At 37.2% G+C, this 144,179-nt stretch overlaps 1 protein-coding gene across 1 annotated transcript; it reads left to right on the top strand.

Moving 5' to 3' along the window:
- The first annotated feature begins 70,169 nt into the window (after positions 1–70,169).
- MEI4 (meiotic double-stranded break formation protein 4) lies at positions 70,170–139,933 on the top strand. The gene is made up of 5 exons (XM_030946299.1): positions 70,170–70,301; positions 79,352–79,600; positions 90,558–91,117; positions 101,999–102,130; positions 139,682–139,933. The coding sequence occupies exons 1-5, from the start codon at positions 70,265–70,267 to the stop codon at positions 139,931–139,933; spliced, it is 1,230 nt and encodes a 409-aa protein (XP_030802159.1). The 5' UTR covers positions 70,170–70,264.
- The last annotated feature ends 4,246 nt before the right edge of the window (positions 139,934–144,179 follow it).

Genomic DNA, 144,179 nt, shown 5'->3' with positions numbered 1-144,179 from the left:
TTCTTATTTGCCAGATGGTCGTGTCTGTGTTTGTGGAAGCAGAATCAGATAATTTTATTTTGTAGCTTTTAAATTCCAGTTGTGGATTTCATGGGTTTCTGTTTCTTTCCTTAGGCAAATCCTGCTATGTCCCTTCCCCAATTCTTACTCTCCATAGTTCCATCTCTTCACTCTAGGAGCTCTGCAAAGGTACACACTGGGTGCACAGTTCACTTCTTTTGAGAGCAGACCAAGGCTTCCATGCCTAAGCAATCTGCTTCTTTCCAATTATTATAAAAATATACATCTATTATTAAAAAACAAACAAACAAAACAAAACAACAAGAAAAAGCAATCTGCAGCTCACTCTGGGTTTTCCTTGGTTTTCGTATTATTCTCAAACATTTCTGGACTTGGCCCAGATCTGTCTCCACATCCCCATAAAGTTCATGACTTTCATCTAATGATGAACTTTCTCCCCCTCATTTCAAAACTCCTTTACTGCCTTCTCTATATCTTGCTCCTGCAGCTTAGAACACATCTGCATGTGAGCCCAACCTTCTGTGCCCTCACTCTGCTCCCACTACTGTCCTTGGGAAGGAGGAGGGAGAATATCCTTGCATCTCCCCTCAAGACCCACAGCCTCTGTCATGTTTAAAACAGAGTCCTAAATCCTAGGGGATTTCTACACTCCAAAATCATGAAACCCTATCCAAGAGTATAGAAAATACTCAGCTAAAGTTATCTCATTGCCCAAGTTGCCCCTGCTTAAGAACAGCTTGAGGTTAGGGAGATTTAGTTCCTAAAACTGCCATCCTGGTTTCTATAATGTTTCAGCTATGTTTTTCTGATCTTAGAAGTTGCATTATACCTACGTAAAATGCAACCACACAATTTCATAGCCTGCTGTTGTGGCCATGACCCTCTTCTCTCTTCATCCCTTCTTTGTGCATCCTTTTTCTTATCTCATTCCTCCATTAATACCTCACTAATAAGCACATTTTCTTTACATGACTTTCAAAGCCTTTGGTAGTTCATCTACTTCTCATCACATATTCAGGTTAATTACTGCCTCCCACTAGCCTCTTATGCTGGCCCCTCCCAGAGTATTATTCAATTTCAGTCAGACATCTTCATGCCCTCCCAGGCTCGAGACAAGTTTCCTGTAGCAGGTACAGAGATCCTCATTATAAAGGATAAAAATCCTCCCTCGCTGTGATACCAACAAAGCACACTTTACAAGAGTCAGGCTGTTGATTAAACTATGACTGCTACCTATTATTCTTCCTGGTTGTATTTTCTTTGCTGATGTTTTCCCACCTGTGTGCCTCTGCTAGTGCTAATCTTAGACTGCAATTCTTTTGAGCAGAGACACCATATTTGCTACTATGAAAATTGCTTTGAGGGTCCTGATTCTACATTTTGAGTGGCTTGGAATAAACTCTCTGTCAATAGTAGCTATTAATATTTTCTCTTATGTTGTTTTTCATCTGTACAGTTCAGAAATCACTGTCAAGATCTAAGCTGGGCAGGGGAGAGAAAATATAATGAAAGGCTTGTGGGTTGAGATAAGGGCAGGGAGAGATCACTCAAGCAGTTACTGTCATGTGCAAAACAGGCTCAACTTGGGGAAATTAGTTTAATTTACTGCTAATCAAATCAGAGTAGAGTAATGAGAAATAACCCCAAATTTAAAAAACCTCCCCACCACCTCTTGCTTCTTCCTGGGCTCAACTTCACTTTTGATTTCTCTACCTCCTCCCCCCAGGCAGTGCAGGGGGATGGGGAATGAGGTTGGCGGTCTGTTCATCACACATTGCCTCTGCTGCTGCTTCCTCCTCAGGGGAGAACTCACACTCTTCCCCCACTCAGCGTGGCGTCCCTCCCATGAGAGACATCCTCTCTGAACTTCTCCAATGTGAGTCCTTCCTCTGGGATGCGATTTTTAGCAAACTGCTCCAGCATGGATGCCTTTCACAGGGTGCAGTCCTTCAGGCACACCCTGCTCCAGCATGGATCCCTTCCACAGGGTGCAGTCCTTCAGGCACACCCTGCTCCAGCATGGGTCCCTTCCACAGGGTGCAGTCCTTCAGGCACACCCTGCTCCAGCATGGGTCCCTTCCACAGGGTGCAGTCCTTCAGGCACACCCTGCTCCAGCATGGGTCCCTCACAAGGTCACAAGCCCTGCCAGCAAACCTGCTCCAGTGTGGGCTTCTCTCCATGGACCCACGGGTTCATCCAGGAGCTGGCTCCAGCACAGGCTTCCCCTGGGGCCCCAGCCTCCTTCAGCTGCATCCACCTGCTCCAGTGTAGGGTCCTCCAGGGGCTGCAGGTGGATATTTGCTCCAATGTGGACTTCCATGGGTTGCAATTTCTACTCTGGCATCTGGAGCACCTCCACCCCCTTCTCTTTTGCTGATGCTGGTTAATGTAGAGCTGTTTCACGTAGTCTCTCACTCTGCTCTTCTGCTATAGCTGCAGATCCACAGGGTTTTTTCTCCCTTCTTGAATAGGTTATCCCAGTGGCACTAGCACCATCACTGATGGGCTCAGCCTTGGCCAGCAGTGGGTCTATCTTGGATCTGTCTGGCATTGGCTCTGCTGGACACAGGAAGCTTCTGACAGCTTCTCACAGAAGCCCCCCTGCTACCAAAGCCTTGCCATGCAAACCAAATGCAGCAACAAATGATCCACACAAACTGACATGATGAGCACAGTGGACAGTTCAAAATAAGATCAACCAGAATCTACAAAATAAAAAGGTTCCTCATTTTCTGCTTGAGAAAAGCAGTTTTGCTGTATCTTTTGTTATATTTTAAAGATAAGGACTGCCCCTTGTTTACCTTATGCAAGTAGCAAAAAATAAAAGAGCCGACTATTAAGATGTAATGTGCACCTGGTTGTTTGCTTCCATTGCAGCTCTGAATTCTGAGCTATAGAGATAAAAAGGGGAAAACACCCCTGCTAGAAATTATGTTCTTAAAGACTGGGGTTTTGAGAAGTAGAGAACATGATTACCCTTTCCCTTCTGCATCTGCTTCTTACCTGCCCTAAAAGATTAATTTCTCCAAAGTCTCCCCAAAGGATAATATCTTACTTATAGTTTGATTATAAGAATTGGGAATTTCATCTTAACTGAATCTGCCTAACCTCTGCCTAAGATGCATACACTTAATATAAAACTTTAAGCACCTGGTCATGGCAGACAGGACTTCTATTATCAGTGAGTTTCCAGGCTTCTTCCTCTCTCCTTTGGCTGTAGTGCAAATATTGGCATTTATTGTTGGAAATGTCTTTTATTGGGGTACATTTCTTGCCTCAGCAGACTTTCTTACTGGCTTAGTACCATATGTAACATTAGGAGTTAATTTACTCTTGTCTTCTGCTGTGCTGCCCTATCAATGACCTTTGGACCAGTGGTGAAAAACCCAGTAATGTAGATTGCTCTTTTACATGATTCTGAAAATGAATCTGATAAAACCTCAGCAGTACTCCCACTTCCTACATCTCACATTTACATTTACACTTTGTAAATTCCTGGGAAAAAGAATTTTTAGTTTCATGTTCTGAGAGAGACCTGCAAGAGTTCAGTAGTTCCCTTTTCAGAAAAAAAAAAAAGGCATTTTGGTAGCATTGTTCAGTCTTTGACATTTTGATTGCCAGTAAGTACACAAAGTCCTCTGAGACATCATCCTCTGAGGAGCCATGAAACATGGGTCAGCCAGTTGTTGGCAGCCTAATATTATCTGGCTGAAACACTATGAAGAAAGCTATTCCTGGAAGATGATGGTTGTGTGCATTCCTATTCTTGGATTTCTTTCATGAAAATTATTAGAGCAAGTTTAGATATCCTCCTTTCCTTAATGAAAGGAGTGGGTTAAATTTGTTTTGGAGATTTTAAGCATGCTTTAAAATCATCTGCTGTCTTCGCACTCCCATTTCTGTACTCAATTCTGCTTTCATTTAAAAGGGTCAGACTGCAGCTTATCAAGGATCCTTTGGGCTGAAAAAGACCTGCCCTGAAAAAAGCCTACCTATTAACTGTTTTCAGCCCCTCTGACATTTGCTCATGTATCAGAAATTTCCAACTGATTGCCAGTGAGATTTCTGAAAAGCCAGAGAAATGAAGAAACAAGTTACTTGGATGTCTAATCATAAGCATGTTTAATATGACCTTGAGCCAGGAGGACTTGATGAAATGGTTCTAACACTCTTTTGTCGAAGTCTCTATATTTGGATATATTTGAAGCTAAAGGGCACAGTTTTACTTTTTGTAATTTTAAGAACACTTGGTGGGCACAGCCAGGTGAAGGAATGCAACAGAGAAATTTGAGGATATTTATCAAACAGTTTTAGATAATTTCAGCCTTTGCATCTTGATAATAGTAGCTTATACAAGCAGTAGCTTCACTAAATTACACAATATTCAGATGGAGGTGATTTGCAAATAGATGTGTCTCTGTAGGGAATGTTTCATGTGGGTTACCCCAAAAGCCAGAAATGTAAAAATATAGAAAATTAACAGCAAATGATCTCGAGGATCAAAACCAAGTCTTGACAAAATAAGGACTAAACCTTGCTGTCATTTAAGCAATGTAACTATGTACATTTACAATTAAATTCCACCCACATTACTTACATACTGGGTAGCATTTTTTGAATATTTGAAACTTGCTAAAGAATTTGAGCATCCACCTATTGCAGGCAGAAAAAAGTAACAGATTTTTAAGGACCCATGAAGTGTTAGGGATCTCTACCAATAACTACAGGCCACACAATTTTACCAACCAGTACTCTGATGCAAGAATTTGTGACTGGAGCAAGCATCAAGTCTTAGAGGAGGAAGGCAAGAAATATATTTTATCAGCCCAGCTGAGCTAGCAGGAGAAAAAGCAGAAAAATCCTCAGGGACACAAGAGATCTTCAGCAGGTCACATATTCTGACCCATCCCAATTCATTCTTCCAGATCTCTTTTTAGTCTATTCCACTGGTGAAATGCTGGTAAAAATCTGGTAAAAATTTCCATCTTCTTTTTAGCATGAACTTGTATGACTTAGGTGTCCAACAGTATAGTTCTTTATAGCCTTCAATCAGATAGCCTGCAGTCAAGGTTCATTTTAAACTTTTTTTCTACTGGTTCAACAGACCTGCTGTCTTTAAGTCTTTGTGCTCTCATGCCTCTATTTTCTAATATTTGACTTCCCAGTCTCATTACTTCTTCCTACACCATTCTCCTAAGCTGTTTCTCTTATGCTACTTGAAGCAAGTGTAAAGAGGCTGACAGATACAGATAGATGTCAGATATATGGTATGCACATATATCCTTATAATATAATTATGTATCTGATAAAATATGTGAACATATATGTGTGATATATAATTATATATGAAAGGCAGTCACAAAAAAAGAAGGGAAAAATCATGAATCAAAGAAGGGAAAAAGTTCATGATAAGAACTCATATAAAATCAGAGCCACACATTTTATTTTAAAATACACATATATAGCCTAGCTGCTCACTAGTAAATTGCAGATGTACTCTATCATTTTATAAATGAATCCATGGAAGCAAGGTAGGGGACAATTTCAAAGGGAAGCTGCATCTACCTTTGCTGCATTGGCAAGGCAGAGCCACAGGCTGACCTGACCCAGCGCTGGCACCGCTGTGCTCCCCAGAGGATGTCAGGCTGGATGACTTCCAGAGGATCCTACTCCTGCCAGCATTTCCCTGCTTCTTTGCATTAATGCAGAAAGATTTCTGGACACAGCCACGGGGGATTAATAAATAGTGGTGACTGGATTTGGAAAGGTAGCTTTAGTTATCAAGGCAGTGAAGACATAGACCTGCCCTTTTAAGTATTGTATATAAACGGGAGCAGGGAGAAGCACCATATGTATTAAAATCCCATCAGAATTTAACAAAATTAGGGTGACCTGATTTTGGCAGTGTGCTGTTTGGCTTTCAGAATGAATTAATGTAAAAACACAGGAATTAGAGATAATAGGGATTGAACTAATGAAGTAAGAAATATGAGGGATTGCCAGGAATGTGGAAGAGCCCAGCAGAAAACATTAACAGACAGCATGAATGGAAACAGCAAACTTTTCACCCATTAAGTGCAGTCACAGGAGGGATAAAATGTGCTGCAAAGCAAAACTGATGGATTAAAACAAATCTGGCTAAATTACTGATCAAGGCAAAGTTTTGCCCTAGCATGTATGAAAGCAAAGTGTTACAATTCTGCTATTATTGTTGTTCTATTAATTATGCAATACATATCAATAAAGATTCCTTTTGTGCTAGGCAAGTCCCATGGATCCTATGATCTTCATAAGAATTTTCATTTAGCAGGAATATTCCATGCCTTTTTTTTCTAACTATTTTTTTCATGCTAATAGAGTATTCATATGACAGTACAGCTCTTACTAATCTAGGGATTTAATAAAAGGTTTAATTGCAGAGGCATTTTTCTGAAAAGCGGAGGGATATTTATTTGCTCCTCAAATAGCCATGAGGAAAGTTAAATTAAGATGTTTATAGTATGAGATTTATATTGGGTTTAAAGGATACCTGGCCACTTCAGCAGAAATGGGCTTGAATAATCTGGGATGAAGTAAAGAATTGCTTCATTTGTTGCGGACAAGTCATAAATTCAAGTCTTTGGGAAGCTTGGAAATTAGCTTGAAGTAACATTTGAGTTCAGCTTCTGTCTGATAACCACCTCTGATGGGTGATGTATGGTGCAAAATGCATTTTTGTGATGTGGGAGTTTCAGTGAAGTCCCAAACCTGTTCACCTTGTCTTGCTCCTCATTAGTGAGAATGAAAGACTCACAGTCTCTCTGATAAGAGGAATGTGGGGGTCAACATCCAGCCAGCAGCACATCAGAGAGCCTGGCCTGTGCTGGTGAGCACTGTCACCATCTGTGCTGGGGCAGGACACAGGACTTGGTGCTGCACATGTCAAAGTCTCTGCTGCAGCAGCAAAACCCAGGGAGGCTGTCTTAGTCTGGCTGCCTCTGCAACTAAGTATCTGTGGCAGACATTAGATTTTCCCTATAAAAATGTCTCTCTTGTCGGAATGGTATAAAGAATCCTAATGTAAATGAGACTCAACCCACATTGCACACTACAGTACTGCTGATTTGTTACAAAAGGAAGCACTGCTATTCAACACTGTGTTAATGAGTGGTGAGATGTATTCATTTTGAAGTGGGGAAAGGATGCCAAAGCAATTGATCAGGAAACCAAGGAAAATTTAAAAGATGTATTTCTTATAAAGCAATGTTAAATAGGGGCAATAGGCTCTGGCTGCAGCTCTATAAAATTAAAGAAAAAAAACATAAGATTTTTTTGTTGTCACCTAAATTGATATCAGAAGCATCATTTAATGAATCATAATTGGTTTTCTTAGATCTAAACTAGAAAGGAAAACAAAACTGCAAAACCTCAGTCGTGTGGGCCATGGAAACTTGATATTTTACCCTGCAAATTCTCAAGATTTTTTTCTGCTTGGCAGTTGTCATTCTGAGATTCTGTTCTCAATTGCTTTTGGAATGCAAGTTGCAAATTCCAGCCTTATTTTTATTTAATGTAATACTTTCATATGGCAGTGGTAATCAGAGTCAGAACCATGCCTGTAAGACCAGGCAAAAGTAGGAAGTCATGGGGTACAGCACTTGAGATTTCTGTAGCTGATAATAACCACAGTTACTTGTGAAACAGTGAATGGAAATAAAGGCATTTCTTATTATGGTGACAATAAGGCAGTGATGGCTTTGAGAACCTGGATATTTCTAATAATTCAAAACAGTCAGAAAATATTTCAAACCTTTGAAATAATCCAAAAAGCTTGAATTCCTCATGTAAGGAAAATTGTGGATATCCTAAGTTATTGCTTTTCTTAATCAAAATTTGTTTCTTTTAAATCTTTTATTAAGAAAAAGGAACTGACATGATTCAGATGTCTTCTGTTTTGTCAATATGGGCTGCTTTGGAATCTTTCTCAGAACAGCCAATTGAGCAGATTTTTTTCTATGTGGTTAGGAACTTCTACAATTCTGCACTCTGCTTCATCTCCTCTATTGAAGCATGTGCTGTTTTGCTGAAAACTCCTCATTCCCCTAGCCATCTCACCAACAGTTTCCTCCAGGCTACAATCTCCTTGTTTCTCCTTTCAGCTATATCTTTGATTTCTGTTCTTCCTCATTGGCTTTTTTTGCAGTCACATTATTGCTTTTAGGAAAAGTCTCCTTGGCACATGCCTGGGGTGTTCTTGAACTTTGCATCCTCTCATGTCATTGTGCCATTCCTCTCCCCGTTCTTCCATCTGCACATTCAGAAATCAATCAGCACCAATTACCCACTACATCTACAGGGGTTCAGAGCTGCAGTTTTGAAAGAAAAATTGTGGGGGAGTTCAGATTTCAAAGGGGGGGTCTCATTCTGCTGGATCAATTTGGACTGAGAACACTGGAATGGCTTACTATTCACTGAAATGAATGCTCCCACCAGTCAATAGCTGAATAACTCAAACCTTGCATGACACATTTCATTTCCAACCAGTAAAATGCCTACTTTGACCTCTCTGGAAAATGCTAAATGGCATCAGCAAAAGCAAGGGAAGGCTGTTAATTTTATTATCATCATTGCTGGCAAATAAAGCACTGGAGAAATAGAAAGGTTTGTGTTCACAATCTGGCATATTCAAATAATGCAAATGCTATCACAGAAAATTATTTAAATGCCTAATCAGCCTATAGCCCCAAAATAATAAGGTATTAAGCCAAGGAATCTTTGGGGTCACATTGATTTGTTTAATAGTTGATGCATTTCATAAAATCACAGCAAGCAAATAGAATTGATTTAGGGCTGCTATTTATGGAGATCAGCTCACTGGGAGCTGTAACCATTCAGTGTCCTGGAGGACTGTCTCATGACAAACTTCTGTGATTACTTACCCTGTTTGTGGCACCAAGAGATTTGTACCATTTTGCTTTTCTGGTAAGCTTTATGATCCTGCTTCTTTGCTTACTGTCAGCAGATCATAAAAGAGTTTCTTATTGTGGGAAGTCCAGCTTGAATAAAGAGAAAGCAAAATTCAGGAAATCAGGAAAGCAAGTTTTGAGAAGACTGGAAGTTTGAGGATATGAAAGTAGACCACTAGAGCATGTTGTTCTTAGCACACACCTAATGCTTAGGAACTCACACATCACTAATAACAACATATTTTAAAAGCAATGCAAACTTTTAGTGCTTGGTTCTCTCAGATAATTTTGGAGGCTTCTTGAAAATTTTGAAAATTGACTTGTCATTAAAACAAATATGAAATACAGAATTCTATAAACAAGAAAAGGTGTGTCTGGAATACTGCAATTATGTTGCCTTTGAAACCCAGCCATAGGGGAGATGTTGTAATGGGATTTACTGCTTGTCTAGCTTGGGAAAAGGACAATGTGCACTTGTTCTTTTAAGTTGTATGCTACAACAGAAATGTTAAAACATCCAGTAGAAGCATTTTAAAAATACATTCTTTGAACTGCAGTTTGCAAAAACAACAGTTGGTGGCACTTTGAAACAATTTTTATTTCTAAATGCATTTACTTATTGTAGGTGTGTACAAGATTACATTAATATTAAATTACTGTTCTACAGTGATTCAGATTAGGGTAACGATACAGAACTTATCAGCTGTCTCTGCACGGAGCACAGACAGCTTGCTTAAACTGAATCTGAAGATCTGCATTTGTAAAAAACAAGGGAAGGTGTTCAGGGAGATTAATTCTTCTTAAAAAGAGTCATAGAGAAATTACCAGAAGACAAATAATGGCAAATGGAAACTAGGAAGTCACTGCAATCACCATGGCTTGCTCTGGTCTGCAGAGGCACCATGGCCTGAAGCAGCATCACACGTTTCTGTGGGCAGCTTGCTCTCACTGGGTTTACATTTGGAACTGGTTTTTGCCATGGCATTGATGTACATGGTATGTAACATTTATAGATTTCTGTTTCAACCAGCACCCACTAGGTAAATAGGCATTTCCCAGGATTTTAATCCCCAAGCAATGTGAGGATGAAGAACAGAGGGAGACTGCCATGGCCATTCCAGAAGAATCGAGCATTTATCCGTGGTGATCCTATCAACCAAGTGAAATCACACCACCTGCATGGAACTGCAATGTGTTTGATATCACGGAGGAAACCTGGGCATTACTGGAGAAAACCAATGGTTTGAAAGACATTCTGTCTCTGTTATCACACACCTTGTCTGAATAAGTGACATTTATAGTAGTTGACAAGCAAAACATCTTTCCTTAGAGATTATATACGAGCCTTTCTTCCACGGGCCAGTTTTCTTTTGAGCCATTTCAATTCCAGAAGGGGCACATCACCAGTTGGTCATGAAAAAAGCCCTGAATACCAGGATGGCTTGCTGCATTAGCTGTGGCCATTTGTTTAAAGGACAGAAAGACCAGACTACAGCTGATACTTGGCAATCTTTACAGCTTGGGCAAAGGCATTTCAGTGCCTTCTGTTTTGTCTTTAATTCTTGCATATTGGAAATGAGAAGTCTCTGTCAACAGAGGGTAAGAAATTTGGAACCACTGCTGTTGCAGATGATTCCTGTTTGCCATCTTGGTCCTGAATATGTTGGTCTTAACAGTATAATCCATAAGTGATTCTTACTTACTTTACTAAATTACATGTTTTCCAGTTATTAGTAGTTCTTTATATTGGCCAGTTTGCGTTCTGTGGCAAAATGTTTTGCTCAGCTTATTAGTAAATGTTTGATGCATTTACTAATATGGTCTTTCCTGGGAATGTTTTGCATCTTTCCAATTTGATTACATGAGGTTGTTTGCACTGAGGGGAGAGCTTGCAATACCCAGTATGCTAAGGCAAACCTCCTTGTTGTGAACAGTAACTCTGCCTGGCATTCTAAATTTTCTGTAATGTTCTGCTAGATTGGGTGTAAGTGTGAGCTAAATACTGATTTGAAGTGTTTGCTTTCATATACTTCCGTGTTCCTCAGCTTTTGCAGTGTTCTTGCTTCAGCTGCATTCACGTGGTGCTTAGGCAGCCCAGCAATGCCTACAAGTTTCGTGCCTTAGTTACTTTTTGAGTCCTTGATACCCCCACATTCCCCTACCTGCAGCAGTATACTTCTTGCAGTCTGAGAGCATAGCTCTGCTTCAGTTTGAGATAATGCTCTGAGGCTTTTTTAAACAGTTCTCTCCAGTGCCTAATTCAGGAATATGTACCTGGACCAAAAAAAGTGTTCTTTGCTGATGCTAATGTGCTAATGCTGATGCTGTTCTCTTATATGCCTGATCTTGTGCTTGCAGAGGGCTCAGGAATCTTTGTTTAGGTATTTTGTAAACCTGCATGCATAGCTAATCAATTTTCACACACTGCTGCTTTCAGTTCAGGTGTGGATGCAGAAATACCTATTTTCTGACTTTTACCTGCAGATAACTTATGACCCACTCTTTATCTTGGCTGCTAACCAAGGTAGTAATTTTGGGCTCAGCAGTTACTATCCTTCCCTTACATTTCTGACCTGCAGGCTTGATTGTTTTTATTATGCTAGATATAATTCTTTTGCTCACATTCTCTCTTTGAGCCGCTGTATCAGTTGTACAACTGTGTACCTGTTATTAATACTGGCTCTGAAGTGCCTGTAGATGTAAATCAGTGTCCCCTCCAGGGATTTCTGTCATTATATTAAATGAACTGGATCACGTTCCTCCTCCTTTTATCCCTACTTTCTCTTTGTCCTTTCTTCTTGTTCCTTCCTCCCCAGGCCAGGTGCCAAAAATGCTGGAGAGGCAGTATCTCAGCTATCAGCTTAAATTGTCAAACTGGCATCCACCTCTTTCATTTCAGGGAGCACTGTGATTGAAATTCCTTTTATTTTAGGCAGTGGTAGTATTTTAAACTCACAACTATCTAAAGAATTGGTGATAATGCTGCACGGCTTTGCTGTGAAGGGGTGGTTACAGACCAAGTGAGGAAATGTTTGCATAAATACTATGTAGGCAGATTCCCACCTAGAAAAAGCCGCTGTTTCTGCCAAAATATTCAGAATCTCTCTGGCATCCACCACAAGACAATTGTCAGACTTTATTGGTCTGATCAGGAAAGGCTTTTGCTTTCATTTGGTGCCAGCATATTTCCCTGACAGTGATGTGAGAGGTGACCAGATGTGTTTGTTGACCATGGAAATGCCTACGCAGGGAATCTCTTTCCTTCTTCTTCGGCAGAGGTGAGTGGAAGTCTGCAGTTGCTCCCAAGGAGGATGGGTTGACAGCGTGCTTGGTTTTTATGACCTTTCCAGGCTGCATGGATTGGCATGAATGCTTAATCATTGCAGGTGACAGAATGGGGGAGTCTGGGCTTTGCTCTGGAGCCAGAGCTCTGAGATGAAAACCCCGTGTCCCCGCTGGGGAGGCTCAGCTTGAACTATACTTTGTGCCACATTTCTCTCTTTTTATCAATAAGGCTAAAAATGAGGGATTTCAGGGACACAGGAGTACAAAATTCCTGTTTAGCATTTTGATAACTAGGTGACAAGTAAACTCTGACTCTTCATTTACTAAACCAGAGAAACTTTATTAACTTGCTGCACACTTCTGTTTTGTCAGGCGTTAGGGGATAATAGCAGGGGAGAGGAGATAATATAGAATCTAACATTTCTATTGGACCTGGCTGTGCTTGTTCATGGCTAACTTCCAGATGTGAATGTTCAAAGTGTGGGTCTGCAGTGCAGGGGATGGGCTTGGTTTTGTTCTAAAGATGGAGTATTATAAAGAAAGTAGGACACATGTGACAAATGCTTCAGTCCTTAGAATGTTTTCCTTTTTCAATTGTTATCAACTAATCAAGAATATTCAGAAGCCTAGGGATGAGGCTAGAAGGGGAATGCTGACTGGACACAAAGATGGAACTGGTTTGCCTCAGATAACCCAAGCAATGATTTGCAGCCTGAGTTATTGGCAAGGAGAGCAATGAGGCACAGAGTTACCTGGGAGGGCTAAGGGCAGTGGTTTCTGAGGGCTGACTGTGGTGTTGCTGACCTTAACAAAGAAAGTTTTCTTATACCATACTAAATGTGTTGAAGTTTTTTGGACACCAAAAAGTGAAATGTCATCTCTTTTGATTTGTTAATGGGGAATTGCTGCACAGCATGTCTCATAAGCGGTATATCAAGTGTCACAAAGCACTCTGAATGAGAGGGGAAAGTAGAATTATCCTTTGACAGATGGAACTATTGGGCAACCGAGCAATTCTCGTGTAGGAAACCCTTTGTACAGAGTAAACATTGATTGGTTTGTTTGGTTTCAGTGTGAAAAGATTTTCTCAGCATTCACATTTTTTGCAGAAGTGATACTTTCTCAGCCAACTCATTAACTGCTGTGTTCTCTGCCTGAAAATATCTATTTAAACTCATTGTTTCACCCTCCCAGCAACCTGTTCTTATGCATAGCTCCCTCCCAGGTGATACCAGAGATGTGTTTGCCTTTTGCAGATCCTGGAATGAAATACAGAGTTCTTTTTCTATTTCATCACGAATTCAGCTGCCAAGGCCAGCATCTTCATTACCCCACTTTTGCATGCATGAATGCTAAATCCATTATTTATAGGCAAATTTCTGATGATGACTATTTGTATGTCATTGGTGGAAATTTGCCTATGTGCTCCCTCAGAAACAGATTGGCATTATATAACTTCACCTAACCAGCTGTAATACTATCAGAACACGTGTGCAGTGCAGCTCAAAAACAAATGAAAACATTTTAATGGAACATTTATTTTCAGGTAGCAGCACATGTTAGGGTGGTGAGTCTGAAAGTATTAACAGCTGACTTACGAGGTGATATGTTTTTATCACTTATGTTTGGGATCCAGTCTTAATTGTCTGTTAATGTCAAGAAGACAAGCCACTAATGTTGTGCCAGTAAAATAACACAAAGGAGTAATAACTGATTCCTTCAGGTGGTCATACATTAAAAAAACTAGAACAGCTTCTTCCAAAACAGAAAACTGTATGGAATGTGTAGACCTAGCCTTAGAAAACATGCTCACAGGTCCTGTTGTCTCATCTGCAGAGGATTTCCTACCTGCGGGAGCAGTGGCCCTGTCACTCATGAGGGCTGATCATGAGTAAAGGGCTGAGTGATATGCAGTTGTCTCTTTCTATCTAAAACCCAATCAAGCAAATAAACAACTTATTTACATAGAAGAAGGCTCTTAAAAAAAACAACTAAACCCAACTAACCCAACCCAAACAAAAAACCCACACACATATGAACAATATTATGACCCTGTTGAGCCCAAAAGATCAACAAAAAAAAAACCAAACGAACAAACAAAAAAGCTTCTGATGTCTCTGAAAAAGGCTTTTGCAGACACTGACAGATTTTTCATTTCACTTGTCTACCTGGGTGAAACAGTCACTCAAAAATGGGATCAATGACTTTAATCAATATCTCACCCAATATTGTGAGAGGTCATCTATCATTGTCTCCCAGCACTAGGGTAATTTGCAAACAGACATTCCTTTTGCTGGAGTCTTGCCCAGAGGGCTTTAGCAGGAAGGGAATACCTCTCTGTTGGTCAAGCACAAAATAAAAAAGTCCACCCTTACTGCTGGAACAGGAAAGAGCTGTGACAGGAGTAAAACACAGGCACCAAAGGCTTGAGAGGGAAGGGGTGAGTGAACATGAGGGCAGAGAAATGGCAGAGAAATGGTAGAGCCTTTGAGCCACTGCTCCCTGGGGCTGAGGAATGGCTGTAAGGGGGGCAGCTCATTAAAGACCAAAGCTGTTTCCAGCACCTAAAGCAATTAGTAGATTTTTCAAAAGAGCTGGTGCCTGAATGTTTCTGAAAATCTCCTCACAACATGACTGTGGAAGCCACAAGCTCCTGACTGCTACTGAAAACATGGCTTTTGGTTAGCTGTTGACATGGAAGCTAAAGCCACCCTAAAGACTCTGTTTAGGTACAGCTGTTTGCAGTGTTTGTCAGTGCATGTTCCTCCTCCAGTTCCAATACCAGACCCTGTTGTGTCCTAAACGTGGGAATTATTGATGTCATCAAAGGTTAATAGTTAAAGAAATAAATTCATTATTAAGTAAGTACCCCCATCTGAAAAGCTGTTAATCATTTCCCAGGAGAGCTTGCCAGCTTGCATTTTTGAGGATGCAAGGAAATGTTATTGCCTAGGTTTTTTTTTTTATGTCACTGTGTAATGAGAATGGGTGTCTTACTATTTTATATAGTGTTCAGATATGAAATATAGCCATGCCTCTCTTGAAGTGTTGCTCTGGTCTGATACAAATTTCAGGAAAATAGCATAAATATATTATAGTCCATATAAACAAGAAATTCTGATTTTTGATCAGGTTATTAAATTGACTTGTGTGCAAAGGGGAAACAAAATGTTTGCAAATGAAGATAAAAAATTAAATTAAATTGAGATTTACAGGATGGAATGGATTTCAAGGCTGGGAAATCAGAACTTAAAATTAAACATTACATCCTGAATATGATATTAATAATTATAATTGCTTTAAGTATAGCATATCTGGCATAGTGGTATTGTTGTTTTGCTTTAGGGATACATTTAATTTCTTAATTGTCTCCTGACCAATATTTTCAGTGAAGTCAACATGAGAACATCATCAGAAAGGAATCTAAAACAATACAATCCCTTTCATCAAATGCCATGAAGTGTTTATTATCTATACTATGTGTAAGTACATCTGCACACAGTATAGATCTGACTGTCACTAGGATGCACATGCACCACAGGATAGATAATAAAATTGTTTGAGTTACCTTGTCTCCATATTCCTCATTAAACATTTCTTCTTTTATGGAGAAATCTTCTGTAAAACTGCAGAAATCTTCAGTGATGCATCTTATGTGATGATGTTATGATCCAAGTTGAGAATATACGGCAGTGAATTATTGGCCCTTCTGGATCATCGTGAATATTGAAAGATAGCTCATAGGGCTTACATGTGCTCAAATTTCTTCAACTAGTGTGAGATACTGCCAAAGCACCACTAACTCCTCTGCACAGATTGCAAGAATTTTATCTTTCTTTACATTCATTGAGGGTAAATAAAGCTGTGTTACATTGCAAATAAGGAATTATTGTGGCAAATCCATCAGCTGAATCCTTGGCTCACAGGCATAACTATATTCCAACAATTATATAAGCTGAGCCGGACTTATTTCTATTGAAAAGTTACAAATAAAAAATATATGCAAAAGAAAGCAGATAATAGAAATATACTTTACACATAGTCTTTTAGGTCAGTGTGAATGTGAATATGTGATAGCAAACGGACTATGAATGTTTGTCTCTTGGATTCTTAAATACATTACATTCATAAGTAAGTTATGCCTGTGAGTTATTGCTGTGCTAGTAAATTCTATAAGAATCTTTTGTTAAATTGTTTAAATTACGCTATAAATTAAGTACTGTTGAGTTTAGGTGCTGTTAAAACCTCTAAGCCTAAACTGTTGGTCAAGTCCTGGACTTGGTTTGGCAAGGGAGTCCACTCCAAACCTTATCATACAACAAAGTCTCCCTTTTTCCTTTTTATCCTTACTCTTTCCCATCCTTACCCCTTTTTCTATCCCCAGACTCCACATATATCATTTTAGGTTGTTTTTTTTGTTCAGATTGATTGATTTTAGTCTGATTTTTCTCTATGTGCTTTAACCATGTATAAGTAATAGAGTGAACTTTGCCAATGAACTTTGTAATACTTTCCCTTTAATATTAAACCTGCTTTTACTGATACCTTTGCTGAGGATTCTTGGAGCAACCTAAAATACTCATTCACAACAGTCTTAAAATCCCACATGGTTTTTCAAAATAGAAGCTCTTTACAATGCAGCTATTTAAAGCCTTTTCAAGGTTAATGAATGGAAGACTGAATCTATATCCCAGTCCTGGTCCAAGATGCCATCTCAAGTTAACATTGTTAATCTCCTGTCAGTTTGCATCTACTAAAACATGAGGGTCAGTTTTAAAAGTAAGAATTCAGTTGTCTTCAAAACTGAGTAAATAACCCCAAATTGATGTTTGAATAATTCAGCAACTTTAAAAAGAAACTTATTAAATACTTCCAGATATAGAAAATCCTTATGTACCATAAATTTAAATTGTCTAAGAAAATTTGCAACAAATATCATAAAACTCTTAAGAGAATCATTCACCATTGCACCAACGTGTTGTTCAAGAGGATTTTGTTTGAGGAAGTTAGAGGTAAGAACTTTTTATTTAATCATGAAAAATTTATTGCAATGTTAACTACAAAGAGCCCACTCCTACTCCATAACCATTAAAATGCAGGAAGTCACCTATTCAATAATGCAGAATTGTTGTGTATTAAAAATTTAAATCTATAAATATTAATAGAACACAGGTCAGTCTCTTAACGAACAGAGGTAGCTGTACACACAGCTATTGTTGTAAGCCTTAAGGGGCGTACATTAGTTATGACATAGAGAAAAACAGACATGTTAAAAAGCAGTTGTCCAAAAAAGGAAGTTTTGTTCCTTTTTTCAGATGAAAGACAAGGACAGTAAATCCTATACTAATCCCAGTGTCTGTGCTTGTCCTTTGGGAAGGCAAAGTTCCTATTTCAATCTAACAAGTCAACCTGTTGGAGTCAACTTTACAAGGGCATGACTTAAAGGCGTTTATAACTAACAGCAGCCAAAGTCACCTTCTGCAGCCGTGCTCCTTTACAGCACTTTGGCTGTATCAAGAGGTCAAAGACATGATATTGCTTTTCAAGGGACTGAAAAGACCCGGACAATGTGTGCCGAATGTATCCAACATCAACAGAGAAGTGATTGCCATGAAGAAAACTCCCAGGTTTTCACAGCCTGGATATTTATAACCCCCAGGAAAGGGGAAGCTGAGCGGGTTGTGAGAGAGCTTTCACTATCAGCATAAAGCAAACTTGAAGTACTGGAAAGCTACCACTAGCTCATCAGCAGTGAATCCTGTTAGATGTAGTCAGCTCTTGCAGGAGGATATTTGTGGCCCTTCCCAGCCTAAAACAAACTGACATCCCTCAAGCACTCTCCAGCTCAGCCAGGGTAGCTAGTTAGCAACACAGGTTGAGTGGTGGCCTGCATGAAAAGCACAGATGTGATCTGACAGCAGAGCAGAGCTTGGGCAGCATGCACAGCACAAGTCTGCCCAGGCTGTATCTGGAGAAATGTGTTTGCTTCTTTACTTGCAGCTCTCAGCCACTCTAGGAAACCACGTTGATTCATAGCCTTATCTGTGTCTGCCACACTGGTGGCACTGTGTAATGCTGCAAATGCAGGAAGACACAGATGTCTGCTGCCTGCAGCTGAAGAGTGAGGTGTGGGTGGCTGAGTGTCCTCCCCAGCTCCTGGGGGACAGGTCTGCTGTTTGAGACATAGAAAGAGAAATAGGAGTAGACAGACCACCGGTCTGTCCAAGGAGGGCATCTTTCCTGTTCTTATTTCCATCCCTTGCCTGATCCAAGATATCCCTCCCCAGTTTTGTAAGAATACAAATGCAAAAATGGAAGCATTTTTCTTTTTCTTACAGGCTGTCTGTTCTTCCTCCTGTCCCCCTTAGGTGGAGCAGTAAGAAACTGCAGGCTAGAGCATAAGAATAATTCTCCAACACACTGCAGGAAAAGCTGATCATCTCACATGCATTGTTGTTTGGCACCACATCAGGAAAGCACATCTGTCTTCACCATTTCTCACAATGGCAGTATTGAACACTTCACACTGGTCTGCAGGGTGCTCCTTCAGCCCTGCTCTCTGAGGGAGCACCTGAGGCCAGAGGACCCATGCCATGGCCTCTCTGCTTCAAAGCATGATTTAATATTAGGCTTAATTCAATTTTAGATTAATGACAGTCATAAACAGTATCACAAGACCAGTGGAATGAGGAAAATACAAACTTGGTGGAGACAACACTTCAGTTAATGAAATGTTTTGAATTAGAAATAGTGGTTTGAAATAGAATATTTGTTAGGCAATCTGGGCCTGTTTAGAAATACTGTATTTAGTTGAGTCTAAAAGTGAAAAGCAATTTCCTAGCTGTGTATTTGTCCTAAACTTCTTCATCTGCATTTCTAAGGGCTCTTGATATGCTACTTTGTTGAATGCTCCCTACTTTTAATGATGTGACAGCTCTGCAAAAGATTGATGGTTGCTATTAATATATAGGAGAACACACAGGTCCCATCTGTATATCTGAGTGTTTCAGAATAGAAATGGAATAGATTTGGCCACATAGAAACAGAACAGGCACTGCTGCAGCTAGTGCCAGATTTCCATTCTCCTGAAATTTTGTCCCTCTTAGGATGACTATTTCTATCCCATTGTGACATTTATCCCATTTCTGATTCCAGTTTTTTGAACTCTGTAACACCAATGCTAAACATGGCACATGAGCTGTTCTAACTTGGACCTTGGCAGGAGAAAGAATTCAGGATGTAGCAGTAGTTAATAATTTTGAAGTACAAGGTTAAGTAGTCTGAGGTTAGAGAGGAAGAGATCAGCAAAGCACTTCTTATTGATTTGATATGACCAAGCCAACTGTATTCATTTGTTACCAGCATCTGTGCAATAAAAGTTACAAAAACAACATAAAAACCTGTTCTTTTGTATGTTTTACCCTGGATTGGTCCCAGGGCTTCTCAGTTTGTTCCACTTCACTGTTCATTTTCACACACTTGGGTTCATATCATCCCGTGTAACTGTGCTTGATTAACACCACTGACATTCTTTATTTCATTATCTCTTTTAATTTACTAGGCTTTTTGTTCTTTCATCAAGTAATTGGATCCTGTCTTTTTTTTCTTGATTTACAGTATTATCTTCTAGAAACACTGAACCTGGTTGTTCCTTATGCCTCACTTCTTGGCCTCATTGTCTTTTTTTCACTTCCTTCTTCTCCTCTTCACGACACATTGTGGTTTTTGGATATTAATGTTTGTCATATGTCTATTGTTGGCCAATTATAATTAATAAATCCAGCTTTATCATGCTGTGTGCACTCACACAAAGTGGGCATGGAAGCAAGGAGGATGTGGCTTTCCATTTATATATGGTGCTTTATGGACAGTAATTCCCCTATTTCTGGAAAGCAGACAGATATGCTTAGTCTTGGCTCCCTAGAGAGACTGAGAGTATTATCTGCAGAACGAAATTCCCTACTAGAAAAACCAGTGGGATTGCTCCATGAAAAAATGCAACCTAGTGTCTGTGTGGTATTTCAAAAGTTCACATTTTTGCATTCTCAGCATTTGTCCTTTCAGAAGAATACAGAGCATCTAACAAATACCAGTCTATCAGTCTGTTGGGGTTAGTTGATGGCTTCAGTGATGAAAGTCCAAAACTCTTTTTTCTCTTATGGGAGCTTTTGCCTAATTGAACTATATTGTCCTTTAGCTAAAGGCAGTTTTATTAGTGCATGCCCACCCCAAAACATCACCTAACACAAAGGAGAACATTGAGTAAAGAGATAGGCTCAGTCTCCAAATCTACTTAGACTTTTTAGTGATGGCCACTCATTGTATTGACAGTTTTGTGTCGCTTTTGCTTCTGAGCCAGGATGGCATCTCCTCACTATCTGCCCTGTCTTTGCAGGGTAACAGGGCATAACTAAACTATGCCTTGGGCTTAACAAGTTGTGTATTTCACTAGAAATCTTCATTTAAAAAAATCTGGATTTACAGTGACAAAAAGAAGCAAAACCAAAAAATTACAATATAGGGTTATAAATACCAGGACATTTTATTTGGAAGACAAGAGAAGATGTGCTTACCTATGTGTCCTAGATACAGAGGCATAAATGCTGAAACTTTTGCATTTGAGCACGTATCACAGCAACAAAGTGGAAATTCTGTGTGAGGAATATCAGTTGGTTTACTGTATAATAGTTTTTTATTTAAAATATATCTGCAGTGTCCTCCATAGCACTCACATTGATTTACAGGATTCCATTTATATGCTTTTTACAATTTACACTATTTGCTGTAAGCATTGAAAGTTGACTGGAAACTATTAACACCTATTTATCAGAGTATTTTTTGCAGAAGTCAGATGGTAGCTAATGCTAATGCTTTTGGAAGAGATTTCTATCTATATACATAGCCATTCCTCAAGCAATATTCAGAGTTGATTCAAAAAACGAGAGAGAGAAGTGATTTCTTCTCTTCGTCATTTACTGTGAACAAAAAAGTCAATTGCATAATATGCAGCTACCAAGGCTTATTTGACCAGCACTGGTGATAATAAATGAGAAGGGGAACAAAAAACTCAGGTTGCCATCCATCTGCAAAGGCATTTTTAAGTGGTTAAATATAAAGATATTTAAACAATTTTGGCATTAGAAAAAAAGTCCCAGGGAGACAAAAAAAAAAAAAGGGGGGAAAGAAAAAAAAAGCAATGTAAAGCATGATAATACCAGATTGTTCCTTCCCTTCAATATCTGAAAGTAACATTCCAGCCATAGATCTATACTGTCAGAGACAGGTAAAATTTAAAAAAAAACCCCTCATGTAGATTCTCAAGTACATTTATTTTTTAATGCTTTTGACAGAGACAAAGTGGTATTAGATTTCAGTAAGCCAAACATTATAGTTTTGTCATGTCATATATAAAGTATTTGCGTTTTTCAAAATAATACTATCAATTTACAATTAGAGAAAATTCTACCATTAGATGGTGAATTGACTTAGCCTATGAATGTATACTCTTGCAACAATGCTGATGATCTTCAACTCAATAATCGGATAGATATTAGATCAGCAAATAGGGATCCATGTCCATGGAACATGCTTTGTGTATGTGTGTGTGCCATGCATGCACATCTTATATAATTTAGTTTCTTCAAAATGTAAATTAGTTGCTGTTCTCACAGGCACTATATCAGACTGCCTCATTAAGGATCCAAGAGGTTTTCCATTGCTGAAATTATCTATATTCCTGTTTTCTCAGGGAGGAATCTAGACTGTGGTATGCAATGGTACAAGCAACTAAATTTTGTGCTGGCTTCTAGAACAAGCTGGGTCATGCCTTTTCTAAGCAGGCACTGCTGGTTCTAGAGTACAGCTGGAATATAGACATCAAATTGTGCTTCCTAGGCTTACTGAAAACATACATGTAAGAAAGTTTAGTTCAACCTGATATGATACTGTCCTCATTGCCCTTCTCTCAGCTCTTCTCTCAGCTGTACTACTCATATCACAGTATGACAACTATTAGTGTGGTCTGACAGAATCTGTGCCACTTCTGTAAATGCTTTGTTTTTCTGTGTATTGCAAAATTGTGTATTGAGAAATTTAAGGGATAATTGCATATTAGATTTTATGCCTGTTGATCATATAAATTTTATCTCAGCTCAGCTACAAATACATTTAAAATTTTCTGCATTTTAACCATAGATAAAAATGTCACTGTGAACAATTCTACCATTGTCTCAATTAGATGAACATATTCCTGTTAGTCAGTTAAATAACTCTCTTATTGTGTAAATAACAATTGGCATACATTAATTCAAATTTTTAGGGAGGTATTACCATGAATAAAACCCCTTGGGAACACATCTCCCTGCTGTTGTGTTCACAATTCTTTAATCTCAATTACTTCTTATCTCAAAAGTCAGGACAAAAGAGCTTGACTGAAGACATGTTAAGCTTCTAGAAAATCTAACCAATTTCAAAATGTTTAGAACTGGCCTTGCTAGTCACCTCTAATATTGTCACAGATTCATAGAAAATCAGAGCAGGAAAGTCCTTCATGGGATCGTTTAGTCATTTAAAGAGAAGCAGAAGCTGTCACTGAGCTCAGTGACAGCAAATCACGCATTACGAAATATAGTTCCTGGTGCTGAAAAATTACTCATTATAAATAATTTTTAGAGGGGTTGCATTTTTTGTTCCACAGGAAGAGATATTTCTAATTTTTTATTATTTACACTTTCTGTACTACACAGTGGATGCAGTGTTTTTCCAGATGCCAGGTGCTTCCAGTCAAAACTACTTTTCCCTTTAGCCAGCTGTAATCTTTCAGGATACCCCAGGGTCACAGCTGAGCTCTGCTTCTCAGAGCATTCTGTTAACCTACCCCAAGCATAGTCCTGTCTGCAAACATCCAATTTGCTCATGTTTATGCTTGAGTGAGGAGCCCATCCACTTAACAGATGTGCTAATGAGGGAAAAAAAATGAAACACTATTGACCAGTTGTCATGGTTTGACACTGGCCAAACGCCAGGCACCCACAAAAGCCTTTCACTCACCCTCCCCTGTTACAGATGTGCAGAAAATTTAATGACGGGTTCACAAGTTGAGATGAGGACTGGGAGAAAACACTCCAAGGGGAAGACAGGCTCATCTTAAAGGTACAAAGTGAGTTTATTAGAGAGTCTGAGGAGAAGAATGAGAATTAAAATAAGCCCTTAAAAACACCTTTTTTCCCCCAACCCATCCCTCCTTACTGCTATAGCACAGGGAGACAGAGCATGGGGGTTTGGTCAGTTCATCACCCAAGGTTTTCTTCTGCTGCTCTGGGAGAGCAGTCCTTGCCCTGTGAGACTGTGGGGTCCCTCCCACAGGAGGCAGTTCTCCGGGAACTCCTCCAGTGTGGGGCCAACCTCACAAGCAGCAGTCGTCCCAAAATGGACTGCAGGTGGATCTCTGGATCCCCATGGGCTGCAGGGGCACAGCTGCCTCAGCAAGGTCTCACCAGGGCCTGCAGAGGAATCTAGGCTCTGGTACCTGAAGCACCTCCTGCCCCTCCTTCTCCACTGAGGTTGGTGTCTCCATGTTGTTTCCATCACATGTTCTCACCTCCTCCTCTTCTCTGACTGGAATTAAAACTGCACCACTACTTTTGTTTTTATTTCTTCTTAACTATTATCACAGTGATGACGGCTGTCATCACAGAGGTGTTACCAGCCTCTCTAATTGGCCCAGCCTTGGCCAGCAGCATGTCCATCTTCAGAGCCATCAGGGCTTGGCTCTGCTGGACATGGTGGAAGCTCCTAGCAGCTTCTCACAGAAACAGAAGCCACCTCTGTGCCCCCTCCCCCCACCAAAATCAGGCTGTGCAAAACCAAGACACCACTAAAAAAAACTAATGGCAGCTTTAAGGGCTTAGAGATTCCTTTTGGGCTTTTTTTCTGTGTGATTTCTTCAGAGAACAAAAATTTTGTTCTGTGCTGAATAATCTGCCTTGGAGTTTAAACTTACCATAAAGCAGATTTGCTTTCAAGTGTATACTGTCACTCATTAAGGTCCCTCTTGCCATTCCACTAACATGTCTAACTGCCTCTGAAGTATCCTTGCAAACTCTCTTGAAGATTTTTGTTAAGCCTGTACTCTGCTTATTGCATTGTTATTCCTGGCTCTAGGGTGCACCTGGTGCTTGTTGCTTTGAACTTCTTTGGCTTTGTAAAATTCTACCTATCCTTTCAGGCTGGGATAGAACCAAGCATTGAGACTATTCTATAGTATGCTAGGATGCCTTGTTCAGGTTTGCAGAAGTCTGTGAAAATCCATATTAATACATAATTTAGAAACTTCTGGTTGCTAATCCTAAGTCAAGGTGGTAAAGTGTTCCTTAATGGAACAGAAACCAGAAACTCCTCCATGGCAAAAGCTCAACTCAGAGTAGAAAAGACATGATGTATGGCAGTGCTGCTCTCCTCTTATGAATTTTTTGCCCAGCATAAGTGGCAGTTCTTCTGCTTGTTCTGGATTTATTGCTAGCTGTGACTCCATCAGAACAGCTGTGCTGGTAGCTGCTAATTGTACACTGGCTTCATGTTGTTGGGGTTTGATGGACATTGTACACCAAAGCCTCTAACACCTCATTTTCCAATCTGACTGAAGTCTCACAGACAATCCCAGATGGAATGGATTTTGTGTCCTCTGCATTAAATTTTAGAGTTTATCTGTAGAAACGTTGGATGATGTGTGATTAACTGCAGGGCTTTCATTTTGCTGCAAAGTTTGCCCTGTATGTAAGAGTCCCTGCATTGCCATGAGGGATGCTGACTACCATTTAGTTGCTATTTCTTCTAGCATCATTAGTTACACTTTCAGCTTACTCTTGTAATCAATCCCAGCTAATTCAGGAGTTTATCAGTACATGACATCTGCCTTAAGGAAATGTACAGAAAACATTACTCTGTCTTTTATTATTATTATTATTATTGTTATTACCTAAATGCTAAATATGCATTGTTTGGTGATACCTCAGAAAAGCCATACACAAATTTTGGCTACAGTAATGGTCAGAGGGCTGGAGTACCTCTCCTGTGCCCGGAGGAAGGAGGGCTCTAGGGAGACCTCACTGCAGCCCTCCAGTGCAGATCCCTAAAGGGGAACTGCAAAAAAGCTGGAAAGGGACTTTTCACACAGGCACGGAGTGATGGAATGAGGAGGAATGGCTTTAAATTGAAAAGGAGGAAAGTTAGATTAGCTATTAGAAAGAAATTTTACTGTGAGGGTGGTGAGGCAGTGGCACAGGTTGCCCAGAGAAATTGTGGGTGCCCCTTCCCTGGATCTGTTCAAGGCAAGGTTGGATGGGGCTTTGAGCAACATGGTCCAGTGGGAGGCATCCCCTGTACATGGCAGGGAGTTTGGAAATGAGATGATTTTTAAGGTTCCTTCCATCCCAAACCATTTTATGATTCTATGATTCTAATTTACTGTTTCAGAGTCGTATAGCACTGAGGACAAAAATGTATATTGGGCTTGTGATAAATCTTTTGGCATAGTCATCCAGAGCTCATAGATTTTTGACTCATGCTACATTTGTTGACATTGTTCCTGGTTTCTAAATAATTTACTTTAGTTCCCAAAAAAAGTCTCATTTGAAGTATATAGTTGAATGAAAATATAACTATGTGCAGTTAGAGCCTGTTAACTGATCACATTCCTTTGGGAAAGGATAACTAGCATTTTATCACTAAAATTTTTAAGGAAATACCTGAGTAAGCATTTAGCATTAGAAAAATGCCACTTTCATTAGTGCATGGAGTGAAAGGATTTGGGAGGTTTGGGTTATTTATAGAGAGGGGCAAGCCAGGTGCTGCTGCATATAATGGTTGCCTGGTAACACATCTAGGATTACAAAATAGCAGGGTCATTGATGTAGGCTTATTTCATCAGTAAAAGAGAAAAGAAAGGAAAAAACCCCAAACCCACACCAGCAAACTGTTCCTTGGCAAGTAGTGTTTTTCAGTGCTTTGTGAGCAATTCAGTAATGCCAAGCTTTCAGAAATAAATGCTCTAGAAATGAAAGACCAGAATAGAGGCTTGTTAGTCATTGCTTTTGTTGTATCAATAAGAAACCCAGTTTTGCCTTTGGGCTTGGATAAGGTTTACTTTCATTTGCCTTGCATGTCAGTTTACAAATACTCAAAAAGCTTTACATGACTTTCTGCATGCCGTTCTACTTTAATAAATATTTGTTGATATTTTGATTGCGATATCTTTGGAGCGGATCCTAAGAGGATAACCGGTACTGAAAGCAAAATTATTTAATAAGATCACTCATGTATTCAGCTATTACCTCTCATCATTAAGAGTGGCAGATTAGGCTCTGCATAGCTGTAGATGGGCGAGCTTTTGTACACATGTGTATTTAAAGCTATATTTAGGTAGTCAGTTGCTGAAAAAATACCCTAGCTCGCATAGTCATTGAGCTCTTACAATGAACATTGTTTGTCGTGGGAATTTTTGATCCTCATAATGCCTTGGTTTGGGCAGCATGCAACAATTTTGGCATCAAAATATGCTTGAAATTGTTGGTTAGCAAATATAGTTGTCACTGCCATATTTATTTTTCCATTTTTTTTTCTCTGAATATGTCCTACCTTTCTGCCAAAAACACTTCTCCAGCCAAGCTCTGAACAGCTACAGAAGTTACTTTCCAAGTGGCTTCTCAGAGACACAAACTCTTCCTTTGAAGTCTTTCAGCTTTCCCAAAATCTTTTATTCCAGTCAGGCCTGGGAACTCATCCTACATCATAATTTGTTTGTTGTTTCTTTATAGCTCTGGTGTAAACAGAAATCAATAATGATTGATGATGAGACCCACTGGCTCTTGAGTTTCTTGTGCAGTAATATTAATATTTCTGGGTTTTGGCTATATGGACTCAGCCTGTGACCTCGCAGCTGTGACCTGTGCTGAAGCACAGCACATGAATCATAAAAGGACCTTGTCATAGACTTGGCAATACTGTTCACTTGTCCTGCACAGCTGTAGCCCATTAGGGATGAGGCTCAGTCACAGCCCCACTCCCAATTATCACAAACTGTGGGCCTGCACTTTTCCACCAGGCAGCTTTCCAGGCACTGCCCTCAGCCTGTAGTGCTGCTGGGGATTGTTGTGACCTGAAGGACTTTATCTTACACTACGTCTCATACTGTTGGCCTCAGCCCATGGATCCAGCCTGTCCAGATCCCTCTGCAGAGCCTTTCTGCCCTCCAACAGATCAAGACTCCCACCCAACTTGGTGTCATCTGCAAACTGACTGAGGGTGCACTCGATCCCACCATCCAGATCATTGATAATGACATTAAACAGGAGTGGCCCCAATACTGAGCCTTTGGGAACCCCAATAGTGACCGACCACCAACTGGATGAAGCTCCTTTCACCTCTCTGGGCCCAGCCATCCAGGTAGTTTTTAACCCATCAAAGAGTGCACCTGACCAAGCTGTGGGTTGCCAGCTGCTATGGGAGAATACTGTGGGACCCAGTATCAAAGGCTTTACTGAAGTCCAGGTAAACAACATCCACAGTCTTTCCCTCATCCACTAGGCAGGTCACCAGATGATAAAAGGATATCAGGCAGGTCAAACAGCACCTTCCTTTCCAGGGTTCCTTGAGTCCACTGGAAGATTTTTATATCAGTACTGTGCCATGTCTGCTAGGAACAATTTCAACATCATATATGGAATCTGTAAATACCAATTCCTGTGAAAAGGAAAAGAAATAAAATAGGAGAATCACTGATTTTGATTTGAGCTATTTTCTAACATGCCATTCTTACTTCTCTTTAAGTGGTGACCTGCATTCTCCCTGAGAAGTAGAACTAACTCTTACTCACCCTTTCTTCACAAGACAAAAATTCATCCCTTCATATCACTCATGTTTGTGCCATGTTTTGATCAATATGAAATTGCAGGTTTTGATTGACAATATTTTACCAGTATGAATAGATAAATATGAAAATTCTACCTTCATTATAAAAATTGAGCAATTAAACCATTGCTTCATCCTGGTATTGTCATTCCATCAGTCCAGGTTTTCTCTCTTGGAAGCTTTGTAGTTTGTAGTTTTGGTTTCTGCTAACAAAAGTCTTTACTTTTTAAATTTGCTTTATTGCTTTTTTTCTAACCAGCATTCTTTAAGGTCTTGTTCCAAATACATTTTCATAATTAAAATAAATAGGAGAATCTCTTCCCTGCTTTCCATTTCCACAGAAAATAAAAAGAAAAGAAAGTTTTTCTCTTGAGTATTCCAATTCTTTTAATTACTGTCTCAAATTTGATTTAGGGTTTTCTTGTTGTTGTTGTTGTTTTCGTTGCTCAAAGTAATTTTGCTTGCCGGCAATTAGAGATAGGTGTTGTGCAATAAACACTGGGAGAAACCTCAGCAAAATTGTTTCCATGGTGTTTAGTCAGATCTGCATAACTGTTGCTTAGTGAGGAAAATAAGACACGAGTGCTCAAAAGCAGAAAAACAGGGGTCACTTGAAGTTCTGCTTTTCAAACTGGCCACAGCTTCCGTCCAGCCTGCTGGGGTGGTGTGCCACAGCATGGATGGGGTATTTTACCAAAGTGAATTCGTTCAAAATTCCCTGTCTGAATGACAGATTATTACATTATTCTGTTTCCTTTTTACTTTGTTATTTATGAAGAATAAAATATGCTGAAAGCATGATTTATGAAGAAGTAGATCTAAAGAACTCCCTCCTTCAAAGCACACCTTTCTTCTCTCAGCTCACTGTGGCATGCAGCAGGATTTCATGCCTGAAAAAGCATCCCTGAGCTTCTTTGGTACTGATCCAAAGCTGCAGAGTCACCCAGAAGCTGCAGGCTGGGTACTGCTTGTCCTGGAGCTGCAGCTCAGGGGGTCACCGAAGAAACTAGTGAAATGTGTTGCAATTCCTTAAAGCTAGAAATACTATTTCTTGCTTCTTCTACTCAAGGGAAAAAGGTAAGAGGGAAGTCTCTCTGCAGAGTAATCTGTATGTGAGGCAGGTTCATTTATAAAACTATAGGAGAATTAAAATTTTGGGGTTTTTTGGACGAACCTGCAACTTGGACATCAAGCCGTACTTCAATAGGGTAACCTTGTATTTAGGAGTTCCCACAAAACAAAGTGGAACATCCTTCAGAAATTAAGCCAGAACTTTCCTTCAAAAAAAACCAAAAAACAAAACAAAACAAAACAAAACAAAACAACAACAACCCAAAAACAAACAAACAAACCTCACAAAGATAAGAGAAAGCAAAATATGACAGATCAGAGGCTTTCCCCACATTTGTGTGGGGCCATACGATGCCTGATCACTGATTCCATCTGGGAGCTTTTGAAGTCCATGGCTCACCCTTTTCCCCACGTCCCTTGAAGCTCTTGCTCACAAAGAGACAAACACCTGCAGCGCGTCTATGGGGCAGTTGAGTCAAAGGACAGGGGATAGATAGCTCAATTCTGTTCTGTCCCATGCTCCAGTGGGAATAAAAGGGCTGCTTATGGGCATGCTTGTCTCTGCCTGTTTATTCACTGTGTGTGGCTAAGCAAAGCACCTCCAGCAGCACTGCCCAAAGTGTTACACGGTCCTGGACCTCCCTAGGCTCTTCCCCATGTAGCTGTGGTTTTATCTACTGCATTACACTTCACATTATCCTGTTAACTCCATCTTCTGTTTATACAGTCTTTCATTTCACTGTCAAGCTAGTAAAATCCATCTTTTATGTGTTAAGCCAACTTTTGTCCACAAAGCATTCCATTAAACCCATCAAATCTATTTTGGTCTTATTTCTGCCATCAGTTCTGCCACATTTTGTGCCAGCTCAGACCAATAACTAAATTATTAAAGCTTGGAGCCCTACTCAGATAATATGGGCACTCTCTGAGCAGCATAGGACAAAGGTTAACAGCAGAATGAACAGTGGAAAATGAAGCACAGAAGGGATGTAGTATAAAGATGTTTTGTAGCCAGTCCTAGCATTAATGTACTTACTATATTTTCCATGTCCTTTATGCCATCTTCCTCCCAGTTAATTTTGTAATCTAAATCTGAGGATTCAGGCTGGGGAAGAGAATCGCTCTTCTAGAAAAGGGGAGGCTATTTTAAATATTTGATAATTGAAGTAGAAAGAGGGAACATGTAGAGAGGGAAGGCTTGAAAATTTGGTCTGGAGAAAAGAATGTTTTTAATTTTTCTTTTCTTGCACTATAAAATCAGTACAAAATGAACAAGATTAAGCAGTATTAGTTTAGAATTATCCCAAAGTTCTACCCAAATGCAGCTGAGTTTGTTTTTGGGAGAAGCTTCATTTTCCATTGAAGAATTATATGATACCAGAAAATAGGAACTAAAGCCTCGATTTGCTCCTCCTATATTACAGAGTTAAGTGTCAAGATACCACACTAGAGCAAGAAAAGCACTTTTCAGCAACTGGTGCCTTTCCAGCTCATGGTATCCAGAGTAGGGATCCTAACTCCCCCATGCCTTCTCCAAGATCTCTGGTATTTGATTTATTCCCCTGCTGTGAGGAGTGTGACCATCTGTACAGAAAGAATTCACCTCGTCCTGACCTTTGTGCTAAGTGGGGAAAGAACAAACAAGAATGAGTGTAGTGAAATAAACATTGAGGGGTTTCTTTTAATGGGCAATTGTGAGGGCAAAATGAAGTGGTTTGGAAGAAATAAGCAGGTTTTAGGGAGAGAGGTTAAAAAGGAAATCAGGCCTGTGAGTTTCTTGTAGAGTTTGTCACCTAGACACTCTGTATGGAATGCTGGCAGAGACACGACCCAGGGGTAGGAAATAGTGTGTATGCCAGTATTGGAAAACTCATGGAGGATGCAAGATCTAGCTCTAAAAGATCAGCTCTGTGTAAAAAAGCAGCATAGTGCAACCTTTCATGATTATCTGTCAGTTCCCTGCCATCATTGTTCTGCATGGTCCACGTTTGGTTCCTTCACCCTCTTCACTTCAGGGAATCCCCCAAACAGGCAGCTATTTCACAAGGAAATCCTAATGGGGACTTTTATTTCATACTTAATGCTGCTCTGCATGGTGCTTGCTACTTTGGGGACAATGATTAAGTGTATACCAGAAGGCAAAATGCACCTTCTTTATCAAAAAGTTCTGGTTTCTTTATGAGACTGTATTTAATATTTATAGATCGTCACATTGTTTTATTTGTTTACAAAATATATTTCTCCTCCACAATCTGTGTGAGAAGCATGAAAAAGAGAAGCACACTTATTTGTAAGATTAAATTCCTTTTATCTTCCTTGTCACAAATCTTCACTTGGATAAGATAATGTAGGTTAGGAAGTCTCTATAAAGCACAGAGTTCCAGTTCTCAACTTTCTTAGTGTAGAATTCTGAGTCTCTTTCTAATCTTTCTTATTACTCCCGTCTGTACCCTTAGAATAACTATATTTTGAGATAGGCTAACCTGGGGACAGTATTCCTAGCACAGCAGGCATAGCTCGATTTATAATGGGCTTGCAATCTGTTTTTTCTTCATACCAGCCTTTTGTAGACTAATAGTTACTTTCAGAGTCTCATCTCTGTTATGCAGTGATCCTTAGAGAGCTGTGATTAGTAATTTATGACTGCATCCAGAGTTATTGTTGCATTGAATTTCTTATTGCCACCTCACTATACTGCCTATTTCCCCATATTAGTCCTAGTTTGGCCTGGGTTTTCTTGATCTATATAATTTTGCTATCTTGCTGTTTATCACCCTCCCCAGAACTACTACACATAGACAACCATACAAACCTCATGAATATATTTGTTGTATCTCAGCAGTGACCTTTTTTAGACAGTTTTTAGTCTATATCAACAAATTGCCTCTCACCTTGATCCTTCTGTATTTCATTATCAATGTGAGGAATATTATGGAAGGCAAAATCTAAATAAATAACATAAATTAATTTTCCTTCCCTTATAAATATTTTCCTGGCTTTTTGAAAGACTGTTAAATATGTAAGAGGACATGATCTCCCTTCTAGCATATCTGCCCTTACTGAGCCATGTGGTCATGAAGCTTCAAGGGACACATGTTCTCTCCATAACCAATTCACAAAGTACACATTCATAGAATCAAAGAAAGACTTCAGTTGGAAGGAACCTTAAAAATCATGTCGTTCCAACCCCCCACCATGGGTAGGGATGTCACCCACTAGATCAGGTGGAATTATTCTAATAGATATATGTATTTATGAGGCACTAACATTGTATTTGAATAACAATAAATGCTTTTGAAAATTTAATGCTTTTGATTTATTTCTCATTAGAAAGCAGCATAAAATATAGGCATTGTGGAAGCTTACTGCATTCAGAGGATAAGTTTCCCCTCTGCGAGTCATTTGTGCAGTCATTAAAAGGGATGCCACATGGTGTTGTGATGATCTTTTAGAACAAGATAGTCATGAGGGAGAATTCTGTGCTACTAATTCTTTCAGTTACAGCAACCTTGTAAGAAAAACACTTTTAACATTTAGCAAAGATTTTCTTTGGGACCCCTCAGTAGTTACATGGGCCTTTTATTTTATATCACTTACTGAAGAACATGTTAAAGCACAATGGCAAGTATAAAATGCCTGACACTCTCTGCTTTAGTGTTGATTTAGAAAAAGTTTCATTAATTACTGTAAACCATCAGTTTGAACAGTCTTAAAGACTGCCAGAATAGATTGTCAGACTAAACAAAAATCAAATTGCCAAGTAGGAAACTAAAACATTAGATGACATTTTGCCTAGAGTTTGCCTCTACAATACTGGGCCATTTTTATAAGGGGAAACAAATGCCCATATTCTTTGTTTAACTGGTCAAAATGTGTCACCCCAGTATGCTGATCTCTACAGATCCCCGCTGGGTCCTTGTACAATTAAAAATTTTTCACATTTTGAATTGCCAGAACATCTTATTACAAAGAGTGCTACTCTATCTCATTCTAAGCAATTAATAATTTTTATGCACATCGTTTCCTTTTCTTTCAAATGGGACAAGCTTTCCTAAGCTTTGGGAAAGTCCTAGAGGACCCAGAGTGAAGCACAGTCTTTGCGAGGATGATTCAACCCATCTTGAGATAAGCATGAAGACAGATAATGTGCATTGCCTTTGGGAAGCACCTCTCTTCTCACTGACTGTGGAAAGTAAAAACATCTACATTTTGCAGTGCTGCATGGATACCTGAGCTTGGTCTGAAAACCAGAAGCATAATGGCCATTCATTCCACCCTCGTGGGACAGTCATTCTGAAAATGCACCAATGTGTCTGACCCCAGGACCTCAGTTTATGCCTCACTTGACATTGCATATTCAGAACAGCCTGGAGAATTTTCTATGGCAATACACTGCAAAAGCTTGGGCACGAGTCAGGTGCAGATGGCAAATCCAGGCTCAGAAGCAGCCAGGAATGTGACTTTGTCAGGAATGTATTTTGTCTTTGACACTACCCACAGAAACATGAGGGTGTCACATAAAGGCTGAGATGATAAGGTAATGCTAGAAAGCCTAAAGAGAACCTTCTGACTTTTTAAAATGGAATCAAAGAGAGAATAACATTTTTCTAGCAATTTAAGGATTTCAAGGTTTTAACTGATTATAAAGACATTTTTTAAATGTGTGGCTTCATTCCCCTCTTTTATTATTGAAATCCTTTCCATTACAATGTGTAGCTTTTCTTAGTGTATATAGAAAGACAATTTAAATCAACTTTCATTTTTCATTCTAACAGAGAAAACCAGATTTGCACGGTGGAACGACACTAGAAGAAAAATCTAGTAAAGAATATGACTTTTACTAAGCTAAAACTGCTACTTAATTATTAATTCTATTGTCATAATGGATTTCTTGACAGAATTAGGTGCAACAAAAGTGGAAGCTCCTCTAATCTATCTCTATGTGCCATTTTACTCAATCACAACATGCTTGCCTGGAGCACAGGTTAGCTGTTTGCTCAAGCTGATCATAGATACTGCATTTATTCTAAACATGACTAATTCTTTTAACCAGATGGCTGTACAGATAGCTCTTTTTCAATTTTTTTTTCAGTATTTGTTTCCTGAGTCTCTTGTTTATATTTATTATGGGATTTTTATCACCATATGTCCATTTTTTATACCTTTTAATTACTTAGACTTGGTATACAATATTTTCTTTTTGAATGACTCCACAAAACAGTGAAATAACCAAATTGTTACAATTCATGGTCATTTTCATACTCTAATGTCTTTTTTCATATCTATTTAAAAGTAATTCTGGTACCTTATTCAACTAGCGCTGCATCCTCTGAAAAATTCCAGAGATATTCTCAGAAAACACAAAAGGTTTGTCCATTCGTTAAGCAAAATATTAATGAGACTGAGTTCTCCATCTATCACATTCCTGATTTTAGATATGCAATTCTCATAATCAGTTGGCAAAAGTAAGTGATCTTGTTCCCATACAGAAAATACCATAATTCTCCTTTATAATGGAAATCTGTGTGAATGAACACTAGATTTTGCAAATAATTTTGGCGACTGCACAAATATGTTCCCAGTTTGGGACTCTATTTTCAACTCAGATATTTAAATTTACTTATGTGAATAATGTCACAGAAACTTTATTTTTTTAAATTTAAACATACTGCATGTAGAATGTTTCACTAAGAAGACTAGAGCCAGTAGTATTGTCTATACACAATAGTACTGGCTCTAGTCTGTGCTCTGAACAAGTGTTTCAAATAATTGCTGAGTTAATCTACAATAGAAAGAAAATATTTTTAACATATGTAACCAGTTTCTTCAGGAAAAAAAACGCAGCTTTTATTGTAGTCGACTAGTTAAGTAGCCTGAACTGAACCTAGATGCTATTGATCCAAGATATCTTCCTGGATGTTGCAAGTTTTTACTGCAGGGAGGCCTCTCTGTCTCTGAGTCTTTAGTTGAGTGCCTCCTTCCATGAAAAGAATGTTGCCACTCATCAATGCTCTCATCACCTCCAAGCTGCCAGTATGAACATCAGCTACATCTACATTATTTTTCTTGGTTCAGGCAATTTTCTTTGTGCTCTTTTGAAAAAAAATGAAACTGCTTCCCCTTTGGAGTGGAAAGCTCTTAAGCCCTTCCCTTAATTTTTTGCTATAAAAGTAATACCCACCAAAAAGTCAAAATGTATTATGCTCATGTAAAAGCTGTTAAATATAAAACGCAGCTTAAATAAACTCTTCAGATTTCTAAAAGACTTTATCTGAAGAGCTTCTTAGAGGAAAAAACACTTAGATGCACTAAAAACTAATTAATATTGGCAATGGAGTCGCAAAGAGGAAACAAAATTTCTCTCTTATAGTCAAAAAAATGATACTTTTCTACTCATTAAATCGAAAGCTGTCATCTTGCCAAGCAGTATAGTTCTGTGGTCCAAATACCAGGTTCTAAAACTAAATACAAACAGATTGTGGGACATGTTCTGGACAGCTTGTTCTCAGATAGCCTGTAATATGATGTGCCTTTGAACTGAGTGGTGAACTCAGGTTGTCCCTCCAGGGGCTTGGGAGATGGTCACTGGCCCAGGGCAAGAAAAAAAGCGTCTCTGGGTGACAGAGACATGGCAAAAGGGGAGCCCACAGAGATAGTACTGGGATGAGTAGAGAGACCTGGGTCACCCATAGCCCAAGCCCTGCTGTGGCAGACAGAAACACTTTAGGGATGAGAATGAGTTGGCTGTAACTCAAACCATACTGGGATTGCAGCAGCCAAGCAGAGGAGCAAGAATTTGCCTGTGAGTATATGATAGATGGAACAGATTTGCTTATACACAACTTCATTTCTGTTCTGTCTCATTTAGTTGTGCTTAGTATTCTCTCTTTTAAAGGCTTCTTATTTTAGTTTATATTTTAATAAAATCTGGCTTTGAGTTGAAAGAGCTTTGTGGTCTTCTGGTCTCCACCATAAGGCAAGGATCTCAGAGACATGCATCTCAGAGATTCACCTGTCTCTCCTCTCACTCCACTGCACACACATCCTTTGCTTAACAGTGTGTAGCATTTGAATTTATCATAATTGACTGCAAATTAGTACTTACATCCTGTGAAAATGCCAGGGTTTCAAAATTTGTGCTGTTAGGCAGAGGAAACATTGACACTTTTTTTACACAGCTTCCCATTCTTTTTGTATTGTCATTCCAAGCTAAAAAACACTTCTTGACATTTTCAAGTACTGGGTTCACTGTGAGTTTAAGTGAAGCCTTTAGTTTCATCTTCCTCTAATTTACTGTGGATTTTGAGCTGCTGCACTGACTCCTGAAGAGCTGGTCTTTGTGCCTCCACTCTACTTCAACTCAACTATAATAGTAAGTTTTTAAAGTGAAACTTAAATGTCTCGCTGTTGTGTAATGCAGCCCCATAGTAATTATTTAATCACCCAGCGGTAAGCTGAAACATTTCAACATCTGCTTTTGGGTTTGAGTTTGTCATTTCATTGGGTTTTAGCTTTGAAAAACTCCCACTAAAGTCTATATGTCATTATTGAATTTGTAAAGTATTTTGTTACAAACATGGGAATGTTATTAGATAACTTATGAAGTCCATGCATTTCAAAATCTACACTATTAGTTTCAGTAGTCTTCTCAAACCAGAGATCTACTTCAATTTCTGGAAAAATTGTGCTGGTTTTGGACTCTGACCCCCTGCTTCTCTGTTGGAGTTCTCCCACCTTATCTCTTCCTTCACAGCATTTCCTCTCTTCCCCACTAGGGTTGTGTGGCTGTTTCTACTTACTCCACAAGTACCACAAATATGAATTCTTGAGAACTGGGCAGGGTCATCCAGAAAGGCTCTTTGGTACTGTGGGAAAGGCACAGATAATTGTGAGTCATCACATTTTGTTACTTGTTTATTTATTTGTAGGTTGAGATCCTGATTATGTAGTCTGAATTGATTCAAAGTGAGCTAAAGGTCAAACTTATTTTGCCAGGCAGTTGAGACGATTTGTAATTCATGTTTCTCCAGTTTTAGGCAGGGTCAAATACTTAAGGGAGATATGGCTGGGATGTTAACAGGTTCCTAACCTAAAGTACATAGGAATATTTTTTTTATCCCTTCCCTTCCCTTCCCTTCCCTTCCCTTCCCTTCCCTTCCCTTCCCTTCCCTTCCCTTCCCTTCCCTTCCCTTCCCTTCCCTTCCCTTCCCTTCCCTTCCCTTCCCTTCCCTTCCCTTCCCTTCCCTTCCCTTTTATTTTTTAAAATGAAGAACATACAGAAAAGGTAAATGAGAACATCCTATTTCCTCATGCACACACAGAGAATCATAACTGTTATAACTTTGTGTGTGTACACAGACATATCTATATATATCCTTCCTAAACCTATTATGAATTATTAGCAGAGGATTTAATAACTGTTCCATGAGTACCATTCTGAATATTCTGGAAACTATTAAATAATGCATTTTTACACTGATATTATGTCAAGCAGTCATAGTATTTGTAGCATTTTTTGTTCAAAGTGTCTATAACATATAACCACCATATAATGAAATTATTATTTGTGTATAAAGTTTTGTGCATACTATGTTGCCTGCAATAACTGTGCTCAATTCTGAGGAAAGGCAAACAAATAATTTTGACTTTAGATTTTTGATGTTATCTTTTGCTTTCACAATACCATGAAAGACTCCAATTTATTGAATATAAAACCATCTTCTTGGAACCTCTGCTACCAAGGTCTCAGACTGAGAAATTTTCAATATGTCTATGGAAAAGAAATAGTATTTTTCAGAATGTGCTGGTCTGGAAACTATTCTAATGCATGAAGTGCCTTTAAGTGGACAGGCACTTCAATTTAAATAATATCTATCTGCAATGTGACAGGCTTGAAGGAACTGGATTACTTGTCTAGTAGTCTAATTTGAAACCCCAGAGGTAATCACTGAAATCCACAGGAAACAAAGCTTAATTTGTCTATGTGACCTTGTGCATTGATCTAGATTAGTTGTTTGATGGTCTCCAAAACCCTTATCAGTTTAACAGCTGCCCTTTAATAAGCTCCTAGTAAACAAATCTTCTTCCTCCATCTACCTATTTTTTATTTTGAAGAAGGCAAAAATTGGTGACATACAGAATGAAAACTAAAAAACAGTGAAGCAAATATACAACTAGATAGAAAATAGCAAACTGTCACACTACCGAGACTCCTTATTCTGTTTTGATTGCAAGTCCTAACTTCTGGATACATCTAATTTAAATGAAAAATAAAACTGCAGAGCTATACTATGTATTGCTAGTTTACAACTGTTTTCACAGTTTTACATGAAGATTTTCTTCATATTTCTTATTTGAAAGAAATAGATCTGTTCTCTTGCAAACAAGTTTGGTTTGGTTGTTTTTATGTTCTTTGCCTGATCTAATGGTAAGGATTTTAATGTACCTAATCTTCACTTGATTTATTCATCTGCTTGATTGGTTAAACAGTGATCACACATGCAGATCTTCCTAGGATGTGCTTTCTCTTCTTTTTTTTATGAACTTGGAGTCACCAAGTTTATGTGGTGCTGAATACTTACCAGTAGTCATCTTGGTTAGGTCTGTATTCAATTACAGGACTTTGTGTTTCACTTCCCTGTTTGAGTTGAGTGATTCCATCCAGAAGGTTATTTAACTTGTCCAGTATCTTGCAAAATAGTATTTCCAAATAACTTTCTTCATTTCTTATCTATAATTTGCTTTCTCATGGCCTTTTCTGACTGCTTCAAAATTTCCTCATTCAAATTCAAATGGTCTGACTCTTCCTTCAGCATAAGAACAGGACAACCTGGACGATATAACTAAGTATTTTGAAGTTCTTGGAATTGTCGATCCTGGTTTTCTTTCCCCCAAGGCTTGACTTTCCTATACCTCCTCATGTCATTACTTCAGCAAACTTTTCTTTGGACATTTTTCAGAGCCAGCATCCTGTGGGTAATATGGGGTTTTGTGGTTCTTTAATGCCATTTCTCTTATCCTGTTTCTTATCCTATTTCTCCACCCTGGAAGACTTCCAGTACAGTTCTGCCTCTAGCAATGCAGTTGTCAAGATGTTTAAAGAGTAGAGAAGTTACTTTTTAGCTCTTTACACTTTTAAATGAGGCTATCTTTCTTGTACTTTTTTGTAGAATTTTTGAAATACAAGGTAACTTTTCCAGCATCTGGAAATCATTACGCAAAGGGGCAAATGCTACAGCAGCTTCTGCACCATGAGCAGGTTGTCTGTATGCCAGTGAAAGGTCTGGGGACACAAAAATGCTAACTGCTGGACATAAATCTCTGTGCTTCAGGAGCTATAATATTAGAAGTTCTTGAATTCCCAGACTTTCTTATAGCAGCAAATAAAGACTTTGGCACTACTTCTAATATCCAACTCTGAGAAGGGGCAATTCTCAGGAGTTCAAAAGAAAATATATGCATATGGGTGGGATGGGTATATTTCATGATATAGAAGCATTTTGTCTACCAAGCACCTGGGAATGCCTTACAGAACTGCAGCTGGACAAAATCCCCAGGGAGGACAGGGCAGTGAGATCTGACCATCCCATCTGACAACCTCAGCAAGTGCAAACTAATCTTTTCATAGTAGAAGTCACCCTGAAATGGGCATGAGAGGGGAGAGCCTGAAATGCAGCCTTTTCTGCAATATGCAGGTAGCAACTAGGATTTGCATGGAAGGGCAAGGAGGGGACTTCATAGAGAGACATTGTATTTGGGAAGTGAGCTTTAGGAACCTCTGGCACAAACCACCACAGATGGCCCAGAGATCATCTGCTGTTCTACCCTGGGAGGGAGCTCTTGGAGTTACTGATGGCTGGTAGTAGGCCTAGCATTGTAAATTTTCTTGCTTCATAAGATTTTTGCATTCTTTCAGAGGAAAAAAGCATCTTTATGGACCACTGTAAACATACATCTGATTCAACCAGATTTATCTGTGAACAGAGAAAAGGAGACAGCAAAGACAGGTAATAAGGTGTGTCATACTGACTAACTATACAAACCAAAAGAGAAAGCAGTATCTTTTAGATGTTAGACCTCCTACATAGTTATTTCCCATCTGCAACACCTGGGACCTGTGCAGAACAGGGTTTGCTTTCAGACCTCATGGCCAGGATTGCCCATTGTCATTAATTTATTGTATCCTCCTGCATTCTTGGAAATATGCCTAAAATACTGCTGATCAGTCTGGATCCTTTTAAATCAACTGATTCTTTCCTGTACAACAACCAGAAGCATAATGAAAATACAGTCATTAATGAGTAATAGGTTTGTACTCTCCAGGAAAGACAAGATTAAAGCATGGGACTGAAAATCACTGTGGTAATAATCAAGAGTGAAATAAAGATTATATTGATGAAAACAGGAGGGATTTTGGTCAGTTGTATTGTGGAAAGCTTGCAAAAGAGATTTCACTGAGGCAATCTCTGAAATACTGCACAGGCAGGTGAACAGACATCTCTATATTTCCAGTAAATTCTTATCACTGTGATTACAGTTTTTCCAGATGTATGCTGGAGGACATGTATAAATAATAATGATAAAGCTCAATTATTACAACATAGCCACATGTACAGGAATAAAAGACAATGGAATGCCGACCATAGATGGGATAGAGGTTTCTGCACTCTGATGAGTTGAGCAGATGATTGACTAAACAGAAATGGGACAACATTCAGTGGCATAAAACACAAGGCCAAAAATTAAGGAGTAGTGTCTACAGTTTCTGCACCAAATCAAGTCACCTTTCGCAACAATACCAAAAAAAAAGATATATAGTAGAGATCCTGTGATAGCCTGATGTGATGCAGCCATATGAAAACATCTTCTCGTGAATAGAAATGTAATAAACAGTATTCTAGCAGGAGTTTACCTGGATTATAGTGTACATTTACAGCTGCTCACACAAGAGAATTAAGCATGTTGAAAAGCAGAGAAAAGTATCTAAGATGCTTAGAGGGAAGAAAGTTTTCACATGATCAGAGGCTTGGAGTACCTCTCCTATGAAGACAGCTGAAAAAGCTGGGGTTGGAAAAAAGAAAGTTCTAGGAAGAGCTTATTCCAGCCTTTCAATACTTAGAGGGGTGGGTTATAAGAAAGAAGAGAGAGACTTTTTACCAGAGTCAGTAGCAATAGGACAAGAGGGGATGGGTTTAAACTAGAAGAGGAGAGATTTAGGTTAGGTGTTAGGGAAGATGGTCTTTACTGTGAGGGTGCGGAGGCACTGGCAGAGGTTGCCCAGAGAAATTGTGGATGTGCCGTCCATGGAAGTGTTCAAGGCCAAGTTGGATGCAGATGTTGTAAAAGACATCCCTGCCCAAGGCAGGGGAGTTGGACTAGATGACCTTTAAAGCTCCTTTCCAACAAAAACCATTCAGTGGTTCCATCTTTCAAAAGGAACTTGTCTTTCACAGCCTAACAAAATGTTGCATGTCCATAATAGTGCATGTTAATACACCAGAGAAAAGCCATTTGAACTAATAGCCACTGCTGGCACAAGAACAAATGCGTATAAACTGGCTATTTATAAGTTTATCCTGAAAAGAAGGTTTCTAAGCATCAGAGCAACAACATTTTGGAACAGCTTTTCTAGTTGCAGTGCAAAATTTAATGTGGTTAAACAGCACAATCACAACCTGGATTAAATTATTTGATCAACCAACTAAGCAGAACTCCTATGCTTTCCTATGGCATTTATTATTAGAGGGAAATGTAACATGAGGTTTTAGGCAATAACTCTGTATAGCTCCTATATCTCTAGATAAGGTTCTGAGTTCAGCACACACTGAAAAATGCATTTGGTGCTGCTGATTTTTTGTGCTTCACCGAATGCTTAGTTTCTGTGACTGTTGTTCATTAACAACACTTATGAACTTGATTATGCTTTGGTTTTACTACTGTTTTGGCACTTAATTGCATTTCCATCATTAATTTGCACTAATTCTTTTAACTGAAACTTTTTAAAAAATATTTTTTCAGTAGATTAAATCTTTCCAATATATTGTGAATCTCGCTGTTATAGTATTACATTTCAGCTTGGCAAGCTGATGTGTAATGTCCATTCCTCTCTCCTGTTAGGGTTTTATTGGTTGCTATAGTTACCGACCATTGCTCTGTTCATGTCATTTATGTAGGCTAAATTCTTAGTGACCCTAAATCTGTTATCATGCACACCTTGTTGTTCCTATATTGTGAGATGTCAAGGCATCCAACATGTTATGAGGAAGACCTCCAAAAAATTAGTAGAGCTTGTCTGCATGACAGTCTGAATTTGCAGGGCTGACTCCCTCCATGCATTGCCATATTTTTACATCCACCTTAAGAGTAAATCAGCCAGGTCTTGTACATGCTGTAATAACACAGTCTATCTTGATATTTATTATTTAATCTATTAAAACATTTGGCTGTCTCCACACACAGTTGGGGGACCAATTAAAAGTCCAGAAAAACTATACAAAGTTTCTCATGTAATTAGACATTTCAGGGCATGCTATTAAGGGCCATCTGTTCTCCTGGATGACTGAGTATGACTGAGAAATGAGATGTTTCCTTCTGTGCTTGAGGTTCCGTCTGTCTTGATTCTATATTTGATTAACTCTGTATGGGGGTGGGGACTGAATTTATTTATAATGGTCTTAATCTGAATAGCAGGTTAAGTATGATTAGGGTAGGATATTGAACTGTTTAGCATTTGAAATACCCTTTATTGTTTCAGAGCAAATAACTCTCTTGAACATTTTTCTAGGAGAATCCCCACTGCTTTTCTGTTGTTTACATTTCCCCACTGCCTGTTTTTCCCCTTTGTTATCAGTGATCCAATTTTCCCATAGAATAAATGGTTACAACTAGAGAAAAATCACTGCCATTTTATGATTTTGAATTTGGCTAGTAAAGCCAAGAAGATCTGAGCAGTGCAGCAAAACATATGCTGTAAACTTATGAGAACTGGCTTGCTTTCCCCTTGGTAACATCTGTGCAGGCTCACCAAAGGTAACGCAGAACATGCCAGACTGCTGCAAAACGTGGAGATACCCAAATTAACTTTTAATTTAGGTATTTCTGCTGTTCTGCCAGCTGTGATGTGCCAATACCCTTAAGAGCAGATTTCAGTCGCTTTTTATCAGTGCAGCTGGCTGCCTACACTTTTCCCTGTAAGTGCCTCTAAATCCTAACAGAGCAATGACAGGCAGCAATACTTTTGTTTAACATTTCTAACAACAACTGGTGGCTTTAGCCAGAGTTTTGCATTATCACATACACATTTAAAACTTAAATCTGGCTCTAAATAATACTTCAGCTTCTTTGTATAAATTTTTGCAAATAAGATCAAAGGTCTCTTATGCTCTGCATATAGCAAAGTATTTACAAATCTGTGCCAAGCCAAGACATCTGGTCATTGTGTTTTGGTTATAGTAATGTGGATTTTTCTATCTACCATGTTTTCTTTGACATTTCACCCACTTAACATACAGCAGCAAGTACAGTTATATCGATATTCAAAGAACACGTTCACTTATTCATTTAAATACAATATTGTTTGAATAATTAAACAGGAAATAAGAGTTTATGACACTCTGTTGCACACTTAGCACTGCTAATGTCACTGCCCTAGCACCACCCTTGGACATGTAAACCTGGCACTTTCCCAGCCTTCCAGTTGATTTTAGGAATGGTTATCATAAACAGTTTAAAACTAGTATTTGATGATAATTGTAGGCCCTTAGAATAGAAATATATCACCAAAATTTAGATACAGTTAGCTATCAAGGGGTGAGTTAGTTACCTTTCACTCCCTTCAGTGTCAGGAAATAATACCAAGGAATTTCCAGTAAAGTAACTTTTCCTGACTTAGAGAAGATGTGTAATTGGGTATCTTCCTCGGAGTGAGGTATATCACCTAGGAGTGCACATTCCTCATCCCTATGAAGAGGTCAGTCTTAACCTCTCTTTTAATTCCTTGAAGTTAACTTCACCACTCCCCTATGTTTCCTTGGCCTGCAATGTGATGAACTCAGTATTTTTCAGCAATTAGTATCTGACTCTAGAAACTACTTCATCTTCTCTCTTGAGGAGAAAATGCATGGAACTTTCTACAAAGAAAATATAAGTGCAGCTATCGTGACCATGCAGCTACAGCTGTTGATGCACATCACAGTGAACGTGATTCATACAGTCATCTGGAATTTATTATCTACTGTGAGGGAGATGTGGACTTTTTTGTGTAATCAGAATGAGAATATAAATTCTGTTTTAAAGAATTTTTCCTGAAATGAAAAGCCTAATTTCTCTTATTATTATTCAAAGTGAGTAAAGTTGTTTAAAGAACACCACAAAAGCTATTAAAACTTTGACAGATGTTCTGGTGAAATGTAAAACTGAGGTTTTTTTTTTACCTTCAGGAATAACATTATTTCATTATTGTGATAATTCTATGATCAGAAAACTGGAAAAATTAACTTTGATGGATTTTCTTTTTTCCTGGAATGTTTCTTTCATAAGAGAATGGCACAAGAAATCTGGAAGCATCAAGACTTGGCAAGTAATTAAATGATTCAGAAAGTGGAATTTCAATCCTTATAGGAGCTCTACTTAAAGTGTCATCTCACAAATGTGTTTTCATCTTGGGAATGGTCATGTTGGCTGTCTGCTCCCTTGACAATAATAATGTACATCTGTTCTCACAGTTTTCATAAAATGGAGGATAGTATAAATCACTGCAGATTATATAATTACAGCATAGTAAAAACACTGGGTTTATAGATGTTTTTACATCATTTTCTATGTATTTCAATATGTGTATTGCTTATGTGCTACTGTAGTGGCTTTGCTTTCTCAAAATTCAATAATAATCAGAAATCCCTAACACATTCCTTATCCATTTTCATCAAAAGAATACAAGTTATGTTACAGAGAACTAAAAAAAGGTGTGCACATGAGAATCAAGGTTTATATAACTTTCCTGCTACACTAGGAGCAGGATGGAAAAAGGTGAGTTTTCTGGCCCTCTTGGCTTTTCTGGGCCCTGGTAAAAGTATATAGGTTTTTCAGGCTCCTCCCCTGTCTCAGCAAGAAACATGGGACATGTTTTCTTATAATTGAGACAGAAAAGCCTCTGCTATTCAGTGGCGTCATTTTCCATTACAATACTTCACCTATAGACACAGCAGATCCATTTTCTTTCAGGATCTAAATTAATTACAGGTTTTTATCCCATGTAGAAATTCCTTTGTGATAACGTGTTGTTTTGCATGCTAGAGAGGAGGTCACAGGAGATCACTGCAGCCCGATCTGGCTGCAAGAACCTGTGAAAAGTTCAGAGCTGTTACCAGTGACAATCCTGTTCATGAGAATTGCAGGTGAAGTCACTTGTCCCCCAATGACCCTTGAAGCTTGTGTCCCATCTGCCTCAGCCTGTGGAGCCCCAAAGAGCCTGGGTGACTTGTGCCTGGTGCATTTCTCTACGAGGATGAAGCGCCAACAGCACAAAAGGGGTGCTCCTGCTTTGAGGAGCAGCTGTTCAAAAGATACTTGGGAAGCTTCTGCATCAGTGGGCTTAGTAGCTTTTTGAGGTTTTAAAACTTGTTTTTGTTGAGGAATAAATGAGAATGGATATGTGAAAGCTCTCCTGTTAGACAGAATAATATAGACTCTTGTGTTCAAGCTGTATTTTAATTAAGGGTATCAAAAATAGAGTGTCATACAGACTGAAGCTGGGGATGATTTAACAGGCAGAAAGAACAATCAGTGAGAGCTTAGCAAACTAATATAAGGTTGGAAAACAAGATTCGATGACCTTTTAATCACTGACTTTCTCAGTATGTAGAGGAAGATCTTTTATTTTCCCAATGCTTCCATTTTTTTTCTGTATGGTGGGGAAAATAAAACTGCTTGCAATAAGCCTTTTAGGGAGAAATGTTTAATATTGGCAATTGCTTACAGCTTTGATCAAAGAATCACACTGGCTATTTACTTTGGGAAGTAAATGCTATGTGTAGATACAGAATTTCAAAGTATAATAGGTCATGAAACCATGATATGGTAAGGCATTCCTCTCAGACTTGTGAACTAAAAAAGCCAACTGGACATGAAAGGGCCTTTGACAATCTTCAGAGGAAAGAACAAGTTAGTACCTTTAAATCTGAAATTATAGATAAATACATTTTCCTTCCCAAAACCCCCTGTAGTTCCAATTAGGGATTCTACTTCTCCCTTCCCTCCCAAAGAGTGGCACAATGCTGCTATGCATTATTGAACATGCTGCTGTGCCCTACTTGACCCCAGAGGTGACTGCTTCTTGGCACTGGATAAAACAAGTCACACAGATTCCTTGAGTACCTCACTGAGAGATTGTGACTAGCTTAATTAAGAATGCTCAATAAGTGTTGTGAGATACTTGGATTACATGCATTGTGTAAGGCCAAATTAATTATGAGCATTAATACAATCTTGATCTAAAGAGTAATTTGAATAAGGGATGAAATAATAACAAGATCCTTTGAGTCCCATACAGCACACTTTGTTTTTCCACATAAAATATCTCCCACATAATTTGAAATGTTTTTGTGGAGCAGAGCAAGGCAGTGCCACTCAGAAGTGCCAGGAAAATGCACTGCCAGATGTGAGCCATTGCTGAACTCCAGCATTCGTTTTTTTGTTCAGCTTTCAAGCACAAGACAACCTGTTCCCTACTGCAGAGTTGCCTGCAGGTGCCTTGATGGAACATGCAATGAGGAGCCTGCCAGACAAGGGGGGGGTTGTTTGATTTTCTTCTGAAGTTTGAGGAGTTACCTTAATTTCCCATGAACACCTGGGGTGATGTGGCACAACCATCCTTGTCCTTGGGTGAAATCCTGGCATTTCTGAAGTCAAAGAAATCAAAGAAATCTTCCCTTTTATCTTTCAGTAGAACCAGGATTTCCACCACATACATGTTTCAGTGCCATGCTCTTTCGGGTAAGGAAACAGTGAAGTGCTGGAAATGACATGAATTTCTGTAGCCATGTGGTCAATTTCCCTACAAACGCAGAAGAATCAGACTGGATGTAACTGACTGATCACCAAATCGGTCTTGGAAGTTGGATGGCCAGAATGGGCTTCCACTGCAGCTTTTTGCATGGTAAGCTTCATACATTTTGTGGATACCCAGAAAGTTTGGTAGCAGGTTTACTTTAATGAAATCTGAGCACAAGGATATCAGATTTCTAAGTCTAAACTTTGTATATTTCTAGGATAGATTCTTTTGATTAAATACCCATATCCACAGTGTATTTAAGACATCTATTCTAGGATGAATTAAGTTACTCCCTAGATCTACATTGACTCTTAGGAGTAACTGACTACAATTAGTCACATGAATTTCATACTTTTATACTTATTCTTTGTAACTACTCTAGGGTTTTAATGAAATGGGGCTGGAGTACTAAATTATTTAATGTTACTAAGGTAGTTACCACAGAAACGTGAGCAGAGAATTGTATTTTAACTTTACAAGCAGGGTATCTCTGCAAAATTTTCCCTTTGATTACTACCAAATGAAATATTTCAGCTGAATAACCATTTTCTTTTCAGGTATTGAACAAATATCTCTAACAAATACTCTTCACACAAGCTCCACTTATAAGACCAGAATTCCACATGCAAATTTCCTTTGAATGTAAAACCTGGGGTGGCTGTCTAAAGACAAGCATACAAATGGCATTCTGAACATTTAGTTCTAGTCCATTTATTTTTGTTTACTTCTGTGCTTCATTATAATGAGATACACGTTTTTGTGTATTGAGGACTATAATTACTCGTGTCCATAGAGCAGCTCAGCAGAGAGTATAATTATTTCTCACATGTCAGCTCAAGGCAAGAATTAGACTCAAAAGTCTGACATGGTCATTACTCCTACATTTTAATTTGTTCATCTCCTGGTAGCACCCAACAGATCACCTATGCCTGTCCTAATTTTTCAATACAAAGAGATTGAACTCCTGCCTCTGTATCCTTTTTTTGTGAGGGAGATAGTCATACCTGAGAATGAAGCTGGTTCTTTATTCATGTCAGAAAGACACAGAGCTGGTTCTGGGACAGGACCACAGGGCAGCACAGGGCAGCACAGGGCAGCTGCCCACGTGTGCAGCACTGCCAACATCACAGACACGTCTGAGGCTGCACAGATGAGACAGATGGTCCTGGGTGCACAGAGGTGGAGGGTGTTCTCTTTCTTTGGAAAAATCAAGTAAGGTCTTGGGGCAAGCTAGGCATTTGCCACAGCTGGAGAGATTTTTTTCAGTCTGGAAGTGACATAGCCATTGCTCATGAGCTACGTGTAGATCAAAAACTGGTTTGATGTGACTGCCAAAGACCCCTTCAAGACAGGGGCTACAGCAGGGATGACCAGAGAGGCTGCATTGTATGCTCTCTGTAGGTGCCCCTCATGCCCACCTACCTCCAAGTGCAACTTGCTCCAGAATTCAAAAGCACTTTTAGTGCAGGAAGACACCGGACTGTCCCTTACTCAGCTGAAGACAAGGGCTGATGTCCAGCACAGGTACCCATCCACTGCTGTTACACTGGTCTGTGCACTGCTGACACTTCTCTTTTCTTCTGTTTTCTGTCTGAGGCACTATTAAATTTCCCGAGAACTCTCACAGCTCAGTACAACAAAAACCTTCAGGCTTTAACACAGTGTATTGGGTTTGTGGTTTGTTCTATTATGTTGGGCAAAACCAAACAAGTTATAAAGCCACAAAAAAACTTCAAACATCCCTCCTTTGCCTATTACCAGTGAATCCTGGCTCTCTAAATAATTTAAAAATATCTGGTACTTAGGCTTTTTTGGCTGGCTTTCTCTGAGTTCGTCTGAAGACTTTCCTCCACAACAGGAAGCCCTGACCATCTCAGTGCTATATATTCAGGGCATGTCTGCATACTTCCCATTATTTTGGGAACTACAGACAGAGATACAATGCTACAGTTGGCCAAGATTTCTCCATAAGGCCCTGGTAAGGTACAGGAGCCTACACAGAGATAATCATCTCATCACAGAGATGATTACCCTGCTCTCTACCCTATGACTGAGTGAATAAAAGAACCACTTTTTCCTCTATATTCATACAACTAACCACAAAACAATAATATTTTTTCAGAAAATTGTCTCCATTACAGCAATGTTGGAAGTAGCAGGGTGAGAGTGAGCTGTGAAAGTTAAAAATTCTGTTTTATTATATTTTAGTAATAAATGTTCACAAACAAGCACAACTTAAGTTTGTTCTCTATATTTTAAATTAATTTTTACTCTTCAGTTTATAAGACTCATGTCTCACTATATGTTTTTAAGTGGTTTCACAAAATTGCTTCAAAAGAAATGATTCTGTAGAGTTTGCATATACCTGATATATATCTTTGAAATTATTTATTCTTGTGCATGTTTTTAGTTACAGAGTAAAGGCTGCTTAAAGTTTTATTGAGAAAATTCAAGTAATTCCCTTATAACTAAATGAAAAGCACATCATTAAAAGAAGATTTAAAGGCAAGAAAAAATCCTTTTATGAGAGCACAACTCTTGAATAATTACTTCAGCTCTGGCAGTGAATATTTCGTTATTTAATGAAATCTTAGTATGCAGTAATTTATCCCAAATGTGTCACGAATTTTCAGTGAGAGAAAATGAACTTTGGTCCTAATGTGTACTCTGGGAGTGAGAGGCACATGGCAAATATTATAGCAGTTCACTTTGAATGTTATTTGCTCAGGTATCTTTGCTCAGGTAATATCTGGGGTGTCAGTAATAGCAATTTCAGTTTCTCTGTCAGGCTCTACAGGAAAAAATGCATCAGAGTCTTTTGCTTCCTCACCCACTGGCTATGGATCTCTCATGCTGATGCACAATCCATGTCCCCAGGTCTCTCCTCAGCACCCTCACCGTGTCTCAGCTGTAGCTCTTCACCCACCTGTGGTGCTCACTCGAGCCCTTCTGTGCCCGTTCCATGCGATGCTCAGAGGCACCCCCGCACTGCTGGCTGCGCCTGAACCCCAGAGCGCAGCACAGTGTCTGCACTGGGGCTGCAATTCTCTCACCTAAACTCCACTTTCCAAAGGTTAGGAATATAGATATTACTCTAGTCCCTTTCCAGCTAATGGAAGGAGACAGGAACAGCTGGCCAAGATTTCTCTGGGTGGACCTCACTGCTCTCCAAAGGTGTCAGTCCTGCACCTACAGGGACATCAGCTGGCTAACACTAACTGCATGTGGCATTGCCAGGTCTCAAGAGTTTGCAGAGACAGACCTTGACCTTAATGTGCACCAAAATGATTTTAGCATTAACAGAACCATTTTTGGCAAGCACGTTGCTCTACATAAGGAAAGATCTGCACGTGGTCCTCCCACTACTTGGGCCGGATATTTCAAATGTTGCAGATTGTAAGATGCAAGAGCAATACAAACAAAAAGTTTTCTCGGTGATAAAATTATTCTAGTGAAATAATTTTCTAAACCATTTAAAACCATTTTGCCAATAGGTCAGGTGCAAACTAAGTTAACTCAAAAGGACTACAAATACTGATTTTTGAAAATTAATAAAACAAATAAAACAATACTAACATTACCTGAGCAAAATTAAAGTTGGAACAAAGAAAAGTAGAAGCAAATTATGTATATTTCTCAAAGATAAATGTTGGAAGTATATTTATGTCTCTAAGTACAAAGGGGAAATTGAAAATAACATTATTTATATCTCAGCACTTTTAAAGTAATAGTACATATGTAAGTCCAATGAGTATAAGTTCAATTAAAAGCCATACAGCATAGAAGAACTGTGCTCTCATTATGTGAAGTGCTTCCTAATAAGTAAGTGAACCACTGAGCAAATTCTTCTAATTCATAACCTGCACAGAAGACAGGGGTAATCAGTGGAACAAAAAAATCTGTCAGTGTCCAATATGAAGTTCTTGTTTAGTGCCAAATTAAACTTCTCAGCTTTTGTCTGTCACTATTCTTTGATTTTTTATGTTAAAGATATATTTCAATAGAAAGCCATTTGTAAATATGAAATAATCTAAAATTTGATTAAATACATTTATCAGGATGTGATTGTAAAGACTTTGCAGTTTGTTGAATAGATTTTAAGCTAGAAAATAAAAACTTACTTGCTTTCTTTCTAGCACTACCAGTTACTTTTTTACAAATACACTTTCTGTACCTTATTTTTTCATGATGGAGATGTTTTGACTGATGTCACAGTTTTAAAAGTAAGTGAAAAATCTGTTTCACTGAAGTGGAAGCCCTGATCAGGTATTGCTTTTTCTTCTTAAACCTGAAACAAGTATAAAAGCATGTCTCTTAGAACATTTAGATCAACCTTTTTTTCCTGCTTATGAGCAAAGAATTCAGGAGTGAAAGAAAAAGACAAAGGATTTCTCTGTGACAGGAGAGGAAGTCAGGGGGAAAAAAAACAAGACAAAGCAATAAAAAAGCCCCACCATTTCTCTTTAAAATCCTTGGGAGACCAACTCTCCCCCTCACTTTGTGTTTTGTGGATGGAGAGGTTTGAGCTGATTGATGACAGAGTTGGGTTAGCATAAGGACCATTTACTGAAGTGAGGAAAAGTAGCTCTTCAGTCAAATATTTCCATATCTTTTGCTTTTTCCAGTGGCTCCTCTGTACTGTCTTCTGAAACAACATGACTATGTTGATTACTGCTGCAAGAAGATTATTACTATAAAAATGTTCAACTGACAAAGATTTCAGAGTGTGTATTATCAATTTGTGTGAGTCAGACCTTTGTTGGCAAAATCTCAATGGAATTGCAAAATAGTTTTCCAGCTCGGCAGACTTGTACCAGACATGTACAACTCTATGCAGAATGCCAGTTCCATGCATCAGAGGAAAGGTTTTCAGCATGTTGCAAAACAAACAAAAAACAAAAAACAAAAACAAAAACAAAAACAAAAACAAAACAAAACAAAAAAAACCAAAAAATTGTGTTTATCCCAGAAGATGCAAAACAATTGTCTGAATGTGAATGAACACATACACACTCACACTTATCCTACACGTGCTCTAACACATACATGCAACATCAGTCAGGCTTCTAACATCTACACCCAAAATTGCAAAGAGGAACTGTTTGACACAAGACTATACTGACAAATATATTTTTTAAACTGTTCCTCTTACTGTCACCACTGACATAACTGACAGAAGTATCCTATCTCTCATCAATTAATTTTTAATTGCTGTAGGTGAAAGATAGATTTAAACAAAAGCCTTGGAGGCATGAAGTTTCATATAATATTTCAGTAAACAGCCAGTTTTATCAGTTTAGATTTTGTTCACTTCTGAGGAAAGTATAAAAGAATCTGGACATTTTTATTGGAGCTGTTTACAAAAATTTACAGATCAATGGTAAAAATCAAATTGTAATAGTATTGCTGATTGATAAAAAAAATTAGAATTAGTGAAGAAATTTAAATTAAAATGTCTGAAACTTCCAATATTTTTAGAAGACTGGCTTTCTTCTAAAAGCCTTTTTTCTCAATTTAGCAGTGCTCAATAAAACTGAAAAGCTATTAAGCTAAGTGAATAAACTATCAGAAGCTATTCACTTTTTGATGAGTCAGCATATCCAGTTGTAACAACAGCCCTGGTGTCAGATTAGGAAAACTCATCGGTCTAGATAGGATCTTACAGGAGAAATTTCAATGTCAAAATAACAAATGGTTTCCATGTAGCTTTAAATTTTTATTCTGCTTTCTTAAACTATATAAGGAAATTAAATTTTATTCTCTCATATACCAAGGAGGAGCTAGGCAAGTTTAGCAACAATATTCTGGATAGATGGTTACACATAATATACTGAGTCTTGCAATAGGATGTGACATGCTGCACATTGCAAATGACATAAATCATTAAATGTTTTAATGTTGAAGGTCTTAAAGTAATTTATGCAATTTACTGGTTGGTCCACAAGTCAGTGTTTCAAGATTAATCTTATACTGCTATGGGTTGTTGAACCATGTCAGTGGTCAGTTCCCTTCTTTTCCCTATGCCTTATTTTGTGGTTGTCATTAGCAATATTGCTTAATGCTTTATTGAACCCCCATTTGCCTGTTTTCTCACTATGTAGATATATTTCTGTGCCCTGTAGCTAAGTGCCCACAGAATGATATGAATACTATTATCTTTAAAATGTAATGTCATTATGAATACTTGCTTAAATTAAGCACACAAAAATTGTTTGGGTTCAGAGGCCAGTGAATAAGGAGTCAACCCAATCTCTGGTGCTATTGTCAAAGTCTTCTTATTTTTCTTAGGTTTGTACATGTACGGAATCATATGATTGCATTGTTCAAAGAAATACTGGGATCACATTCATAATTTCTGTTGGTTTTGTAATAGTATACACTCCACTTTATCATCTTAGAAAATTAAGAAAAGAGAATTGTGGGTTTTGTTCATCACTGTTCAGCATACAAAGTTTTACTCCAATTTATCTGAAGTTCTATCTGAAAATTTTAGCACTGAGGGATTATTGAAATACACACAGAACAGAACGGAGAATCCTATAAACTCAATTAAAATGGAAGCACAAATATCAAGCACAAAAAATCCCATGAATTGTCAATTATTCCTTTAACATCATCTTGTTCTATAAGGCAGCTGTGAAAGTAAATTCCTCCTTGTTGGAGGAAAAACCAAGCCAAATGCTCTTACTGTACCCTGTGATTTTAAAAGAAGATGCACAAAGTCAAAATATTTTATTCCCAAAATGTACCTGACATTTTATTTTTCATCATGTCTGTTTGTATGTGTTATAAGATTTATTTTGATGAAATGAATGGAAAAAAGAGGACAGTAGAAATAAAAATTGAAATCAAGGCAAAAATAAATTATCTGTATTTTATTAGTTATTATAGTATATCAGCATCTCTCTGTAAAAATACCAAATATCTCTGGCACTGTGATAATTAGCTGCTTTTTGTGACAAAGGATATATAGGAGGCACTACTTCAGCACAAACTGTATGGGCTTTCATTGGTGGTATCCAGTCTTCTCAGGTCCATGCAGCCCAAAGTCCACCTGGAGAGAAGCTCCAGTTCCAGCTGCAGATCCACATCTCTGTGTCCCCTGACCTGGTCACTCTTGTCACATGAAATCTTCAAGGTCAGCATGAAGTAACTTGTGCTTTTCTAGAGAGGTAGGACAGGAACAGTAAGTCCTGCCTGGGGCTGGTGCAAGCAGTGTTTGTCTCATTTTTACATAATTATTTCCTTTCGTCACCTGTTGATGCAAAGAATGTAATTAGACTAATACTAAATACAAAACCACTTCATATTACATCCATGAGCAGTGTTACTGTCGTGTAAATTCCTGCCAGTGAATGGAGGATGGATGAAGAGAGATATTTTTCTCCTGTGCCTTTGTCTTATTAATAATATCAATGAGCAACATCAGTTGTCTTCTTAGGCAGGTTGGGGAACACAGGCAACTGTGCCTGCTCATTATCTCATTTACCCAAGTTGTCTTTGCTAAATAGGCACATATTTTTGTATCCTCACTGCACACACAAGAGAAGATGGATGGAGATTAAAAAAAACAAAAACCAAAGATAAACCCAGAGAGACCACAGGTATTTATTTAATGACAGGACCTGATTTTCATAAGGTATTTGCTCACTTGAATTGAAACCATTCATAATAAGGAATAAGCAATTCACTGAAATTTGAGAATTAGACATCAAACCAAGTCTGTTTTATCTGTTGAAGTAAAGTGAAAAGAAAATTTCACAGTGTCTGGCACAGTCAAAGGTAGAAATCCTTCCTCTTCGTTACCCTCCCCCCCCAGATGCTTAGACCTTGTCTCCAGGAATACATCATGTGGGAAACTTGTCAATTATCAAAATTTTTAACTCTAAGACTGTGATTAGACAGAAAATAGAAATATGTTTCAAAATTAATGCAGTAAAGAACTATGGCAGTAATAAAAGCAGCCTTATGCTTCCTTTCAATATTTCCTCCTTTTAGTTATTGGTTTGCAATATCAGCATCCCATTACAGTCTAAGCTACAAAGACTTCAGGATAATAGATCTTCCTTTAGGCACCAGCGTTTGAAGGGAAAAGGACAATTTAATAGTCTAAAATCAGTGGAACTCTGTGGGCAGTAAAAAAGAGGGGCTTATCTGTAGATTTACTGTGAAACAATTATGCTCCTGCAAGCTCTAAATCCCTCTCCTACTCACAATTAAAGGCATAGATAACTTCCTAATGTACAGCAGCTGACAGATCAGATGATGGAAAGCCAATATCTATCACTCTCTGTTTACTTCTTACTTTGTATGGGAAAAATCAGCCATATGCAGAATTCATTTGGGATAAAAAGAGCTTGGGTAGCAGAGCATAGTAGGAAACTGTTTCATCCATCAACTGTCCCCAGAAAGACAGGACTGGATGTTTCATTTGCAGGGCAGAGGAGGAGATACCAAAGGAGGAAGCAATCAGTTCAATAACAAAGGGGAAACTCTCAAGCAGAATTTCAAGCTCCTAAATGACTTCCTGAAAGGCCCCTGCACAGCTCCTTATTGGTTCTTTTGTTTGTCCTCAGAAAGGCAATTGCCAGAAATTTTGATTTCAATTTGAAAGCTTTCATTTATAAAGAATGCAGCATGAAAGGAACCAACCAGTGTGGCATATTAACCGGTACAGTGAATCAAATCTTGAAGACGTTCTTCAGAGTTTGTGTTTTACAGCCTATAAAAACCCTAGAAACCAGACCTGGCAGAATCTTTAGCACTTCAGGAACCCCACAATTTGGCCTGCTGGGTTTACCTGTGAAGCTCTTGCCTTCAACTTTTAAACAGCTTGTACATCCAAATTCAGTTTATGTCACTAGTAAAAATTAATCCAATCCACCAACAAAGCTTACACTTAATGCACATTACTGTTCTCTTATGTCAGAAAAAGCTATGAAAGTGATCCTGCTGAATCCAAAGCATCCTATGACTCTCCTAAAGCTCTTTGGAGGCAGAGAGACTTGCCCACTGCAGGAGGAGGGATTTACTGCCTGCAAACTCAACATCTGTGATACTTAGATTGTCAGCTTAAGTACTTTAAAACTTTCTTCTGTGTCCTTATTTTTTCCCATTAAGCTCTTATCTTATGCAATATAAAAAGAAGACTGACAAAATAAATTGTGCAAGTAGGAATCTAAATGAGTAGTTTGGCTTGCCTCCAAAATATCAGCAAAAACATCCCCATTTTCACATTACTTTTCAAATTTCTGTATTCTTCCTTCTCCCCTTCTCTTAATTTCACAGGAGATTCCTGGCTGATCCTTACTTGTCATAAAGATTTTGCAAGGAATTTTTGAAGGGGGATTTAATTAAGATGGCCAGTAATAGCTAACTTTGGTTAACTCAAGCACAGCATCCCCAGCTGGGCAAGGGAGGGGATTGTCCTGCTCTGCTCTGCACTGGGGCAGCCTCACCTCCAGTGCTGGGGGCAGTTCTGGGCACCACAATGTAAGAAAGACATTAAACTATCAGAGAGTGTCCATGGAGGGCAGCAAAGATGGGGAAGGGCCTTGAGGGGAAGCTGTGTGAGGAGCAGCTGAGGGCACTGGGTCTGTTCAGCCTGGAGGAGACTGAGGGGAGACCTCACTGCAGTTACAGCTTCCTTGTGAGGGGACAAGAAAGGGCAGGCACTGATCTCTGCTCTGTGGTGACAGTGACAGGACTCGAGGGAATGGCCTGAAGTTGTGTCAGGGGAAGTTTAGGCTGGATATCAGGAAAAGGTTTTTAACCCAGAGGATAACTGGGCACTGGAACAGGCTCCCCAGGAAAGTGATCACAGCACCAGCCTGACAGAGTTCAAGAAGTGTTTGGATAATGCTCTCAGGCACAGGGTGTGATTCTTGGGAATGGTGCTGTGCAGAACATTGATGAACTCAATGATCCTTGTGGGTTCCTTCCAACTGAGCATATTCTGTGATTCTATGACTGAGGAGACCAACACCTTCCTCCATCTGCCAACACTTCTGTGTCCAAGCCTTGATGCCTAAAATATGTGTGCAAAACTCCATTAAAAAACTTGCACAGAGTCTGCTTGCCTGGCCCAGCAACTACACCGAAGCCTGATAGATTCCAACTAAGAGCTGGAAAGCAGCTGGTTCTCTGTTGACCTCAGAAAGAAACATTTCCTGGGTGCTACACCAAAGGCTCACTGCTCTAAGGGATATGTGAAAGGAGCTGAATCAAACCAATGAGAAATCTTTCTTGAAAAAAAGAGTCTATTCTGCTCATCTCCTGATAACACAAGCAACACCTTAACCTCCAAAACGTTTACCTAAGGGGACACATTATCTCAGTCTTCAGAAAATCTGAGTACTTTTCACATATTACATCCATGAGCAGTGTTACTGTAGTGTAAATTCCTGCCACTGAATGGAAGATGGATAAACAGAGATATTTTTCTTCTGTGCCTTTGTCTTATTAATAATATCAATGAGCAACATCAATTGTCTTCTTTTCACAGTATTATATCTCAATGACTGAAATGAAGTCAAAGCCACTGTGTCAATTGTGCTCCTTCAGGATTACATTTCAGTTGCAGTGAGACTGGTGCAAACAACTAATGACCATGGCAGATACTGGTCAACAAGTAAGTTACTTCCTTTTTATTCACTGACCCATAGCTGAAGTGACTGGAAATCACCCTCACAGAAAATGGTATCAAAAAAGCAGGTTCAGCTGTTTATCATCCAACTGGCTGTTTACATTTAAATCTTTGCAGCAGAGTTTTTATTTTTTGAAAGAAAGGATGCTTGCTTTGATCTTACAAATGTGTATCATTATTTTTTAATCAGTTCAATTGTGAACGTGAGAAGCATGTTTTTGTGCTTAAACATATTGCGCAGAGACTTGCATAAAGGAAAACGATAAAGGGAATTGTAACAATTCTTGTTTCTAGTTTCTATAGAAGAAGTTTCTACAGTTACTTCTATCCAGTTTCAGAGTCTTGGTGTTAATTTCAGTTGTTATTATTAGTGACTATTTAAACAAGAAAACACTTTTTTATGAGGCTTTGGGGGCTTATTTTAATGTTAGACGTCAGAAGACAATGACCTGTTTCGACAGATTAAAAAACATAATTTAAAATGAGATGCTACTGTATTGGATGTGTCTGAGACAGGACTAGTTTTCCCATTGCAGCCCTCATAGTGCTGTGCATTGTAGATCTAGAAAGGTGTTGATAATGCAGCATCAGTGTTGTCCCTCCAAGACTCCCCTACTGCACCCAGTAGATTGGGGGGAACAAAGTCTTGGGAGGGGACATATCCAGGACAGCTGACCCAAAGTAACCAAAGGGATATCCATACCATAGGGCATCAGTTCAGTAGATGTTCTCAGCAGAGTAGTCCAGCATTTGTCTTCCAAAGCAACTGCTATTCATACTAACGCCCAACCTGTGAAGTGGCTGGATATCACCTGCTAATGGGAAGTACAGAAGAAATCTTTTGGTCTTCCTTTGCTTCCATTACAACCTTCGCTTTTGCTTTATTAAAGCGCCTTTACCTTGAATCATGAGTTTTCCTGCTTCTTATTTTCTCCACCTGCATCTTGCTAAGGAGGGAAGAAGATAGGCCATCTTGGCAGGCACCTGGCACCTAGCCCAGGTTAACCATCACAACTATCAAATATTTTTAGCATCTTTTAGAATCAAAGGTGCATTTACCCTTATAATTTTTGTCACGTTTTCTGGCAGTATTTATAACTAGGGCATTAAAGAACTCACTACCAAGCATGACTGCTTACTTTTTTCTCTCTCTTTGAAATATTCAGCAGATTGTTCTATGTGCTAATCATCACGCAAGAAACTTTAGCTTCTAGGTGATCCCAGAAATCACAACTCAAATTAGGGGAAAATAATGAACAGGATGTGAAAATTTCCAATACACAGATTTACCCTTTAGGTTTTGTGGAGGCTCAAAATGATTTTATAATCTTATTGTTTCTTTGTTTTAAATTGAAAACACGAATCCATGCTTTATCATTTTTTCATTTTAGTTTGAACTGTTTTAGTCACCTAGCAATCAATCCAATGTTCATGATTTTCTGATATTAATAACTCAGTATTTCCTTTAAATTATTTCCTTTGAAATCTCACTGTCTAAGCCCTTATAAAAGTCCAATTTGAGTGGCATTTATGATTTTATAGTGAAGGACCTGTCAGTTTTTTAATTATAAAGCTTTCTTTTCAAGGAAATTTACATAATCTTTTAATTTGTTCAGAGAAAATGGAATGATTTTTTTAGATTTTCCCATATTTGACAGGATTTTGCAAGGTTTCTGTGAGCTACTTAGATATTTCACAGGGGCTTTCTTAGCCTTGTGGTGCAAACTAACTGCATCACAGTCATTCAAACTGTAATTTAAGCATAGAAAATCTGTATGGGGTGACATTTGACGCAGTACTCAATAGTAACTCTTTCAGTTACAAATGGTATAGTATCTTGTGAGTTCTGTTAGAAAAATATAAATCTCCTGAAAACATGCAAAGAATTTAGGTTGGAGGAATAATGGTTTGGACACATGTAAAAACCTACTCTATTTAATTTAAAGCCAATTTATCTAAGCACCCAGTTTTTCAAAACTAAATTAACATCTCTGATGCATAAATATACATGTATTTGGAAAATATAAATAGTGATATTTTATATGGCGACAGCCTGACTTACAGCTGTCATTTCACCAAAGATGGAGAAAAAGACATTGCATAATTTCAAACCATCAAAATAAGTCCTCTAGCAAAAAAAATGAAGTAAGGCTCTGCAAAATTTAGTTGATGAGCTCTGATGGTAATATAAATCGAAAGCAGCCACTTTTGAGAAAGGCAAATAACAGAAACCAACTGCTCTTTGATGTCTCCAAATTCTTTGTTGCTTTAAGTTCTCTGGTCAGCCTTATTGAACTCCTCCCTTTTGCTTTACTGAAGACAGTTTCATCTTACAATCTAAATTTAAAAGAGTTTGGTATTTTCTGCTAATGGAGTGTCCAATGGCTATCAGGTGACTTATCTCCTGTGGACAATTAGCTGAAATCATCTAACTATGATCAATAACACTTGGAAGGAGATATGGTTAAAAAGCATTACTTATATTAGTACAGACTATGTGTATAAATTGCATTTTTCCTTTGAACATAACAGACAAGAAAACTTAGTGGATGATCTTGGAAACAAATATTACCACACTGAAGAAGGCTAAATAAATGAACACTGAAGAAAGCAACTATGTTAAAAAAAGTTGGCAAAACTTAAGTCCAAGTTAGTTGCTAATCAGTATTTTTCTTAATCACATGGGTCAAATAGGGTAACTGACCTCATTAGATAGGGTGCTAGTAGAGAAGCTGGTGACAAAAGTTTGGTTCCCTCACTCTGTGGCTGATCTCCTGTCTCATTCTGTTCAATAAAATTGAAGCAATGGCACATTCTTACCAAAAAGATACAAGCAAAACAGAAGCATCATAGAATCATAAGATTATAGAATAGTAGGGTTGGAAGGAACCTTAAAGATCATCTAGTACCAACCCCCCCACCATGTGCCAGGACACACCTCACTAGACCAAGTTGCTCAGAGCCCCATCCAACTTGACTGTGATGGGGCATCTTCAACTTCCTGGGCAACCTGTACCAGTGTCTCACCACCCTCGCAGTAAAGAACTTCCTCCTGATAGCTAATCTAAACCTACTCTCTTTTAAGTTGAATCCATTCCCCCTTGTCCAATTAACAAAAGCCTGTATAAAAAGTCCCTCTCTTTCTTGTAGGCTCCCTTCGGGTACTGGAAGGCTGCAATTAGGTCACCTCAAAGTGTTCTCTTTTCCAGGCTGAATAACCAAATTCTTTCAGCCTTTCCTCATTGGAGAGGTGCTACATCCCTCTAATCATCTTTAGAGGTGGCCTCCTCTGGGCTTGTTTCAATAGGTCCATGTATTTCTTATGCTGGGGACACCAGAGCTGGATGCAGTACAGGAAAAATATACTGACCAGGAATAAAGGACGATCTTTTACAGCAGCAATGAAGAGCTCAACAGCGTCTACAAGCTGAAACAGCACACAATGAAGAAAATACATGCCAGCAAATAAACTCTAAAAAACATTCTAACAGCCTTTCCCACTGCACTAGATGAGAGACAAAAGTGGGCTAGGTAGGCCCTTGGTCTCACTTACTGAGGTGTGCATTGTGTTTCCAGTGTGTGCTTCCCTCCTTGGTGTTACTTGCTACTTGACTTACTAGTTAGAGAGACCCAGCTGAAATGTATTGATTGACAGTCCAAGGAATGATCTGTGGGACGTTGGGACCATCTCTTCGGCTCAGTATTGACTTTAAACTGAACGAATTCCCAGAGCATCCAGGCAGTCTATCTGATCTGTTTTCCACAAATAAAATGTAAGTAGCAAGGACAAGCTCATCTTCATGAATATTGGCAGAACAACTTTTAGCCCTGAAAACAAGTGTAGAAGTAATTCCTTATGAGGAGAGAGGGTTTCTTAGCATATGAAGAAATGCCAGTGGCAGCACAGGTTTCTTTACAGTTTGACAGTACTTCAAAAACTCTGGACAGTGTGAAGTATTTAAAAGCTGAAGCATTCTAAATGTCTGAAGACATTTAATAGCAAGGAATAGTGTTCTGAAGGCTACATATATGAATATTTCAAATGAGGAAACAAAGAGGAAAGCATTTTTTAAATAGAACCTCACTTGCAATGGCCACAATTCAGGCTGAGAAGGTATTTAATTTCTATTATGACATACAGAGGTTTAAGACCATGATCTGTTGCCTAATATGGTTCACGTTTGTTCATTATCTGACTATAAATTATTATCAAAGTGTAGTAAAAATCCAGTCTGGCTAGTTCTGAGGTATGGAATACAGACAAACAGATTTCTGAATACTTTGAAAAATGTTTAGGTTGCCCTTTTACTCTCCAACTCATGTAGCTTTTATCTTGACATATAGCTGCCTTTGGCATGTTTGAAGAAATCTGGTTTTGAAATAATCAAGTCATGCATCTTAGAACTGCCTGCCCTGGTCACAAATGTGCCACATTGTATATTTATTGACAGACATAATTTCTCTTGAGAGAATTATATTCATATGTGCATGGCTCTCAATGTATTCCTTCACATTATCTGTGTGTCAGATATGGGAATAAAGCATAAATAATATATTAGAGTTGAAGAAGAAATAAAAATTATGAAAGCTATTGGAAAAACAACTCCTCTCCAAATGCAAGGTGCATGAGAATACAAGAGGATCATCTCCATAAATACATTTCTTCATCCAATTTCACCTTAGGTTCTCACAGATCAGTGCAGAGCAAAACTTCTGATTAAACTTCAATTTAATTTTCTTACAGACCTTAAGGAAATTATATATAAAGCACATATACCAAGTATCACATGTACTCCACAGAACTCATATTTCTTTATTCTCAGATATGAATTATCCAAGTAACCTACATAAGAATTTCACTCTGCTGAGTTGCTGCTTTCATTGTTTCCTAAATCCTCGAGACAAGAAGTTATAGAGTCAATCAAGCTTAAAGAGCAAATGAATGTCACAGCTGAAATGAAGAACTGTGTATTTATTTTACATAACTGAAAGATCAAACAGTGAATTATTTCAACAAAAGTCTAGAATTTAGTTAGAATGAAACTCAAGAGAACTTAGCTAGAAGTGAATTTAGTTCATTTTATGAACTATGCTTATACAGGAGTTTCCACAGATTTAAATGGAATTTGAAGTGTCCCTCCATTTAATAGGGGTTTTATGTTGTTTTAAGTCATGACATCTATGTCTAGTCCCAAAATTACACATGTAATAAAATTTAGGTCCACTTTTATTGCATCCAATTCCTTTTAGTCGCTTGTTTTCTTCATAATTACAGGGTTTAACAATCCTGGTTCTGGCTTGGTTTTGTGGGTTTTTTTTGGGGGGGGGTGTTTTGGTTTTTTTTTTTAATTTTTTATGTTTTCTACTCATTCAGCAGAAACATGATTAAAGACAACACAGATATTTTAGCAGATGGGTGATTATCTCTTAAAACCTCCTATGGAATGTCTGGTTGTAGCAACTTATGGGCACACGCAATTTTCTCCCCTTAAAATATGCACAGCCCAATCTTTCTAGTTCTAATGTGCAACCTGAGTCCCACATATGGACGTTCAGATTTCTGGACAGCTGCATGAGGACATAACTTGTACAGACTGATTTGAATTTTAAATTGTATCACTTGAGTCACATCATGCAACTTTTAAATGGCATCTTCATTTGTACCTACTGGCGTTCACATTTGTATGTCACCACTGTTTTTTATCGGGCGTGGGAACCATGGTACTGTGACCCTCTTATGCTGCAAGCAGGTGCTCTTCTTCTCTGAAGCAACAGCCCAGCAGCTGGGAGAAAGGATTTATGTCAGTCCATGGCCCTTCCCTAAAGAGTGCCTGAGCAACAGGAAGCACAGGTTAAGAGTTCTGAAGCAGATACAATATTGATTACAGCTACCTCGATCTGTTAGAATTATCTACAGCCCTTCAGCTGTAAAGCTGAGCAACCACTGACCCAGGGTATGTGATGGGATTTTTCTGAGAAAAGGAGAGATTCATGTAAAGGAAATCTCAGGAAGCTTGTTCTTATAGTTGAAACACATTCATCAGATAAATAAAAATACTTTCTTTACCTTTTTACCACACCCTGGTCACATTGTCACTTCGGTACCTATCTATCCATCCATCTAAAAGCATATATATTAATATACATTTGTATATGGATACCTCTATAAATGACCTATTCTATTTATACAGCATTTGCATTAGAAATTCCTTTTACTAGTTTAAAATATTTAAGTTTTTCTGAGGAGTGTTTTTTTTCTTCTCCAATCTTCTTTACACAGTTGCCAGATACAAGGAATTCTGGGCTTCAAGAATCTATATTTTTAATATTAATCTGAAGCCTACATTTTGCACTAGGAAAAATGAATGAATTAATGGTTTAAGCTTGTTAAATTCAGTTGAACATATTTACAATTAGAGCAGACTGATAAAACTCAAAGTGAATGAAATGGTGACAATTTGCATGGCTGAGCAGATGGCACTCCCTCTCCTCGCCTACAAGAGCAGTACAGCATGGTCGTTTTGAGGAAAGACATTAGCATAACTTTGAATACTAAACTGGACTGCACAGTCTATAAGAATACATTTATTATGCACTACTTATGTGTGCACCTAGCCTGACATGCCAGCACATGACCATGATAGTGCCACAATATAGCACAGGTCCTTAAAACAGCTTCCATGTTGCTATGCAGTGCAAAGATTGTGAATTTTTTTAGTAGGAGACTTCTCAGCACTACTGCCAAGGATCCTGGGAGGGATGAAACTGGCAAATGCAGGTGCCATGAGGGAGATTCTTGCATTAATCAAAAGTCTTACCTGTGTGTAAGACTGCCAGACCACATGCTATTTTCTCCAGTGTAGATCAGACATATGTCCATACATTGCTAACAACCTCCAAAGACTCTCCTGTGATTTTAAGTCTGGAATACTAAAATTATTACAAAATACAGATAATAGCTATGCTAACGAGCTTCTGTCCAATAACTCAGTAATCAGAATGCTGGCACACACAAACTCCTTTCACTCCTGTGTCAGTGTTAAAGCCCACCTCTTTCACCCTGCAACCCAATGATCAGGTTACAACCAATCTTCAGGTGGGTCACGTAGAATGTCAGAGCAGAATACTGAGTTTGGTTTGGTTTAGTTTAGTTTAGTTTGGCTCAGTTTGATTTGGTTTGAAAGAAGTTCTAGAAGTTCCTACTTACTTCTAGAACTTCTTACTAGTCAAGTAAGTCTATCACTAAGACAACACTGCTATTACAGCTCTTCCATCAAAGGAATGACTCTTTGGATGAGACAGCACAGGATCATAGAATCATTGGAAAAGGCTGCCAAGATCTTTGAGTCTGGCCCTTCACCCAACACTGTCAAGTCCAACACTAAACCATGCCTTGAAGAATCACATTTGCAAGTCATGTGGTATCATGCATAACCCCTCACAGGAAGGTAATTTGATTTCTTATCTGAAAATAGGGAAAATTTCAGTTGTCTCTAATGAAAAATACATGCTACCTGGACCAGGGAATCAAAATCGGAGCCCTCATCTTCCTGATGGTTAATTACTCTTTCACCACATTAAAGCTCCCTGTAGCCTAAAAACTATTTAATTTCACCCAAAGCAGGGCATTTTTGGCAAAAGGTATTGAGACAAATCTCTTCCAGAACATCACTGTGATTACTGGGTGCAATGCTCCTTTGGGAAACAGGGTGCAAACTACCTGAATAAAAAAAAAATAAATCTGTATTCTTTAAGCTCTAAGCTGGTTAGACAGGCGGGGTGCTAGAAGCAATAGCACAACCACTGTGCCTCAAGTGGGCTCACCTGGCCTTTCCAGTGTGTGAAGTGTTTTAAGTGTGTGAAGTCAGTATGGTCCAGGAAATGTAACTCATTTCATCAAAACTTATGCCTGACCCAGCTGAGTCAACAGAAAAAAATGGACATTATAACCCATGATTCAGCTGACACCTCATGCTTGCACAGAGGAACTAATCAAAATATCTCCGGATTCAATCACAATCATGTGGATATTTAAATGCATTCAATTATCTAAATTATGAGGCAGTTAGCAAGGACTGCTCACACGTTGTTTGGTTAAAGTTCTGTGTATAGAACTGTAATCTGTATTTTCTATATCCTAGGACATCTATATCATAGCAATTACCTGTTTACCTCTTTGCCTTTTTAAGGACTTAATGAAGAAAACCTTGTGGAACTACAATAAAAAGTACTAAATGAAATGAAAACTCTTTATATGTTCTTTAATTCTTCTTTCTTCTCAGATGTCTGTTGCTGTATAGAAGGAAAGTCTCGCAACACCCCTGTTTTGTTACCCTTAGATGAATGATGAAATTTAAATGCAGAAAATAACCTGCTATATTGTCACATTAATTTTTAAGTATCATTCTGACTACTTGCTAACGTGCTTTTATCATTTTTCTTACCTAGTGGAGTGAGAATCTTTCAGTACTGATTTCCAGACAGTGAAATTCTTTGAGGGAAAGGTTTTATCTTTCCTTAGGATATACTGTATAGAAAGGAATGGAATCTGTTGTCATTAATTTTATGTGATAACAAAGCACTATGAAGTACCTATTCATAATTGATGGTATGATGCCTATAAACGGTAGCAAGATTTTAGTTTCCCTGTCGTCCTCATATCATGTCTAACTTTTTATATTGTTTTTATAGAACAAGGTTTTCATTGCATCAGACACTGAAATGTGATCCTTTTTTCCCTGATGATAATGCTTTGTTTCTCAACAGAAAAAAAGATGTCATTGCATAACTCACTGAACATCCTGGATCAGATACGTTTAGAATTGCAGATTATGCTCAAAGGGACTGCTTGAGCCATATTGGTTCTATCAGAATTACATAGAAAATTGAGCCATCAAAACCACATTATAATCTGTTTTGAAAACAGCTTGATGCTGAGTAATAAAGTATCATGCCATTTAAAAATATTTTTAATTAAATATAGCGCTGAAACACATGGGGGGGAAAGGGTCAAATGAGAAGATTTTGATGCTCCTGCTCACAATTTTCACATGCTTTTAAAAACACTGTATCTCTTGCCTCACCTCAGCTATGATAGTTGAGACAGCAGATTTCATATGTGTTTTCAGACACTTCCAGTTCTCAGGCAAAAAAACATGCATTAAATTATAAAGATGTCTTATAAATTCTAACAGACTGTAGTTCTCAAAATGAAAATATATTCTTCCATGCTCAAATTGTTACTGATACTGTAACCATCCACTTAGAGCAGAGCATGCCTGTTTGACAATAATGTAATCCACTTACTTTTAATAACTGATTGAAGCCTGTGGTTTTTCGGGTTTGGTCTTAGTTCACCATACAGTTGTTTGAAATCATTCAGCATGTGGATTGGTTAAATACTGAGAACTCATGACCTCTAGTGTGATTAAACACATCACTGCTTTTAGGTTTAATTAATAGCAAACACAGCTAATTATTTTGTATGGCCTTTAGCCAAAAATATATCCTTTGACTGTTCTTGAGATCAAAAGACATATTCACAAAAAGATCAAAATAATTTATGTTCAACTAGCAGAATCAGCTTCCTTCACAAACTACAAACTGCTTATTTCAAACTGAAGCTTCATTTCACTGTTGTCTCACTTGAAATTACATACAGTGCTCATCACCCCATGTTTGGATAACTTATCTTTTATTTATCAGATATAATATTAATTTGCACCATACACCAATACATGTGCACATACACATTGTTCATTTATGAAAAAGTAATGTTAGATTATGTTGCTCGGACATCACAAAGAAACTCTTCACTGAAAAGTTGGTCTAGGCCACCCAGAATGGGGTGCCTAGGGAGGCAGTGGAGTCACTGTCCTTGAAGGCGTTCAGGAAATAACTGGATGTGGCACTCAGTGCCATGGTCTAATTAACAGGGTGCTGATCAGTCAAAGATTGGACTTGATGATCTTGAAGGTCTTTATCAGCCTTAACGATTCTATGATTCTATGTAATCACTGGGAATACTCACTGAATAAAGTTAATGCAAGTTCTACACATTATTTTTTAGAAGTGTTCTTCAATAGTACAGGAACACACATCTCAGTGATTCTGCAGTTGATTTTGCCCAGATTTTGCTGCTTTCAGATTAATAAAAAAGTTGTTACAGATGCTCTGTTAATGGTGCACCAGCATTTTCCACCTTGAAAATACCAGGATTCTTCAACTTCTTTTGAAAGCAAACCTAAAAATGGTAGTAGGTTGTACTTTGGTTGGTATTCTGAAGTGGTGCACAGTAACTTTGCAAGTTACTTAAACTTGCAAATTTAACAAACATTCCTTCTAACTACTAGCTCCAATTTAAAAAAAAATATATAAAAAATGGGAACTGTGCATCTAAAACTAAATTTATACAGCTCTTTTTTTTTATTAATCTAGTTTAAGTACAAAACAATAAAGTGAAAAACATCTCTCCAGGCAGCTGCCTAATGGTAGAAGGCCTCAGGATTTTTAGGTGCCTCTCAATAAGTCTATAATTGCAAGCAGAACTGCTATTCTCAGAAAAAGTAAAGCCACTTTCTTTTTTAGAACAGTAATAACCTTGTCTCTGCTGAATTCTACTTTTTAAATTCAGCTTTCTGCATACAGGTGACAGGTTTGCAGGTAAAAGCACTGATGTCTCTAAATCTTTTATTTCAGTCTCAGCTGAAAAGATTAAATGAAAACATGGATGTTCTGATCTATATAATGAGTGTCCAGTTTGCAAAGCATCTGCATCACTTACATGCACTAAAGATACACAGAAAATGATAGGGTAGCTGCTGATATATCAGTTATAGAAGACTAGAGAATGTTTTGTTATTTTTTTTCCCCTTTAGTTTCACTGAGAAGTTAAGTAGTGTTGTCAGAATGAAAATGCTCTCCAACTTTTTCCATCTAATTTTTATAATTTGAAGTCTAAAATGAAAGTTCCAGTGTGTTAACAGTTTTCTGTAGTTCAGAAGGTAAATCCTTCAAAATAATAAAGAAAAAGAAAATGCATATTTGCTCAGAAATTTTCCACTATGTATATTGATAAAGAAGTTTTTTGAAGAAAGAGCATTATTAAAATAATGCTCCTTAGATTATCCAAGAAATGAGGATAAGGGTTATAAAAGTGTGTATTGTTTGTCACATCTGAATACTTGTGCATTCATAAAGATTGACTACCCTCTACTTAAAAACTTGATGTATTGTGATGAGCCTAACTGCACCTAATGCATCTGACTTCATTACTCATTTTTTTATCTCTCCTGTCTTCCCTTCTCAGCCTCCTCACCTAAGTATTAGTAAAAATTTATTCGGGCTGTCAAGCATCAGAAAAGGCTGTCCAGGGAAGTGGTGGAGTCACCCTCTGAGAAAGTATTTAGAAGTGTAGATGTGGCACTGAAGGACATGATTGAGTCGTGGACTTGAAGTGCTGAGTTAATGGTTGGAATCAATGATCTTAAAGGTCTTTTCCAGCCAAAATGATTCTGATTCTATGCCTCTATGGATTCCATTTCGGGCCAAGAAGGCTTATCACAGCCTTTTCAGCACAGTTTGTGTAGAGAACATAATTTTTCATACAAAGATAATTTCTTAACTGGTGAGCTTGGTTCACAGAGTTTCCGCTAAAAGGCAGCTTCTATTTCCAATGCACGGTTAAAGAAGTTTCACCATCCCATTTCCTCTTACAATATTGTGCTGGTTTTGGCCCGGATAGAGTTAACTTTCTGCACAGTGGCTAGTATGGGGCTATGTTTTAGGTAAGAAAAGTTTAAAGAGGCATAAGTTAATCAGTAAATCTCTCAAAACACTTTGAGAGACCTTAATGGAATTTATAGCAATAGAAGTGTAAAAGTGGGGGTGGTTTCGGTGACCCAGGTGATGGTGAGCTCTGCCACCCGGACCCTGAGCAGGCCCAGCGTGCAGCCGGACTCCAGGGCCGGACAGGCAGGCCACACTCCCTAAAAACCTGCCCACAGCTCCGCTCCCGTCCTTCCCTGGTGGAAGGACCAGGGGCCTTCAGATGTGTCCTGCGGGGTTCCACGGCTTCCCCCTTCCTGCACCTTCCCGACTGAGGCGGCCATTGCAGCCAGCCGGCCTTCGCGCTTCCCTCCCATCCCAGCCCCCGCAGCGGGAAGCGAGGCCCGCGCGTCCGCGGGCTCTGCCGGCTCCCGCAGTGAACAGCCGCCTTCGGTCCAGATAAACGCGAGTTGGAGCGAAGGGCCCGCAGCGAGGAGCTGCCAGCCCTGGGCCCCGGGGCCGGGGCTGTGCCTGACCGCAGCAGGGCCGGAGAGGCGGCGGTCCGGCCCCGGGCCATGGAGCTGGGGCTCGGCCCCCGCGGCGCTGCTGCAGGTGGGTGCGAGCTCGGGACCATCGGGGCTTCCGGGGAGGCTCTGAGGGAGGCTCCGAGAGGGCTCCGGGAGATGTCCCCAGCCCGCGGTGTCCCTGGCCTTTGGGGACATCTCTTATGGGCAAAGGCTGCCTCGGACAGCCGCCTGGTTCTCCTGGTTCCCCTGGAACAACCACCTGGTTTCCCTGGGACACCTGCCTCGTCTCCGTGCGGGAGGCCTTATGTGGGCAGCCTCAGGTGATCAGAGTGGTTTCCTGAGGAGTGGTTGAGTTTATTTGGGAGGAAATGGGAGCCTTCTCGTGAAAGTTGCACTGTTTTGGTTATTAATAATAAAGAATCAGCTATTAATTACTTGCCTCTATTGGTTACAAATCTGAAATTTTCTGCTGTTCATTTCACCCGAGTCACAAGGAAAAACGCTATTGTGAATTTTCATTGGATGGATGCTGGGATTCAATTAATGTTGTTAGTGCTCCTGTTAAATCAAAGAAAAAAAGGTTGTGTGAATATGCAGATATAATAGAGTATCAAAGAATTATCAGTTACCAATATTTTTACCTGATTATTTCCAATGTCAGTGAATTGAAATGATAGTTTCTGATCACTGTGACATTAGGAATCCAGAAATCACAGGGCTTAGTCACTTACATTTTTTCTCATTGACTGATGGAAAAAAGTAATTATTAATTTTGTATCATTACAAAATGGCCTGGAGTTAGAGGTCCTTAGAGATCATCTAGTTCCAACCCTCCTGCCATGGGTAGGGACACCTTCCACTAGACCAGGTTGCTCAAAATCCCATCCATCCTGGTCTTAAACTCTTCCAGGGATGGATTTTAACCCCAGCTGGCAGCTAAGTACCACACAGCCTTTTGTTCAGTCCCCCCACCCCAGCAGGAATAATCATAAAGAAAAGGTAAATCTAAATGGGTTGAGATAATAATAATAATCTAATAATTGAAATAAAATATTATAATTGTGATGCTAAGTATGCTAATAGCATGATTAATAAGAAGAATTGTCAAAAGGAAAGGAAGAGATTTTAAAAGAACTCAAGAGAAACAAGTGATGAACATGGTTGCTCACCTCCTGATAACCAATGCCCAGCCCATTTCTGAGCAGAGATCCCAATATTCCTTTGGCCAGTTTGGGTCACCTGTCCTGGCCTTGCTCACCTCCCAGCTTTCAGTGCAGCTTCTCAGTAGCAAAGCATGAGACATTTTATAAAGCCCTTGATTTAGGATAAACCCTACATAGCATCAGCCAAAACATCAGGATGTTATTGACATAATTCTCATACTAAATCTAAAACCCACAGCTTTCTACCAGCTACTAAGAAGAAAATGTCCCAGCTAAAACCAAGCTGCATCGACAGCTTCTCCAGGCAAGCTGTTCCAACGTCTCACTGCCCTCAGAGTAAAGAATTTCTTCCTAATATCTAATCTAAATCTGCCCTCTTTCAGTTTAAACTCATTCCCTCTTGCCTTGTCCTTGAAAAAGTCCCTCTCAAGCTTTCTTGTAATACGCTTTAGGTGCTGAAAGGCACCCTGGAGCATTCTTTTCTCCAGGCTAAGCAACCCCCGCTCTCTCAACCTGCATTCAGAGGAGAGGTGCTCCAGCCTTCTGATCATCTTCAGGGCTTAGATGTTGTCTTAATTTGAATAAACTAGTAATTGAACCAAATTACTGTGTAAAAAAGTACTTGTCTATGGACTTGTCTGTGAATCCTTGGCAAGTCTCTTCAGTGGTTTGCTGTCTTTACAACCTCCAGTGCTTCATAAATTAATATTTAGTCACTACATATTTAAATGTTGTTATAGTTACATTAGTGTCTATAGTATATGTAAGGATTCATTATTTATTGTATGCTGTATGCTTTTTAAACTACTGGATTCCTAGCAGTATTTCCTCTTTTCCTTGTCCTCTATTACAAACATTTCCTTTCCTCTGAACAGTCTCATCTTTCTTTCTGCCTATATGAAATTTCTGTAAGAAACCCAAAACCAAGGTTTTTAAAATACAGTGGGTGCATTCTGGAAGGTTACCTGAATGAATCACTATCACTGAAAGATACTGATCTTGTAGATTTAAAAACTTGTGGAAACTGAACTGTTGAGGTTAATGCTGGAAGTGTGAAACTGAAAAGGAAATTATGGTGATATTTTAGTCACTATATTTTAACATGGGAAGAGGAGATATGCAAACTAGTCTTCGTATAAAACTCCAAACTCTTGATTATTGGCTTTTTTTGAACTCTGCTTTGAAATTCTGTATTCAAAAGCTAATACAGTCATTGCAGTAGGTAAAACTGGGGAGATAAAGGCTGCTTTCTTGTTGGAACTTGGCAGTACATAAAGGCTGGGGTTGTTTTCCACAGTCCCTAATGCCAACTGTAAATTTACTCTTTATGTAATTATAATTAGCATTTATGAAACTTTGTAAAAGAATAAGGGTCTGAACTTCATGGTTTCATAAATTTCATCTCATAAAGCTATAATGAAAAGTACATCCTCAGTTCCCAAACCAAATGGATTTACACCCAGCTGATGAAGTGAGCACAGTTCTGTTTTGGTAGCAGAAGAAATCTATGCTGACATAAGAATAGATAAATTTACACCACTGAGTTATACTTTAATTTCTGAACAGCAGGTTTTATAGAATAAATTCCCTATTCTGGAAACATATTTGTGTCTTTAGTAGTCAGAATAGTAAAGAGAAAGATGGTAGTGGTACTGTGTGCCAGATTCACTATATATTGTTGTGAGTGACACATAAAAATTTTTTTCTCCTGTTGGAGGAGAAAAAGGAGTGCAAAAGGAAGAAGTCTCAGCTTGTAGAGGGAATATGTGCACAATTTTAAACTACCATAAAACTCAGGCTTAAATTACTATTTCCAAATGATCTTGTTGAAGAGTGAGGCCAAGAAGCTTGGAGGAGCCAAACTGATTTTTTATGCTCATGTAATTCCAAACATACTTTCTCATGGCTTTAATTTGCACTTGTCTGCTATTTTGTGCATTGTAATATGTTCGCAAGGTTATTCTCACAAACCTTTTCCCGTGACTTCTGGGTTTTTTTCTAGAAATTGTTCCCCCCAGAGGTATAAAAAAGACCTGGAATTACAGACTTCTTTTAAGAGGTGATGCTCTCAGCCTTGCGAAATTTATTCTGTTAGTTAGGTACCTTAAATAGGTCTTTGAAGGTCTCAGCTTTAGCTGCCTGTGGTGCACCAGCTCATCTCAGTGCAACTGGCTGTCCACAGTACACATGTGTGCATCTGATGTAGTCATCTTAACATTCTTTGTAGTCCGTGGGGGGAAACAAATGTTTCTGGGTCATGACTTTACCGCAAAATGTACAAATGACTTGGCTTATTTTTAACATTAGAAATCTCTGTTTCTGCCTATTGATAATAAAAGAAGTCCAGACAGCTAGCTCAGTTATGGCCACCTAAACTGTAGGTTTCTGTAGTTAAGAAGAGATAAATCCTACATCAGAAACATTACTGAAATCCTGAGGGATTATGTTTGCTTATGTTCTTAAATTCTCTGAAATGGTTATAATTGGGGAACGTTAGTAAGTTCTAAAATGTTTTTTTCAACTCATTCATGTTACTTGGATTTGGTGAATTTGTAAGATTTGATTTTAGAAGCTAAAATTATTTGAAAGTTAAGAGTTTGAAGAAATAAATCATGCTACATCTAAGTTTCCTTGTGCTTTTGACATAAAGTATTTTAAATATTTATTATTTTCAGTATTCTTTTACCATTTTGAGTTCATTTGAAAAAAATATGCTGGAGCTATTGTTAGGCTTGCTGTAGGAAAAGCAAGTTCTTCCCTCACTATGTCCACATTACATATCTTTGTATATTTGAGCATAGGTTGTTTAAAGATGACACCGTGGAGTAGCCTTGGTTTAATACACATTTTTACAATAAAAGCTGTGTAATTGGAGGTATACTTCAGTTCATCTTGATTGTGTAGCTGTCCCATTATCATTGTTTATAATATACACCAATGTCATTGTGTTAGGCATACCAATTTAATCAAGTTTATTTTATTGTTGCTTAATGTTGTGGCTGTATGTCTCTGAGCTCAGCCCAGTTCCGCTACAGCAATTGCAGTATTTTGTGCTCCATCATAATGAGTCAATATCTTGGTTTCTATTATATAAAGCAGATGAGGTTACAAAGATATGGGTAATTTTTTCACCTTTATTTGCACTGTGTAATTGACAGACTAGTTGAAGTAAAGTCATGGCAACAAAACAGTTTTTCTTTGAATATTTGTACCTTTAAGGACAGAACATACTCTTAAATTGAGAAGGAAAAGCATTTTTCTTTATTTTTAGGGCTGTCTGATGATTCTTAGCTGTGTAGTGGGGGTGAACGGCAATTTGTTTCTGTCCTGACAAATCTTCTTATTTTTAAATAAAAATTTCACATGTGGAGAAAACCGAGCCCTGGAATGGCCAGGAAGTTATATGAATTATAGTCTATTTTGTATCTTATGCTATGAATTTTTGAAATTATTTTTAAAATTTATGTGATAGTGGTCTGAATAACAAATGAATGTCCTGACGTAATCAGTGAGGTTTTGGCTATGACATTTGCAGCAGTTTCCTCCATTATTAGCCATGAATTTCTTGGCCAAATTTGGAAATCACACCTAAGGTCTATAATACTTTGACATTACTGAGTATTACTCCAGTGTTGAATTATTCCGAGTGAATTTAGGTTTGGGGTTTGGTTTGAGGTACCCTATACTTTTAAATCATAGCATAACTCAGCCAGCTTCCCCCCATTTCTCTGTGACTTACCCATTTACAAGGTCAGTGAGAACTGACCTATGTGCCATGCAGAAAAATAAATTATATGATAAAAGTTCAACTCCTTTACATAAACATCCCTGAAAGACTTCTTAAAACCTCTACAGCTGAGGATTCACCTTCTTCTGCAAATGGCCAATTCTTTGAATCATTAACCCTTAACATTTCAATCTCTCCATATGAGCTGTTGCATCAAATGCACCTGCAAAACTGCGCTGGCAGATTGGTGGATTAGGGTAGTGCTTAGGAATCAGATTTATCCTGGTTCTTCCTGTTATCCTGTTTCCTGCTTATATCAGAGGTCTTCAATGGATCTTGCACCACATGTCAGTTCCCCTTGGTTGTGTTACACAGAGCTGTGTGAGACAGTTCATCACTTCTTTTGTAATTATTTCAGCAGGTGAATAATTGCTCAGCAGCCTTCTATGGCTAGGATCTCAGCAGGTCTGTGGGTTCTCAGTTCCCTCTCTCTGCCTGAGAGCTGGAAGCATGGAATGTCATTCTTGTGTTGGAAATCTGTAGACTTAGCCCTGTTCAACGGCGTTGTTAATCCATCATTTCCTCTGAGTGGTCTTCCAGTATCAGTTTGTAGATTAAGGGGTTTGCAGAGGGAACCTGTCACCAGATGGTATCTGTTGTTCTCTCCTTAACACTGAGTAATCACAGGAATGGAGCTTTGGATAATTCTTGAACCTTTCTCTTTCTCTTTATGTCTGACATATTTTGGCATTAGCACCTGGAATTAGACAGGGCACTTCTTTCTGCTCTTGGTTGGGTACCATTCTCAGTCAAGGAAACTCTTTGGTCTGGTTCTAAAACTTTTTTCTGCCTAACCAGTGGTGTAATTTCTGTGCTGATAGGAGCAAAAACATTATTGATAAAACTCCGTAGCTGCCAATATGCTTTCAGTGGAATATATTTGGTGGTTCGGCACTTCCTGAGAGCAACAGATTGCTGTGCAATTTTTGCTAATGCACAGTTGGCCCGCATCACCATATTTCTAATAGTGTCATCCGGTGTGTTTTTTCTAGAAGACTTACATAGTAGTTTCTGAGAGAGCAGTTGTCCCTTTAGGGGAATGGTGAAAAACCTCAATCAGCTCTTAGAACTTCTGCTTTTTGATACATAAACTTCTCTTTTCCTAAGAAGAAAAGAAATAAAGAGACATGGTGATAGTGTCAGTAACAGGAAGCAAGGGAAAGAGCTCTTTATTCTCCATAAAACCTTCAAGAAATCCATTCTTTCTCGAAATACATCCAGTAATATTGCTATTTGTCATTAATTATCTGCTTTTAAACTAGAGATTTTGTGATCCAGCAGAATGACTTCTCCAAAAACTATGCTATGACTTGTTCCTAAGAAGAACCAGCTGTGTTCTGTGATCTGTCCTGCTGGTGGGGTTTTTTTCTAACAACATCTTTACAAGTAATTTTTCCAGAAAAGTAGTGTCTTTTTTCCTCCAAATTAAGAATATCTCCCTAAACTCATTCAGTGTAAGGCATTCCTACTGTAGAAGTGACTCCATATAAAATGTTAAAGAGAAAAAGGCCTCCCTCAAACTCCAAATTAGTTCATTAATTAAATGTATGTCTTAAGTGTTAAGGTGGAATGCTATTTAAGAATCTCAGAGCAAAATTAGGTAATGGTTTATGATATTATGTCCCTAACTTACTAGGGATATATCTACTTTAGAAAATAGCATTTTGGAATATTGCAGTTGAAAGATCCTTTTACTTATCTCCATTGTACCATTACCTTGTGCACTTCTTGTTATGCTTGAAACACGGTAGTCACTTTCCAGATAACATGAAAAAGTGACTCTTTTTATTTTGGTAATGGGTGGTCAAAATATGCTACCAAAGTAGCATTTCATAGTGGTAGCATAGTGGTAATATGTCAGTAGTTAGACAGCAAACTTTGTATTTTCTTTGTATTTTCTTTGTAATAGTATGTCCTGTAAGGAGAAATAGAATGCAATAAATAATGTATTGGCGGTGACTCTGGTGATAAAAGGCACCTGAGCATTCATGAAATGCTTGCACAAATACCACTTCCCAGCCCATACTGGAATGTTGGTCATTTTACAACTTCTGTGAATGTAATTTAAAGGAAAAAACTTACATTGGCAAAGCATGTTATGAAACAAAGTAAATATTTGTTTGTCCTTAAAAGGAAGATGAATCAGAAAGCTTTGGCAGAGTGTTCTTTGGAGGTACCAAAATGTTAAATGGGCAGTGTAAGACATTTTTCTGCCTGCCCTAATTTATCATTCTGCTCTGCGCAGGGACTTTGTAAGAATGGAGCTTGACAGACCCCATTTGAGTAACATCTGGGTGAAATTTCCTTTGATCAGATAATCTGGGAAGCACCTTTCAGATTCAAAGCCAAATATTTTAGCTACCTTACTGTTACTATTTAATCTTCTTTCACTGTAGTTCCACATATTTCATTTTATTCACAGCTTTGAAGGCAGTTCAATTACTTGCATGCTTTTGTATTTGTAAACATTTCCTTGCATGTATAGGGCAAGCAAGAGTCTTACACTAGTTCGCTGGTCCCAGAGGTGCTAATCCTTTGAGTTTGAGAGAATCAACTTCTGCTTTTCACTGAAATTCTAGATACGAATTGAAAAGTTGTATGAAAAGGATTTTCTTTATCAGAAATTTTGCAAAAGTACCATTTAATGTATAACTGCTTTAAGTAAGGGATATATATAGTATGGTTCAGTTTCTAAATGCTTACTATTTAATTAGTTTACGAATGCATCGGTGGCTTAGATTAGGTGATTTTGCCCTGACACATGACAGAAATGGAGTATTTCAAGTGGAGAAGAGTAGCTTAAAATATAGCAATAGGGAAATCGATCCCGAGGAATGTTTGCACTCTTGTCCTTTGTGCTCTGTACTATGTAAAGTGTTAACTGGCTGCTGTGTCTGAATGGACAGAGTGCAAGGAGTGCACAGGGATTGTTTGTGCATTTCGGAAGTATTTGAAAGGTGAAAGAAATACATAAAAAACAGTACCTTCTGTAAGTGTCCCTGATGGATAAATGAATATGGGATGATTTATTACTTACTATCTAAAGTCAAGTACAACCAGAGGAAGAAATCAGCTTAGCGATAGCAGATGATCTGGTGAAAGGATGACCTAAAATACCTTTTTCAAACCTTTACTGTGACTATTTCAGAGCTGTTCAACACAACTCGTTAGTGCTTAACCTGCAGCTTTGATGGATAACAAGAAAAAAACAGCATTGTGAAAAAATTGCAGATGTCAAGGTCAGGGCAAAAGTGTAGAAAGTGATTTTTTTTTCTTAAATTATTATTTTGGGAGTGATATTTTTTGAGGAAAAGAATACATCAAACAACTGAACAAAAATCGTGTGGAATTAGGAAAAAAAAAGTAACTTTGCTAATTAGATAGGCTGGTTGATATTAGTTGGTTGTAATTTAATTTTTTCCTTCTCTGCTTCTAGGGCCTGTGCTGTTGCACATGATGTAATAATCCATTTAAATATTTTATTTTTCTGACTCTTTTAATGCCTTTTGCCCCATTCTCACTGTTTGTAACAAAGCTTATAAAACTGACTTCTTCACTTACCTTACTAGCCACTTGCATCCCTTTGATGCTGTCTGCTTAGCCTTCTGCAGGCTTGAGGCTTAATATAGACTTAAAACTACAATGGCACCAATACCAGGTGTCCAAAACCAGACACAAGCTCAAAGTTTTATGTGTTGAGCACTGAGGCCTTCTGGTACACTTTCAAGAAATTACATGTATTTTATTTAAGTATAAATAACCCCAAGTGAATTCTGTCACGGGTTCTTCTGTCATGTCAGAATTCTTTTCAGGGGGAGGGAGTATCAGGGTGGGTTTTTTGGGGTTAGTATTTTTACTTTCTTCATCCTTGCTTTAGTGGAGATAACATTTGCATTAAAATTATGCTAGGATAAGCCTATTTGAAGTGCTTACTATTTCCACAGTTATTCTCAGACACTGGCTGAATTTTATTTTTATAGCTGACTGCAGCTCATGTATGTTCTGTTCTCACATTGTGCACAGATGCTTGTATTTCTGTTCTTGATGATTTAGGAATGCACTAGAAATTAACGAATTGGCCTCACTGTTGAACAGCCTTCAAAACCAAGAAAATATTTTGTGTCATTTCCTTAATGGAGTCATAGTGAAGTAACCTTTCTGTTTTCTGTTTTTCTAATGCAATAGAAATCAAAGGCAGAAGAGAAAATCAGATTTCGTATTTGAAAATATCAAAACTAGCGTTGGCTTTTGCAATTATCCACTCAAAACCACCAGGGAAGAGTTCCAAAGAATACACAGAGTACCTTGCCAGAACTGTATCCGAACAAGATTTTGGATGGAAATGGAAAGTGGAAGTGCTGGAAGCTGAAGTTCTTCGATTACGACAGGAACTTCTTTTGAACAGGATCTCTCCAAGATTCTGCTTGGAAAATAGTAAGTTCCTCGAATAATTTCTGGCTGTGTTGCAATAGCAAGGAACCAAACAGCTTTCATCTTGCCTGTACCATTTCTCGTACCTAGATGTGAGAGTCTTCAGTGTACAGTTTTTTATTTTTCCCAAAGTTTTGAGGTAGTGGAACACTTAATTTATTTCTAGGGATTGTGCTTGAAAATTTGATGCTCATGCAGAATTTATATATTTAACCTTCAGAATCAATGTGTATTATACAAAATAATTGCAGACAAAAATTGTCAATACACAATGTTACTCTATAACTTTGGAAACACTAGTTTGTAATAACTAGTTTGTATTTACATTTAGAACATGTCTTAAAGACATATTGCATATTTTTTAACCACCCTACAGATTGTGTGTAACAGGAGCGTAGGGCAGACCAAGGGACTGTATGTCTGTTGTTTCTGGAAGTGTATTGAGACTGTGAATACAGTAAATGTTTTTTATGGCATATGATAAAATATTGTGAGTCTGAGATTATTGGATTCAGGAAAGCTTTTAGTCAAAGAAGAGTAAAAAAAAAAAAGGATGGTCGCAAACAGCACTGTTTCTCTGCCTTTTGATGTGTAGTAAGTCATGCTCAGTTCAAGATATCGGTGGCACTTTGTGAGCTTGGAAATCAGGCAGTGGAGGATTTCTGCAGGCTCTGGGAAGATACTTTCCTGGGAGATGAGGTCAAAACGCTCTGGGCTGAAGGAGAGAGAAAGTTCACTGCTGAGGGCATCTCTAAAATCAAGATGTATAGCTAATTGCTTTATGACTTGAGATTTTTAAAAGGTTCCCTGGTGGAAAACTTGATGAGGCTTTACCATACTGCTTTTGTACTGAAACAGTAGCATCTTATTGCCATGCCTAAAGAGTTCTAATTTGTAATGTTGACTGATGGAGAGATCATTAGACTTCCGCTAGAAGCTCTAATGGTTTATGTATTTAATTAGTATAATAGACCTTTCTCTACAAAGAAGTGATTTAATGACTGTTCTTACTTTTTTATTGTCTGTGTGTCTATTTTCTGCAACCTATTGCAAACATAACATTTAAGACTAAAAGTAATTTTTAAGATTCAGTTTCCAACAGGTGTCTTATATTTTGAAGAACTGGCTGCATATTGTTGGGAGAAATTTATAAACATCTAATGTCTGGAGAGGCTATTCTAATTTTAGATTAAGCAGAACACAGAAAATACTACCAATTAGCGAAACATAGTGAACAAGATCAATTCATTTGCAACTTCTGTGTTCTAAGTCTAATGTTTGAAAGATTCTCTAAACTCTAAATTTGAATTTTGAGATAGGCAGAGAAAACTGTCCCTGGCAGATAACACCTCTTGCAAAGGATATTAATTTTCATTACCCTAGTGACACTGAAGTTTGTTCACAGACTTAAAATGTGATAATCTTTTCTAATTTTAGATGTCATACACTTGCACTCTTTCTGCTGAGTGTGCATTCATGATTATAGTTCCACTGGAGACAAATGCTCAGTCTTCCTTTTGAGTAAAGAAAGATTGTTACTGGTACCTGGTGGAATATCTGTTGGTGTAATCTATGCCCTCCTTGGGATAGCAAGTTGATGATGTCTGTTAGTAGTAGAGCATCTGTGGTTGACATGTATGGGAAGATGGTTGTAGAAACAAGGCCTACCTGAAATAGGGGCTGCTACACCACTGACATCTTCTGCCCCAAGATTAAAAAAAACACCTTTCTTGTGTGTTGTGTGCCAGTTTTGAGATTTTTCAAGCCTGTGGTGAATAGAAGCTAAAGGGTAGCTACTGCTGAGATACAAAGTCACAAGGAGGCTAAATCAAAGTAAGCAGAAAAAGTGGTAATAAGTGGTGTTTCATCCTTTCAAGTGAAACAACTATAGACCCATCAAGCCGTCTTTATGGTTTCCCAGGTTTACCACCTAATATCACACCAGAAGTATGCTCTTTAGTGCTGAGGATGATTACTAGGACTGCTCTTAGCACCAAGTAACCTGCAGATATGGATCCTTTTCCTCTTCCACTCATTTCTCTAGCCTCATTTCTGGAGTTGATGTTCTGCTTAAAATAATGCAGCCTCATAAAAATATTTCAAACCCCCAGCCTTTCTATGGCTTTCTTCTGTTTTGATTAATGACTTCAGATACAGGAATAGTTGGGTTTCACAAAATCCACCACCAGAAAATCTCATGCAGTAAGGATAAGACTGTATTTGTTCCTGCTGGTACCTCTTGAGAGCTGAAGAGTTTGAGTCCTTCAGACAAGGTTCACTTTGCAGCTGTATATTCTCTGCTTTGCATCCCAGATGCGAGAGCTTTCCTCTCCCACCTGCTGTTTGTAATAATAGCAGTAGGTCTTTCAGAGACTTCAGGAATGATTAGAAACTGTCCATGGAGTTTTATTTCCCTGCTGTGAGAAATTTGTGAGCTGTTTTCCCCCTTCACATACAGTTGAACACAGTACAGATTTGCTAATACATGAAGGATAAAGAACAGAGAATCCATTTCTAAAAGAAATTATGCCTAAATTTCTTTCCACCTGAAGAGTTCTTTGTCCTCAGAGACACTAAAAAAGTTGTGGGTTCCTAACTTAGGGGGAGAAGTGTGCTTTGCTGCAGGTAAACTACTTGGTTGTATGAGTTCTTACAGATTAATGTGTTTTTTATGAAAGTGTTGAGTATTCACTGACTGTGCTGTGTCTGAAAGGTCCTTATTTGACTTACTGTTCAGTTAGCTTTCTGAATACAAGACTCTCTTCCTTGGTGGTGCTTTTGGCTGTATGTCAATCATACGTGGAGAAGGAGAAGCAAATATTTTCACAATAATTTGTTATTTTTCACCTTGACAGTATTGTCCTGACAGCTAAGTCCATGGGTAGAAAAAAAAGCCAAATCTCATGTTAAATCGAAGTTTCATGCCTTTCTTTGATTTAGATTAAAATTTCACAGAAAGGAGGACAGAAACTTCTTGATGTAATTTCAAGAACAAGCATTTAAAGTATTTGAGCATTCTGTTGTCACTTTGCTTTGGAGCAACAAGAAAAGATAAAGGTTCTTACAAAGCATTGATGAATTGATAGTTTCGTGGATTGAAGCACCTGTCCTCTAAGACAAATTCCTTCACTCTTATCAGTTCATAAAATCAATGATCATATTGTTTCTTGGCAGGTTGTGTTAAAGAGCTCTGAAAAGCCTGCAGCTGTTACTCCAGCCCAAGAAGCCATAAATGCGGTATCCTACCCTTTTTTTGCCAAGCATGTATTTTAGGAATGACAGTTTAGAGGATAGATGTTTATTACCTTGGTTGATTCCAGCTGATACTCTTGAAGGTTCCAAGTCGATTATCCAGGGTTTATGTTTAACAAAACTTGTCTCAAGTATGTGTTCCCTCTTCCTTAGCTTCACCTTCAAGCTTGGTTCAAGTTAATCCCTTCTAATGCAGTGGGTAGAAATTTACTGAACTTCTTGCTCCTCTAATTAAAATTAAAACCAGATTCTCTCCACCCTGTAGCTTTTTAGAATTAGGTTACTCTTCCTTTTATAGGTCATTTACAGTGGAACGTGTTCTGCCATGCCCTGGAGTTCCCTCCCGTTTTTAGCCTCCACAGTAGCGCACAAGCCAGCCACCCTACTACAGTGTGTCTGTGTATTTAGGGAAATGCTGACCTCTGAGTCACAGTGTGATTACCCTGAATGTCTGATTTTTAACTGTATCGTGGGGCTGTTTCACCTTTCAGGATACTGTCCTCTAAATCATATTCTGTGTCAAAGAAGCAACTTGTATCTCTTTTGGGAATAATACCCAGAGAAAACAAGAATTTTTTATCTCCTGCTTCACTCCTTAACTTGATGTGTTTCTTGAGGCATTTAGTTGTACATGTGGAAAAAGGGAACAGCTTCCTTTGTACGTTAGTATGAATGAAGACACTTCAGTCTCATTTCTTCTCACCTGGAGCTTTATAGAACTGGAACTAGCCAGTTCAACAACTGAAGTAAAACTGATTATAAGCATTACATAGCTACAGTTTACCGGCCGCCTTACTTTGGGCCACAGAATTCAGCCTTCTCTTCCCTTTCCACTTCCCTGTAAGTAATGGCTTGGGAATTTCTTGCTCAAGAGAGGCAGAAACTCTGGGTGCTCACGTTACACCCCAGGATTTCCCTGGTAAGCAAAGACAGGATCAGGTACATCCTGCTTTAATGATGTCAGGAAAAATGATGGCCAGTTCAAATATTTTCTGAATAACTGGATTTCAAACTTTTGAAAGGGCAAAGCTCTCCATCATGACTTAAGTAATATAGCTTGTGATGTTTTCTCTGCCTCCTTACGTTAAAAGGAGTGGTGAGAGAACATAATCGATAATATATTTTTTAAGCTCATTTTCAAAGAGAAACCAATCAGATGAATTCAGAAAGGTCAGACCAAAATGTGACCTCAGTGGGTATGTTACCTGCAGCCTCCTAAAGGAGTCTGCCTTGTTAGTGGGGTTAACAGCAGTCCGCATCTGACTGAATAGTAATGATACAAACACATTAGTCTATTAGGGGAAATTATTTCCCTCCCCAGAAGATAGATGAAATAGTGTGAAATGTTCACATATGTTGTAAATAGCACTTAGCAACAATTTTAGTTCCTATGACATGGTACTAAGGTCGAGGACTACAGACTAGAATTTCCAAGTTATCATGGTATGTTTAAGGAAAAGCTATTTTTTCGTGTTGGCGTGTTTAAATGTGCTGCTGTTACAGATTGCTGTGTCCTGTCATCACTTTCCTCTGCTGGTATTTGGAAAGAGTACAAAAGCACAGCAATTGCAGAGGAGCTGTCAGCCTCTGAGGGGTATCTTTTACTTCTTGCTTTTTCTATCTTCCTTTTTCTAATGTCAGAGTATTCTCCACTGGGCAGCACTCAACTCTTAATTTGATGTTGCCATGGAAAACAGTTCTGATTATTTTTTGAGGTGCTTAGGGATCTGATGTTTCTGCATAAAGACATTCTACCTCCCTATTTCTTGCTTCCCCATCCCCCCAGATAAAAATAGGTGTCTTTCTCTTCATTCAGATCCATAAGGGCAGCCCAGTGTGCCATCTCAACATTTTTTCTCTAAGGCTTAGGGGTGTCGCACAAACAGTACTTCAGAAATGTAATTTGACATCTTAAGTGTCCTGGTGTACTCCCATGCATCTGCCAGTGGTAATAATGCAAGTAGGCAGCATGGCAAGGAATGTCTCACAACCTAAGAAGTATTTTATGTTTTTATGAGGAGAACAAAGAAATGAAAGCAGATCTGTGAGATGGCAAAAATGAAGTTAAATTGTGTTTAGCACAGATTTATAGGAATATGGCTCTTGGAATATGATGATGAGATAAATCTGTTCTCCATAATTGTATTGACACAATGGGGAACTTCATGAAAGCTGAGGCCTTTTCAGGATAATTAAATAAGTTAATTTGCAATCTGTAAAAAGCACCAGCTGGAGCGTAATGATTCATTGAAATCTCGGAGTACTGCTCCTCCCATGGATAACAGGTCTGTTTTGGTTGTGGAAACTTTCTCCCTTTGAAAGCACGTGCTGCCTGTCTTGTCTGATGGCATTGCTACAGCTGTTCTAAGCACATAATTGGGGCAAAAGGACCCAAGAAATATTCTTTTCTTTCCAGATTTCGGTGTAAGGAACCCATTCAGAGGCAAAACCAACCCAATTTTTCCAGCAAGAGAAAGGGTGTGTTATTATTTTATTAATTTGTTATAAGATGTGTAGTGATTGTGGGAAATAAGATTCATAAAAACAAGTGGGATTTATAGTTTAGTGTAGATTATCTTCTTTTCTTCTGGGTAACAGAATGATAGTTTTGGGGAAAACTGAATGTATATGGTAAAAACAGGTTAAGAAGTGGCAATTAGGATCCTTTTGCCTTTAAGTCTACTGTGGGAAGCTAAGAATCCATCATTTTTTTTCCTGGAAATACAGAATCACAGAATGGTGGAGGTTGGAAGGGGCTACTGAAGATCATCTTGTCCAAACCTCTTGTCAAGCATGGTCATTTATGCAGTTGTGCAGGACCATGTCCAGACATTTTCCAAGTATCTGTGAGAGTGGAGATTTCACAACCCTTTTGGACAACCTTAACCCAACTCAAACCTGCAATCTAGTTCCTCAAGCAGATCTTTGTCTGTGTCCTTCTGGATATATAGACAGAAAAGCCAAGCATTTATACCATGTTGTATTCAAGAAAAGCAGTATTTTTAGGTAGGTACATTTTAGCTGACTTCTTAAGGAGTCCACCTCATTTTAGCCTTCATCTCACTAAGCTGCATCCAGATCATTGCAGTCTTCATTGGCTGCTATTTCCTGTCTCTTAGCAAAGCTCAGTTTGTTTCATAATGCAGAGCATTTTTAATAAGACATAATGCTTACAGCTTAGTTCTACCACTTCAGCCAGGTAGAGGTAACATTAATTCGTTTAATATTTTGAAATATCACCTATCTGGCTTAGAACTCACCTTTCAGTCACATCATTGAGGTGGTCAATATTGTAAAGCTTGTCAGATCTTTTGTTGTCAAAGCTGCTTGGTGAGCATTAACTGACCCAAATCTGTATGTTTGTCACTTGATTATTTACCCTTTCATATCTTTACTGCAAGTTTGTTTTGTTTGACTCAAACTACAGAAGCTTTTTGCTGTCATCTCCAGAGATCCCTTAAAAATGAATGTTTATATCCTCAAAATCCTTCTCAGTTCTTACTGAATTCTAAACATTTAGGTGCTTTATGTGAGCAAAATCCCTAACAAATTGAAGTATATGCTTCTAAACCTTTAGAGAAGCACTTAAATCCTGGCATTGAACAATTTGAGAATTTTAGATACTCAGTCCCATATTAATTTCTGCGAAATTATCCCTAAATGGGATAAAATATCTCAGCATCCACCTTTAGCATTAAAAAGCATAAAAAACCACCTTCCATTCAAACAAAGGACCTTTCTTTTCCAAGTCAGTTACAAAAAAGCTCCCATGGAGATGCAGAAGCAAAGTGTGGGATACAAGGCTTCTAAGACTTCTTATTTGGACAATTCTAATAATATCTTATAATAATATTTTGGAATTATTATTACGGAATAATGAAAATAGAAGTTTGGCTTGGTTCCAATGAGGTGCTAAACACATAAGAGTTCATGATGAAGGGAGAGTTGTTTTTTCCTCAACCAGTCAGCTTAGTTAGTAATGAAAACAGCAGAATAGGGGCAGAGTTACACATGAAAGAAAGGCAAAGAAAATGTATGGGTTTTTAAATAAGAGAATAAACTTGATTCATTGTTCATGGAAAGTGCACTTCAAACAAACCGATCAATGAAAATTAAATGAAGAATAACAGAGCTCTGAAAAATGTAGATGTGGACATAATTTCACTTATGTTTTCATTTCCTTTTAGAGGTTATTGACTGAACAACTACTTGGAAAGCAGAATGCTATTAATGTCTCATTTTTAGTTGTCTCTTTTGTTTTTTCTTTTAGAAGTGGAACTGAGAGTATCAACTGTAACTGAGTTTTAAGAGAACTTTACATGTCTGATGTCAGTGGTTTTGATTTTCAAGTGATAATCTCTGTGTCTGCTCATGAAATGAGGGAATATAAACATCTAATACTTGAAACTTAAGTAATTTTTTCTTTGCAGAATTCAGATCATGTCTTCACTTTGCTTCTCACCTCTGGCACCTTCAAGCCGCTTTTCGGTTCTGCAGTCCCTGTTGGTGGTGAAACTGTAGGTAGATTAAGTTTTTCAGAAGACTTGAAGATCATTTTACCATTTCACAGCAATTGCATTAGTTGAGGACCCTTCTTCCAGGTTTTAAATGTAGAACTACTTGTAGCATTTGGCCTTCCTTTTTCAAATGTTCTCCAGTCTGAGACGGCCACCAGCAGAGTGTCTTAAGAAAGCATCTTCCACCCCAGCTCCTACTACACAGATCTTAAACCTGCTGCTTCTTCTACTCCCCACTGTGTAGTGAGAGAATGAATCTGGGAGATGGGATTGACTTTGGTGTTGTCTAGAGCTCTGCTTCCTTAGGACTAGCTGAAGGCTCCCTAGTCTCTATTCATGGGGCTGGTTGGCATCTCACTGCCCTGATGAAAGCCTCTGTTCTGTGGTCCCACATGAATATGTAAGTTCTGAGTTCTAGTGCCAGCGCACCCTGCTGACACACTGCAGTATGTAAGTCACTCGCTCATCCCTTGAGTGCCTTCTTTTTTTCAGGCCATACTTTTTCTGCAGTAGTGGATATATGTAGAGGGATGTGAGTTCTTCAGCCTTTGCACCCCAAGGCTCTTTGTGGGACCACATCTTGCTTTGTTTGGGGCTCGGAAGCTTAGTTTAGTAAGGAACTAAAGTACTTAATTGGAATTAAGAACTTAAATATTTCCTGAATTTGATGTGACAAATTTAAGGAGACTGTAAAATTGTTCAGATATTTCATTACTTATAGTGTTGTAAAATTTGTGGTCACTTTATCACGCACACTAAATTTTCATATTTCTTGTTCCAATACACTTATAGTCAAATGTTCTTGAAATTAGTATTCAAAGATTCTTGTTAGTCTGAAGCAGGCTTAATGCCGTTTCTGTGATTTTATTTTTTTTTTCACTTGATAACCACATGGTGTGAACATCAAGACTGCTTTCTCATTTGAATAGTAGGCAAGTACAAAGTAATGAGTTTAGCTTCTTTCTTTCAAGAAAAAAAAATACAAGCTATTTCTAGACATGTAGAGGGAACTAATGAGTATTTCCTGGTGCATTGTTACTTTTTTTTACAACGTAACTGCCACCTCCTCCCCAGATGACTGGAACATGTAAATGGCTTAACAATTTTAAGCATTTTGTATTATTCATTTAGCTGGAAATACACTGATATTGGGGACTTACTGTAACAGGGTTTTCTGGAAGCTCATCGTGGAACAGGAGTTTGATATTGCAGTGGCTAGGAACCTAACCATAAATGCAATATTGTCTCCTAGTAGAAGGAGTGCTTCATTGAATACCCTACTTTTTTTATTTGGGAACATCTTAAGTTTGGTTTCTCTGGATATTGCTGTACTATTCTTCCCTTTTTCTTCTCATTACTTCACCTTTCTTTCACCTCTTCAGTGTTTGTTTGGTTTTTTTTTCTTTTACACTTCTACAAGAGAATCAGAAAACATACATATGGGGTTTTTGCACATAGTTCTTGCTTTGCGACTTCTGACATTAAATCCTCATGAGCAATTTTCATGTTGTCCCATGGGATTGAGAACAGGAACAAAATAATCACATAGTGGAACTCACAGTAGATGCATTCCCTGGAAGGGCCTGTTTTCCTTAAATGGCACCAAAAACCACTTTTCAATTTTTTTTCTTCTGAAATGTGTTTTGCTCAAAACCCAAGGGAGAGAAGACATGAAAGATGGATTCCTGATCTTGTTAGTCAGACATGGGAAGTGTACTTTGCTTCTTTGCTTGCTTTCCAAGTTGAAAATGCTAGGCTGGCCTTAAATGTCCAGCTTTTCCTACCTCCTGGAAATGGCAGTTGATTTCCCTACAGTTAGCTCTTTCATTTTGAGTCACTTGGTGCCAATACTGTGCAATTCAAATATGTCTGAATGTTAAAGACGTGAAACTCAATAATAAATAAATAAACCACATTTCCAGTTTTGATCTTGATAACAGTACTTTCATTGATACTGGTATGTTTTCAGAGACTTGATGGTCAGAATTTACTTTGAGTTGGTGAATTTAATGAAGTCTATATTAAAATATTTGAGTAGTTTTTTATTAACATACAGAATACTGTAGGTTGCTGCTTAGGGATGTTTTCTGTGTTAAAAATGCTTTTTTTAACTTGATATAAAATATAACATCTATTTCCTGTGCGGCCAAACTATCTATAATTTGTTTTAATTAATTTAAGAGGAGTATGGTACTGCATGGGATCCTTGTGGAAAATGAACAGTATAGTCAAGTTTTCCAAGACTGAGAGGGGAAGCAGGGCTGAGCCAGGAGTTGGTCAGATGGGGTTCTAGCTTTGCCTCATGGCACTGAGATGTTTATGGCTGTTGGTCTTACACTTCACTTCTCTGTCTTGTTTTGACTGTAATCTTTTGGCATAGGTAGCATGTAGAACAGGTATCTTTTGTCGCCTAGAGCTGCATTTATGTCGAGAGGCATTGCCTTAAATGTATTTAATGTGTGAAATGGGATGAAAGAGATTCTACAGTAGCACAAAAAAGTAATTTATTGGTGTGAATGTAGTGTATACTCTTGTAATGTAGTTTATCTGTCTGTGAAGGAGATGGTATGAGATAGGTGATGACTGAAGAAGCTTTTGATTCTGAATGTTCCTCTTTGTTAAATAATGAAAAAATCAAACCTAATGTTCTGTTCAACTTCGACTGTTAAAATTTCCTGCATGACTGGGGAGAGAGAGTATACATAAAGAAGAATATTTTATTTGATGCAGTTCTAGTAAAAGACTTTCACTGCCTTTTAAAAGCAGTCAGAGTTTTTGAGAATAAAAGCAGTGAAAATGTTTGGAGGACCAGAAATTTACATGCATTTTCTTCCCTGGAAATTAATGGGAGTATATATATTCACTTAAATTGTTTGGTTTATGTCTACTTAAATTATATACAGGAAAACTTAAAATTTCTAACAGTTTTAAACTCAAAATTACTGTGCATATTACTATGAGCATAAAACATCTTGTTCACAAATATACATTAACTTCTAAATTTTTTACTTTCATTTAAAAATATCTTCTTCCACAGCTAAATTCTAGTCATGAGAAGTTCTTGGGGAGCCAACATACGCATGTATTACATGAATTTTGCATGGAAGCAAAAAAGTGAAAGTATATATGGCACTTACAATAAGCATGTATCTAAGCATTGCACAAATGTAATTTTCATGTTTGCATTTCAGGAAAACAGGATACCTCTGCTGAAACTCTTCTGGGTCAGGAATCTAGAAACCCTACAAGTTACTCGAGCCAGCTAGAAGACTCTGGATGTGATGTCTGTAATGACTCTACATTTGATTCTTTAGGCATAGCTTCAGATTTTCACCAATCTGAGCATAATGTCAGCACTTCTAAACATTGGTTGGAAGGAGTTCCCCCCCTCAATCTTTGCCCTACTAGCAAGGAGCAATCTCTGACTGCTCCAGTGCATTTTTTGCAACGTTTGCTTGAAATAAGAAAACTGTCAGAAGGAGGAATTCTTCAAGCAGACTTCTCAGAGCTTGAGAATGATTCTTTCACCATATGGAATTCAGTGTCTCAGTTGCTTGATGGACTGACTTTTTTTTACAACAGTTCTAAATTCCCAGCTCCGAGTTTCCTTAGTGAAGGGGTTTGTGTTTTGCTCAGTTTAATAACTGATAGTAAATTATCGAATCATGTTTTGAAGAAGTGTTTCAGGAAGATAGAAGAATTTAAGAAAAATCTAATTCAAGTTATTTTAAGAAATAGGAGTGTCAATAGGGTAAGTTTAAAACTTTCCTTCTTTCATATTCTACTTCCGTATACTGTAATATTCTCCTGGTTTTATGCACTCTTAAAATACCAGTTTGTCTTGTATTTTGAAGAGCACCAGAGATTTTTGTGATTGTTTTTTTCAGCAATATGGATAATAAATGCTCTGAAGCACTTGAAAAAGTTCTTGCTCATGCATACAAGAACTTCTAGCCTATTCCCAATTACAGGGCTTCTAAATAACTGATAAAAATACGGTTTAAAGGAACTTTATAGATAATATGCAGGAAAAACACATTGTTTCTCTTGCTATATGGAGATATACTGTAGATATTCATTCATATGTAATGAACTTCTTTCTTGAGCATCTAAATAAAATAGTTTGCTTCAGATATCCATCATTCTCTAGCTACTTGCAAATTTGTGTTTTAAAAATATATAAGCAAATGAGCGAAGAGTTAAAAAATAATATCCCCATCACAAAGAACAAGTAGGATTGAATTGCATTTTGTTTGTATTCATCGATGTGTGTGTGAAAATTCATGTATCATCATGTTAATTTCCTCATTCAACTGAAATATCCCTGGTCTTTCTTCACAAGATGCCCTACAGGTAGTTAATTCCATTGCCTGTTTTAGGATTTTAAGTTTTTATTCTGGATTTTAGAGTATCTTGGAACAGACATGATGGTTGTATTTTTTGACACTTAGATGTACCAATTTAATGTCCCCATGTAGGTAACTATGCTACCAGAAGAGCAAATTATCTTATCCCTGTAATCCTTGGAGCCTAAAGAATGTTTTCTGGGTACTAGGTCCCTATTCTAGGATAAATTCTAAAGTTGCCTCTCTCAAAATGAGAGCCTGGACATGTGATATGCCTATGGATGGATGTACCCATTTGTCTTTATTTAAATTGAATCCAACTCACTGTGTATTGTGTGTTTACCCCAGAACATGAACATCAAATAAGTATTGTCACCAAATTAAGAGGGCATTGGGTGAAAAGGATGTACCTGTATTTTGGTTAGGAAGCATTCAGATTGAAATCTTTCCAGGACTAGAGCTTTGTGTTTCTAGTACCAGAAACATTCCCACTTTAGTGTCAGCATGGTGCAAGACTCAGTTTTTAACTAGAGGTGTCCCTGGTCAGTGTTTTGAAAGGATATGACCATACATTCCATTTGTATGACATCAGGAATGGAGTTATACAGGTGTGTGTGTGTGTGATCGCTGGATACAAAAAAAAAGTTTGAACAGTCCTTCATTAAGGACTTCTTTATAATTGATGATGTCCACTGTTTCCACCATTTCCCATCCTCTTCCTGAATGGGAAGTCAGTAGTGTGGAAGAGCAATCCAGAGATTATCCAGTGATGGATTTTATGTTGTTTGGAGGAATCTGGCAAAGTCTAAGTGAGAGGTGTCACATCTTAAATGGGAGAAAATACTCTGATAGATCAAGGATGTTTCAGACCTGTAAAGAATTTTTATGAGTCATTCAGGAGAGATGGAGTACGTCCACATAATTTGAAAGTGGCATGTTTTCTCTGAATAACTTCACTAAAACAGATGGCTTTTTATGAGATGTGTTGTATCTTGCTTCCACCAAAATATTGACGTAAGAGTCATTACTACTGGCAGCCATTACTTCAGTCAAACACATCCAAAGAGTTTAAAAATTCTATAAGCCAATTACTAAGGGATAATCTTGGATGCTCCCAGATTAGAGGTTTGGTTTTCTTTAAACTGAATTGAAAATGGAAATAAATGTGTAGCATTCAGAATTAGTAGTGCAAATTGTATAACTAATCCTTCATGTGCTGTGTACCAGATATCTCCCAGGAACACTTTATACAGGTGATGATTGAAATATCACAATTATAGGTTTAAAAAAGAATTACCATTACTTACAAGGCTATCTTCTGGAAAGGGTCACAAACTGTATGAATTTCAGTTCCAGAAAATACTTAAATCCCTCCAGCATAAAAATATTAAGAATTTTGTTGTATCTAACCTTATGGTCAGAAAGCATTTGTATAGACAGCCATGCAGCAATGTAGTATTTGACACAGCTTTCCCTTTATCATCCTCATCAATAAAACTGTCAGGATCTTGCAAGAAGGACAAAGGTCTGTGAGAAACACCTTCAAAAACCTCACCAAGAGAAGGGGCTGTGGATTACACTTAATTAATTACATCTTCAAAAGCAATCTCAGATTTTTTCAGAGCAAGTTAAATACTTTAAATAATCTTTGAGAACTGGGAAAGGAGTCATTATCTCTACCTTAGATGTAAAGGAATAAAAACAGCAGCAGAATTACTTTCTGTAACTGTGGAGTCCTATTGTTTGAAATGTTTCTAATTATAAAGCATTGAAGCTGTAAGAACCAGCAAAGATGTGTATTCAGAAATTTTTTCCGGATTCAGCTGCCTAAAGCTGCCTAAACTCTTGGATAGAGTCTGACCTGAAACTCCAAACTGACATAGGTATCAAAAGGAAAAAAAAAAAGTCAGTCAATTAAGGTATGTGGCAGAAAATAAAAGGTAATTTTACGTAAAATATTAAATTATTTATAGCAAAAAATTAAAAATAGCCTCTTGAATTTTCCTTTTTTAAATTTTCTTTTTCCCTCCATGTTTGGAGAGCAGCTCAGAAATATGCACAGAGTTGTTGGACATACAATCTTTTGGAATAAACCTTCTGGAAATATCTCAAAAAGGGAGCCTCAAGTCACAGCTGCTCAGGGTGAAGCATGAATTTTCAGAGGTTCAACTGTCTGTGCAAGGTCTAACTTTGCACCTTCTGCTGTGGTGCAAAGCACAGCAGAAGGTGCACAGTTTTGCAGTTGTGGAGTTTTGCATCCCTGTATAGCTACCACAGAAAAGTTTTTGAGGATTCTGTGTACAGATGAGCTGTTACTTTCATGCAGCAAAGTGTGTGACAGTCACTACTGATCTGTGGTGCAAGTGCTTTGTTCATAACCAGTTTCTGAGTCCTCAGCACTGAGACCTTGGAGGTTTGTAGAGGTGCGTATTGCCTTGCAGTTTGTAAGTTCATTTGTGTTGAGTCACTCCACTGACACACACTCGGCTATGTCAGCAGAACCACTGTTGTATTTATGTAGGTTCCTTGCAAGTCCTGCTTTCAAGCAGAACAAAGTGTACTATAAAACTCTGTGAGATTGTATTCAGTTGGCAGAGCCACTGGCTCTGGCTTTTGAATGGACTCTACAACCTGACAAAATGTGGGAAAACATTTTGCATGGAAAACTCTGGTAGGAGCTATGGTATGTAATTTCAGTCCCAGTGGAGTAGAAACTTCAGAAAGGAAGCACTGGAATATTGTTTTGTGCTTAATCTACCTGCTTGGGATTTGGCAATGTCTGTTGTCATCCACCTCCATAGGGACACAGCAAAATGTACATTTTTCCTGCTCTTAGTTGCATCACTCGCTCACTGGCACTGCAATGTGCCTGTTGTGTTGATGTTTGTATCTGTTGTCCAGAATGTGTTCAAACAGGGGATCATTTCTCCTATATCAGAAGAATACAACAGTTGGAGGCACTGGTGGTTCCCAACTCCCTGTGCTGTTTAGGGTAGCATATGTGTTTTGTATTTCTGGTGGCGGTTTTGGATAGCTCATGGCAGTAGAGCACTTCACAGATGACGTCCTGGAGCTTGCCTGGAAGCCTCCTGTGGTGAATCTGGGCTTGCCGTACATTCATAATATATGAAATTAGCTTTAAAAGTCAAATCCATCTAACAGAAATTAAGACACTTTATATGTGTCATGTTTACATCTCTTGTCTGTTACAGCTGTGTGAAACTTCAAAACAGTTATTGTGAGGGAATCCAGAGTCTCATTTATTACTTTGGAGATCGAAGAAAAATAGGTTTATCTTTAGCCTCTTTCAGTGCCATTCAGTTGTGTTCAAAGCTGTCATGGCCAAGTACATCACAAGGTGCTGCATTATGTAAGATTTCTGTGGTGTGATCCTTAGTGGTGTCACACCAGTTCGTCAGCATTGTAGACAATTCAGTTCACTGGTTGTACTTCTTTTAGGTGCAGCTGATACTGTAATTCAGAGCCTGGCTAATGCATCTGTTATAGGCCAAAAGATCCTGGCCTTAGTCCTGGGTTTTTTACAGAGATCTGTGTGTGTTTCTTGGACCTCATGTTTTAAGGAGTTAACCAAAACACAAAGACAGTATTTTTGGGATTCTAACATTGAGCTGTGTTGGGCTCCTGTTCAACAAATACCTCATCTCTCTGGCCCATCTCACTCATAATGTCTTTCAAGCAAGACCTGGAAAAAAAAGAGATGTGTTTCAGTGGTCTGTTGTTGTTTGCTTCTTCTTATGCTATGTTTAAAACATCAGTACTGACTTTGAAGATGATGTCAAGTCATGAATTGCCACTCCAGTCAAACAGCACACACGTAAAAAAAGGTTATGTGATGCTTCCTTCCCTTTTTTTTTAACCTTTTTCTTTTTCAGCAATTGGCTGCCTTTAGGGTAGTTGTTTTGAATTTACTAGCATTAACAGCATCTGGAAGGACACTGAGACATCAACATAGTTTTAGGAACTTCTTGTATCCTGTTTGGGACTTTACTACCCATTTTAATTTTTCTCTCATGTTTCACCTAAAAGCCTTTATGTAAAATTTTGCTGCTGCTCAAAATACTACTATTGATAACATTTAACAGAAAAGCAATTGCAGGAGTTCTGAGTAGTATTTTACTGCCTTTACTGGGTATTTGTGTGAGAAAGAATTCACAATTCTTCATGAAAATAACAAGTTGAAAAGTAATACATTGAAAAGCAGAAAGAGGAATGTTTAAATCTCAGTGGCAATTATATAATGAAATGTATATGTGTGCTTGTGTGGTTTAAACAGCACACATTCATCAGAACCATGGTTTTGAATATTTTCTTATCTAGGATACAGTTTGTATGATTCATTAATGACTGAATTTTCCTGGAAGAGAGTCATCATAAACTTACTCTGATGCTTGAATACGTGCAATAGTATGGATTTAGTCAATGCATACTGTTGTATGCTGCAGTTAGTTGTGGTTGACAATAAACTTCCCCAACTATGTATAGGTTTGCAGTATCTTTTGTCAGCCACAGCCAAGACAGGACTTAATTCATTGGTTTGCAAGAGTGTTTCCTGCTTAGGGACAAATAAGATTTAGAAATAGTTATTCATGTCACTGGTGGTTTTCAAGTATAAAATGAGCAGGCTTCAGTTTTCCTAATTAATTGAGTCCCAAGGGGAATACTGTGGGTGCATTTTCATACGCCAAAAGATTTTAATTTTATAGGGGAAGAGCACTTCATTTGTATGAATATTAAAACATGTTGCCTGGATTTTGAGGTCTAGTAAGAGTCAATGCTTGAATCTCTTGATTATTGAATTAAATTTTCTCAGCAATCTGTTGTCCTTATGTAGAGAGTTAAGTAAAATGGTAATCAGAATCCATTGTCTTGAAAATTGCTACTGTCTAAAGCAATCACCAAACTGACTGGCCCTCATTTACTTTAGTAAAGCGGATCATAGAAGTAACATAGACAAGAATGAATGAAAGAAAATGTTGTCCATCTTCCCCTTTCAGCTAGCTTCAGCTGATGCAGATCATACACTAGAGCTACAATTATGGAAGAAATACAGAACAATGTTAGCTTGTCCAGCAGATGCTGAGTGGGCTGAAGCTCCCCATCAGGACAAGAGCCTGTGAGCTTAATGCCTCTTGCAAAAAGACTTAGTCAATAGGCTCCCCTTGATCAGGGGCATGTAGTAAACCCCAGTAATAAGGTTCCCTTTGTTGCCTCAGTCTCTGATTCCTGCCCACAGGCTCTCAAGCTGCTCATGGTTGTTATTCTAAGACAAGTCTCCTCACTCAATCCAGCTCTTGAGGCAGAGAGCAATCTCTCCACTTCTCCTTCCTCCCCTGTCTATTCTGAACACTCTTTTGCCTTCAATGCTCGTGCTCCAGTCATGGGATTTTTCCTGCTGAGTTTCAGTAATGGCAACAAGATTGTAGCTTTCTAGCATCACAGTGGCTTCCAGCTCCTCCAGTTTTTGCCCATGCTGTGTGCATTGGTGTAAAGGCACCTCAGCTGAGTTGTCAACCGTGTCACCTTCCTAGAGGAACACCCATGAATTCCTTTGAAACATTTGCCTTCCTGGTGTTTCCCTGTGAGGGAATGAGCCAGGGACTCCCAGGTGAGTCCCTGGCTCATCTCCCTAAGACTGCAAGTGTTTTGCAGTGCAGCTAGCACATTTCTGAATCAGCAGCAGAGGATCCTCACCAGCACCCCATGGCTCTAATGTTTGCATATCACCCCACAGAGTGCCAGGGACAAGCCTGACACTGACAGCCCACAGCAGTGGAGCCAACTGATGGTTCTACTGGAGAACATTAGGTTGAGAAGAGTGGAGAAAAGCATGAACAAGATTATGAAAGAGGGGAAATTCAGCCCAGATATTAAGAAATTCTCTACTGTGAGGGCGGTAAGATGCTGAAACAGGTTGCCCTTAGAAGTTGTGGATGTGCCAGGCGTGCCACTGTTCAAGGTCAGGCTGGATAAGGCCTTGGGCAACCTGGTCTAGTGGGAGAATCTCTGCCCATGGCAGAGAGGGTTGGCAGCAGATGATCTTTAAGGTCCCTTCTAACCTTTACATTCCATGATTGTATGATTCTGTGAAGGCATAAGGGCAGAGTAAGGACTGGAGATGTGGTCTAGAGAGCAAAGAGTTGAAATAATATGTATAAATTTTTGAGACTGGTAGAAGAAATGCTGGCAAGTAAATAGGAAGAGAGAGATACATGAGAAGCATCAATTAACAAAGGAAGCAACGTGAAGATAAGGAAAGGGGTGCTAATGTTCTCTGTATAAAAGTGAGGTTTTCAACTGGCATTGATGATTAGGAGTGGAAGTCAGGTCGGACTAAATGGGCAAGGGTAATGTAAAATCAAAGATGAAAATGGTTTTGTTTGTAAGACTTTACAATTCGAGGATTCCTGCAATAATTATTTGCCCGTCCTGTATTGCCAAATATGTCAGTTTATTAGGAAAGAGAGCTGTTGGGACAAAAACTGTAAACAGAAAAACAGAAAGTAAGATGCAGTTGACACAGCTGCATGGTGTAGTGAATCATGCAACTCAAGGAAGAATTAAACTCAGAAATTTAAATCTCCTCTATTAAATAAAATCTAACATGCTGATAAATGAGTTCTAAAAAACTATTTTTTTAAGTTTTTTATGCTGTTTCCTGGGGAACAGGGCTTACAGTGTGTGTGCTGTCTGCTGTGGTTATCAGTCCTTTCCTCTGCAAGTAAATTTTGATAGCCAGCTTGAAATCACTTGGAAAGAAGTGAAAGGTCAATAATACCTTCAAGTAGGCTTTAAAATCTGAAGCTGGGTGAAGGAGAGACCCAGTTAGTATGCCTGAGATAAGCTGAACGTTGACATTATATGTTCATTTTGGCAACAGCCAGGTTGACAATGCACACATCCTTCCCAGCTGCTGGCACAGCATTGCCCTCTCTTGCTTTGCATCCTGAATAACATGGGAAGACAGCAGAACCTGGGATGTGAGAGGAGGGCTAGGGAGAGGTGATGCAGGACTTGAACAGTGAACCAGGCTCCATTACTTCCTGTTTCTAATGGTATATTTTTTACAATCCAGTTTTCTGACTGCTTTTACCTGAGGATTCCTGAAATGCATTGGTTTTGTTTCATCTACAACATTAAACAAGCCCAAGGGATTAAAAGATTTCTGTTTCTTTTTAACATTGGATAGATTAGAGCGTTGAACATATGCTTTTATCTTTAATGAAACTATATACTATTAAATTTTTTTGTTTGAATGTTTCCAGAGTAAAATTAGCAACACATGAGCATTGCTGTACAACAAGGTCTTACATTTGTTTGCTATTTGCAGATTCATTGCTTATATGCTGCATTGTTTATATGCTTATTTGTTCTGTGTGCATTTAATCCACACAGTCTATAAGCATTCTTTTAACCTTCTTTGCTGTCTCTTATTTTCGTAAAATATTCTTATAGGAACGTAAGAGATGCACCAAGATACAATGTAAAAGCTGTGCTCTTTAATAAATCAGCAGGATTTAAAAAATCAGTATTAATATTTATTAAAGATAATTAAAATTTATTTTCTATAATACGTAACTGGGAAATATTTTATTATAAGGATATATTTAATAAGAATATTTATTAAATATTAATAAATTCACCAGTGGCATTTTTCGGTGCCATTGATAGTCATATCTCAAGTACCCTGAGTGGCATCATTACAAAATACAAAATACTTACTTACTTCTCTTAGCAAAGGCTGAGTCTTTAAATTTCAAGGTCCCTTGTTATCTAGTCTTCAAAAATTCCAAATAGAAAATGGCAACTCTTGCCAAACCATAAAAGATATGGAAATTTTGTGAAAGATACTATTTTAGTAAAATCTCAGCTTCTAGCCCTAATAATTGCACAAAAAATTTCATTACTTCACTATCTATCAAAAAATTATGTAAGCAAATAGAAGACAGCTTAAACAAGAACCACAATATTCATGTTTTACTGTGATTTTTGGGAGGGGTTACCTTGAAAAACTGCTCTGGATTGCCTAGTTTGCTTGCTCACCAAGGGCAAATTAGCAAGTATACTCAATATTATGCTCTAAAAATACAGAACTGTAAAATTTGTATCCCTCCCTAATTTATTAAAAGAAATAAAAATGAATGGTAACTTTACTGAAAAATGTGCTATTTTTAAGCATTTTTTAAACCTTGAGTTGAAGCAGTTGTAGCCTTGGGAACATGGGTGCTGTCAAGGCAGAACTATCCAGGTGTTGCAAACTTGTTTCTAGTAGATACTGTGGAATGTGCTTTCAAAATGGTAATTTCTACCTTATTTTTAGAAAGAGGAGTCATTGTTTTGTTTGGAAGGGTATATATTTCTAGTATATTAACATCTCATTTTAATTCATATAGCCTCAAAGCATAGGTAGGTGCATGCATTACATTATCCCTTCATATAATTTTCATTATTCAGAAACCTATTTTTATCACATCTTCATTCATATTTCATATTTATAGACTCTTTGGTGTATATGTTAATGAATCATTTTAATTACACAGGTTTTCGAAGCTGTATGTGTACAATTTATGAATTCTTTTTAATAGGAGGAGTTTGCTTTGTATCTCTGCATGAAGATTTGGTTCTGAACTTGAGACTTTTATCTCTTTTATCATCTTCTTTTGATACTTGTTTTGGGATTACATGCAGAAGTGAGGTGATTGAGGGCAAAGTTTCATTAAAGTTGGATTGGACTGTGCATAGCAGTCTCATGTTGGGCAGATGATACCCAAGCTGATCCAACTCTTTACCAGCTGGAAGAGGCTGGGAAATAGACGTTGCATCACCTGCTGATCAGGCAGTCAAGCAAGAACTGTAAATGCAAAGCTGCCTAATTAATGGGTTTTACAGCAAAAGATTTCAGTCACCTTGCTGTCCACTTACCTAGCCCAAAATTTGGTCAGTGACAATTTTACAGGAGGCAGTGTTGAAAACCATGGTAAAGTTGAGGTAAATGCTTCCCCTAAATAAAATCATGCTGACTGCTCCTAGAACACCTTCCTGTCCTTTGTGTGTTTGGAAAAGTTTTCCAGCAGCATTCATCCAATGCAAACTTGTAAATGGCAGGCAAGTATTTTTATTCATATATATGTGTGTATATAGATATAGATATAGATATATAGATATAGATATAGATATAGATATAGATATAGATATAGATATAGATATAGATATAGATATAGATATAGATATAGATATAGATATAGATATATATTTGCCTGCATGTGTATACACATGTGAGTTGCCTGGAGGTATAATCTAGATTGTTAGTAGGATGCAGTAATCTGTTTTGAGTGGTTCAGACATCATAGTTATTCTTAGGCATACAGATTTGTGTAAGAATATCCTTTTGTCAGTCAAAAATACTCATTTACAAAGAGTTCCTGAATATTAATGTTGTAGGGGATACGCATTTATATAAAAACACAAGTTATAATAATTGTAATTAATGTGTCTTCTTTTTCCTTTCAAATAACTCTTCTTTTTCCTTTGAAATAACTTCTATATTTTACATATAGAAAAATCTTGTGTACTTTGTAGAGAAGTATGCTTCATTACATAATAGCTATTTATATCAATTTTAGGGAACAAAGAAAACAGTTGGGTTTTTTTTATTATTTTTTTAGTAGAGGAAACTGTGGCAAAAAATTACTAACATAATTCTCATGTAAGTCTACATCACTCCTCTTGTGGTTCAGGAGAAATGCATTGTTAAAGAACAATATGAAAGTGAATTATTTGAATTTGAAAATACAGACAGATACATAGTATGTCTTCTAGCAGTTAGCATTTAATCAGTTTTTTTCCTGATAACTATATTGACAACACCCTAGTACAGCTCTCAGCTCGCATGTTTGAATTTCAAAGAATTTGTTCATTTATTTGTGTATCTATGAAAAGCAGAAGAACTGTATGTGCAGAGTAGTCACCAATTTGCTATGTGAGTAGATGGGTATGATGACATCTAATCCTGAAAAGCAGGGTCCTGGGGAGTTCACATTTTTGGAGGAGTTTGTTCCTGTGACAGTTTCCTGTAGTGTTATTCTTGTGAGGATGGATGTCAATTTCTCATAGATCTCATATATCTGTAATCAATAGAATTTTATATTGGACTTTTTCCTTTAACATTTTAATATGTAAATCCCATTTCTACTTAAAGTAATCGTTTGGGATAAAAAAAAGACTGAGATGCATTCTGAAAGGTTAAATTTACTGTTATTTCTCTTTAGTTTCAGGCACTGCATTCTGTATCACAAACGCTGGGTTTGCTAGGAAGGAACAACATACTAAGAAATTCTTTAATATCCCTTCTCCTATCGGGAGTCCGTCAGTTTGCTGAGCAGTTGTTGCAGGCTCACCAGGTACTGTCATCTTTTCTTTTCAAGAAAGCCCAGAGAGTGGTGTTGGGCCGTGTTTTGGCTGAATTTATTTGTTTCCTAAAATGTAAAGAAAATCATAATTCTATAGAATATTCAGATTTATAATCCCAGAAAATGCTAGGAGCTACCTTAAACAGCAAATTCAAAAAGAGAGGCATAAAGAGAAAATTCTATACAGAAAGGTAAAATTATCAGACTGCATAATAAATAGACTGTAGAGGTTTTTAGATCATACTATATAATTTGCAAAATACTTGAAATAATGAGTTAGAAGATTTAGTACAATGTATGAATTGTTGACTGTGCAGGCAATAAAACTTTGGTATCCAGCTAAACAGACAATATAACTTTGGTATTCTCTCTCTAGCTCATGTAAAACTGGAAAGTCAGCTGCTTTATTTTATTTCAGAATTAGATGTCATGTTTCACGTTATTATTATTTCAAATTATTAATTTTCCTGATGCAAAAGTTGTCCAGCACATAGTATCATATTTAGTTTGTTACAATGAGTAGGAGAATAGAACTTTTGGTAAAATTTATTCTTAAATTAAATTATTTCCAGTAAACTATAGAGGAAAGAGAGAGAGATTAGATGTTCCTTTAGCATTTGAAAAAAAGATATATGCACTAAATAGGGGTTTCATAGATTTTTCATACACTTGTATGTGTTGGTATGTATTTTATGCAAAATGTTCAGCTTCACTTGGGATTGCAACTTGATTTTACACTATCCTAAAAACTTTTTGTTTGGTGGAAAATAAATTTATTGATACATATCAAAAACATTCACCATGTATTTATTTTGCAGTGGTCTAATTTAACAAAAGGCTTAAGTGTTGCTCAAGCAGTCTTAACTTTTTCTCTCTAGCATATGATGTAGTAGTAAGTTGGACTGCTGGAGAAGGAGTATGTAATTGCCAACCCAGATTTCTAGTATGTTTGAATCATATTCTGAAAATGCCAGTTTTGAAAGAATAAGACAATGAGCTGTGCCTTATTTTAGGTTACTGTTAGCATACAAGATTTATTGATGGCAACCAAAAGTCAACAGACTTTTGACAATTGTAAGGATAGGGAAGAGTGTAATTAAAAACAATAATTGTTTTTTTTAAGTTTAAAGCAGCTGTTCATTTTTAACATTATTAAACCTCACCTGTTAAACAGAATTAGTCATCTTTCTTTTCAGAGTTTTGCCAGTGGCAACGCAGAACCTTTCAGTTCTCCACAGTGATGTCAAGCTCATACTGAGCACTGTGCTTTGCTGAGTTAGTTACTATGGAACTTCTTAACCTTGCCATTCTGTAATTATTTTTATTGCTTTCATATTTGGTGAAGCCTCAGGAGCTGGGCATCTGTCAATCTGTAGCTGACACTGTAGGAATTTGAAAAGCTGCAGTATATGTAGGGCAAGTAACTGAAGTTCTGGTTTGCTTAGCTTGTGATGAAGTCCATGTTTTTAAAGTTCATGCATTCTTGCACTTAGTCCTAATAGATGTATTGTGTTCATTTAAAAACCCTCATATATTCTGCATGTGATAATATTCTGGAAATAGATCACAATAGGACTCAATTCTGATGGCCTGATTTATGGAACAGCTTCCAAATGTTTCTGAATTTGTGTAGCATGACTTCTGGTAGATATGATTCTAAAAAGGATTAAAGTATTTTTTCGTGTTTTATAATCACATCTAATGATACAGCATCAATTTGAAATAAAACCCCCAGCTTTAAAACAAAAACTCTTCATAAATACTTAAATTAGAGTTTGGAGGAAGATAATACTTGTACAATCAAACTTCATTAGCTGACATGTATTCTAATTGTGTTTTGTTACTTAAGCAAAACCACTGTTAATTGCAAAGAGTATCTCCCATTTAAAACAATCAAATTAGAGATTCTTAATTTTAGTTATGATTAGAGGTGTGGAAATACATGAGGTTTTTTTTGCTTCATTGTTAGTTTTATTGTTGTTGGCACATAAGAGAAATAAAAAATTATCTAAGGCATGTATCCAGGTTAGTTTGCAATTAACTTTTGAACATTTGATGGAAAACAGAAATTGAAAAAAATAGCTTATTCATCCAAGTAAATTTCTGTTTTATTTTTTTATAGTAATATTTTTTTAATTGAAGATGGTTTTCAACAGTGACTTGGAATAAAAAGAACATTCCTTTTAATTTTTCTAAATGAATCATCTAGATAGCTCAACATTTCTGTTTTAATTTCCTCATTGAGACTTGAGCTAAGTTCCAAGTAGTTTGCCAAATGCATGAATTCAAGAATATGCAACTTTATATTCCATCATGTCTTCAGTAGGAAGTGTGCTTAGCTCAACCCCTTGCAGGTTTGTGTATACATCTTTGATAAATATTGAACATATTTTAATGTCAAATTCTGACTGATTATAGAGAGTTTGTAACTGTGTCCTCTTGGAACAAGCTTATCAGTCTATGACCCACAGTTCCAAAGTGCTATTTGTGCCCTATGCTTTACAAATTCAAAAATTAGGTTGTGTATTGGAGAGTGTTTCTAATAAACTACAAGAGAAAAGTACAGGGATAACTCTAAATATTTTTATATTGTTGTCTAATTGGTTAAATCCTTTAATCTTACAATAGGCAAATTAATGTCAAATACATGAATCATAAAATTTTGTATACAGTATTTCCACATATTAATATGGAAATTAAAAGTAATTAAGGAGCATGTAAAACAGTATAGTTATCCTGATTTTTCACACAGTTAAGATGATTTTTATGTTACTAAACTCTTAAGCAAGTTAGTAGTTTGCTTTAATTCATTTAGATACTTCATCATGGGCTCAAAGTAAAGCCCATCCTTAAGTGCTTTGCTGACACCAGCATGCTGAAATCTAGGCAAAAGCATATTAATATAAACTCAGTTGGATCTCTTTTATTTTTACAGATGTTGTATATGGTCTTTTGAGTTTTATGTATAATAGGAAGCTTTCATGCTTCATAAATAAAATTTATAAGAATACTGTAATTGAACCTTAAGTTACTATGAAATAGAAATGTTCTGATCCCCAATTGGATTTCCAATGCAGAACAGATAGAGGTGTAAGATACTGAGATTTCTGAATCAAAGATTTCAGATACTGTGGAAGATGGATTAATTTTCAAATGTTGAGCTCCTCTCATGATAGCAGATTTGCCTTTATGATAACTTTCAAAAACAGAAGGCCAGAAATGGAAAGCACATAGTGGTTTACTGGATTTACTGCTCATTTCTAACCGCACCCCCCGTATTAATTCCAAGAGTTCTGAAAAAGAAAATTAGAAAGCAGAAAATAGATTTTGAAATTGGAAAGAAAGACAAACTATGAGGTTTTCGAAAGCTCTGTTATTCAGTAATTGCTGATGTATAACTTGGGTAGCATTACCCAAGTTTTATCACATTACTTTCTAGATACCGTTTTTACTTTTTTGAAAATTTAAAATAGTTTTATCACAAAAGCTGTACACTGTATAGCTGTTTGTGGGGGGTTTTGTAATCAAAGCACCAAATTATATGTAATTCTCAATATTATATGTAAGCATTGTCCAAATTGAGATATGGGGGCTTACTTCTCACCTGAAGTGAATGACAGAAGATATAAAGGGTGAGATATACTCTTTAGTTTAGGTGTATGTAGTAGACCTTGCTGTCTGCTTCTTGTAGAAGTCAAACAAGCAGCTAAGATTAGCTAAACATTTGGCAACATGAAGATAGATAGTCATGCAAGGCTTTTTTGAATGTTACAGAAATTCTTGAGAATCGGGCTCATTACCACAAAACAGCTTTGACTCAAAAGAGCCAAAGGAGTTAGACATAAAGTGGGATTTGTCTCACTTAAATTCAGATGTCTATGGTATTTCCATCTGACGTTCTTACTTTAACTTTCCATTGTAATCAAGGGAGGCGAAAAGTCATTTCTTGTCCAACCTATGTTCTCTTACATAGTTATGATGATTGGTCCCAGACTTGTTTGCTTCTTTCTTCTGGCTATGAGAAAGGACATTTAAGTTGATAACCTGAAATGCAGATATTTATGTTAAAAAATTCCAAAGTTAAGGGACAAAAATCCCATCATATCTCTACAAAAATGTCTTTTTGGATGGTCTGGGCAAGAGATGTTGTTGGAGCAAAGACCTGATCCCACAGAACATCGTAACAGGTAGTCATGCAAAGCCTACTTCTATCTGCACACTGACACACTCATGTGAGTAATGTTATTAGATGTTTGGAACAAGTTATATTTTAGTTACTGTAATTAATAAGTTAACTTAGTTATCATACATTCGAATTCTGTTCATGTCCACAAGAGGCTAATGACTGATAATGATGGCTTGTACAGGATATGGGGATTGGAGCTCCTTGTAAGATGCATTCAGCCATGGTGTGTCTGATGCATGTGCCTCTGAACAGGCAGACCTGTAAAACCAGCAGTCTATGCAGGCAGTGTATTGAGGCAGAAGAAGAACAAAGGGGACCACAGAAGCACTGTGATTTTGAGTATTTCCTGAGATTTTCATTGCTATTCAGCACTGTGTAGCTAACAGGCATGTCACTGGACTGTCAAACTGCACAGGAACAGCTCTATATGGAAGCAAATAAAGGGCTGAAATATTCCCGTGGCTGGAGAGCCTTTTTTTTTTCCTAGCTGGCCTGCAAATTAGAGGCTTTGTGAATGTCAAGTTGGACTAGCTCAGTTGGTAATCAGTTCATCAGGGAAAATGGAGTTTTCCTGTAGCTGGGTTCAGCTAGATGATCAAAAGGTTTAAAGTGCTGAGAACTGAGCTATTAATGTCAGAGCTTGTCTTCATAAGCCTTTCTCCATGTATCCATTCTGTATCCAATGGTTGCTCTGGGCAGGTGTGGTACCCACCACATGCTTTATTCCAAAGGCGAGTGTGTCTGACGTGATGTAGAGAATTCTTCAGACAAGCTCCTCTTTCCAAGAAGTTTACTTCATTTATGCAGTATGTCTAATGTCTTCAAACATAAGTTTATATACATTGCAATAAATGTTTCCTATGGGTTAGGAAGAAAAGCTATACTATTTTTTCTCAGCTATGATAGAAAATGGCTAAAATAGTTAATAAGAAAAAAACAACTGAGAATATTATGCAGCTAGAGAAGCTAAATACCTTTTGCAGTCTGCTGTTGTTTGAGGTACTAAAATGGCTATCAAGTATATTTGACTTTTTATAATTTCTACTGTTGACTTTTGCTGATGCATAAGATTAATAATACTTCATCTAGCTAAAAAAAAAGAGACTGGTGTTATGTAGACCTTATGAAAATAATTTAACTTTCATCTAGACATCTGTTCATCCTGTCTAAAATGTAATTTCTTTCCTTGTTATGCTTGTAAGCAGAGATTGTAGCATATTTCAAATTGTGAATTCTTAAAGATGCTGCAAAATAGTGCTCTGAGTAAATGTAGTATAATTTTTATTCCATGCAACTGCTGATGCTACTGATAACAAAGGAAATAATGTATGGATAGAATAATTAGTGGATCTGCATTATTTCTTATATACTTTGTGTGGAGATACAGTTTTGGGAATACGTAAATCTCTTCCCTGAAAGGCAGGAATGAGAGAATAAGTCAAGACTTGATATATGCCAAAAGAGTGCCATACACCTTTGAAGTGTATACCTGCTTTTGCTGCATATGTCATCCCCTATTGCAGATTAGATTTTAAGATGCTTACATGTCAGACAGAGCTGCAAAATGACAAATGGTTCATGCAGTGTTCTCTTCCCTCTCATATTATCTTTAAATGATACCATTAAGGAGAAAGGAGTTTAGAAGTGTTCCTACAGAACTAAAAGGTAGCAGGGCTTTGACTACACTTAGGTGCTTGGCAAAATTGAGGATGACATGTAATCAGAAAACCTCAGATGTGTTTGGGAACAGAAGCGGCAAATATCGATTACATGAGGAGAACTGTCGACTAGGGTATTATTACTCTTAATATTGGTGAATCATGTCATTCATGGAAATATAATACTGGAAAAGGAAAAATGCTTAATTAAAAATCCCAAAATATATCTCAAAATGTTACTAATTATTATTTCTGGAAAGCTTGTTTCAAACAGTGCACAAAATTCAGGCTTAAAAAACCTCAAAAAAACCAACCAAAAAAAAAAAAACCCACAAAAAAACCCCCAAAAAACAAAAACAAAACAAAACAAAAACCAAAAATCAAAAACCACACAAAAAACAAGCAAACAAACAAAAAACCCCCCCAAAAAACACAAAAAACCCCCAAACCAACCAAAAAAAAAAACCAGCCCCTAAAAATCCCATAGGCCAAAACCCAACAAAACCAAAAATAATATGATTATAAATTAAATTAAATTGCCTATTTGAATTTCTGGTGCAGTTAAGCTTTCATTACATCTTTTTTAAAATGTGGGTTGATGCTGCTTTTACTTCCTTATTTTCAGTGTTAATACTGTCCTTTTTCTATTGCTTTCTTTGCAGCTCATTTAGTTCTTTTACATGCCTGGAAGCAGAACATGAATAAGGACAAAGTGTCAGATTTTTGTGGCATGTGTGGTAAACCTGCTAGTCTGGAAGACCATTTGATTTTTACTTAAACCTGTATCTTCAAATAGATAGCTTTAATGTTCCCATTAGGCTCCCTTCCTTATTGAGCATTCCTGCTTACAGACAATGATTTGCAAAATGGAATGATGTTACAGAAAATTGAGCACTACTTCCTTAATGCTTTTTGGGTATTGCAGTTGTCTGTGTGAATAGCATATATATACCATATGTGCTCTTAAAAGTTCAATTTCCAGGAAAGGTAACAGATTTTGTTACAGATTTACCTTTGGCTTTTGATTTTGGAGAATTGTTTAACATCCTCATTATGCATGTTTTTAACACAGCTTCACTAAATGCTTTTTTGAGATATGTTATAAATGCACAGTTCCTGTGTCAGTGGCTTTGCAGTCTGTTTGCTGCTTTAGTATTCCACATCTTCATAAAATGGAAAAATAAAGAGTTATAGTCCTAGAATTTCTAACTGGGAATCTCTTGATTTTTTTTTGTTTAAAGAGTAACTACAGCTTATAATTAAAACTCTTTTTAAGACCTTAGATAAATATAGTAAAATGTAAGTGGAAACTATGGAATTATAGATTATACGAGTGTAAACTCATAATTCCATCTTTCTTTCAAAACATTCTTTCATTTTACAGGATACATCTATATCTTGGATGTCTTAGCTTTGCACACACTTGTCTTTCTAAACATGTGTGACAGATCTGTACATAATGACTTAGAACATCAGCTTGCCCCGTTGGAACCTCCTTTGTTGGTTTCATTTGGTTTTGCTAAAAATACATTTAGGGCAGTGTGTGTCTACCTATAGAGCTTATGCACAGCCATCACTATTTTAAAGACCAGGAAGATTAACTGATGTTTGTTTGGTGCTTTCTGAAATGTTCAAGTGCTGCTGCCACAGTCAGAAGGAGCTGCTATTCCAAGTTTGGCTCTGAAACAAGCAGAATTTGTCTCTCATGGATTGAACTGATGCAGAATTTATTAACAGAGTACGTTTATATCAGGGACAAAAGGTATTAGCTGCATAGAGTTTGCTTTGTAGCTAAGCTTGAAATTATGGTTTGCATGGCTGAGACATGTGGAAGATGAAATCTGGTTCCATAGCATATTTTAAACTTAGTATATATGTTGGGTGACAGCACTCTGCCTGGCTGGGTAAGGCTTGATCTGGCAAGACAGCAAACCGTGATTAATTCTGTGCCCAGAGGGAAAAGTGGGTTCCACAAGTGGTGTCAGCAGCACCTCCTATTCTTTGCTACATTGACAGCATTTCTGGTGTAGATTTAATTTAGGGAGATAGGATTTAGGGATGATCTAAAGCTGAACATCTTTATAGAAGGTATCAGAGGTAAAGTTGTGCTGAGGACTTAGGGATGTGAGGGTTCAGTTTTAGGTAGGCACTGATGATGTAGCCTCAGTCCACAACTGATTCGATGCAGCTAATGTATTGGTGGACCTGAGTAAGTGTCAGAGTGAGTTTATTGGGATTCATAGGGACTTTAGAGATTTGGGAACGGGATACTGGACTAGGTTTGTGGTGAGAGAGGAAGAGAGCAGCAGCTAAGTGTGTTTAGATCTGTGTATTAGTTATGTGAGTTGCTGGATTCGTGTAAGGCTTGGATGTCCAGGATTTGTGCAGCAGAGGATGTTTTGCTGAACTTCGAGGTGCTCCCGAAAGAGAAGCTGAAGTGTTCTCAGTCAGGATGTATGATTTATATGGCTTGATTAGATTGAGGATTAAGACATTGCTGGTTGCAGTCGTGAACTTGTATGAAAGGCAGGTAAGCAGGTGCCTCTGCTGAGTTGAACCACAATTGTCAATGCACACTTGCACACATATAGTATTACAGAAGAATTTATGTCAGCACAATTTGTGTTGCATGTCGTGTAGAAATATTCCTTTTCTGCTAAAGTATGCATTTGAAATGCATGTAGCACCAACATTATAGAATTAAAATCAGTTTTAGAAAATAACCTTCTTGAATCCACTCCAGTTTAACTTCCTATTATATAAGAAAGGATTATTTTCACTTGATTGCAATAGCAATTCACATAGGGAGAAGTCAAATGCATAGAGCAGAAAAATGAGAAAAATAGAAGAAAAATATATGTTTCTTTCTCCTTTCTCATAGATAATGACAGGTTGCATGATTATAGTGCAGACTTTGAAGATGTAACTTGTACGTTTTGAATTTCTTGGCATCTGTCATCCCTGGAATTGAATTGGCAAAGCCCAATTAAACCTCTGGGTGTATTGTCTTGAAACCAGATCATTTGGGCTCTGTTTCATCTTTATAATTAATTATTTCATTAAAAGTTAGTACTAGTGCCTCTTGAGTTTTCAGATTATTAAACTTCTAGCTGAACTTGCAGTTTTCAAGGATGTTTTATGGAGCCTTATAATTTAATCAAAGATCTTTTACTAAGCCTAGCTACAACATTTTATACAGAATACTATGGTGAATTGTGTATGATAAATATGAGAGAGTGGAGTAATAGAGTTAAAAATTTAAGTAGTATTTCTCCCTATTGGCATAAGTTATAAAAAAACTTGGTTAAGAGTAACTGAGTAGGTTAACCATTTTGAGTTCTTCCTACACAATTTGATTATTTTACCTATGATTCAGTCCTGTTGATTAACTTAAACAGAGTAAATTCACTGAATGATCATCAAAATATGGAATAGAAAAGGTTGGAAACAACATCTGGAAATTATCTAGTATAACAACCTGCTCAAAGCATTTTTTGCACTTCTATTTGCAGCGACTCAGGATTTCTTTCGGCCAGTTTCTCCAGCCTTTTGAGATCATTCTGAATGGTAGCACAATCCTCTAGTGTGTCCATCACTTGTGCTGTTGTGTCATCTCTAAACCTACAGTGTTTGATAAATTTTCTAGAAGTGAGATTATAGTTGCTAATTAGTTGAGTTCCTAGAATAAAAGAGGTAAAGTCATGTAGAGACAAGTTATTTTTCTACCTACAAAGGAGGTAGAAATAATGTTCAGGAAAGCTTATAGAAACTTCATAACACTCTAGGAGTTACAAACTAGTGAAGGTATAATTTTCAGTTTATGGAAACATAAGGTGAATATTGAGACACGCTCTGAAACTCCTAATTTTTCTCAAACATCCTGTAGAACAGCCTTCATGCACCTAAGAAACCCGGAGGACAGCACATAACCCACTAAATTAGCCCTTAGCCTTCTAGGGCTGAAAGATATTTCAGAGGGACCTTGAATAACAGCTAGAACTAATTATATTTAAGTATGTTCCATATATTTTTCTCTTGTTATTTTTAAATTGTTTTAATGAAGGAAGAAGTTTCAAGGAAAGCAACACATTAGCTTCTCTCTCTGTTTAATTTAGAACTTGCCTGATTTTAAGAAGGGTGTTGAATAACTTGAGCAAGCTAACAAAATTATTTATCTAGAAACTGGAGTACTCAGATCTTTTAGGAGCGGTTTTGTTTTTCACCTGGATAGTTTGGTTGGGAAGCATGCAGCTTATATGATAAGCTTGATGAAACTTTCTTTGTGTCCACTCATGTCAGAGAACATACTTTTTTTTTTGCTTCTGGGGGATGTAAAGTGCTGCTGTTCAGGTCATGCAGTGGGAACAGGTAAATGACCAAGGATTACTGAGAACTCAAATTACATCTAGAGCAGTGTTTGCCAGGAGCAGGAGTCATCAACATGGTGATCCTTCACTGTGATTAACCTCCCTTTTGTATCCATCTAGATATTCTCATTGTCTGCTACTGTTGTGCTACTGCTAGGTCTTTGATGTTACCACACCTCCCTTCCAGCCACCTAAACCCCAACACAATTACCTTCCTTTTACTTCTCAAGCCTGATTACATACCAAACCTTGTATGTCTTTCACAGACTCTTGGCTCCAGAGTAGCCAGGAGGAGGTAACACCAGAAGTTTGGGGCTGAAGAGGGCAAGGCACTTTTAAGCTTGAAAACTCTTTCTCACTGAAAATAAGAAGTAATTCTAGATAATAGGTATGTTTTTCTCAAAAGTAAATGGTGTATCATTCCAGTTACTATTTCCAATATTGATAGCAAAATTAGACTAGAGGGTTGTGCTTTTGTCAGATAAATGCTGTATTGTTGAAAGACATTATTGTACCATCTGCTGAAAACAGAATAAATTTTCAGGTATAATGTGAAAAGAATACTTTTCTCTCTCAGAAGCAAGACAAAATAATCAATTCTCACACAGTAAAATTTGCCCACATTGTAGATCAGGTAAATGACAGTGTTTTCTATCATTAGAGGTTTTTTTCAGTTTGTAAATTTTGGAAAATGTTTACCATTCAGACTGAAACTTTTTTTTTGTTTCTCAGACCATTTTTGTCTGTGAAGAGGAAGACATAAGTGTCCACAGTTTTCACAGAAGCCAGCATGGGCTTTGCTTTGAATTTATGCATTTCTGTGTAATAGCAGGCATTGTAAACTCATGTCCTAGACAGCCATGAATGCAATAGCAACTAGGTTGAAAAGATTCTTTCTTAAAAGTAGAAAAGCATTACCTCACTCTAAAAGCATTTATAAAGTTAAAATAGTATTTGTGGTATGTGTGGGATTATAGCAATGATTGTCATAAAAAGAAGAACGTTTTAATTCTGTCTTCAGAGCAGAGACTGAATACTACACATTTCATGCCCATGCATATAACAGAAAAAATACTGAATAATATTTCTTCTAATTGAGCATCATCCATTCTCTATAGTAACAGAAGCAAGAACCCTTTTCAAAAAGAAAAACAAGCCAAAAAAACCAAATCACAGCCAAACACCTGTAGGCATAAAAGAAACAAATTAGGATTGTAGTGCCATTATATGGATTTAAAACTGCCATTCCTAGTAAAAGCAGGGAGCTAGTAGTACATTAAGAAACTATATAATATGAATAAGATCATTATTTGCAATATTAAAGAACATTGTCTGAATCACAGACCTTAATTTCTTCTACGTTTCATGATTCTGCTAGTGAATGCTTTGGCCAACTTTTGGAATGTGTTATGCTACTTTATTCTGCATGGTGGTTGCTCAAGAACTGCTCAACTCTGCTTAGCTTGGAAGAAGAATCTACTTAAATTTGAGTGTCTGAATTTAATTAATGAGAACTTCGTAGCTATGTTTTTGTAATGTAGGAGCTAATTCCAGTCTGTGGGTTATTCAAGATACAGTCTTCCATGGTCACGGGTTCTTAAAAATTAATTATCATGCAAAAGACAGCTCTTTCTAAACCCGTCTGTTTCTCTAGAGTGTAGATACCTCTGCAGAAAAAGTGGAGGAAGAAAACTTACAGGGAAAGCATAAAGCTGCTGAGATTCTCCTTGCACATGATTTAAGATTAACAAAAAGGAAGACAGTTTCTGCTCCCCTAATGATTTTAGAGAGTCACATGGGAATTAAACTGCTTACAGAATTATCTTTTTTATGGAATAATATTTTTTTATTTGCTATACAGCATAACTAATCACCTTTAAAGTGTAACTTGTGAAATAATGGAAAAATTATTAATATATTTCTCAAAATTCATCTGTTTTCTACAGATAGTGTTGCTAAATAGACCAAGCAGTAAAAGGTGTTTTGTGATGAGGACCAATAGTCATTATAATTGTAATGTAGTGTTCATTATAGTTGTGCTAGTATATAACTAGGCAACCTATGATATATAAGAGTTGATCAAAATGCCAAAAATAAATTATAATCACTAAGAACAATTATTATTGGATAGTTTGTGGTTTGGGTTTGTTTTTAAAGTTTTGCATCTATTTAAAAATACAATAAATCATAGAATAGGGCATTTCTATCTTTTATAAGTAATTTTCATGGGATTCTTTGTGTGCATGTTTGATGTGTTCAGAGATACTGTTGACAAAATGTTAGTTTCCATAAAATAATCTGGAAAAAGAGAGGACTGAGGGGGAAGAGAAGTTGTAATTGCGTCCCAGAACATGAAAAGTTGTTATACAAGGAGTAATCCTTTTGTGTACTGGTGTGAACAAGAAGAAATGTACTCTGTGATTAAGGTTAGATGTCAAACTCACTGAAGTACTGAAATACATTCATAATGAGCATCCTTTGGAGGTGCCATAAGCATACAGGAACCTATCTCAGGGTAAGGGGTAGGATTAAACACTTCAGCAACCTTTCAGCCATATATCTAAGCTCTTAAATGCCTATTTATATATTATATTAACATTAATAATCATGGTCAAAATTCTCACAAAGGGGGAAAAAGGAGGCAGAACTACACTGCAGATTTCGCCTGCATCTGAGTTCTAGAAGAAATTGAAATACTGTTCTAACTAAGAGTGTGAATGCTAGTTTTGGGGAGATTGGTATAATAAGGGTGTAATACTTAATGCTAGTAGGTCAGGAAAGAGGCTTAACAGAAAATTTAGAAAATTTGACTCATATTAGAAAACTACTAACACATCCCACAGTCAGGATTTCAAATTGCAGGAGGTTAAACTTTCTTCTTCAGGCAGTAATAAAAATTCAGGATGTAGATTAGATGTGTCCTGGCAGGCATGTTAAACAGGTAATTTTTGCACCAAAGTGACTGGTTTGCGTCAGAGGAAGCCTTTTGGGGATTTTATACTTGGAGTCCTGTGAATTCTGTGTTTCTCAGAGAGATTACTTCTGATGTCCCTGCTAATATTCAATATTCACTGTAACACCTGTGTGTAATATAATTTATCTCTAAAGATGGAGGAAATAGTAAGCATAAGAGAGGGCTTGGAAACTGGGGAAAAAAAATGTAGCTGAAGACTGGCCTGCACCACTGATGGAGACCTTAGAGAGTTGCACACAGTTACATGTAAGGATCTGAGTAACGTGTAGATTACAGCTGTTTTCACTTCAATAACACTTCAAAGAATTTCAGCTGTTCTGAGTTGTGTTATGCTAATGACAAAATAATACTCAAGAACTTTTTTTCTCATGTTTGAATATGTCTATTTATCATAAGAGATGTTCTTCAAAATGTATTTTAGCATACATTTCAATTTCAGGACCTACTTTTTAACTTCCTTGCAAAATATTTTAAATTCATTTGAAAGTTAAATTATATTCTTGATTCAGGGATTCTGAGGTCAGAAGGAGTCATTTAGTCCAAACACTTTTCTACACAGATTTTTCCAGATGCTGAATTTAAGAATGTGTTAATACATCAAATCTGAAAGCTGTTATTGACTCTGTTTATCGTTTAAAATTATTATTTGCCTCATTCTTAAATAATAGCTTATGAGTTTTGGCTTTCTCTATCTGAATTTTATTGCCTAAAATTAAGTAACAGCTAATTAAAAAAAAAACAAAGCTTAACCCAATAAAAATCCATAATCAAGATTGATACAATATGTTGAAATAGTATTACAGCTGCACAAAGTTATACAGGGCAATATATAAAATATAATTGCATAGTAAGTTAGAGAAATTATGGATGAACTGTAAGCAATTGTCCAACCAGGTTTATGTTGAATCAACTCAAATCAGTTGTACTGACTAAATATTGTTTTGTTTTGCTATGTATTACCTATTTATTAAAATATTTGTTTGGGGAAGAAATCCATCTGCAGGAAACGAAATCTTTCCTAAAACTCATGGTCCAACAGTAATTCTGAATACTACTAAATTCAAAATCAAAAGACCAGATCCAGAGCCTATTGCAATCACTAGTGGACTCCAATTTACAGTCAAATTACATTAAATTTTTGCATTTATGCTATGTTAACATTATGTATTTGCTGAGTTTGGGTACTGTTGAAATAATAGAATTAACTTAGAATTAATAATATTTAAGATGAGAATGAGAATTTTTTCATGTAAGTATAATGGAGTTTCCTTTTCTTCTATTTAGAATCTATATAGAATCCTTCTGTATAGAAGGATTCTATAAATCCTTCTTAGTGTTTTATAATTCTTGATTCTTCTTCTTATTCACATAGTCCTTAGTTTGTATCACTGATTTTTATTATGGCTCTATGCAAGGCATGGCTTCATCATTTTTTGTTGCTTATGGAACAAACTCTTACCTAATGCTACCTGTACTTGTCAGTGATGTCTGCCCTGGTTGTCTCTTCTACCTGATGCTCTGAAACATGATTCTCTCCTCTGTCTCCTCATTCACAAAGTGCACCACATTTGGCAAACCTGAAGTATTCTAACTGCATTTTCAAACTGTGTATCCTCCACTTTTGTTATGACTCCTGTAAGAAAGCATCAGTTATAGTAATATGTATTCGGTATCAAATGCTAATGTCTGGTTTAAAGAGAAAAGAAATCTTAGTAGTGTAAGATATCTGTACTACTTCATGATTGTTTTCATGCCATCCACATTTTCCTTCTCTTACTGCTCTTGTTTGAACAGTTTTAAACTGTAGTGTAAGATATTCAAAGAAGAAATTAAGTAGAGATTTTCAGGGGCTACCAGGATACAAAGAAAAGAGTATTTGAGATTGCTCCAGCAATTCAGTGTTATTGGTTCTTAATACTGTTGAAATGGGGAAGAAATTTTTTGGTTTTAACCCAACCCCCAGAAAGATATATCCAAAATAAGACGTACTAAACATAGAAGAGTTCACAGCACTGTTGCCATGGCAAAGCTGTTCTTTCTGTGGCAGGGGAAGTAACTGGGAGGGCTCATGCTTTTCCATGTGCCCCTGGTAGCCCATCAGTCTCTGCTCCTGTGGGACAGCACCCTGGAGAGCTGCTGCCAAGCCAGAGGGCAGCAGTTCTGCCTTTAGAGCCAAAGGATCATTTGCTCACTTGGCACCCTGGCACATCTTTCATCATCCCAAGCTGCTTCCTGATTGCTTCTCCTGCCTGAAAAGTGAAGGCAGAGGAACCAGTGAAGAGCATTTTAAATATCTTTGCTGGCAGCTTTAGACACTTTACTGTGACTGTTGCAGGTATGAGAAATTCTGTCAGAATAGCAGCATGCAACACTGCTTTTAACTCTAGATGTAGCACCACCACCTCTCCAGCCAAAAGATGTCAATTTTTTGCTGGTTGTATTGTCTTTAAAGATGCATTCCTCATGACTGCTATTTCTTCAAATAAGCAGTTCAGTGTTAGGAAAGAGTGTGACTTTATTCTTCCACCTTAATCAGTATCCATTTGCAGATTTCAGTTCTCTGTGAGCAACTGAGTGCAGTTCATGTGTTCAGAAGTGATGGCTCCCAATGAATTTCTGCACATACAGGAATTGGACTAAAATAAATATGGCAAATTTTGTTGTAATCTATGCTCAAGGTACTTCTTTTTTTTAATTGAAATTGACTCAGCAGGACACAGACTTCTGAAATTTCACTGACAAAGATACCATGCCTGTAGCCATTTTATAGCCATTTACAAGTAATATCTTACTTGTAAATTACCTCCCTATGCTAAGTTCCAAATTCCAAAGACTTTAAAAAAGTAATAAAAAAATCTAAAGCCAAGAGTCTAAAATACCGACTTATTCCTAAGGAACCTGTTTCTCCAGTAGGAATTTAAAAGACACAGGATTTTCAGTCAAATGCATCATGTGAAACAAAAAGAATTTCAGAAATTTTGAAGCTATTGGTGTAGTTATGAAACTAAGTTGACAGCGCAGCCTGTGGATTTCTTATGGATTTAATTATGTTGAAATTGAGGCATATTGATTTACTTGCCTTTATGATATATTGAGGGTCTGCAGGAGCAGCAATGGATAATTCTCTTATCCAATCATAATTGTTTCTATCATTGGAAAGAGATTTTTTTTCCCCAAAGTCTGAATAGTTAAGTGTAAAAGCATTTGCATGTAAAAAACAAACTCAGAAACAGACCTTCACTTTTCGTTGACATATTTCTAACAAGGCCTTCAGGGCTTTGTTGCTATAGGGAAATATTAGCAATTAATGTGAAATTCAGTAAGTGCACATCTGTCTGCTAAGCTAGTAAATAAAACATAGATGGGTTATGTTAGTTGCCAATTGTATCCCGGAGCATAAGCAGTGAACTGTGATACTTAAAATAAATTGGCATCTTGCAAATACTGTTTGAGAAATAATTATAGTCCCTGAAATGATTAGCCATAATAATAAATTTTATTTTTCCATTTCTTCGTGCTATTCTAAAATTAATTAACTATGTAGAAGTAAAAATATGTTTTTGTAATTTAATCAAATATCTGTTAGTGCCAAGAACTTTCTGGGGTTGAAGAAAGGTCTGCTTCCTTTGATATTCTTTATTTGCAGTCCAAACCATGAAATGCTATGTTTGTATTGAACATAACAGTTTTTACACTAGAAAATTTGTATTTTCATAACATTCAGTGTAAACGCAGAGCCAGAATTGTGTTTCAGTCAATTCATAACTGTACTAGAATAAAGGAAATTCCCTAGCAAACAGGCTCCACTGCCTTTTTGGCAAATGCATTATTCTGTTGAAACAGATCTGCCAAGTAGTTATCTAGAATTGATATACAGAGTTGATGTTTTAATATGGGCTTTGGCATATATTCATTGTAAGAAATACTGCAAAGGTGCTCTGGGAGGAATTTGAGAGCATCTCCTAATGAAGTCTTGGGTTGTTGCAGATCATTTTTCATATCTGCAGTTTTTTAGTTCCATCCACACTATCATATGGAATAGAAATATATTTTTCTTCTACCACTTCAGGATTGGAGAGCAGAAACCATTCTGGACTATTTCTGGTTTGGATTTTTTTTCATACTTACTTTCCTACTTACCTTTAGTAGGGTATCTTTCTTTTTATCTGTGCCTTTACTTTTACTCCTAATATCTTTTAAAGTTTTTTCTTTTGGGTTTTTTTGGTGGGGGTGTTTGTTTGGGGGCTTTTTTTGTTTGGTTTGGTTTTTCTGTTTTGTGGTTGTTTTGTTTGGTTGGTTGTTCAGTTGGACAGGGTTTTTTACTCTAGCACCTAATGATATTCTATGATCCTTTTAGCTTGTCTCATCAATTGCTTGCATGACAATATTTACCTTACCTTCAGTTCCATTCATTGCCACCTGTTCTACTTCCTACATATAGATTATTTAATGTTTTACCAGTGCTTTCACATTTTCTTTTAATAAGTCACTTTTACATGAGCACACTTTTCCATTTCCAACATTGGTATTTGGAAAATTCAGCTGTTGCATCAGCAACTTACATGGAAAAACAGTGACTTCTGTAGTTTGTCATCTTTAAGATAAAGTTATGGGTATTTCTAAAAGACAATTAAATTCACTTTTTTGGAATTTCCAGATCAAGCAGTGTGGTCTGTTTGGCCCTTTCTTGACTTAAAAGTCAGGCTATAGAAAAACTTCATAAACATGATTTAATACTTTCAGATACTTTACAATTCTTTCTTTCATTAAGAACTTGGAATTATTTTTTAATAGAGTCAGAATTACTTCTCTGTTTTGTTTTATTTTTTTTGGTGTTTCTTTGCTGTAAGAACTTTAAGTAAAAATATTTGTTCAGAAAAATCTGAATTTGTTCATTTAGTTTGGTTTTACCCATTCTTTCCAACCCTTCAAGGGCAGTGCTGTAAAAATGCCACTGAATGGATATTAATTTCAAATTAGGAAGGTTATGTATTATGTCATAAGATATGAGTACAGCAAAAAGAAAGCCTTTGAGAATTGATTTCTAAGTAAGAAAGGGTTTTTTTTACTTATTTTTTATTCTATGGACTGTGTAAAATTTCAGCCTTCTGCAGTCTGATACGCATACAAAAATAGAAACAATAAAGCCTGTCACAAACTTAAGGAGATGTTACACCTAATACGCAACCAAGCTGTGTCTCTTGTAAATTCTAAAAGTACCTGATTTCTTACCACCTAACTGTTTCTGGTGCTTAATTTGTGGGCCTGCTTGTACATAATATTTGAGACTGAGCAGTAGATGTGTTTTCCTGTTTAGGGTGCACTGCTCAAAGTGTGCTTGGCTTTTTGCTGTCAGCCAGTTTTTGCTGTCTTTCTCAAATCTTTTTGCAACTCCGTCAGCTTTGGATTATTAATAATTTTTCCCTACTATTTCACTATACAGTTTGCTTTAAGACATGATTTTTCTAGTTTTAGAACTTCATACTTTTCATTGACTACTTTTGGAAGCCAAACTGCTATTCATTTAATTTTTACTAAATATTCATATTTGTAAGAAAATGAGACAGCAGGAAACATCATGAGACATCATTTTGATTTTAAAACCCCAACAGGTATTGTTTGTACTGTTAGTTAAAGAAAAGGGTTCATCTTAGATTTTGTTTTTCTGTGCATCTCACCTGCAGTATTGCAGTTTGCAAACCCTAAGTGGTTTACACAGTAAAGTACCTAAACCATTTATTTCAAGTTGGAAATGGGAAGGAGATTTGTCCTTTAAATGAAATCAGTACATAGAAGTGCTCCTGATGTCTCATTTCTTACAAAGAATTACTTTTTTGTAAAGAGATAGATTTCTACAGCCTACTTGCTGACTTAGACTAACAGATTGTGCTGTTCTTCACAGCTTGCTATATTCTTTACCATACCACTTACATAACATACACATTTGATAAATAAGAACAGTAAAACCAGTCTGGGAATAAATAGGAAAAACACTTGTGTCATTGTGTCGCCTTCCACAGCACTTGGACAACATGAGTTAGCAGCACAGGATGTCTCCTGTTAGACACATTACATTTTTCAGTGTCCTGATCCCAGCCACGACAGGAGTAGGAGGTTATTCTATACCACCTCATGTCATTGCCAGGGGCAAAAGGAAGGGCATGTCTTCTGAGGAGAAAGGGGTTCCCTCCTATAGCCAGGATGTGGGGAGGGAGCAGTTATGTAATGATGTTCCCCTTTTTCTTGTCCATTCTGTCATTAGTATTGTTGCTGTTACTGTTCATTTTCTTATCTCCTCGCTATTTCCAGTAAATTTCTCTTATCTCGACCCATGATCTTTAGCATTTGTGCCTCCAGTTCTCCTCTCCAGCCCTCCAAAGGGGAGGGGTAGAGGGGCAGCAAGTGGCAGCGTGGTTTCAGTGGGAGCACTAAATTGGAGAATACCATTCTAAACCAGGACTCCCAATTTTTCTATTTCAGTTTCTCGCCAAAACTATCCTTAAGTATTGTGTTATGCTAATTTTCTTATAGATAATTTGTATTTTGTATTTGTATTGCATTTTCTCCTCTTTCATTTGCCTTTGAACCATGTTAACATCCACTCATTCTTAAAACAGATTATGAATTTGCATGAGTCTCTTAATCATCTGTGTCAGTATGCTCTAATCCTGTTACTATCATGCTATATCTTTCTAAAATAATTTTGAGCTTGATTGTCTCTGTAATGAATACTGCAGTTGCTGGACTAATCCTTGTACACGAAACAGTTAACTTCTCTTTAAAAACAAATAGCAAAGAAATACTTTCAGACATGCACAAAGTCAAAATAAATCTAAAAAATGTTCCTGTGTTCCTACAAAATTATTCCCACCACTCAATGACTGTCTTCTCAAATGCTTTTAATATAAATGCAAGGAGAGCATTTCAAAACACGAGTATTATAAAAGCAGTAGAAGGGCAATTACAATCTGTGTGGAATACTAATGTGCTACTTAGTGTGAAGTAGGCCTGTGTTGCAAGTTCAATTTATAGGTGAGCCAATGTAGATTGTTTTCAATATGAAGTATGACAGGCAGTGATATTAATAAAAACTTGTTGCACATATTGCCACCACTTATTATGCAATTAAGTACAGTTCTAAATCCTAAGATAAATCATACTGCATGCAAGACCAGCAAATTAAAAACCACTCCAAGTATTTTGTCATTATTCTTAAATCAATTAAGGTAGCAAGGTGGTGCTAGCTATTGTAAATTTAAATTTTCAAGATTGTGGTTACTGTAATTTTTATTCATTAATATAATGAATGATTATTTTGTTTAACCCTCAAGAGCTAGTTCTTTAATGTTATTAACTGAGCACAGAAAAAAGGGTTATAGCTATTGTTCCAATGCAGAGCAACTGTTCTGAAATATTTATTAAGGTTGTAAGAGAAACAAGTAAAGATATAAATGATGAGTGGCAGCAAAATTGGTCATGTGATAATGTTTTTTCAGAAACTACGTAATGGACTAGAGAGAGTTTCGGCTAAACGCAGCATATTTAGAGACTTGTAAAATCCTTGATTCTGAGAGAACAAAAGATTATGACTTAAAGAGTGAACAGGTGAGAGTAACAACAGAAGTATATAAACCAGGGTATGGTATAAAGAGAAACTGAGTATTTTTCCTGCCCTTTATCATTGTGCAAGAACTAAATTGAAATTTGAAGGTAAGAAAAATCCCTGCATCGGGTAGACACCTTTGTTCGAAGTTAATATCTAGTATATTTTCTTTCCTGATCTTCAGATCCTACACAAGAACATTCTAGCTACATTCTCTGTGTGAATATTCCATAAAAATTCTTGTTGAACTAATTCTCTGTAATCTTTCTTCCTAATTCACCTCTTATCTGTTGATAAAAGCCACCTTTTGGCTGTTGATATTACTGCAGATGTGCTTCTCTCTAAGGCAGAATTTTCAGCTAATACTTTGTGCTTCTCTGAGGATCCACATCTAGTGCATCCTAAAGACTGAATTAGAAGAGTAAATTCTGGAAGTACTGAGGTTCTAACGTATATCTTGTTCTCAGAAACTGTTAGAGGATGCTGCAATTTTAAAAAGGAGTCCTAAATGTACTAAAGAATTAAAAAGTGGATTTTTTTTTTTGAAAAATAGTTGGTGTTTCTGGATGTTTCCAAAACGGTTTTGGTTTTTAAGAAGGAGAATGGGGTACCCGTTGGCAAGGATAGGATGATCAGATCATTTCCATCATCACAATAGTCTCCCACCTTTGAAAGAAGCAATGCATGTGGATTAGCCACTTGATCTGTTAAGCCTGTTTTTTCCTTTTTTGGTACAAATGTGATGAGAAAACATTGGTTTAAGAATGTTTTATTGACTGTCTGAATCTCCCAATTCTTACAGTCTTGCTAATCGCCAAATATAGTTTAACTTTTTTGCTGCAGTTTTGCTTGACTAAAAGGCAGTGTCTTAAGTCAGGCAGTATGAACTTAATGTTCAAACAGAGCTGTGAAATGAAAGATATTTGTCCCAAACAATGATGATTTCCAACTGATGAGTGAAGGCAGCAAGCTGACTTTTTAGGATCTACTACCTTTTTTCAGTGTTAAGGAAAAAAATTCGTGAAGTTTTGCACAATTTCTGCTATTAGTAGCAGCTCTGTCATTCACCTCTAATGAAGCCAAAGAAAGGCAGCAAAAGGCATTGACTTTATCCAGAAGAAGGTCTTTAGTTTCATGTTTCAGCACCAGCAGGAGATGCATATATTGTGTCTGGCATCACTTCATTATTACTATTTAAGATTTTGGTGTATCAGAAGAGCTACCTTTGGAATTGCTTGAATTCTTTCAGACAACCTCAGGCTACACCAGCTGGCTTGGGGATTTGGTAGTATTTCAAAGCTCCCATTCTTCAGACTTGTTATGCTCCTCTTGATGACACAACTGACTTCCTTTTGTGAGCTCTGATTTCCCACAAGCATGGGATTCTGCCTCCTTCCTTTTTTCAGTTGTTTACTAAGTGAGAGCATAGGAGAAGCAACACAAATCCTTCTAGAAAATTAGTTGTCATCTTCATGAAAGTAATGAGGGGGTATTGTACTGTTCAGCATGTGTATACTCTGTATGCTTCTGGGATGAGCCTACGTGGTATTTCCCAGGTTAATCCCTGAGGCCTTTCAGCCTGCAATTCATTCTGATTTGATCATAAGATCACTGTACATCCATGTCTAGAATGCTTCCTTTTTTTCACCAGATGTTGGCCAGAATATCTCTCTGTTTACAAGGCTATTTTAAATCTGGCAAAGTCATAAAAATCTCCAGTTTCAACCTGTGTAATTAATAGATACATTAAACAAAAACAAAGTAAAACCAACAAAAAAACCCAAACCAACCAAACAGCCAAAACCAAAAAAATCAACATAGGTTGATTTACTTTTCATTTCATTTGGGTGAAGGAGGTTTGTTGATATTTCTGTGGCTGCATGGGAACAAGTGGAATATAAATGTGTATGAAAGTTAATTTCTAGGCATTAGACCAGAAGTATAACATTGGAATTGAGAAGTTGCAGTGATTTGCATCATCACCTTCTCTAGCTAGTTATTAAGGTGCTTATGCAAATTTAAGTTCTGCCTAAACTGCCCTCCCTCAACAGGCAGACCAATGTTTTTGTAATGTCTTCAAGAGTTTTTCTTCCAAGATTTATTCATTCATCATATAGATGTTATAGGCAGCAGTGGTTGTGTTGAGATTCCCTGTCAAGCAAGGTGTTGTACAGTTTTCATAAGGAGTACCTTCAAGTTTGAGTCTCTATGCTTACCTAAAAAAATGCCTTTCCCTATGGTCATCTACCTTTAGCTAAATCATTCTTTCAAATGGTAGAGTAGATGAAGTATTTTTTTTCACTAAAGATTTTAGAACCATATTAAGATCCCTTGCCTTAATGACAGTTACTTTTCAGAGGAATCCAGTTCTGTGCATCATACTTAGTGGGGCTATACTTCTTCACTGTCCCATATGTACAGCCAGAGTTGGGTCTGCTTAAATAATGGTGTTACCATCACCCACAGGACAGCCTAGTTTCAGAAAAATTCTATAAGATACCTACTCTCACATTGCAGTAGACTCAAGAGACCTAATACATTCCTCTTATTATTTATTATTTTTTCCAATTTTGACTATAATCCCTTATTTTGAGAATTGCATTTACTCTATATCTTTGTGTGTACATTTGTGTTATCACAGCCAGAAGTGGTTCCATTTAATTTTAAATGTTTTCACCTGGAATTGCTGTTAACTTTACCCCTTTCAAGGAATGATGGTCATTAAGATCTTTCACAACAGGTTAAGTTTTCTTCTGATCCTAAAAACAAGTGCAAGTTCCTATAAATGGAAAGAAGGTTCTTCAGCTAAGATTTTTGCTTTTTTTTTTTGTAAAAGACAGTGGAATTAAAATGAAGATACTAAGTTCTTTCATATGCACATGAGTATTTGAGTTGATAATTCTGATAGAATCTGACATTCAAAAACTGGGTTGGAAAAAAAACCTCAAAATGTATTTTCTTCTTGTTGCTAAATCCGGTGTCACTTGGGGGCAGAAGTGTTTGAAAGAAATCATAGGTCATATTTTATTCTGGAAAGAGAATATGGCAGTTAAAAAGGTTCATGGCCAAGTAAAGTAACAGACAGAGTAGCAATGGTTCAATGTTGACCTTGCTGAACACTAGACTAAGATCCCACTGAGGGAACAGTAGGTGGAAGGAGCCTAATTAACCCTTTAGGGTGAAGAAAGTCAAAGTGTTTAAATTCTTATTGTCCAGAGGATTGAGAACCAAAAAGAACATTTAATGAGCTATAGTACTATATGGTAATAATCTGATTTTCTCCCTCTCCAATAGGGAATATAAAATACAGAGTATTAAGGAAGAGAGATGGAACTGGGACAAAACCAAATGAGAAATTTTTACATTTCAGACTGGAAAGCTTAAAAGCTTTACTAAATAAATGCCTATGTGTCCATATGGCGTAGAAGAACCTTAATTCAATTTAAATGAGTTAAATTCAGTAGCAGAAACAGTCAGAGCATGAGTTCCCTATTGGCTAACTCGCTGTCATTGGGGAATCTTGAAGGAATTAATTGCATGACTACCTTAGAGCCATAAAAATTTAGCAGTATTCTCTTTCTTATTTGTTCACTCTGCAAGTTGCTGTATTATCCCAGAAGTTTTCCCTGTGCGTAGATATTCTCCACAAAAGCACAAGAATAGTGACTTTTTTTTTTATAAAATAAGTTTGAGCATTAAAGTAGGAGGGTTTCGTTATACTGCAGCTGATGTCTTTCACTCATTTGTAATGCTACAGTTGCTATGCCTGATATAGTCCAGACCTTCTAAAAACTAGAAATTTGCTAGGAGTCAGTTACAGCATACCAAAGATGATCTATGTACCTCAATTCTGACAGGATTTGATTTTGTTTCTTCTCTCCTCTTTAAATGAGTCAGTCTCTAATGATTTTCTGTCATGTTTTTGTTAATGTATTCCTGCAGTCATCTGAAATAATTTTGAAGAGCTAGGTGGCCTGTGTGTTTAGTATGACTTGTTAATATGATCTTTTAATATCTTTCACAGCGATTTAAACCTTGTTTGATAAATTAAGCAATTATGTTAAATTGCATTAAATTAACAGCAAAAAGGAAAGAATTGTATTCCTTAAGGCACTTAAAAAGCTTTGCTAAATTCTTGTATGTATTGCCTACTGGTAGTTATTACCTGATTGTAAATAATGTGGGGCATAAAATAACTAGGTATTTTGAATTCTTCCATCTGGTCCACAGTTAGGAACATGCTTTATTTCTTGTTCCAGATCATTTAATTAAAAAAAAAATAACCTGTCCCAAACTGAAGCTTAGCTGTCTTTTTGAAAGGCTAGTCATCCTCTGAAATGTTAAAATTTTCCTAATCTTTTCAGGCCAATATTTTAATAAACACCATGCTATATCTAACATTGCATTCTGATGCACAGTACTCCTGACAAGTGTGCTGGCAGCTACAGAAAGACCAGAGTTCTCTCTGAGAATATTTACTGAATGTAGATTATATTAATTGTGGTAGGATGATGCTATTTTTTGTTTTACACAAAAGGTCATGTGCTGTCTTAATGGTGGTGAGGATTAGGGACGGTTTTCTGTAACCTCCTTGAAACTCTATTAAGACTTGAAATTGTTTAGGTAAATATCATATCCTAATTGCATTTTTAAACTCGGCTTTCCATTGAAGCAACTTGCAGAGTTTTACATAGTGCTAATTATTTCACTAGTCCAGTCCACTTCAAAACATCCATGGTTTTGTAGTGAATATAAGGAGATTTGAGTCTTTTTCTTCAGGCTGAAGAGTTGCTTATTTTCCACTCTTCCATTTTTCCCCCCAACACCATGTTCTTATGGGAAGTTCAAATTTAAATTTAAAAAAATTTGTATTTTGTCCAGATTTCAAAATCAGAGACATGGCCCAGACTCATGGTCATGCCAGTGGGACATTTGTCTTCTATTTTCTAGAGATGGGGGATGGAAAAAATAGAGAAAAGCCAAAAGGATGGTGATGGGAGTACAGCATGGAAAGGAATGGTAGAGCAGTTTGTAGCTGCTAAGGAAGACAAGAGAGGTTTTCAGGTGCAATTCATGTAATATTATCTTTAGTTCAGGCCATCAGAGGAAATCACAGCCTTAGCTGAAAGGTGGATTTCAACTCCTTTTTTTCCAAAAAACTAGAGCTAGGTTATCTTTAAGGTCCCTTCCAACCCAAGTCATTCTAAAATTCAGTTCCAACAAGTGCAAGTATGTTCTTGACTTCCAGTGGCATCCCTGACATGCTGTTCTTTTGCTGCCATTGTTTATGTTACTCTCTGGTGTTATTCTGGTTTTCTTCAATACTATGACATTTCTTTATGCAGCTGTCATACCACATCCACATGAATGACAATGTGTTTCTGGAAACTTTAGCTTACTCGCTGTTATCAGGGTCCCATAAGGGCCCCTACAGGTACATTTATGTCAGCTTTCTGTAACAGATCCACCAGACACCTCAGTCATTTACCTAAAACACTGTCTTCTAGGTTTTTCAAGTCAGGTGTTGTTTCAGTGGGCTTCATGCAGATCCTTTTTGACTTTGAATGTACTTTGAGCTCAAGTTGGGTTGGTTTTCCTCTGGTTGTAATTTTTTCCAGAATTAATGCTTCTGATTCAAATTTAATTGCCTTAAACTTCTATAATATTTCTGTAGTTTGGTTGTAATCGCCTCCTTTTGGGTGACTCAGTGCAAAAGAGTGCTCTTCTGCTCAATTTTAGCTTTTTTTTTTCCTTAAATATTTGTCTTAGCAAAGCCATTTGATAAAATCATCTATATTTTTGCTAGGGTATTCAGCTCTAATGCATCCAATTCAATCTCAGAACATTATCCTTCGAACAGGTTCTGTGAAGAATAAAAAGTCTGTAGTTCCCCACTACTTTTCAGTTCTTGCTTTATAGTTTTATATAAAGCTATAGTATTACTGAGCGGTGTTAAAGTTTTGGCATAAGAAATTATACCAGAGCAAAAAATCACATGCTTCTCTTGCCATATGTAAATATTCCTGAATTTTCTTCAGCTTTCCTCTAGGTCATTTCAAGCCCTTCCATTCCCAGATTCCTTTCTTGATAGTATCCTTCTAGCACAAGGAATGATGCCTGCTCTAAACCACACCATGCTCGCTGAAAATAGTAGTGTTGTACATCCCAATTTTGGCTTGACTCTGCACTCTTTAGTCAAGGCCAGTTGTACCTTTGTCAGCCTACATGTCTGAGATTTACAGAGTCATCCAGGTGACAGGTTTGCCATGTAGAAACTCTGACTCTCATAGCAAACTTTCCCCAGACTGCTTTGAATGGGAGTCAGACTACTCTGGTTTTATGAAAAGGAAGCCCTTGGACTTGGTATGACCTAGTAAGTTTCACTATTTAATAGAACTCAGAGTATGGAACTTTCTTCAATAATTCTTTCATTATTTGTTTTACCTGATATCATAAATTTTAGAATTATAAACATTTCCCTGTAGATAATCATTCCTGTGTATTTCTTATATTTTCTTCTTCAAAGCTAGAAAAACTAGTTGGCTTCTGATAGTCAATTTAGAATTTAATCCCTTTCAAGTTTACTCTGCTTTTTTTGTGTTCTGTCAGGATGCTGGAATTTTCACACTAGTTACAGAAGATTTTCAGTTTCAAAAGGATCTTTCTCAGTGTAACTGTCTTTAGCCTTACTGCTGGCTTGCTGAACTTTATCTTGCACTGCATATCACTGCTTTCCAGCATCATGACACTCGCACATTCTAAACTGCTGCTCTGGAGCTCTTAAAAGCCTGTCTTTTTACACTACTGCACTGCTAAAGCAGCTGAAACAAACAAACAAACAAACAAATTTTAAAAAGTAAAATTGTCTAGACAACTTCTCTTTTTGGATCTTTCCAGAAGAGTCTACCAGATAATTAAAGGAAAAGTAAAATGTAAAAGCAAAACCATATTTGCTTACAGTCATACCCATCTGGTTTCTGTAAAGCCAAAAAAGATTGTAGATAGCAATCTGTTCCATTTTCCATTTTATGTTTTTCATCAAAAGGTCTAATTCCTTCCAAAATTAAGTTTTGATGCATGTATGCAAACTTTTAGAGACAGTGTGGTGTTCTCATGATTTCATGACATTTTATATTTTATTTGCTTTTCAATTAAATATGTTGAATCTCCAATTTCTCACATCTTTAAGCTGTATAAGCAATATTTTCATGTTGTTAAATTTGATTAACCCACTCAAGATTTATTCTACATATATATTCCACATAGTTTTAATACAATAAATAAGAAAAACAGCGCTGCTTGTTAACCTTGTCAAATGTTTATGAAATTATATCTTGAGTCTTCCATATCTTCCATGTCTCTTGAGTTTTACTGTTAAAGTTTGGAAGACTCTCGTGGTATTCTCTGAAAATTCAGTGATTGTTATATGATTTGTTGACATAATTGTAGTGGAATATGGGTGTTTAAAACACATGGCAGAATCACTGAAAAACCATTGTTGTTTCAGTTATATCTATATGTCAGTATATATCTATTATATCTATTAATCCATTTTAGGAGAATAGTTTGAGGAAACATATATATGTGAAATATAAACACTTTCCTAAAGACTTTTTATCTATACAGTAAATACAAGATTTTTTCTAAAACAAGAGGAAAGATAAATAGATAGCTAAAACACTTCTTCCTAAATCAAAGTTTGGTTTAATATTAGGTTAAATATTGCCTTGAACAGTAATAGAATATTAAGCCTCTAATTATGGAAGATGAAAAAGAACTGCATAATAAGAAGGAAACTTGTCGTCTTTAGCAGTATCATTTTATTATCTATTAAAATTATACAGAGGCTTAGATTGCTTGTATGAAAGGGATTCAGAAGGCAGATGTCAACTTCTTTTTCTTAAAAACATTAAGCTTGTGTTCCAGCCAGGTTTGTTTTTCCTCACACAGGGCAATGCCTAGAATGACTCCTCTTGCTCCTTAAGTGTTTTGTTTTGTCTTGTTTTTTTCCTGGATTTTCTGTTTTCTTCTGCAGCAAACAAATACAAGCATCAAACACACATTTGTTCTCAGTTAGTCCAAAACCACCTAGGTTTGCTTATGTTTGGGCTGTTTTTCTTTAAGATTTTGAACCTGGAGTGGTGAATTCTCTCTGGCTTTGGAGCAAGGACTGATCTGATTGAAAATGAAGGGGGATGGAGGTAGAGCCACTGGTTGTAAGCTTTTAGGGCTGCAAACTAAAAAAGGAAGATTTTCTTCTCTTAAGTAACTTACTTCAGGTAGAGGGTGGGCCAGAAAATTAAACTGAGATAGAAAAACATGGAAATGGCCATTCTGCCTCTCACTGTGCTTACCAGAGATGTTCAGAAGAATTTGGAGATGTTTTCAAGAACATTCTCCCAGTATCCAGCTATTTGTGATATTCCAGGTGAAGAGTGATTGATTGAGCGTATATGTGGATTTCACTGTCATACAACTGTTTACTTTTCTTTCACCCCATACAAGCTTTCAGCTTTCACAGTGTCCTGTGGCAAGCAATTTAAGGGCATGTTCTGTGACAGCCTTCTGCCTTGGTTTGTTCTTGGACCAACCATCTGCCACTTGCTAGGTTCAGTTGATTCTTTCCAGCCCTAGCATTGGAAGAGATAATTTTAGGAAGTCAAGTTCTATGTGAGACAAAGTCATCATGCTTTTAGGAAAAAAAAAGCTTTATGAGATGAAAAACATGTTGAAAAACTTCTTTTCAAAAATTAATGAATTATGATTCAGTACAAATAAATGTGTATCTTGCATTACTGTCAGGGTTGCCTGCCCAGTGCTAGAGTCACTAAAGCAAAGTGATCGCTATTTATTTTCAGAGCTTCTTCTGCATTTTCTAAAATAGGTAAACTATCAAATCTCTGAAACTAATGTAGCTGTATTTTTCAGCATTCCATTGCTTTCTGATGTGATTTTAATTAATGGAGGAATTTTTATTATTGCTATTATTCAAAACTTAATCTTATTACCTTCATGTCCTATTATGTTTAAAAATTTTATATATATGATGTTTCTTTGCAAGACTTGCTTAGAGCACTGTCCTTGCTGTACTTACAACACTTCTTGCAGGACAGAACTTAATTTCTTATGTCAACAAACAGCGTCTATTATTTCAAATATGGGTATTCCATGTAGTACTCTTACACTTGTAAGTAGGCAAGTCCTCCAAAAACACAAACCACAAAAAAGCCCTTTCTCTAATACTAAAGTTCATAACTGAGGAATTTTATTAATTGTTTTGTTGATTGCTTTCTCCTGATAGAGACTTTACGTGGGATAGTCTGACCTATAATTTCATTTTCAAGTTAGAAATATTCTTGAGTAGCCCATTTGATTTGGAAGGACTCACACAATAACAAGATATATTCACAATCTTTATTTCAGTTTATTTTCTGAAAAAAAAATATAAAACCAAAATCAAACCAACCTATTTCACATGCTTCAATTTGTGAAGAATTAATTTTTATAGTTTTAGAATAAATTTCAAAATAACATGTGTGAGAAGTCAGATTTGAAGTATATGCCTTGTAGATTGGAATAAAATCTGTTTATAAGTTCCCATTATCCTAAGAAGGTTCACAGATTTGTACTTTTTGGCTGTTCTTTCCAAATGAGATAGCTTTGTGACTTATATTTTATCTTTCTTTAATTGGATAAAGGGAATTAAAATTTGGGTTTTAAAGCTTTCCATGTCTGTGTTATGTTACTTGCAAGGCAATTGTGATTCTTACTCCAAAATGGAAACATCAGTGCTCTGCTGCTGAAATATTTAACTTTTTACAATTTGTTGTGGAAATTGTATTACTAGATAAGAATAATATTGCTGAAGATGTCTTGGGAATTTCTTGTAATTCAGTGTGTCACACTAAGGGCTAGTAACAGATGACCCTGCTAAGTGATGTGTGGAAGAGGCATGATGCAGAGATGCTTCAGGAATATAAGTATCTTCCACTTGGGAGACAGCAAAGACAATAAACACTTTAAATTCTATCAAAAGTATTTTCCAGGGTATGCCATGTAATTATGTCTGGACAGATACTATTTTTGCAAGATTCTTACTATTGCTTCTTGAAACCTCTCTTGCATGAGGCTGTTCAGGCCTTCTAAAGTGAAGGACTAGTGACTTACTCAGGACTAGTGACTGCACATGCTGTAGATTAAATTGTTCTAAGAATTTAGCTGATGGTCTCTCCTCTTGAATTTCACTGTTAAAAATGTTGGTAATTCCTTGACCCTTTCTGCAGTCACATTTGATCTTGATCTGCAAGCAGAATAGTTGAAACTTAGGGGTCTACTTGAGAATAAAGGGATAGATACTCAACATGAGTAAAGACAGAAATAGAATTTCAGAACCCATGGAATAAAAGATGAAAATATTTTGAAAATTTGGTCTGTGAGAGTATAAATTTAAATAAGGGATTTCACATTATATGAATTTTGCTTGAGATACTGAAAGAGTTCATATATTGGTTTGAATTTACTTGGCAAGTGAATAATTGACATGGTTATGAGGATTATGATTGTCGGGAGGGTTGTTCAGGAGATATGTGTTTCAAATCACAAAACAAGCTCCTAAAGAGACATGCTAATCAGCTAAAAACTACCCTTTATCTTAACTCAGTAGTACTAGAAATAGAACAAAAATATTTCTACTAAAGACTTTCATGCACGCCTGCCTTAAATATTTTAGAGATATTTATGTTATTATATATAATATATTCTTATATATTTGTGTTAATTTTATGTATGCTATTTATTATGTTATTTAAACACTAAACAACAATTATAGATAATCTCTTTTATCCTACTGTGATTTTGTATACTGCGGATATTGTTTGGTTTGTAAATTTTAATAATCAGAGGTTATTTACAGGTTTGCAGACCATCCACTTAAGAAGATTTCTGTCTTGTTTTGAAATTAAATGCCTACTATCCAAATGTTCTTAACTGTACTCTGAAAAATGTTTCTCTTGAATTTAGCACTTGAACACAACAATAAGTAACCTGGATAGGGATTTCTCAAAGGAAAACTGAAGGGCCAAGAACAGAATTCCCTGTGAGAATTAATCTTCTTTATTCATGAGAGTGTATTGACTTGAGAAAACAATTCAGTGATTCTTGAAACATATTTCTGTTAACCTCTGACCTAGACTGGCTGAATAGATTAAAGCAGTGTTGATTTTACTGAAAATTTAGGTTTTCACCATTCACTTTGTAAACACAAAATTTACCAAATGGTGACCATTTGTTGATAGGGTTTCCAGTCAGTTACTTTTTTCTTGTTTTTCATTATGGTCATTTAGAAACATTTTTTCTTAAAAGGTGATGCTGTCAAATATTGCTCCATTTAGGAACTTATAATTATATACTCATTAGAACTGTAGGCTTAAAATGCAGAAAACCATTTCAGTCTCCCTCCTATATGCAGGCATAGTGAGCACAGAAATAAGTTTTTAATTTAGGTGAGCATCAGTGACTGCATTTGGTATGTCACTTCCTTTTTCTTTAGTCTCAGTCACCTTCCTCTTAGTTCTGCATGGAGCATCCTCTCTTACCAGAAAGACAAGGCAGCAATAAAATGAAACAACAACAAAAAGAGTTGGGGTAATTGTCTACTAAACAGCACACCCAGGACTGTATGTCTCTAGAAACATGTAAACCAAACTCAGAGATTTTCTATCAGGCTTGCTCCTCTTCAAACATTTTCAAGTGGTTTGGGTAACTCCTGTGTTCCTGTGGGGCATCAAATTCCACTTGCTCTGTGCCTCGTGGCCCATGAATTTTAATTTTCTTGCCCAGAATTCAGTCTACATGTGTACTTGCCTTTAGTAGACAGCTGCAAGAAAGCAAGGGGCATTGGGGTGTTTTCTGAGATGGTGTTCATTGGTATGAGCTATGTCAAGAGAAGTGTATGCCCTTTGTTTCTACCTTCTCTGGAAAATTTCTAGGAGCTTTGGCTATATTTTCTTGCCAGAGGAGGGGACAGACAGGCCATGGGGGATTTTTCCTGGAAATGGCTTGATGGCAGATTTGGTTCTGTTCTATCCTTCATGCTCCTTAACTAAGTAGTCACAGCCCAGGAGCTGATGCTGCTGCAATTCCTGCTGCCTGTGCTTCCATTGGAAGGCAAAACTAGCCAAACTGTAACAGTTCCTATTGTGTATTTTGGTCTACCCTTTATGCTTCTCTGATAAATACACATGTAAAAGAGGAGAAACACTCCCTTTTACCACTTAATGTTCCAGTGGAATTTTACTTAGAATTTCTTGAAGCATAAAAAGACACTTTGCTAGCATGAAAAGTTATATCCCTGATGAATAGTAGAGGTTTGCCAAGAAACGGAACAGGCAAAACTTGCAAGATAAAAATTACAAGAAGCAAAACTGTAAGGATATGATGGATTGGGGAGATCTGGGCAGAATACTTTTCTGCTAAAATAACTATCTAGAAGTGTCAATTTTATTACTTTCTAAGCACTTTCCAGTTTGATTAAAGTTTATATTGGTATGTCAGTGTTTTATATAGGATTTTGTTGTGTAGAACTACTTGTTGAAACTTATATTTAAACTTGGTATTGCCATGGGACTTAAAAAGCCTAAATAGATGTTAGTTAATTATAGAGATAGAAAAGGAGGAAAGCTTTTGTCTCTAATCAAATGTAATGGTGCTTTGAAATTAATTTTAGTTGTTTTCATTTTGTCAGAAGTTTCAGCATTTAAATCTTCTGTTCTAAACCAAAAAAAAAGAAGTTTTCCCAAATTAGTACCATTCCTCCTAAATTCCAGAGAGTGTACAGGTGTTGCTGACACTTCTACATAAGCATCTGAGCTGCATGAAAGCAGTTGCCATGAACATACTCTCTTTATCTATTTTTTGTTTGCACTGGTAAAGTATTGTCTCTGTTCTGTACATACTTTGAGATGTAAAAGGAATAAAATTACTTGCTTCTACTCAGAAAGTGTCATCAGCCTTCTGGATTTGAAAATCTTAGGCCCAACAGACTGCATCATTGGAAATATGACTTGTGGCTGGTGATATAAGAATTGTAGAGTATTCCTTCAATTTCTTTTCTTGTTTTATATTGCTGTTACCAATGGCATTTGAATAAATTAAATAAATGTGCATAAACCATTAAGACAAGAAAACAAAAATATTCTAAGTACAATTAGGAAACAGTTTCCAAATCTGTTTACCAAGACTCCAAATCTGTCCAGTAAGACAGCAGCAGATTGGAATTTGATCTGGGGGCCCCGATCTGTTTGGTCTTTTTTGCAAAGAGGAGCTATTATAAAGGGCCAGGGACCTGGAACACAACAGTTTCTTTTAACATATTAGTACTGACTGTGATAGCATTATAATGAAGACAGAAAAGAGAACTTCTCCCCTGTTTTCAATTACGTGGTAAATAGGTGTCCATTTCCAGGTGGCCACCATGTAATGTACAAGAAACTTGGGGAATTGATTTCAACCAAACATTTTGATACTTCTTGCATTCTGAACTTGATGATGTGAATACAATTAGTTTTGAGTAGCAGATCATCAGATCCAGCTAGGAGATCCTTGTAACCCTTGTTTCCATCTTATGTAAAGCTCAATTTTATATAAATAATATTTTTAAAAATTATTTACCCTAAAATGTTTGTTTATATAAATTGATGAGGACTGGTCTCATAAAGTATAGTGACCAAAATCCATATTGTTTACCTGTCTGATTATCTTAAAATTGATTCTGAAAGACAGAGTTAGTGTTAAAATTAGTATTAAGATATTCTGGAATAGCAGCAGATATATATATACATATATGCAAATATATACATACGAGACTTGCTTTATAGGTGCACTCTCTGAACTTTCTGCTGTGTGCCCATACATGCACAGCTACCCATTCACACACATTGGTGGGAAGACTAATAGGCCTATTATCTAACTCTGCACCATTAGGGAACAATAAAGGCATCCCTTTACCAATTATGCAGCATAAATTTGTATGGGTAGTAGTTGCATCAGTCAATGCTACAGAAGACATCTAACAAAACAAACAGAGGCACATTTTGTTCAGATTATTAAATGGATTGGAAAGGTTAATGATAAGCCTTGAGCCAGAAAATGTTATAGACTGATTCCCCTCCCCACCCCCAGTTATATAATGCAATATTTCAAAGTGCATTTGTCTCCAGAAAAATAATTATCTCAAAAAATACTTTCTCCTTGCTATCATACTTACCCTTTCCCTTTAATATCAGTTCTGTGTGATTAAAGCAATTTTCCTTTACTGCAGTTGTATTTGTAGAGGAGACTAATTAGTTAACTCGTGGATACTATTATCTATAATCAGATAGTTTACTAAGCTGCAATTAGTTGCACCTTTTAAGACCCACTGAAAGTAACACAATTGCTTAACTGCTTGGAAGAGCCTGAGGTTATGGGAGTAAGTGAAGTGACATAATTTGCCTTTCTAAAGCATTTTATCTTGATTACTCATGTAAAAGGAGTGAATTTTCAAGATCAACACTTGAGAGGCAAACAAAGAATTTTTGCTTGTAATGTTGTATGTCTAATTTCCAAATTACAGGAACTAAGAGCATAGAACTTCCATTTATATGTCTACATAGTCATTTTTTTCTGAGCACAGTCACACTTTATCACTGTAAAGACTTCCAGGACATGGTACATCTGTGGTTCTAGTTTGGAGTGGGATGAATTACATGCTGAAGGATCCTGGGAACTACTCAGTTGCAAAAGCTCAGGCATCTAATAGCACACCTAAAGTACTCCTCCTGGCTTACTGCTGCTACCCTGGGACATGGGAAATGGCAGTAGACATCTACATTCAAACAGCTGTGGGCCACCCCTTGCTTCCCTCAGTCGGCTGAAACAGGAACAAAGCATAACTGTCCCAGCTTGTTGATGCCTGTGTTTGGTCAGATGACCCCTACACTGAAAATCTTAGGAGCAGACTTTGTAGGGCTTTAGAATCATCTGTTTCCTAGAAATTCAATAAATCATTAATAGCGCCTACTTTCACAACTTTGAAAGCTGTAGTTTAGTCAAATAAGCAAAGTAAATATATTTAGCTCCTTACTATTAGTTAACAGTTAAAACAATCAGTGTGAAGTCATGATTGTCCTAGAGTTGGGTGTTCAATATTTGAAGAAACAGACAGTCATATTACCTTTGATTTGGAAGGAGCTTTTCCCAAATTAGGCAGTTTGATAGGCAGAACTGAACTTTAGAAATATGGAAATACTTAATATACTTTTATTAAATAATGTAATGCTTTTTCATTTTTCACTGTCTGTTCTGATAAGAATGTCAACACTGAATTCTTAGCAGCAGCTTCTGAACTGTACATTTTTATTATCAGGGTCCAGGGAGACAATAGGAGTATGCAAGGCTAGGAATGATATGTTTGGATGATGAACCTATATTTCAAGATTTCTAGAAAACTCAGCAAAATTCTTTTTCTACATTGAGGCTTTGCAACAGGATGGCTGTGCTGTCTTAATTTTGTTTCTGAGGTGGGAGGCTACCTGAAAGCCATTACCCCAGAGTGCTTCAACACAGATTTTGGGCTTAATAACTGCTGTCTCAGAAAGCAAAATGAGCAACCTCTGAGCCAACTTCTTCCTCAGTTTTAGCTGGAGAAGGTAAAGTGCTGTCTTTTTCTTAGATTCTAGAATCGAATTCTTGGAATCAAAAAAACCCATTTTTTTTTGTGAAACCAATGACTGTATAATAGATTTCACACTTTGGAAAGTCTTACAGTGTGTAATCTAGACTGAGGAAAATGATTTGATGTCTTTTAATAGACCTATGTTGAAGCCATGACCCATCTGGCTTTGTACCACAGGTCTAAACAGTTCTTTAGATTTGCTAGAGCTATTGGTCCATTTTCTAATATATATAATTAATTTTCTAGCAGCTATGATTTTACCTTTCAGTTCTGTTCCTCTACCTACTGTAATTGCAGCTTTTTTCAGAGCAAGGTCATCTCAGATTATTGGTAGATTTTGCTGTTAAGGACACAAAATTTCATTCCGGAGAGACAATTCTTCAAGTGTTTTACCAGTTATTTCCTGTGTACAGAAAGCTTCTATGTAAATTTTCAGTTTCTAGATAAAGGACAGGTAAATTTATATTGATAAAGCTGTAAGAGTTCTAAAAAATTTTTAGTTTGGTCAGTGTCCTTGTTCCACCTTGACAAACTGAATATTCCACTTTAAGTGGCTCAGAACAGGCTTATGCATTTTCGATTGAGATTTTGGACTTTTAATTTGCTTTTTGGAGGTGTCACTTGAATAGATGACTGTCTATATTTAGGAGTAAAAAATTATTTTTTGCTTGTTATTTTATTTCTCAGAAATCCACCAATTCTAATTACATGCCCAAAACAAACAAAGCTGTTATTGTAGTTGTTTTTCTGTACATCACTATGGTATGTCACAGCCTGTGGATAATTGGGTAAAGCAAACTCTCTCATGAAGAGGAGGTTATGTTGACTTTTCATTTGGTAGCGTGATGCAGTCTTAGTTGTTTGACTGTTGCCACAAAAAGGAAAACATTTTTCAGAAGTAATCATACTGAATGTATAGGTGTACTGATAATATAAATAATACCGCAGATTTTAACAGTATTCCTTAAACTGTCATCTGAGATGTTAGGCTGCAGAAATGCTTTCACACTCTACTTATGTACTGATTTTTCTTTATTCCCAGGCCCAGTCTGTGTATGACATCGCCCAGTATGAGAATATTTTTCTTTTGTGCATGATTCTGGAACAACTTCTTCAAAATGAGACAGAAGAAAGTAACATTTCAAGCTCAGACTATGGAGGAGACGAAAAAATCAAATTTTTGAAGAATCTTGATCAAGTTATTCTTCATCTCTCAGATGAATTTCCTTTGTTTTCTTTATGTTTGTGGAGAGTGAGTGTTCTTTTGAACTCAGGTCAAATGCAAATTGATTAAAACAAGCAGCCTACTTTTTAACCATGCATTTCTTGTGGGATTGCAATGGAAAATTTTCGAGCTAGACAGTGATATTGTCCTTATTGAAAAACATTTACTTTAAACTACTATTCTATACTGCAGTTTCAGAGATAATGCAATTTATTTCCAATTCTGAATATAGAAAAAATGTAATAATCCAGGTGCCATTTTCAATAAATGCTGTTTCTTGTAATAGAAAAGAGTGTGTTGGTGTTTGTCCACATAGTGAAAGTGTAACAAAGAAAGTTGTTTCAGGTGCTGTTTGAAATAAACGCTATGAATTTTAAAGTACAGTCATAATATGTGTGTAGAGCTTCCAAGCTAGGAGACTAATGCCTCTCTTTTAAGAGTTTTGTAGCTTCTCTATGACTTAGAGACAGTGTCTGGTTGGTTGAAACAAAAATGGTCATTTTAAACTTGATAACTTATCAGTAAAAATCTTACAGGACAGGCTTCGTTACTGATAATCAAATGAGTCATTACTTGAGCAAAATAAAACCTGGTGCTCAGTTTCACAAATTTCTTACATTCATTGTATACCGCTTGGCTTTACTTGTGTATGCACAAGTTTAGGTACAACAGGCCCAATTCACTCTGAGTAATGATTTCAGAGATCTAATCTGAAGTGTAATTCATTTAATAGTTATTTTAAACCTTTCTGTTCAAAATTAATGAATATTTCTAAAATCCCCTTTGGTATATTTACATATTATCTGATATTTAATGGTTTTTTTTCTGTGTGATGGTATTATATGCATAATAATAATTAAAGTAACATATTTTAACAGAAATTATCTTAAAAGGTCTTTAAAGTGTGAGCTCAACAATATCTTAGCTGAACCACAGTCTTTGATAAATCTAATGGATAACTATTATTATGTTTGCTCTTTTTTTCTGTTAGATAAACAAGATTTGAGTTTTATTTTGTCTCCTAGAAGTGTATATTCACTATAAATGCAAAACATTTTGAACATTCATCCTTGTCCTTCCCCTTGAACTTGTCAATCAATTTTTATGTCAGGAAAATTCTCTGAAACACCAGTATCTTGTTAATTTGAATGCATTTATTTTGTAATAAACCTCTTCTCTTTATATATATGTAAAATACATTGATATTTTAAAAGTTTTGATGGTGAATTGGCTCCCCAGAGAGTGTTTCTTAGTTAAGACACTGGCCCCCATTCTCTTTCTTAAACTTCCTATTTGATATGTCATATGGTAACCTTTGTTTAATGCTTTCTTCTAGCTAACTTTCTTCCAACAGAAATGCTTGATTTGCAAAACAAGCATTTCTGACTGGTCACATGAGAAAAATCAGATAAGTTTAGCCAAACTAAAGAAAATAAGTCAGTGTGTAAGTTTGGTAGCCACTCAGGAACTGTGCCCTTTTTGTTGCTGCTTTACTTTGTTTGTTTGTTTGTTTCATTCTGGTGGAGGATCAGTTCTTCCTTCTCCCTCCACAGCACTGTAAGCCTGATTGCAAAAACAGAAAGGAAAGGAATAAACAAAATGAACAATTATCTAACTGATATGATAATTTTAATTTTTTCAAAAAAAGCTTCATTCAAATATAGTAAGTAACCAAAAGACAAAAAATGCAGAAGAATACTGTCATCTCTATAATGGCAAAATGTGTAGTTTCAAGCCTGTTATTTGAAAGAAAAGTTTCAACCCTAGATTGCATACCGTATTTGCTCATTGATTGGCAAAAAGTATTTTTGTTGTTAATAAAGCAACTCAGGCAAAAAGGGACACATATTTTCTTCTTAATCATAGCGCTTTCTCACCAGCAAGCTCTCTAGGTCACTAAAAAAGCAATGGGTATTTTGGGAAATTTATTCATCCTTGGTGAATTTTGAAGTGACTGCTCACTTGAGACACGATTTTTGAAATATGTTTTTTCACAGCATACAGAAAGACAAGGTTTTGTGTCCAGAGATGACACAACTACATAGCACTTAGACTCTGACAGAGATCTGGAACCGTTGCACCGCTTTGAAAGTGTTGAGGCAGATTGAGAGTTCCCCTTGCAATGCCATTGCAGCAATCTAGGCATGCACTCACCTCTCTGCAAAAGTGCTGTAAACTGGTCAGCTAGGCACTCCTTATCTGCTTAGTGCAGAGTTATATGGGACAGTGAACCACATTAGTGAGCACCTCAGCTTTGGTGTGGGCAATAACCCCTGTGATCAGAATACTTGCTAGATTGTTGTCTCTTGTTTCTTGGAGATTTTTCACTAAGAGGGGACTTGCCTCAAGATGAAAATGCGCAAAGGTAGACTTGTACATTTAGATGTCTCCATATGGTTGAGATATCTAATCTATGAAACAAAGTGTTTTGATCTGGGTATCTAGCTGTTACCCCAAAGGACTGCAGATCTTCTCTGTCTTGTGTCACATTTCCTCTCTTCATGTAGATGCCTCTGATACCTTGAAGCATCTTTAGTGGCCCTGTCACTTGACAGTGTCTGTTTAGACAACCAGTGATGATAGCATGAGCTTAGATATGGAACTCACCACTACAAACATGCATTTAGGTGTCTTAACCTGAAAACTAAACCCCCACATTTGTGATACCTTATATGTTTTAGTAGGAAATCCTAAATTTTAATCCCTGCTCTTCAGACAATTTCTGCTCTTATCCAATGACAGATTTAATTTGAGCAAACACCACTGTCTTTAGTTTTGAAATTACAAGGATGACTGAGATAGTCCCTGGAGGATTTGCAACCAGGTTACAAGAAATCTGCCTGCAGGTTTAAACAAAGTCTTCAAGTACTTACTAAGTAGGTTTGACCATGTCCAAGTTTTACCTGTCTGGCCTCCAGAGAGGAATACCAAATCCAGAGAAAGTGCTCTTTGCTGAGTGTAGACTATTGGATGTCTCAAAAGAACAATCTCAAGGTCTGATGTGCTGAGCATAACATCTCATAGACTTAGAGGGAACACTGAAAATAATTTGGTCTGACCTGTCATTGTTCTCTGGAGTGTTTTACATGATTTACCCTTGGAGTTTTAAAATGAACAGTTCAAGGATGTTTCTTTTGTATTGCACATCTCTTTTTCTGTAAATACGTGTACTTTAGATGTTGGCAAAATGCAATTGTTCTGCAAATGCAAATTGTTCAGCCTTATAAAAACAAATGTATATATAAGCACAGACAGTTAAATTATATATTTATGTGGTTGAATTACCAATGCTTATTTATTAGTAGCCTAATAACAGTTTATGATTTTATAATTTGTTATTCTGCCACATTCGTAGCTTTCTGGGTGACTGACTTTCATGCCTGTCTCTATCTGTTTTAAAAAGAATTTTGTGATAGAGTGTCTTGTTTTACGAAAAGAGAAAAATTATGAGAAAAAGAAAATAAATTTTTATTCTACTGCTTCTTCATTGACTGTTCTATTCCCTGAAGAGTTTTTCATGCCTACTAAATGGCAGCAGTGGGTGGGATTTTGAAGTAGACTGTCTCAGACTGTTTTTGTAAACTTAGTTTGGAATTTTTTCATAATCTGTTTATAATTTATTGATTTTACAAGTTATTGCTTATATATGTTGGTAACAGTGAAAATGGAGCTGTAGCTTATTTTAATCCTGTAATAATATTTTTTTCATTCTGTTATCTATGCAGCTGTATGTCTGATACAGTTTGTAGTTTACGGTGGTGCAACATTAGTTGATGTTCACAGGATCATAGGAAAATCTGGGTTGGAGGAGACTTCAAGGTCTCTAGTCCATCTTCCTGCTTCAATCAACATGAACTGTGGGATCAAATCAATGTTGGTTAAATCCATGTTGTCTGTTGCTATTTCAGTATTCAGTCAGGTATTGAAAACTCTCCACTAGGAGATGGAGCCTGGATCTGCTCTTTTGCTTGGCTGTCTTCATGGTGAAAAAATGTTCCCTTGTGTACAGTCTGACCTGGTATACAGTTACTTCATTTATGATCCGTGTCTTAAGTCTTTTCACCACCCAGAGTCTGGATCTGTTCCCTTGATACCTTTCCCATAGGCACTGGAGGCTGCTGTTGGGTCCCCCTACAATCATCTCTTTCCCAGCTGATCAGGCCTAGCTCCCTTAACCCCCCTGGCAGGTCAGATGCTCAAGCCCCAGACTTTCAGTAGCCCTGTGCTGAATAGCTTCAGTTTAGCCACATCTTTTTACTGGGGACCCAAAATGGGCAGCAGTATAGCTGCAGATTAACAGGTGCTGATTAGAGGG

Source organism: Camarhynchus parvulus, chromosome 3 (genome assembly GCF_901933205.1).
Source record: "Camarhynchus parvulus chromosome 3, STF_HiC, whole genome shotgun sequence".
NCBI lineage: Eukaryota > Metazoa > Chordata > Aves > Passeriformes > Thraupidae > Camarhynchus > Camarhynchus parvulus.
The sequence above is the reverse complement of the archived record's forward strand: the minus strand, read 5'-3'. Positions and strand labels throughout refer to the sequence as shown.

Excerpts from the sequence above, each read along its gene's own strand:
- MEI4 (XM_030946299.1), top strand. The coding sequence starts at position 70,265 with ATGGAGCTGGGGCTCGGCCCCCGCGGCGCTGCTGCAG. Across the intron at positions 91,118-101,998 it reads GAAATAGGAGTGTCAATAGG|TTTCAGGCACTGCATTCTGT; the intron begins GTAAGTTTAAAA and ends ATTTCTCTTTAG. Across the intron at positions 102,131-139,681 it reads AGTTGTTGCAGGCTCACCAG|GCCCAGTCTGTGTATGACAT; the intron begins GTACTGTCATCT and ends CTTTATTCCCAG.